Genomic DNA, 144179 nt, shown 5'->3' on the forward strand with positions numbered 1-144179 from the left:
TGGAGGTTCCCAGGCTAGGGGTCCAATCAGAGTTACAGCTGCTGGCCTACGCTATAGCAACGCTATAGCCACAGCCAGCAACGTGGGATCTGAGCCACATCTGTGACCTACACCACAGCTCATGGCAATGCCGGATTCTTAACCCATTGAGCAAGGCCAGGGATCGAACCCACAACCTCATGGTTACTAGTCAGGTTCCTTAACCATGGAGCCACTACAGGAACTCCCAGATTTTTTTTTTTACAGTTAGAGAACATCTGAATTCAAATCTTAGTGCTAGAGCCTGTTAGCTTCCAATCCCAGTTTCTGCTTCTGGTCAATAAGATATCCATCAAACTAGGACTATTTAATAAGAAAATGTAGACTAACATTACTTCTGTATTTCCACAAAAACTTCTCGAAAACGCATAAATAAGCACCAGTTTTATAACCAAAAAGAGGAAAAAAGACGAAAGAGGGTCTTTTGCAGAGGGACTAAGAAAAGAAGAGGAATGATGGATGGAGGGCGGATGGTGAATAAAGTGGGATGATAATCACATGCACTGGTTTTTACCTTGGTTAGAAAGCTCAGACAACAGTGATGAGTAGACTATCACAAAAAACTAAGCAAAGGCAGAGATACTTCACGATAGCACTCAGTGCTATAAAGGGTCTTCTTCTAGACCCTTTATGAAACCCATTTTTTAATTTCTATTTTTTAAGTTAATATACAGTAAAACTGACTTTCTCTCTGATATACCGTTCTATGTGATTCAACACAAGTACAGATTTGTGTAACCACCACTACCAGGGTAATAGTTTTAGCACACTATTAAAAAATCTCCCTGGTATTATCTGTCCGTTTTAGTCACATGTTCCCTTCTAACCCCTGGCAAGCACTATAATCACTCTTGACTTCTGTCACAGTATCTTTTTTAGCATGTCACATGAATCAAATTTTGAGATATATAGCCATGAAAGTGGCTTTTTAAATTCAGCAAATGCATTTATGATTCAACTATGATGCTGCATTAATCAGTAGCTTGTTTCTTTTTTATTGCTGAGTAGTATTCCGTTGTATGGCTATCCTAGTGTTTTGTTTATTGATTCACTCAGAGAAGGACATTTGAATTGTTTATAGTTTGAGGGTATTATGCATAAAGTTGAAATTAACCTTTATGAACAGGTTTGTGTGTGAACATAAGTTTTCACATCCCTTGAGTAAATACAAAGGAATAATACTGTTGGGTCGTAAAATAAGTGGACAGTTTAGTCTTTAAGAAACCGCCACACTGTTTCTCAGAGGTGCTGTACCATTTGCCATGCCCACTGGAAGTCTATGCGATATCCAGTCACTCTGTATCCTTGTCAGCACTTGGTATTATCAGGTTCATTACTGCTATTGTTTTTCACTTTAGTCATTCTAATGGGCATCTTTTCATACACCATCATGATGTCAATGTACAGCTCCCTAATGCAGAGAGATACGGAGCACTTGTCAGGACCTTATCTGGCATCCTTTTCAACTTGGTGAAGAATCTGTTTAAGTCTTTTGCTTTTTTATGAATTGGGTTGGTTTTTCACTATTAAGCATTGGGAATTCTTTTTGTATTCTGAATACATATTCTTTTTTAGATACAATAATACGATTTGAAAACATCTGTTCTGAGTATGTGCTTTGTACTTTTAAAAATGTCTTTCACAGAGCAATGACCATTTTTGTTGTTTTTTTTTATGGATTAAGCTTTTTGTGCCACATTTAACAACCATCTATATTTTCACTTATGCTTTTTTCCCCTAAAAGGCTATATTTCAAAAGTAGTTTTAAAGTTAAATTTTATATTTTAAATTCAGCTTTATAATCTAGAGTTAATAACAGTATAAGTTGAGAGGGTTATTTTAAGGTACTTTTTTTTCTGCTTATACTATATGCTTTTTAATGATACATTTGTCAAAAAAATCTGTTTAGAATACTATACAGAATTAAAATTGATTTTTGAGAGTTGACTTTGTATCTTGTAACCTTATTAGACTCACTTATTAGTTATGGGTGATTCACTGTAAATAAGTGTTAAGTTAGGCAATCCTGTGGTCTGCAAGGAGAGGCAGTTTTACTCCTCCAATTTGTTTGGACAATATTATAACTTTTCTTTAGACTGCCAAATGTATATTACATAATTTCGGATGGTGAGAATAGTCGGTCAAATTTACCCAAATATTAATCATTTCTTTGTTCTTAACTTCATTCCTCATGCTACCTGGCTCCCTCTAGCCTCAATTACCTTCTATTTAAATATACTTCTGAATTATTTTAGAGCATGTCTAATAGATACGTATTTTCTTAGGTTTCCTTTATCAGAGATGGTCTTTACTTCACTTTTTACTCCTGAAGTATGTTTGCACTGGAAATAGAACTCTGAATCAAGAGTATTTCTTTTCAGCTCTTTATAAATTAAAATATGTTTTACTACTTGTTTCTCAGCTTCATGGTTTATAATAAGAAATTCTAAGCCATTTAAGTCATTGTTTCTCTATACGTGATGTGTGGTTTTTCTCTAACTTCTGTCAAGCATTTTTTTTTGCCTTTAGTTTTTAACAGTTTGATTATTATGGCACTCGATATAAATTGCCTTGAGTTTTACCTGCTTGGGATTTGTTCAGCTTCTTGAATATGTACGTTTATGTCTTTTTCCATAGATAGGAGGTTTATACCATTATTTAATTTTTTAAATATATATTTCTTCTCCACACTTGTTCTCTTTTTCTCCTAGGAGACCTACACTAAAAAATTAAACCATTTAGCATTTTCCCATTGGTTCTAGGACTCTGCTAATTTTTTCATTATTTTTCTCCCTCTCTTTTGCTCAGATTGTTCAATCTATCTTCTGTCTTTTTATCTTCTATTACGAAGTCTGGTCCTCTTCCCTAATTAGCCTACTGCCAAAACAAATATGCGGGAGAACTTTTGTCTGATCATAATACCAAGTTGTGATTTACGTAAGTCATTGCAAAGTCTTAATCTGAGGATACAGTGAATTTAAAGAAAGAGATTTACTTTCTTAGTTTCAGTAAGGTGTTAGAAAGTTTAGATTTTAAAAATTTGACCTTTCATGTACAATGTATAAATCATGTACAATGTATAGATGCATTTCTGGCTTCTTTTAATCTCAAAATATTGCTCGTAATTTTTCTTTACCTTCTATATTTAAAATGTTATTTGTTGATATATCCTTTAAGTTTTTAAAACAGGATTAAGAATAAGATGTTTTTTTCCCACAATTTAGTGACAGGCACAGAAGTGTGCTGCTTAGATCCATCCTGTGAGAAGGTCTGGCTGCCTACATAGGAGGCATGTAATTAGTAGATGACTCTCTACCTTCGCCTTTGAGATAATTTCAGTAGCTTCTCTGGGAAGCCCTAACCTGGCGGTGGTACAAAGATAGGCCTACGTACTTCTGTCAACAGGGAATAAAATGCTGACAGAAAAGAAAATGTATCTAGGACACCAAAGGTACCTAGAAATCCAGGAGAAGGTAAAAGAAAAGCTAAAGAAGTGCAGTAGTTAAAAATTATTGAAAAAATGTCCCTGAGCTGAAAAGACTCAATCTAAGATTGAAATGGATCAGAAAATTCAAAATAAACTCATAAGAAAAAATAATTAAAAATAAACCAAACAAAACATAAAAATTACTAATGTCTAATCATAAAGAAAAATACCTACACGTTTTCCATCATAACAAACCATTATTATTAACTTGTAAAGTATACAATATTAGCCTGGCACTACAAATATAACAATTATTAAATAACAGTCATAAATAACTGAGAGGAAAGGACTTCAACTAAATTATCCAATATTCCACCAAACTATCTACAGTCAAGGGGAAAGAAAACTCTGTCCAGATATGTAAGAATTTAGGAATATCACATTAACATTACATCTGAAGAAAACTCTAAAAATAACTTTAATCACATAACACATGAAGCTGAACAGGGCCCCCAAATATAGAAAATAAGAACTAACGGCTAACTCTAGTAGGAATGTGCAAAATAAGATGTCTCGACAAAGGGAACAATCATATTGTGGGTGACACTATAACGGTAGATAAGCTAAAATGAATAAAGAATTTGGGCAAAAACTGAGGTATTGGGGGAGGAGGAAGAAATAAAGCTTTTCAAAATCTGATCAAAGATTCTATAGGAAATGGGAGAGATACAGAGAAGATAGGAGGAAAGCACAATTTGAAAAAGTTCAACTTGGGAGTTCCTGTCATGGCGCAGTGGTTAACGAATCTGACTAGGAACCATGAGGTTGCAGGTTCGATCCTTGGCCTTGCTCAGTGGGTTAAGGATCTGGTGTCGCTGTGAGCTGTGGTGTAGGTCGCAGACACAGCTCAGATCCGGCGTTGCTGTGGCTCTGGTGTAGGCCGGCAGCTACAGCTCTGATTCAACCCCTAACCTGGGAACCTCCATATGCCAAAGAATCGGCCTTAGAAAAGGCAAAAAGACCAAAAAAAAAAAAAAAAAAGAAACAAAAAGTTCAACTTATTGGAAAGGGGAAAGTGCAGTAGGAAACAGGAGAAAAGACACTATCAATGAAATATAATATATGGTAAATATTTCAGCTATATAGGTAAAGCAATGAATGTTAAAAAGGAGGAAGAGGAGAAACAAGAAAAAGAGAAAAATAAACAATGAAAAATAAATAAATGTAAAGGTAGCCATAGATTAAATAGATATAATAAATATTATTTCATATGTAACAATATGTAGAATATGGATAGAGTTAATTCTACTGCTCTAATGCAGTCTCAGGCTGGGTTAACACATTAACAACTAAACATTGTCTTCTAAACAATGACATGAATAGATTAAGTGATAAACAAAGGCTGAAAGTAATAACTTGGAATAGAAATGCAAGCACATGAAAACAAAATGATCACAAATACTGGATTACTCATAGTAGATATACTGGAATTTAAGTATAGAGGGACAGTGGTGACATTATTGGTGAATAATAATACATTATTAAGAAGAGACAGCCATTATAAACATGACATTGATTGAGTTAATAATAAAACAAATTCCATAGTAAATTAAATTGATTTATAATAAAATAAAATAATACGCATAGAAAAAATGAAAGATAAGTTAGAAAAGGGGGAAGAAGGGATAGAATGAAAAGAGAAGAAAACGAGAATAGACATATATAAATACCCACTGGTATAAGCTGTTATTAAAGCAAGTTTTACTGTCAAGTAGCTACCACAAGGAAAACTTAGAATATTAAGATTTTATAGGCTATTTCCTCTTATAATATAATTGTGTTAGATATGAGTAATACAAAGACTGTTAAAAATATCTTAACTACTTGGAAATTTGGTAAAAACACATGTAGGTGACTCCAGAGTCAAAGAAGAAAGTTAAAATGATGAAATTTCAAACTGTCTAGAAAGCAAGAAAAATGAAGAGTTTAAACTAATACATATAAAATAAAGTAAATATTTTAAGGTGAAAAGTTCATAGCTATAATTCATTAAAGACAAAAGAGGGAAAGTTGCAAAGAATGCAGAATTATCTCTTGAGATTAGATAACCAACAAAAACATAACAATAAATGTTAATCAGGATTTTAATAACTAAAAAAAATGTAAAAGCTCTCAGCAAACTAAAAGGGAAAAAGAAGTAAATATGTAAGTAAATTCAAAAAACAGGTTAAGCTGTTTCGAAGAAAATACTAAATGTGGCTATATAAAACAAATGCATATTTGTTTAGAGACAAGCAAATCATCAAAATTATCCGAGAGGTAAAAAGTTTGAGTAAACTAATCATATTTAAAAGGATCAGAGAAGCTGATTAATGCATACTGAAAAATGAGTTAGTTCTAGCTGGATAATGGATGGATTTTACCACTTAAAATGTGATAAATTATAATAAACTATAAATACATAGAAATTCAAAATTTATTTTATAATGTCAAGTTCTAGCCTTCTACCAGGAAGAAACCTTGTGGCTCACCTATAATTCATTAAATACCCCTGGAAAGTCCAGCCTTAGTAGTAGGGTTAAACTAGCAAGAGATAAAACAATAGACAGAAGCCGCAAGAGAGTCGAACTAATTCACGGTAATTTATGTACCACCCACAGAAAATCACACAATGATCAACATAAAATAAAGATGAAAAAAGAAGAACATGCAACTATACCTTGGGATCAAATTAACAGTAATTTAGAAAATGCATACAAAAGATCAGTGAGCTATATGACAGAATGATGTAAAGTATCAAAACTAAAGTTTGGAGAAATAAAACACTGAGTCACCGGCAGAACATCATTGGAAACCATAAGGAAGTTGCAGGAATATATCTGAAAAAAAGCAATTATCTATTGTCCTTTTAACTCCAGGATCTAACTTATGGCTGTAAATGTCTTGCTTTTCATTGTTGGTTCTAATTTTAGTTTGATTCTAAATTCTAATTTGGACAAGAGGACTGTTACATTTTCATAGTCAATTTAGATTGCGGGCCACAGGTAGAAAGCTATTTCTAGCAGTTACTTCCTAACCTTTCTGCTTTTAGAGAGGTTACCATTATACTAAGTATATCTCTGTGTTTGGAAATTTACTCAGTGCTTAAAGAAGTAGACAACCCAGATAATCTATTTCATTATTACATAGTCCTCATAAGTACACATACCCCAAACTTCAGCAGGTCAGAGTTTACGAAAAAGGAAAAAAAGTCAATCAGAAATGTGCACAATTCTTAAATAGAAAATTCACTAGAAAAATCTCAATAATCATTAAGCACATGAAAATGTTCTTACCATCATTAGTTACCAAGGAAATACAAATCAACCCATAATGAAAAGTCTGAAAACAAACTGAACGACAGCAGTTTGTGGATTAACTGGAACTCATGTTATTGGCGGCAGTGTTACATGCTCTATTTAGAAAAACGTCTTTAAGTTTCTTATAAAATTAAAACTATACCTACCCTATGACTCTGCAATTCTCATATGAAGTATTTACTCAAGAAAAATGAAAATGTGTGTCCATAAAATATTTGTGTAACAATAATCATAGTGGTTTACTTCATAATGACCCCAAACTAGAAACATTCCACCTGTCTATCAGTAGGAGAATGGATAAATAATCAAAGGGAACACTACACAGAAATAACAAACTACTGGTACATGGAACATCATGGATTATAATCCAAAACTTTATGCTGAGTGAAAGAGATTTAAACAAATAGGAAGACTGTTTGATTCTCATTTTATGAACTTACAGAACAAGTAAATCTTACCTATGGTGGAAAAAATTCAGAGAAGCCATTTTTTTCCATGCATGTGGGGCAGGATTGTAAAGGTTTTTCAGAAAGTTCCTAGTTACAGATAATGGTGATATTCTATACTAATCTGATAGCATTATGAGTTACATGGGTGTATGCATTTCTCAAAACTTAGCACGAAAACTTAATATTATATTTTTGTTTAGAACGAAAGAGTTTATACGCTTAATTTTATTCCATTATCGCTGATATTTAAAACCGATTTTCACAATAATGCTGTTATTCATAAAACATTTGGGTTACTGTGGTGTTCCTTTCAAAGAGCTAGTCCCCATTCATAGAAAATTATGGTTTCAGGGAACAAATAAACTGATTTTCAGAAATATTGAAGAAATACATCCAGGAAGACATTTTCCAACATTACCATGCAATTAGAAATAAATTTGATGTTATTAACTTCAGAACTTGATAATGGCCACTTAATCAGGTGACTTTAATTCCTCTAAAGAGTTTTTTTTTTCTTAACCCAAACAAGAAGATTGTAATAGTACTTGCCTATTAATTGGGCACTGAAAGAGCAATTCTGGAAAATGATCAATTTGTAGACTATAAAAAATTCATAAGTATTAGCTGGAATGTTCTGGAATATAAAAAAATGTAACTTTGGAGAATAATGCAATAGAACTCAACAGAATTAATTAGAATATAAACATCGTAAGCAAGTATGCTTAGTTAAGAGATTTTCTGACGAGTTTGAAAATGGAGGCTTTACTTTTTCTATTCATCTTCTAAAAATGTGTGTCAGTGTACTTTTGTTTGTGTGCATATGGATACTAATCAGTTCTTTCTTATAGCTTGAGTTACTTCTTTCTTACTGTTTATGTGTGTTCATTCAAAAAAGGGAGGGAAGAAGGAATCCCTTTGTTAAAATTGCTCATGTTGTGAAGTAAATGCTCTGCTGTTTTTCACATTTGCACTCAAGATTGCTCCAATATGTTTGGACTGAACTTGCTTCAACCCCAAGGCTCTAAGTGCCCTGTGACTTCTCATCCAGACACATGAAAGCTGGGAGACGTCAGGAACACCTTGATGTATACATAGATTTCCCAAGTAACATCAAGTGTTCAGGTGAGAGCGGAGGTTAGCTTATTTAATAGTTCCCATCATCTGTAAATGAAAATGGCCTTTTTTGGATGAAAGGCAGTATCAAGCAGGCGATTACTGTTACTAGAAGGAATTTACTCTTGCTGTTAGGAAGAAGATAAATTTTGTGAATGTAGATACATTGCAATAATCAGGACACACTCTTTCTGGAGCAAATGAAATGTTTCCTACATGTTTAATTTCTGCTATTCTGATTTTTATAAGCATCTTACTCTTAATTTGATATAATTTATTTTATTCTATAATAAAAGTTGCCAACCAAAAGGTAAAGCGTTCAATGGAACTACTTTGGAGGGGTCAATAATGTGAAATAGCCAGTTGAATACTTTCTACTTTTACACCTGTTAGACTTTTTCTTTTTCTTCTCTTTTTTGCTTTTGAGGGCCACACCTGTGGCATACGGAAGTTCCTGGGCTAGGGGGTCAAATCAGAGCTGCAACTAGCAGCCTAGACCATAGCCACAACAACTTAGGATCTGAGCTGCATCTGCGACCTATACCACCCCTCATAGCAATGCTGGGCCCTTAACCCACTAAGCAAAGCCAGGGATCAAACCTGCACCTTCATGGATACTAGCTGGGTTCTTAACCCACTGAGCCACAACAGAAACTCCCCTCTTAGTCTATTCTTCAAAGCAGTGTTTTTTGAAATGTTCAGATGGACTCGTTCCACCAAGTTAGTCAAAAACCATTTACTGATGAAGGACAGGTTACAAAAGAAATTATTCCCTCTTTATTTCAAGTTGTTTGGTCTGTTACCAAGGAATAATTCTGTTGATATTCCACATACTTTGCATTTCACAGTAATCACCAGTTATATTTTCACAGAATGGGGATCACACGTGCCTTTTGAAGCCAATGCGATGTAATTAAACATGAAGTTATTTTGAAGTAAACAACTTGACAGTGGTATGTGTTTTTTTTTATGAGTTGTTGGATTCAGTTTGCTAACATTTTATTGAGGATTTTTGCATCTATTTTCAAAGATGGCCTGTAATTTTCTTTTTTGTCAGTGTCTTTATCTCTTTGATATCATGGAGATGGTGGCTTCATAGAATGATTTTGGGAGTGTTCCCTCCTCTTCAATCTTTTGGAAGAATTTAATTATAGGTATAAGTTCTTTGTATATTTGGTATAACTCTCTAGTGATGCCATCTTGTACTGGACTTCTGTTTGTAGGGATTTTTTTTAAAAATTACAGATTCCATTTCACTACTAAAGATCATCTGTTCATGTTATATTTCTTCTTGATTCAATTTTGGTGGATGGGATGTTTTTAGAACCTTGTCCATTTTACCTAGGTTGCCTAATTTGTTAGAATATAATTGTTCATAGTGTTCTCTTATTGTTTTTGTATTTGTGTGGTATTGGTTTTTATTTCTCCTCTTTCACTTCTGATTTGTTTATTTACATTCTGTCTCAAGGAAGGTTCAACATGTATAAATCAATGTGATACATCACATCAACAAACGAAAGTCAAAAACCACATGATCATCTCAATAGATTCAGAAAAAGCATTGGATAAAATTCAACATCCATTCATGATAAAAATTCTTACCAAAGTGGGTATAGAGGGAACATATCTCAACATAACCAAAGCTATATATGACAAATCCCAAAGCCAATGTAATAAAGATGAAAAGTTGAAAACCTTCCTACTAAAATGGAACAAGACAAGGATGCAAATCCCACCACTTCTGCAAGTATTGAAAGTCCTAGCAACAACCATCAGACAGGAAAAAGAAATAAATGAATTCAAACTGGAAAGGAAGAGGTGAAATTGACTTTACATGCAGATGGCATGATGATTTATATAGAAAACCCTAAAGGCTCGAACATTAATTACTAGAACTGACAAACAAATTTAGCAATGTAGCAAGATATAAGATTAACATACAGAAATCAGTTGCATTTCTTTACACTTACACTGAAATATTACAAAGCGAAAGTGAAAAATCATTCCCTTTTAAAATCACATCAAAAAATAAAATACCTATGAATAAACCTGACCAAGGAGGTGAGAGACGTACGTTGAGAACAATAAAACACTGTTAAAGGAATCTGAAGATTATTTAAAGAAATGGAAAGATATTTCATGATCTTGGATTGGTAGAAACAGCATTGTTCAAACAGCCATATTACCCAAAGCAATCCTCAGATTTACAGCAATCCCTATCAAATTATCAATGACATTTTTCACAGAACTAGGACAAATAATCCTAAAATTCATACAGAACTATTTAAGAAACCCCTCAGAATTGCAAAAGAAACCCTGGGGGGGGGAGGAACAAAGCTGGAGGCATAATGTCTGAGACTTCAGATGATATAGAAAGCTACAGTAATCAGAACAGTGTGGTACTGGCACGAAAACAGACGTTGGATCAGCGGAACAGAACAGAGAGACCAGAAATAAACCCACAGCCTATGGCCAATTAATCTTTAACTTAGCAATAAAAAAATGAAATAATGCCATTTGTAGCAACATGGATGGACCTACAAATTATCATACTAAGTGAAGTTAAGTCAGACAGAAAGACAAATAACATGATATTCCGTGTATGCGGAATCTTAAAAAAAAATGATACATATGAATTTACCTACAAAACAAAGATAGACTCATGGACACAGAAAACAAATTTATGGTTACCAGAAGGGATAGCTGAGGCAAGGAAAGATAAATCAGGAGTTTGAGAATTCTTCATATTCTGGATAAAGTCATTTACATGTCAGATAAAGAGTTTCTTCCAATGTTGGCCAGGTTATCCACCTCATTTTTCCCTTCCTATGTGATAAGCATATGTGGTTATTGCTTAATGTGGAGTACCTTTAATGTCTACTTATTACTACACTCCAAGCATCTCCCATTTTGACTCACTCAGTGTTGTTGATTCCCGTTGTTTTGTTTCATCTTTTCTTTTTCAGTTTTGATCACTGCTATAACATAAAACTTACTAACATAAATGTATTGTTTATTATAGAATATTAACTGTTTTATATCCATTTCTGTCAGGAAAAATGAAAATTTCCTTGAGAGCAAGGCATATTATCTCTTTGTTTACTGATGTATCAAAAAGATATCCGGTTAAGAGTGAGTTTTCATGAAATGTTGGTTGAATGAATAAACATAAATAAATGAGTAGTATATTTGTCTTGACTTGGTTATAACTCATGCTTTTATGAAGTTAAGTCTTCTTGGACCAGCTATTTTTAGGAGGTTCATACCGAGGAGGGCCGTATTTTTTTCTTTTAATTTAAAGAAAAGTTTATATTGTGTTTATATAGGTTAACTCCTAGTCCTTACAACCGAAATCGATAATCACAATTAGAGGACCTTTCCTCTATTCTTATTACCCACTCAAATATGTGTAAATTGATTTTCTGAATGATTCCTCATTTAGGCTCATGCATTTATTCCAAACTGCCTCCAGAGATGTTCCTGTTTCTAGCCCACAAAATTTGATCACATTTTTTTCAAACAATTGTTTTATTTCCTAAGGTTATTCAACTTACTTGAGAGAAAAAGTTAATGAAATCAATACTATTAAGAATTGCTAACATTCAAAAGCATTAATCATGTCTATCATTCCAATAATCCTTACTATGTGACTTGCATAGTTCTGTTATATGTATATATACAGATGCACAGTAGCTCATTTTACTCTCTCAATGATACTATGAAATAGGTCAGACACTGATTTACATTTTAAATTGAACATATTGACATAAAAATTAGGTTAAATATGCTAAAGTTAAAAACAATTGTTAGGAGATGGGATTCCTAATCCCAAGTAATGGCTGAAGAGTCTATGTTCTTAAATGCCACGTAGTGAAATGTCCTCTGCCTTGTTTTATAGGGTACATATCTTTGAATGTTCCCTCCTTCAATGACCGGAAGTGAACACAAAATTTGATTTTATTCAGGCTGTTGAAATAGACAACTCCCAGATCTGAAGATGAGAGTGTCTTGGCAGGATGATATCACAATACTTTTATAAAGAGCAGTAGACAAATCATAGCTGGAATGATTTACTAGTAAGACTGATATTGCAATTAGGGGATCTCAGTCGGTCAAGAAAACAGGAAATATTTATCTATCTAGACAGTTTAGAGAGACAAACAGTTCTGCTTATTATTCAAGAGACAAAGGATTGGAAGGTCTGTGTCTGGCCTTGTGTTTAGGCAAAAGGCTAAAACTCTGTGGTTATTCTTCGTAGATAAGGAAAAGTGGTATCCACGAGACTTACGGGGGCCATGAGAAAGACTGAGGAGCAAGTGTAAGTAAATCATACGGGAAAGGATGGTTCTTTGCGGTAAGCCATTTTTCTAGAACGCAAAAGTACGTAGGGGGATTTGTTAACCACTGCTGCTTTCAGTGCCTAGGTGAAATTCTAAATTTTCACCTCTTAAGGATTTTCCACACCTCTACTTAACATTTATCGCATTCAGCCAGTTTCCTTTTCGTTGTGGTTTGAGGTTACAGTTGTCTCCTAATATAACTAAAACTTCCTGAGAGGAGATGGTAGCAATTTTTTTCCAAACTATGCTACTTAAAACTGGAAAGTCTAATAAAAATATTAGATCCAACACTATAAAAGAGATACTTAGGACAATGAAAGTATTTCTATAGCACATATGTTTCTTATTTCTATTATTTTCTTTGGCAGTTTCCTTTTTATTTCCTAGAAACTTGCTGTTATCATGGATCATGTAGAAATTTTATAATCACATCAGCTATAAGAATTTCACTTTTTTATCTAACAAAAATTCCTTTATGCAGACATCTTTATTATCCTGCTAAACTTTATAGAGTCAGAACTAATAAAAATATTTCTAGGTAATTATAGAGGAATTCTGTGTTGGAGGGAAAGTTCTTTGAAGTATTACTGAAAAGTTTGGTGTATATTTTTCAAAAATACACAATGTACTTATAAGCTATGAAGTGAAAGACAGGTTCATATAAATGGGATGAGGCTATTTGGTTATTATTGTGTAATATGTTTCAAATATATTAAATAGGGTGTGTTTATCATTGGTTTTTATTACTTAAAAAGAATTTTTTTTTCTTTCTGGAATTGGTTATATATCAGAATTCACCACTTGCATATTGAATGCATTATCTACAAACTACTATGTGTGTGAATGATCTTGTGGCCAAAAAGAAAGGCCAAGGAGTCCTCAAAGATAACAATGATAACCTTGCAAGGAAAATACGAAGGCCCCACTGACCATTTTCTTCCCTAGAAATGAGCAAAGATGTTTGGGTTTTGCTAAAATGAGTAACCATGGCATTAATTTTTTTTCATCAAAAGTTTAGCCACTATTGTTAATAAAAATGCAATTCCATGTCAGCCCATATTTTATATTATTTGTGTACTGTAACTGAATAATAAATGTGAGGCCTTTCATAATACTACTAACCAATAATTCCAACCTCAAAAGGAAGCTAAGTTGGGAGCAAAATAACAAGGCACTTACATAGTAAAGCAATATAGGAAAAATGATAGCATGTAAATATATCAATATGAGGCTTATATATTTTCCCACTTTAGGGAAACAGGTGGTGGAAGATAACCAAAAATTATTTGATAAAGTTATTATCAAGCATGAGTCTCAAATATTAAAAATGAATACTACCGAGAGAATGTGGGGGAATTACAATTATCCTTGGTCTTGTTGTTAGTTGAATAGTATTTCCATATTCGGTGTCTCAAACTTAATAGAAATTTAAAAAACTGTACAGTAGAAAGGAAAAGAGATGACTAAACACCTAGAAAATCAGGATATTATGTAAAGAATTATGTTTGCATGACTCAGACAAAACCCAGCTAATGACAAGATCTAATAATAGCATGGCATGTCATGATGTAAATGTCTGCTACAGGTATAGATAATTATTCTCCCCTTGCACCAGAGCCAGACCAAGAACTGAACTAAACTGCACAGGAATAATTTACACTAACGTTTTTTAAACACAGGTGATATGACTCTAACCATTGTCCTCAGGTTTGTACCATTCTCCATAAAATTTCAAAGAAAGAAGTGCATGGAATTTTTTAAAATGTTCTACAATTAATTAGATATTTAGAGTTAATAAATTTCCTCATCTATGAATAATAGACCTCTTTGTATATTTCACAACAATTTCTTAACAGTATTCTTTCACCATCACCTCTTTTGTCACCACATCAACTCTATGAATTAGATGTAGCAAAAATCCATATTTCATTTTTATAGGTCAGGAGACAGATGCTCAGAGTTCCTAGGGTTCTTAAGGATGTCAACCTAGCTCCCAGGATTCTTAGAGAACCTGTATTTCCCCTCTACCATGCTTGATTGAATGGGGCTTATTCATGTTCAGTTTTGTTTTGGAACTTTTGTTGTATTATTGCATACGGAGCAGGGTCGAACATCACACAGGAGAGCAACATAAAAGGCAAAGTCAGTAAATCTCTCCCAGCATTCACCTGATTTCTATGCATACAGTCTCAACAAAAGAGAAGATTCAGATGTGCACAGTTACAAAGTATTGCTTGAAGTTAATATTAGTCTATACAAAGTAAAAGATAGATATCACAATCTAAAATATTAATGATAAAAAAGAATTCAATGACCCAACGACATATTTAATCTCTAAATTTCACTGCAAAATGTGTACTGTTTTACTTAATAAATCTACACTAATTTCCTTCATATATTATCTGATATTTTATTAAGGTTTGATTTTGGAATGAGGGTCTTGTTTGCATTATACTGCTAACCGGTTAATTAAGTACAACATACCAATTACACAATACTGGATAACTTAAAAATGTGGAATTATTTCCAGGAAAAATTCTATGCATAAATATAAATCTAATTACGTAAATTGGAAAAATTATCTGTCTTTGATATCTATAGAATATTAAGTTGAAACATCTAACATCAATGATCACCTCAAATAGATTTTGATATAATTTAAAATTCAATAAAGATTTTTTATCTGGTTATAAGTCTCTGCCCCAAGGTGGCAGTGGTAAATGGATACATCAGTTAAATTCTCTTTTTTTGGAATCACATACAAATGTATGTTGAGATTTTACTAGTTTGTAAAGGGAGCAGCCAATGAAATTATTTACAAAAAAGTAGAGTCAAAGAGATTTGCTGAATAATATTGATGGCAGAGTGTAGAAAAGGAGACTTTTGATGAGATGATAACCATTAGAGTTCTTAGAAATACTACCTGAGCATCCATCAAACCTACTTCTTGGTTAAACTATGTATACAAGACTACATTTTCTTATAGGTCAAAAGGATCAAATATTGGCAATTTCATATGATTCATGAGATAGAATCCTTAATGGACCTTTGAGACGTTGCCTTCTCTATATAACCTGTTGTTTTTATTACAGTGAATTTTCTCTGCCAATCTGTTATTCTTGCAAAAATCACAGACAAATTTTCTAAGAAATGAAACGGCTCTAGTACATGTTTTGAAGAGGGAACTAGGGAAATCATTTTAGAGCTATGTTTGCATAATTAATACTCTCATTTCACTCATTTTTTATGTTTATTTGATGTGACCTGGAGGTAGGGGTGCATTATACAAAACAACTTCCTGTCTCCTTGGCAGTTACAACTTACCATGGAAGGAGACTACAAAGAAGAATGAGCTCTTTCCATAGAAAATAGAAAAGAAGGATAGCAGGAACTGCTAAAGGCATGGATTGCAAGTCTTAATATGTACATCGATTATAAACCTTAATATTGTTAAAATGTCAATAATAAATGTCAATAGTTAAAATTCCAAGTGATCCATAGATTCAGTGTAATTCTATAAAAACCACAATAATATGTTGTACAGAAAGAGAAAAACATAGTCTAAAATTCCCATGGAAACTCAAGGATCCTGAATAGCTAGAGCAATCTTGAAAATTAAGAACAAAATGGGAGGACTGACACTTCCTGATTTCAAAACATAGTACAAAGATATAATAATTCAAATAGCATGGCATAAAGATAGACATATAGTCTAATGGGATAAACTACACAGTCCAGAAATAAACCATTATGTATGTAGTCAAATGAATTTTGACAAGGTCATTCAATGGGAAAAGTACAGTCTCCTCAAATACATGGCACATGGAAACTGGATGTTCACATGCAAAGTACTGACTTTGAAGCCATGCTTGACAGCATTTCCAAAACTTAAATTCAAAAAAAAAACAAAAAAAAAAACAAAAAAAAAACAAAAACCAAGGATCTACATGCAAGAGCTAACACAGAAAGTCTTAGAAGACAAAACAGGACAAAATCTTCATGATGTTGGATTTGGCAATAATTTCTTGTATATCACATCAAAGATACAGGTAATAAAAACAATACGAAATTTGACATCATGAGATGTGTATGTTAAAAGACACTATCAACTATTTGGTGTTAAAAGACACAATCACTATCAACAGAGTAAAAAGGCAACTCATAGAAAGGGATAAATTATTTTTAAATCATATGTCTGACAAGGATTAACATCCAGAACATAAGGAGAACTCCTAAAACACAATGACAACAAAAACAACCTGATTCAAAAATAAGCAAAAAGCTTGAACAAATATTTCTTCAAATAAGGTATACAAATGGTCAGTAACACATGAAAAGATGCTGAACATCACTAATTATTAGGGATTTTCAAATAAAAACTACAAGGAGATACTAACTCACATTATCAGAAAAAATAAATAAACAGAACATAACTAGTGTTGGCAAGGATATGGAGAAATTGAACCATGATGTACTATTACGGAAAAGAAAAACAGTAGACCTGCTGTAGAATACAGTATGATGGCTCCTCAAAAAAAATAACAACAGAGTTAACTACCTGATCTAACAATCCCACTTCTGGGTATATATCTCAAAGAAATGAAAGCAGGTTCTCAAAATGACATTTGTATGCATATGTTCATAACATTTTTTTTACACTAGCTAAATATGAAAGCAATGCAAGTATTCACTGAGGGATGAATAAATAAGCAAAATGTTGTCTATAAACACAGTAGAATATTATACAGCCTTAAAAAGGAAGGGAATTCTAACATGTACCACAACAGGGATGAATCTTGAGGACATTATGTTAAGTGAAATACACCAGTCACATAAAGACAAATATTGTATGATTTCACTTATATTTCATAATTAGAATAGTCAAAATCATGAAAACAGAATATAATGGTGTATATCAAAGGGTTGAGGAATGGGGAGTTATTGTTTAACAGATATAGTTTCATTTTTTTTTTAAGATGAAAATAATTATGGGAATGGATTTGGATGGTCTCACAATAATGATAATGCCCTTAAGGCTACCAAACTGTAACCTAAAAATTATAAATTTTATGTTATGTGTAATTTACCAACATTTTTAAAAAAGCAATACATTTTCATTTAAAAACATCATACAGGGACAGCAGAAATTGGCAAACATTTTAAATCAGACATACTTTAATAAAAATGAATAAAAAAAAAAAAACATACCTGAGAAACTGAATCAAAATTTCCTGTGGAGAGAAAAAAAGGGACAAATTGGTGGCAAGTAAAAAAATCTTAAGAGTTGGCTGGCATTATGACTGTGCTTTATTGCCTAAAAGAGAAAACTGCTTAGAAAATTGATCTTTGAAACAATAAGGCATCCAGAAATTACTGCGAAATGTTTTTGGGTTGGTTTGTGCCAGGCTTTCGCACCAAATAAAGTGGCCAACACATTACCCAGTGTCTAAGAACAGTCAGAGAGTGAAGAAATAAAACAAAATAAGAGGGTCATCCATGTTATCTCTATATCTCTTAAATTCATAGAATAGAAGATTTTAAAGGCTATAAAACGTTTCTAATGCCATTTAATAAAAGGTGCCACAGTATTCCTCGAGTAAAGTAGTAAACCTTCAATCATTTCCTTAACAATTAGATTACTCTAACTAGCAGGTTATAGGACAGAATTCTATCTGCTCTGGGGTTGGTCTCAGCCTAGTCTATTTGGGGTCATAGTTGAGTCATTATTCTCTTATGAGAGCTGAGCAATTCTTCAACCACATCAGTCAAACTGCTCTTCCCTAGGGTGATACATCGCATAGAATGAGCGTTTTCTAGTAAGAAAAACCTGAGTGCTGACTGAGGAACAGTTCTGAAATCCACTCTGGAACCAAGACAGACACACATTATCAAATTAGTAAATTTGGCCTTAAATTGTTTGTCCTTCCTAAAGCTTTTTTTTTTCTCTTTACTAATTTTTTTTCAGGAAAACAAAACAAAACATGAGCCTATCACTATTACTCCAACAATTCTTTAAATTTTGGAGATGATATTTCATCCACAAAACTCAACTTTTTATTATACTTTATCAATAAAATTATGTCCCTCCTTTATGTGAAAATCAGATACAAATCAATTGACTTACAAGAGAGACTTGATTTCCATAAGCATTATTTTAATTGGCTGGATTTTAACTGCATGGATCTGTGGTTTAGAACAAAAGACTTACAAGAGAGACTTGATTTCCATAAGCTTTATTTTAATTGGCTGGATTTTAACTGCATGGATCTGTGGTTTAGAACAAAATACTTATTTTCAATTAATTGTCATCTCTAAATAAAAATATAAGCTAAATTACAGAATGGGAGAAAAGAGTTTCAAATGATGCAACTGATGAGGGCTTAATCTCTAAAATATACAAGCAACTTCTACAACTCAACAGCAAAAAAACCAATAACCCAACGGAAAAACGGGCAAAAGACCTGAATAAACATTTCTCCAAGGAAGATATACAGATGGCCAACAAGCACACGAAAAAATGCTCAACATCCCTGATTATTAGATAATGCATATCTAAACTGCCATGAGATACCACCTCACACCAGTCAGAATGGCCATCATGAGTAAGTCCACAAATAACAAGTGCTGGAGGGGGTATGGAGAAAAGGGAACCCTCCATACCCCCTCCAGGTGGGAATGTAAGCTGGTACAACCACTATGGAGAAGAGTATGGAGGTACCATAGAAAACTATACATAGAACTATCATTTGACCCAGTAATCTCACTCTTGGGTATATACCTGGACAAAACTTTCCTTGAAAAAGACACATGCACCCGCATGTTCATTGCCGCACTATTCACAATAGCCAAGACATGGAAACAACCAAAATGTCCATCGACAGATGATTGGATTAGGAAGATGTGGTATATGTACACAATGGAATACTACTCAGCCATAAAAAAGACAAAATAATGCCCTTTGCTGCAACATGGATGGAACTAGAGACTCTCATCTTGAGTGAAGTAAGTCAGAAAGAGAGAGCCAAACAGCACATGATATCACTTATATCTGGAATCTAATATATGGCACAAATGAACCTTTCTATAGAAAAGAAAATCATGGACTTGGAGAATAGACTTGTGGTTGCCAAGGGGAGGGAAAGGGAGTGGGATGGATTGGGAGCTTGGAGTTAATAGATGCAGACTATTGCCTTTGGAATGGATTAGCAATGAGATCCTGCTGTGCAGCACTGGGAACTATGTCTAGTCACTTATGATGGAGCATGAGAATGTGAGAAAATGGAATGTATACATGTATGTATAACTGGGTCACCATGCTGCACAGTAGAAAAAAGAAAATAATGTTTTGGGGAAAATAAAAAAAATAAGCTAAATTGTCACAATTTGGCAAAAAGTAGTCTCTCAAGATGACTCCTTTTAACCAACTTCTGATGTCTTTCTAAGTTTTTATTGTTTCTCAAAAGAATTAAAAACAGTAAGATGGAACTTTGGTTATTAAAGTAAAAATAGATTCCAAGTACAGGTGATAGTGTATGACATTATCTTTCATTAACTTCACTTAGTGTGATAGGTTTCTAGGTCCATCAATGTTGCTGCAAATTACATTTTTTCACTATAGCTGAGTAATATATCATTGTATATATATGTACCATGTCTTCTTTATTCATTCCTCTGTTGATGGATATTTAGGTTGCTTCCATGTCTTGGCTAAGGTAAATTGCTCCAATGAACAAATATAAGCATCATATATATATCCTATATATGAATATATATTTTAAAAAAAAAGGATTCAGATGAACTTACTTGCAGAACAGAAATAGACTCACAGACTTTGAAAAACGTATGGTTACTAAAGGGGACAGGAGAGGGGGGTGGAAGGGATGGACTGGGGGTTTAGGATTGGCATATGCACGCTGAGGTACATGGAATGATTGGCCTGCAGGGACCTGGTGGATAGCACAGAAAACTCTACCCAGTATTCTCTGATCATCCATGGGGGAAAAGAATCTGAGAGATAATGGATATGTGTATATGCATGACTGGGTCACTTTGTTGTACAGCAGAAATTACCACAGCCTTGTAAATTAACTATACTTCAATCAAGCTTAAATATAGACAAAACCAAAACAGTGAAAATATTGTTAGATACCAGTATTTGTACTCTAGGAGTTGTAATTATATTGCTGTAAAAAAAGCATATTGGATAAAATAGGATAACACATGGATTGCTATTATTTTGAAACAAAAAAGTGCTTAAAAAATCATTCCATTTTCTTGCCAAATTTGCAAAATTTTAACCTTTTAAGTTTACTCTAAGTTTAAATCTACCCTCTTTTTAAACCAACTTAATCATACTATACTAAATATTATTAAATTGCTGTAACAAAGTAACCCACTGGGTTGCTTAAACAACAGAAATTTATTGCCTCAAAGTTATGGAAGCTGGAAGTCCAAAATCAAGGTATAGGCCATGCCGGTTCCGTCTGAGAGCTGTGAATGAAGGGTTTGTCCAGGTGTTTCTCCTTCACTGGTAAAGCCATCCCCTCCCATCTCTTCACACCATCTTTCCTCTGGGTATTTCTCTTTGTTAAAATACCCCCTTTTTTAAGGATACCGGTTATACAGGATTGGTGCCTATTCTAATGTTTTCATTTTACTTCTATAAAGACCCTATCTGCAAGCTAAGATCACATTCTAAGACAATGGAAGGTAGGACTTCAACACAGGAATTTGGAGGAGGACACATTTCAGTTCATAATACTGAAACATCAAAAATTGTGTTTAAATAACAAGGTTGCCACAAAGATTAGAGGCACACAATTTTCCTCTCTGATCTTTGCCTTAGCATTCTGAAACTGACTCAGAAAAGTAAGTCAGTCAGTTACTATTTTAGCTTTACTAGAAAACTAATAAAATTTCCCATTAGACATGACTAATACTTTTAATTATAGTTAATATTTAGAGAATGTGGCCAAGCTTTCCAATTTAAAATCTCACTTCATGCTCGGAACTGCCTTATGAGCAGTTACAACTCTTCCTATTTTAATGAAGAGGAAATAGGTACAGGTTTTTTTTGTTGTTGTTTTATTCAATAAATAATTGAATGCCACACAGTTCTAAGGACAAATGGAAGATGTGAATCACCAAGTGATTCCCTCCCAGTGAATAAACCAAAGTTCTCTAAGCTCAAAGCATAAGAGAACATTCAAAGCTGTAGATACATTTTGTCCATTTGATGTGTGGAAGAATAGCGTTATTTCCTTATTTTGCTAGACTTTCTGTCTCGCCTAATCTTTATAGCCTATTGAGTTCCATGATGCTCAATTCTGGAGAACATCACTAATGGTTTTGTTTGTTTGTTTTCTACGTAGAAGGGTTTGCAATCGAGCGAAGCTTTCTCTAACTTTCTCTGTGGTAGTCCTTAACAGTAACTTTTGCCATTTGCTCCTGGCTGCTATCAAATGTGGGACTATTTAATATTGTCTCAGTGTCAACTTCTCTGACCATGTTGTAAATACTCGAATAAAGAATTTTCCTTTTCAGTTACCCTTGCTAGCTAAGGGGATTTTTGTCAACATTTTCATGGAGGCTGTAGATATTCTGGGGTCAAGCACTAAAACCCAGTACTATTAATTTTCACAATTAGTAAGTTCCCCAAGCATAACCATCACCGGAAGGTTAGCTTGCAAATTTGGTTCAGTGTTTTTTTGTTTTTTTTTTGTTTTTTGTTTTCTCTTTGCCTCTGGGGATTTTTGTTATTCTCCTGCAGGCACAATGTTGCAGTAACAAATGTTTGCTACATTTTTCCAGCATTCATAGGCGTTTTTAATCATGAATTTTCTCAGAGCATCTGTCTTGGCATATGAGTGGAAAAGGAAGTCCAGGTACATTGTACTTTCTGCCAATATAATAAACAAGGAACTTTGATAATTTAAGTTCCTATAAAATAACATATGGCTCTGAGAACAGATAAGGATACAAGAATCAAAAAGCTTGAGAGCAAGGAAAGTTCTGCAGTTTGGCCACAAATTTTATAAATCAATAAGAAGGTAGCCAAAAATTCCTTACCAAAGTGATAAAGTGTTCATGTCATTTAAATCAAATATTTCTTATAACCAGGAAAATAATTTTCCTTTTAAATGTGATTCCATTTGTAATCTCTGAAACCATTACAATTTTTTTATTCCATTATATAAAGCAGAGTTCTATCACAAAGTAATATAATGGAAAAAATTCACATCCCTTACATGCAATTATTTTTGTATATGTTATATAAAATGGAGATACTTTATAAAGAAACAATTATTTTAAAACTAACAACTTTGGAGTTCCTGTCATGGCTCAGCAGAAACGAAACTGACTAGCATCTGTCAAGATGCAGGTTCGATCCCTGGCCTTGCTCAGTGAGTTAAGGACTCGGCATTGCCTTTAGCTATGGTGAAGGTCGCAGATTCGGCTCAGATCCCACACTGCTGTGGCTGTGGTGTAGGCCAGCAGCTTCAGCTCTGATTCGACCCTTAGCCTGGCAAACTCCATATGTCTCAGGTGTGGCCCTAAAAAGCAAAAATAAATAAACAAGTAAAACTAAGAAATTTTGTTCAAGTATAGATACAAATTAAAATTAGGAATTATCAAGATTCTTTAAAGTAAGATACACATTAACGATTATTGAAACGTTATAACTATTCCACTGCACATTGTCAAATGCTTCTCCAGATACACATTGCTTATATAAGCACAGGATTAAGCTGTCATCACTTTCTTATGTTTATGCCAAACTGAACAAAATTATTCATTTGGGTTGTTTAGTCTGTGCTGGGCTGGTCTATTATATTCATATTAAAAATCTATACTATTCCTTTCTTTCATCTCATAGGGAATCTTCCTGAACTATTACAGCCCTAAACATTTTGCACCTTTAACTGTAGTTAAATTTATCATTTCAACTCTAAAAAGATATAAGTGGAAAAACATTGAAAAATATATGTATTTACATATCTTATCTTTCCTATTGGACTTTAGATGTTTTAAAGATCAGTATGGGTAATGTATTTCTTAATATTAATGTTTCTGAATGACTAAAAGAAGTTCTAAATTTATGAAATATTCTAGCTCAAAGTTGGAAAGTTTATAAAGTAAGAACAATCTGATAGCAAAGTTGCCAAATATTATAAGTATCACATTATAAATTCATTTATAATATATCAAATCTCATCTTTACCTGATGTATATATATATATACATTTTTTTCATTTACTTGTCTTCATCCATAAGAATATAATAAACTGCCAGAGACTAGCAATTACCTGTTTTTTTCACTCACACTGGCTACTATTATTGATTTTTTTTCCAATCAGTTATTTTTTTCTCCCTACTTATAGTAACCATTACTGATTATTCATTTGGGGAACTACATCTCACCAACTCTCAGTCCATGAGTTTTTCATTAACGGCTCTAATCCAGGTTCAACTTGAAGTTTGTGAGCTAGGACTGGGCACATAGACGAACTTATCACTAGCCTGTCACAAGGACTATTTCTGAAGATGAATTCCTGGCTCAAGTTGGGCCAGTCAGAGCGATTTAGTCTCAATCTTGGCACTTTGTTGAAATTAATGGGTAAATACCATTCCCCTTTGGGATTTATTTACTTTGTGAATGTGCGACACGAAATTCTTCAGCCATTGCGTCAACACAGCTGAAGAATCTCTTTGAAATGGAGAAAACAGACAAGGTAGAAAAAGGGTGATATTTATGATACTAAGGTAGCCTGTGCATTAAAACATAACCTAAAAATGCCAAAATTATCAAAAAATATTAAAAAAGGAAATTAATGTTATACATATGTATACAAATATTGCAACTGTTAACTTTAATTGATCATTACATAAAATGCATTATGTGCATATTTAAAGAAAGGATACTCTTCCTTTCAAAATAAGCAAATACATCTATGTATGTCCACATATGTACAGACAAAGAACGACAGATGAATCCAGAGGAAGAGAGAGCGCCCAGTGCTGGCAGAGTTAGGGGAACACCTCCAGTCCCGCTGAGTAAGGAAATAATACAGCATGTTCATATATCAAATTGTCTAGCTTCATTACAGTCTTGGTAGTTCTCTTAGCCTTTGATCTTAAAGAACTTTCTATGAACAATGTTTTTTTTTTTTCCAATGGAAGGGGATGTAGTATATATAAGAACAGAGATGCTAGTCAAACTGCCCATTTACATCCTGTTTTAGTCCATAGCGTTGAGGGACATCCATATATGTATTTGATCATCCTGTGCTTATCTCCTTCTCCTTAAAACAGGGATAATTATACCTGCTCATGATGCTGTTGTGAGTATTGTGGAAAAGCTTAGCCGCATTCTCCAAATAAACCATAATTAATAGCATTCATTTTCATATCCATAAGAGAAATATTCATTTAAACCTCTACAAATAAAGGATAACTATATAAAATATAGTAATATTTTATGTCTTTTCAAGTTGACAGTTAAATTCACAATGTAATAACAGACTAAAAATTATGATAAAAGTATAGGTTAAACTGTAGGTAAATTTTTATACAGCAATTGTACTGTACATATATCAATGGAAGTATAAATTCCCTTACCAGGCATAGGCATATGGACAACAGAAGAATACTGTAAATCAGAAAGAATATTATGTAGCATTTTGGATGTTCTGTTTTTGTTTTTTCCTCTTTGACATTCTGGAGTTTCCATAACTGCATAAGGAATAAGAACACAGTCTTTGAAGTCTAGACTTGGGAGCTGGCTCTGCCACACCAGCAGAGCCATCTGAGCAATTTCTTAAGCATAGCTTGGCCCAGCTTACTTACTTATAAAACAGGGATGCTAATTGCAGCTACTTCATAAGGGCAGTTCTGAAGTTACATGAGCTAATATTTGAAAAGCATACACAGCAATGCTTGGCATGGATTAAATGGCTTGAAAGTTTTCTTAAATAAACGAATCCAGTCCTTTATAGAGGTAAATAGGAATTATAAAAGTGGCCTATTCTTTTTCCTTTAAATATGTTCTTCAAGCTAATTGCACACATTTTCTTGTTAATACATCATGCATCCATATGAAATATAACTTTTTATTTTCTTACTAATGTCAAGAATCACTCTCTCCTAGGAGAAAGAAGTAAAGTCTAAATTTGAAACAAAATCAAACTTTAGAGGAGATTTAGAAGTGAGGATAGAAAGCTGTGAATAAACGCATTTTACAAACACCATATGTCCAGACAGATACGACGCTTTTCAAGAGCAAAGTATTTTTCCTATATGAAATATTCAGTTATTAGTATTAATGCATGTAACAAAGTATAAATCATTTTTAAAACTCTAGTGTGCTGTTTTACATTGTCACGTAACCTTCTGACCCACTTAAAATGAACGTGTAGGGAATCCACTTTAATAGCTTCTTCCTGCAGGCTTGAGGGATTCTAAAGCTAGCACAACTCCTAAACCAAAAGTGTCATTGGCTATTTCCACTCGTTTAAAGATTTCTATGCCAGAAAGTTTTGTGTTGAGTTGGCATCTCCTAGGAATACAAGTGAATAAACAACACAGAAAGAAGGAAGAAAAGAGAAATATTTGTTCAACACTCTGCATGTTGTAACAACATGCAGCATCATTTATGATATGTTACTTCAGCCAAAAATGACATGATGCTATAAATCACTAATTTCTCAATTCTGGAAAGGAAGTTGGAAATATGGGATAAGGTCATGTTCAGTTCAGGTCATGAAAACTAAAAATGCACAGGTTGGACTTTTTAAAATGTTCTACCATATCCCAGAGGAGGTTCAATATCATAGTTATTACTATTATTTTCCTCTTGGAAAAGAAAGGAAATGGAAAAATTCTTGCCCAATTTTTGAGGCATTATAATATGGCCTGGGAGAGTTTACTTTTTATTTAATACTTATTAAATTCTGGTTATTCTTTATTTCATAAGCTAATATTTCAGCAAATAAATATTAATAACTTTTTTATATTCTCTACCCCAATAACACTTTTTTTTAAATTACCTACATTGATCATCTGAAATTTCTGCATCCTGGAAAAGAAAATAATAGTTCTTAAGCAGTACTGGAATATATCTTTTTAAAAATTTATGCCACAATGTTTTCAAAGTTGAGATAGTCTAAGTAATAGGACCCTAGAGAATCAAACAGCTGGTTTGAACCAGGAAGACTGCTCTGTTATACGAATGAGAAATATATGTGCTTTCAAAGGCTTTCTGCTGTCATTGTGCCAATGGGCTCTCTTTCACCCTCAATAAAACTTCTATTTCTTTCACTTGATTGAGCTGGAAAGAATCACACAAAGAACTACAGGTAAAAGATGAATTAGCCAACAGAAGAAAGAGAACACTTAGCTGTATGTGTTTCAGAGGATGTTTAATTGCCTGGAAAAGTCCCCTTGATTCTTCAAAGTTCAGCAGGCTAAGAATGGCGGCTGGCTTCCTGTTATGGTGTCTCTTTAGAACGAATCTGCCACCTTTATGTTTTCTATGCCAGTAAACAGCAGCAAGGCTACTGAAAAGGTTTCTGGAAATTTATATGAGAATTTTGGATGTAAAATATATCCAAGATAAACTTTATCCTATGGAATTCTTGCTGTACTTTTCATCCATTTACTCCACAAACATTCACTGCCTACTTCCCATGTTTAAGGCTTTTAAGCAATTAAACTAGGGCAGTGGAATCCACATCCTCTGCTTATAATGGAAATGACAGCTTTGTGAAAGAGGTGGATAAATTTAAAATGCAACAGAAAGAAACAGGAGCCTTCATAAATATATACAAGGAGTGCAACAGGAGAAAGTGTGGCTTAGATGAAGGAGTCAGACAGATGGAGATTAATATATCATTTTTATTTATGACAGAAGCTAGGATGGAAGACATGGCTTGCTAAGAGTGCGTTGAAAAATTACACTTATTCATCCAGGTACAGACATAGCTGGAAAACCACAAACTTCCTCTATTGAGGTTACTCCTATAAAATTTATAGCATGAGGAGACCCCTGACTCTAAAAGAGGAAAAAGCTAAGCTGAGCATGTCCGGTTCCTTTTTGTTAGATTTCTAATCAGAAAAGTCACTCCTCCCACAGAAGGAAATGGATTGCCAGTGGGGAAAGAGCTTAAGTATTATTCTAGTGAATTCCTCCACATGGAAACATGAACAGCTATAACATAAAGAGCAATTTACGAAAGAGTATGACTCTAAGAATTGATTGACTGTAAGTCAGACCCTCCCTGGGGTCACTCGAGCCCTAACCTCCTTTCACAAATCTCCTTACTCTAGGAACAAGGAAAAATGGTGGGAAGCTTGGACCCTGATATCTCACTCTCACCAGATCGCTTCCCAAATACACGATGGCATTAAATGGTATATATAATCCTTTCAATGCACACATTCCAGTATTTTGGGAACACATTAAAAATATTATTGGCCACAACAGAGTTGAAGTCATAATGCTTGAGGACCTGTTATGTAACTTGAACTTAAAAATGAAGGCACTGACCTGGAAAATAATTCTTCTTATGCAGGTTGCTTTATGAAGGGAATGTTTCAGTTTACTCACACCACAGAAAGTGACTTAAAGAAAGTGATTTAAAGATACATTTAAACAAGTCAGTTAAGGATATCATCTTTATGATTACAAAAGCATATTTGAGCCTAAAAATGTACCCCCTCTCTTCCTTTTTCTTTTTTAGAAATGCAACTTAGACACAGAATTTTGATTGGGATAATCACACATATATTTTAAAATAATTAACAAATGACAAAAGTTGATCATTTCTTCCCTTAACTTGCTAATGCTACAGATATCCTGCCCTTCTAGTTTTGGAGTACACCTAAATCAAAACTCTGACTTTTATTTCTCAGGCTTCCATAGTCACAACTGTTTTCTCTAGTAAAATCTCAGAGAAATCTTCCTCTGGCTGAGGCAGAATCCCATAGCTAGAAAGAGGTACTTCTCTCACCCAAATGTGCATTTTCTTGTTTGCAAATAACAGACCTAGTTCTGCTGGTACCCTTACTTCTGTAACAACATCTCTACTCTAGTAGAGCTGCTACTGCTTTGGCATTAGAAAAAACCCACCTGAACCACTTAAAATAAGATGAAGATACTTTGTTGCTTTGTTTTCCCCTGTTGATTGCCAGAGAGAGAACATTTAAATTTCATCTTCTAACATAATATCAAATAAAAATCACTATCTTATTACAGAAATATAAAACTGTTAGTAAGGTTTATGTGCTAAAGCTTGCATATATGAGAACTAAATAAAGGGTCAATAATATTTATCTGCACTTTCCTCAAAAAACTAACCTGATTACTTAAATATATTTGACATGCTATCAATTGTTAACCCACTGGGAGACACTGCCTCAAATGAACTCCATTAAAAAAATGAAATAAGCACATCTGGTTTGCAGTCATTCTTCCTTCTAGCTTGCCGTTACATTACCAAGTTAGGGGTTCACTAAAATTTTTTTAATCTGTTTATACTTTCTTCAAATGTTAGAAGTTTGGACCAGTATTTCACCAAATATTTCTTAGGCTCACCCTTTTTTTAGGGGACTACAATTACATATGTTATACATAACTGCATATATTAGGCCGTTGGAGATTATTTCATTTTAAACTTCTTGGTGCTCTGATCTTATTTATTTTTAGAATGCATTTCATCCTGGATAGTTTCTATTGTTGTAGCGACAAATTCAGTGTTAAAAGTATAGTATTTCCTAAAATAGCTTATTCAAGTATAATTAATGCCTGAGAAATCATCCCTACTTAAAATTTTGGGAGTTTACACTGGATAAGTACTTTTACTTTAATATTTACATGTTTTGTCAAAATGTTGACATGCATATAGAAATATTTATTGAATAATCCTAGGATTTCATTTCAGCAACTCAAGAACATCAAATGGTTGCTACTGAGTGACTTGTATGCCAGTTATTATCCTTAATCAGGTGATTCTCATAGCCAACCTGGAGGGGGAATACTATTCTCACCTAACAAGAAAATAAGCTATCAGGATTAGGGCAAGGAAGCTATCACGGTGCTGGTAAATTACAGAGCTCAAGACAGACTCTTATGGATTTGATTCCAAAGTCCATGTTCACGTCCTAAGAGACAAAGAGAAACTACCCTCATAAGGGAACAAACAAACATTTTCTTGGGATAAGAGGTGGAACACTAGACTGTGAGATCTCACACCAATTCTTGTAAAATGAATTAATGTTTAAGAAATTAAGGAGTATATATTTTGCAGCATTAATTCCAGAATTTCAAGCTAAAGAAATTCAGCTCAGCTGTTGGGAGCATGACATAAAAGAACACTGAAAAAGTCCACGTTAAAAATTTCACAACTACTGTGAAAATGTCATCCCTTCTAAACTGACGGTCACAAACCTACTGATTCTAAAATGAAGAAATAAAAAGAGGTCTAATTTTACATTTCATACTTCGTATTCATAGATATGGCTGTACCTATACTTCATGAGTGGCAAAGAATGAATACTTTTGAAAAAAAAAAAATCAGTGTACATTAGCATGCCCTGCCTGATGAAGCACCCAAGGAACTATTCATTAATTGAGAAGTAATCATTAAAAACTTAGATGTGCTGGTGTCACAGAAATATGTGTTATTAGGTAACAGACTGGCATTTTCTATCATAATTGCAACTGTTGAGATTAGAAAAGTTGGGCAGAGATCTTCTTGTTTTCAACTTTAGAAACAACAACTAATTGTGTAATTTTAAGTACACCCCATGGAAGAAAATGGAATGATTCATATATCACTAACAGACATATTTCTCACAATAATTATTTACAGACCTCGAGTTACTTCTCTATTGAAAAGAACACTGTTTTTACCTCTTTCTTAAGTGACAAGTTTCTTGTTTTGTAACACTTGCAATAACCACTACAAACAAAACCAAATTCTTCAATGAGAGTACAGGGAATGCATTCAAATTGGAAGTTCTTTTGTATTATTTTGCATGATTTTACACAGTTAAAATATTTAGACTCTCCGATGTGCATTATTCCCTGAGAATTTTATGACATGCATTACAAAAGTGGGAAGAAAACCAGATTTTTTTTTTTCAGGATTCTACATTCCTCTTCCTAATAACAAGTTGTTAAAAAGGAAGAAAGCCCCACAATGATTCTCTTATTTTCTCTAGGTCTTTTCTCTAGTATTCTCTATTGTTTTCTTGTTTTGAATCAGTCAGTAAGTTAGAAAAGTCCCCCTAAAAAGTAAGAAAACATTTTTCTCTTGGCTTCCTTTTGCTTGATATTGGTTACAAATGTATTACATAAAATGACACGTTATCCTAACCAAAATGAATTGCTTGAGTACAAGCTATGAATGAGTCCTTCAGCAGAAGATCTTGCTAGAATTTCATTAACTACATCGGAATTGTAAAATATTGTGGTTTATTTTTGTACAGTTTTAACAATTTTAGTACAAATTCAAAAGGGTACAATAAACAATTATACAATTATATATTATGTATGCTTTTGCATCTGACTTTTTTTTTTTGCTCACTATAATGCTTATGAGATCCAACCACATTATTGTGTGTATGAGTAATTAGTTGCTAAGAGCATTTGCATGCAAATCTTTTTGCAGAATATGTTATTTTTAATAAACATCTAAAAGCAGAATTTATGGGTCATATGGTAATTTTATATTTGTCTTTATTAGGAATTGCCAATCTCCTTCCAGAGTGGTTATAATATTCTACAATAAAACGTAGGTCCATTTGTTCCTCATCTTTGCCAAAACTTGGTATTGTCTATTTGATGTATGCATACTAGTGGATGTGTTTTCATAGTTTTAATTTGCACCTCTCTGATAACTAACGATATCGAACATCTTTTATATGTTTATGGGTCATTCAAATCTTCTTTGGTGAACTTTCTTTTCAAATCCTTTTCGAACTTTTGCACTGGGTCACCTGATTGTTGAATTATGAGCTCTTTTTTCCAGTTTCGTTGAGATATAATTGTCATGTAATATTGTATAAGTTTAAGGTGTACAATGTGATGAATTAATATACATATATATTGTGAAAAGACTATCACAATCAGGTTAGTTTAGACATTCATTGTTTTAAAATTATAATCTCTGGTGTGCGTTAAGAGAAATATGTTCACGTTCCCCAGAAATAATACCCTATCTCTGATTCCAACATCAAGAAATGTTTGGAGATGGAGAATATGCAGAAGAGGCAACTGGGATAGTACCTGGTTCAGAATTAATACTCCTTTTCTAAGAGTGGTCTCAAGACACGTTACTGGGCTCTGAGTTTTTTTCTGTGCTAACAGCAGTCTAGCTCTAAGCATTCTGAGTCCAACAGGAAGCATAATCTGACCCACATTGAGCCAATCACGTCAGTCACATATTCGTGCCTCCTGTATAGGTCAGATCTGTGCCCATGAATCCAGTGAAGTCATTTACACATCTTTACTAGATCTTCCAACCTATAGTAAAGAGAAGGTGAATCCTTTTCTGGGAGTAGTAACCTTGACAAAAGGGTTTTAGAAATTATTGGTGACCACAGTCTGTGTGGAGAAGAGTGGCGAGTACAACTTTTATTGGCAAAGGATACAAAGGATGAGATGGAGAGGTGATCCAAGGAAATGTTACTGAACCTGCTTCTCCATTCCAAAATTGCATAAAATATTTCAAAATTTTTTCAGTAACTCTCATTGTATCGAGCCATGGCAAGTTTAATTTGACTTATTTGATAGTAAATGTGTCCTGACAATTAAACAGTAGCAATTTCCCAACGTCTGGGACATTTATTCAGTCTCTTCAGATAATTTCTTCATTCCAAAAATATGTATTAGGCATCAAGAGTAAGAATTAGAGAATATTAATAGTCTAGAAATAATCTAAGAGCAGTTAACTCTAAATGGATATTAATCCTGGAACATATTCTATGCCAAATGAAACTATTATTATTTTAAAATTCAGTGGGGAAAGCAAAGAGTAAATATTGTTAGCAAAAATTTAAATTTTGATTTAGCTGTGCCAGATTCTTATTTTGAGCTATCTGATGATCTGAGGATTATCACACCTCCTTGCTATCTTTAAACATAAATATTAATTGACATTTATAGGCTTTATAAATGCCAAATATAAAATAAGGAATTGTCTTTTAAAATTTAGTTATTTAAAGGGTGGATCTGAATGAAATACATACATATTTTCCCATTAAGTTAAACCAGCTCTATTAGGAAACAAAAGAAACAAGAGATTTCGCCGCAAGTTCAAAAAATTTCAGTAATTAATTGTCTTCTTTTTCTGGCTACATTATTTCTGGGAAAGGATATGCTACTTAACAAGAAAATATTATTAAAATTAAGCCAAAGTTATGGTTAAATCTGGTCTTTTTTCCCCTCAAATAATTACACTGCATTTGGAGTCAGTAGATGCAAACTGTTACATTTGAAATGGATGAGCAATGGGGTTCTACTGTACATCACAGGGAACTATGTCCAATTTCTTGGGTTGGAACACGGTGGAAGACAGTATGAAAAAAATTATGTACATACGTCTATGACTGGGTCACTTTGCTATACAACAGAAATTGAAGAAATATTGTAAATCAACTATAATTTAAAAAAACTTACACTAACACAGGTTTTTAAAAAAGAACTGACACTGATTAAAGATATACAGGAAGTTATAAACTGAGCAAAACGCACATTGGTAGGATAGAGTTAAATTCACTGTGCACATACAGACAACTGTTTCTATTTTTTGCATTTTAGATCAGTCCATGCTATAATTAGTAATGACATTTGATGCTTGAATTGACAATATTTTTTCTGGCTGTGCATTTCTACCCTGAGCAGGACAAGGCAACAGAAACACATCACTCTCATCCTCTTCAGACAATTCCCCTGAAGCTTTATTTATATTGGAATGATTTCAAAACCGCTCTCAATATTTTAAGGATTGTCTTGTTCCAGCATAACTTAAGCATCTAAATTCCCTTTTCAAATTTATTTAGCTCACTACAAGGTCTGTTCTATAGTCCTTTCTTTCTCCTTGGGGATTTCTTTAATACCGATGAGACAGTTCTGTTTTATTCTACCCTAATTGATAAGCAAACTCCATCTATCTGGAGATGCTGCAAGTGGGTGGTATCTATGTACATACTTCATTCCACTCTCATAACAGTTGATGTCCAGTTCCACCAACCAGAAAGAGATAGATAGGCTGGTAAATATATTCCCTAAACATCAAAATATTACATAGGAGTGACAGAGAGAGAAAAGAGAGAAAGAAATATGAGGCTTTTTAATTTGATTATAATCCATTTCCCCTTTCATTCTATTTTATTTTTCTCAGAATCTTATTAAATATACAATAAAACTTTACATTGCCTTCTAAAATTCATTTTTTGGACATTTTCTATCTTCCTGTCACTCTATAATGAATGTAATCTTTGGGTACATCTAGTTTTTTTCTCTCCTCAGTTGTATCTTTTTTGCTCTCTCATTTAACTGTTGACATTTAAATTTTCTGAAAATTGTATTTTATTTCTAGAACTACACTTTTTCCAGTTTTTCTTGAAAATCTTATACAGGTATTTGGCTAACTAATACTGTATTTCTGGAAATTTCAAGAACTTAAGTCCTAGAAGATAATTAAAATAATTTTTTTAACACAAAAGTATTTGTGTGCTTGATGATATTAATTGTAAGGCCACTGCCATGTCTTTGTCAGACATATTTCTGAGACTAACGTGGCATACTTTTGTCCAAAATAGGCTTATATCTTTTTCAACTAGGCACAAGGAAAACATTTTCGATATAGGAGTATTTCAGCTTTCCTCAAATTTCTTGTCTCAATATAAGAATACAAGCCTCGGAAGCTGGCCCAAAGCTCAAATATCAGTGATTGTTGCTTAACCAATCCTGTAGTACTTCCCGAAACAGATGACTGAGTTTCTTGATCTGGAATCAATTTTTACTTTATTTTATTTTTTTTCACATTTAGGGAGGAATGCTCTTGAAGAAATGTCCTAATTCCTAATATGCCAGCAATGCCCCCCAAAAAGTGTCTTTCAGCATTAATTGGTTCTGCATTGAGTGTTACCTTAAAATATTCCATGTACCCCATGGTTTTGGAGTAAATTCTAGAATCTATTCACAAGTCCATCCCTTAGTGATTTTATGGCAGAGGGAGCACTGAAGGGCCACTGAAATATACAAGATGTATTTCAAAAACCATTTAACGCGTCTTTAGGATATCAGCAATAGGTCAAATTTTATATTTAGAATGCTTAATTTGGTATCGCTCAAGAGAGTGAAGGGAAGAGACAGAATGGAGTAAACGAAACTGAATCCAGGATCAGAGAAAGGAATTTAGAAGGACCGAGTTAATAAGGTAGCCATGGTGAAGACAGAGGGGGAAGTAGATGTAAGACTAAGAAATATAACCGATGAGCTTTATGGACTGTTAAGTGGTGAGAGAAGAATCAGATTTGAACTTCTGTTTTCGTGTTTGGATGCTGGCTATACTACTTCAAATAAGGAAAGTGAAAGGTGTGATGAATTTCTTTGGGGGTTAGAGGTGGGGTAGGATAACTTTCGCTTCGGGCACTCCAAAATTGGTATGAATCTATGGAGACTATCAGCAGGCAGTTGTATACAGATTTGGGAGTGAAGATAAGATATAAATTTGTTCCAGACATTTTAAATCTATTGGCATATACATGGTATTTGAAACCATGGAAACGAATCCTTTGACCCAAGGAGACTGCAGAGAGGGGAGAGGAGATGAGACAAAGAATCGTAGGGCATACCAGTATGTAAAACAGACAGAGAGGTGGGACCAAGTGAATACTGCCATGCTACATGCGAATCCAAGCACAAAATAAACCATCTTAAGACAGTATGTTGTATGCGGCTTTATTTGTCCAGTTCTTGGTCATTTGGACACTAGTCTCTGAATCTAGATAATAATTTAAACCAGTAGTTACCAGCCATCATTATGTATCATAATAACTTGTCGTAGTTTCAGAGATTGTCATTCCTGGACCTGTCTCCTCATGACTTTTAATCACATTTTTTATATATGGCGAGATTTATAAATCACAGTTTTATGCTTATCCAAGTGTTTTACGTGGAGTTAAATATTAAAGACTTAATTGATAATGACTTAATTTATGCTAATACATAAATATTATATATGATGATAAAATTTATAGTTTGCTATTCTGTTATTTTAATTATCTTTATATGAAGCTATTTATAACTAACTGTGCCAAGTCTTTACCTACTGTCTCTGAAATTCAAAGAGTCTACACCTATAGAAAACTTAAAAAGAAACTTCTAAGACATACACTGTCTTCTCTGTTTCAATTTAACATTTTTAAATGTTTAATGTTTTATATTTCAAGGTAACATCAAAATTTTATATAAATATGTATATTTCTCTTATCTAAGAAGAAAGAGAAGTCACATTCACAGGGCCAAGTCAGAAGTGGTGTGTGTGTATATATATGTGTGTGTGTATATATGTATATATGTGTGTGTGTGTATATATGTATATATATGTGTGTGTATGCATATATGTGTGTGTGTATATATATGTATATATGTGTATGTGTGTATATATGTATGTGTGTATATATATGTGTGTGTATATATGTGTATATATGTATGTGCGTATATATATGTATGTATATGTGTGTGTATATGTATATATATAGAGAGAGAGGGAAAGAAAGGGAAAGAGGGGGTAGTGCTAACACATAGGAAGAGTGGATTAACATTCCTTTTGCATATGTTTCATATTATGCATCAGTTATACTCAAGGGACTTTTTTTCACTCAGATATCCACTAGGTGGCATTACAAACTGCACTGTTTTAATAATTCATTGATTAAACACTTAATAAAACTGCGTAATAAAACCACCTGTTCATTATTTCTTTCAAATCATCTGAGTTAGGTCTTCTACTTTATTTTCAATATTAATAATATAAGGCTTTCATTAAAATAAGGATTCATCAAAGATTTTATTGAAAATCTATAAAGTTGTTTAAGTATTTATAATAATGAATGAAGGACCTAATTTGGAGACATTATTATAACAGTGCAGTCTTATTCTCCTGAGACAACTTTAAAATCTTATATGCTTTGTATTTCAAAATCCTACCTGTTTAATGAATATTGTCTGAAAAAGGAAATAAAAAAACAATGAAAATAGCTTATATAGCAAAACTTTGAGAACATTTATTAATGAAAGTTGCCATGGTTAACTTGAGATAGATTTGATTCAGAAAAATAGTTTTATTTCCATTTCTACTTAAAACTGTCAGACATTCAGACTGTCTGCTTGAAATAATAAGATCAAACATGTGAATCACCTGCAGAGTAATTTTACACTGATATTCAATTGAAATAATTCTCTACTCCTGAGAATACTGAATTTTGGTTTAGAATTTCAATAGAGAGATTAACTGAGCAATACCCCCCCTGTCTGGAGAATGAATGTGTGGTTTTTTGGAAATGAAAGGAAAAAGAGAGAAGAGAATTTTGGGAAGAGACACTAGAGGTAGAACGGATAAAAATGTAGGAGTATATGTTGTGAAATACAGACTTTTGAGAAATAATGGTGGTTACAGAGTAGTACTTCCATGCGTAGCGGTTGAATTTCTGCATCTGTGAGGGAGGTGAAAATTGAAACAAGGGAAGGCACACTAAACAGCCAAGTCAAGTGCCAGCTACATACGCCAGAAAAAAGTTAACATGAATAGAGCTGAATGGAAACCAGCAAGTGTTTGGAGAAAATGGTTTTAGAAATGAAAATGTTGTACATAGTGACACCAAGCTTTGTTAAGGTATAAATGTTACCTAAGTTTTTCAAGTCTTAGAGAGTCAGGAAATCTGTATTGAGTAGGGAAGAGTATAAGGCTGGAGATAATTCTATGTTTAAAGCAACTGCCTTCACATAGTAAAACAATTCTATGTTTAAAGCAACTGCCTTCACATAGTAAAACTAACAGACATACTCCCAGTTTAATATTGCTCTCCTCGATTCAAGTTGAATGTGGGAAACTGAAGAGAGTATCTGGATGTATGAATGAGTGGTAGATAAAACATATATATTCTGCTATGAGATGTGATAGAAGGGATAGGTGATTGGGTAAATGTGGTTAAACAACACAACAAAGGAGTAGTAGTTGAGGGATACAGTTAAAGGTATAAAACAAGAAATGTCATGCATTTGTTATTCAATGATGAAGTGAATTAATTTCAAAAAAATATGAATGTTTGGATATATGCCCAAGATACATGCACCCCTATGTTCTCTGTGGCACTATTTATAACAGCCAAGACATGGAAACAACCTAAATGTCCAGTGACAGATGAGTGGATTAATAAGATGTGGTGCATATATAAAATGGAATACTAATCAGCCTTTGAAAAAAAAGAACAAAATAATGCCATGTACAGCAACATGGATGCAACCAGAGAAGATCACACTAAGTGAAGTAAGTCAGAAAAAGAAAGACTAATACCATGTGATATCCTTTATTTGTGGAATCTAAAATATGGCACAAATGAACCTATCTGTAAAACCAAAACAGACCCAGACATAGAGAAGAGATCTGTGGTGGACAAGGGGGAGGGGGAGGAAGTGGGATGCACAGGGAGTTTCGGGTTGTTAGATGCAGACTATTACATTTAGAATGGATAAGCAATGAGGTCCTGCTGTGTAGCACAGGGAAGTGGATCCAGTCCCTTGAGAGAGACCATGATGGAAGACAGTTTGAGGAGAAGAATGTATATATATACGTATGACTGGATCACTACGTTGTATAGCAGAAATGACACACTGTAAATCAACTACACTGTGATAAAAATAAAAGAAAAAGAAGAAAATGTGACCGTTACTCTTCTGGACAGCGACAGTAAAAGAGGGAAAACATAACAGAAGGTCAAAACACAGTGTAAAAACAATTTGAACATCACAAAAGACTCACGTCCAAGAAAAGTATTTGGTTATATGTACAGAGAGACAAAAATCATTCCCAAAAGACAAAAATGCATTTTGTGAATGTGTTCGTTAGAATACAGCTCTGCTGTACACTCTTTATAACTACATTCGTAATCTAACTGCCATCACTGCCACAAAACTCGCTCTCCCAGCAGTGACCTTGTCTTAGCTTACTCACATTCTTGTTGCTCAGGCCCAAAACTTTGGCTTAATCTTCAGTTAGGTGCTCTCACACCACACATCCAATCTGTCTGTAATGCTTAATTCCGTCTTCAAATTATATTCAGAATCCAAACCTATCTTATCACTTCCACTGCTGCCGGTATGTTTACAGACTCCAATTCTCTCTCACGATGATTGTACTTAGATCCTCCTGACAATATTCCTGTCCCACCACTGCCACCTTCTCAGTCCACAACAGAGACGCTTGTGTAAACCTCACTGACAATGCCTCTTCTGGAGCCTCCACTGGCTCTCTGTTTCACTAAGAGGAAAAGCCAAAGCCATGTGAATGGTCTGAAAACCAGTCAGTCTTTCCCCCTTGACACACACATTTCTCTGTCCCTGTCTTTTAATGTAATGCCTCCCGTTCTAACAAAATAAGCAAACTTTCGATAAAATTCACCTGGAAAAAAAAAAAAGAAAAAAAAGCAAGGCATTCATATTAGAATACAAAATAACTACAATTTTTTAAATGTACATAGTCAATTTTATGACAATTATTTGAAAACTGAGAGGAAACAGGTAAATTGCTCATAAAATTCCAACATACCAAAATCAACTTAAGCCTTTATATGTTCAGTCTGGAAGTCAGCCATCTGTTATAAAAACAAATTAAAAGCTAAACACACTGAAAGAACAACAACAGTTCTTAGATCCTTCAGAGAATTGAGGCCATAGGCCAAAGCACTGCTCCCTAAAATAGAGAGATACATGAATGAATACAGATAACTACAATTTACTGGAGCAGAAACTGACAAGCAGAAATCTCCCTGGGAACCAGTACTGGACTAGGAAAATCTAAACTGTAACTGATGACTTGCTGAAGGCTCGGTGTAGACAAGGCTCTTGAGAGCTGAAAGAGGACCCCCCACCATTTGATGAGTTTTACCTCATGTAGCTCTCCAGGTTGTCAGAGTAAAATTCAGGGAACAGTCCCTTCAAGCTTCTGGCAATTTTTTTTTTTTTTGAAAGAGCCAGAATACTTTCTTTTTTCACAAGACCTGCCGTCAAGAGAAACTATTTTGAGAGATTCAATCTGTTGATGTTGTACCAGAGACTAACTGACCTTAGTGAAGGGAACTATCCAATTCCAGTCTTCTCCAGTTAATATTTCTTGTGAGTTGAGGGGAAAAAACGAGAGGTAGGTTTGAGGCTCACAGTCAGGACACAGGCTTACTAAGCAAGTGAGACCTAATTGAAGAACTATAGACTACACACCTTACTCGCTCCTTACCACATCACTAAAGGCCTCTTCATCAGAGCTCGTATTACTCAGTATATCATATGTGGCTTTCGATTAAAAAAATTAGGATGTACTAAAAGGAAACAAACATAGTTTGAAGACAAAAAGCAGTCATCAGAACCAAACTTAGATATGACAGGGACACAGGAATATCAAACTATGAATTTTAAACAACTAAGATTAATATGATAGGGCTCCATGGGAAAAGCAGATAACATGCAAAAACGTACGAATAATGTAAGCAGAGAGATGGATATTCTAAGAAAAAAGTTTTTCTTTTAATTCTAAGGATCAAAACCACTAACAGAAATGAGGAACGCCTTTGGTGGGCACATTACTGGACTAGATACAACAGAGGAAAGAATCCATGAGTTGAGGATTTTTCAAAAAAATTTCCAAACTGAAAAGCAAATTGAAAAAAATACTGAACAAATTAAACAGAATATTAAAAAACTATGGGATAATCACAAAGGTAGTAAGATATATATAATGGGAATATGGGGAGAAGGAAGAGAGAAAGAAATAAAATCAATATTTGAAGCAATAATAACTTAGAATTTCTCCAAATTAATATCAGACACCAAAAAACACAGACCCAGAAAGCTCAGAGTACAGCAAGTAAGATAAATACAAAACAATAAAACAAAACAAAACAAACGAAAACAAAACCCACCAAATTTACTACCTAAGCATATCAGTTTTGAACTCTAGAAAATTAAAGATTAGAAAAAAATCTTAAAAGAAGCCAAGGAAAAAAAGGTCACCTCACTTGTAAAGAAGCAAGTATAAAAATTATATTTAATTTCTCAGAACCATGGAAGAAGAGAGTGCTGTGAAATATTTAAAGTGTTGGGAGGAAAAAAAACACCAATCTAGAATTCCATACCCTGTGATAATATCACTCAAAAAAGAAAATGAAATAAAACTATACAAGGAAACAAAAACTGAATGAATTTGTGGCCAGTAGACCTGACTTACAAAATATGTCACAAGGATTTCTTCACAGAGAAGGAAATGATATACAAGAGAAAACTGGATCCATATAAAAAAAGAATATTGGAAAAGAAATAAGTGAAGGTAAAACGAACATTTTTATTTTTCTTATTCTCAATTGATCTAATATATAACAACTTGTTAGAAATAATAAATATAACAATATAATTATGAATGCTATGCATATATATACATATACATATGTATGCTTATGTATAAATGAAAAGAAAATCAGCAATGACATAAGAGATGAGAAGAAAATTAGAATTATTTTGTTATTATAAGGTACTGGCACTACCTGTGAAATTGTAAATGTATATTGCAAGCTCTAGGGCAACCATTAAAAAAAGCTTAAAATATATATATATATGCTAAGTAAGTAAAGTGAAAATATATAATTTGCTCAAAAAAAACAAACATAAAATGCCAGAAAAAATTGGAAGGCAAAAACAAAAGCAAAGAAAAAGGGCAACATAAAAAACAGTAACAAAGACAGTAAATACTACTTCAACTATATCAATAACCACTTAACCAATAAAGAAATGGCTTAAATACACCAATTACAAAACAAAGATTGCCTAAGTGGATCAAAAAACAAAATCTGAATATACGTTGTCTATAAGAAACAAAACTTTAAATATAAAGACACATACAGACTAAAAGGGTACATCACTGCAGACCCCACAGACATTAAATGGTTAATAAAGGAATACTATGAACAACTCTATACCTATAAATTTCATACACAAGATTAAATGGGCCAATTCCTTGAAAGGCACAATCTTCCAAAATTCACACAAGAATAGGCAATTGGAATAAATGATACCTATTAAAGATACTGAATCAGTAATTGCAATGTCCCATACCCAGATGGACCCAGATAGATTTGCTGGTGAATTCTATCAAGTAATTAAGGAAGCAACTCTATCAGTTGCTAGACAAAGGCAATTGAACACTGACCTTGGAATGTTATGTTCCACTTCACTTCTCTGCTCCAAGGAAAGAGACTTGAATAGAAGTGTGGTGTTTAGGCTATCTGAACTGGATACACGAGAGAATCAAGGTAAGGCTATGTAGATCTTTAAGATTCTAGAGGGCAGGTGCTGAAATCCACTGTTGTGGTCACCCAAGACAAACCCATAAGTAAATTCCCTTGCTTATTAAACCTGTCACTTACCAGTCTGGTACTTACTGCTTTTTTCCTTGGTCTCTCCCTGCCCTCTACATATGGGGTTAGGTTTCAGATTACACCTGGGAAGCTCCCAAGGAGGTTATGAAGCAACATATGGTGATAACTTTTTAGATACAACAACAAAGGCATGATCTATGGAATAAATAATTGATAATCTGAACTTCACTAAAATGAAACACTTCTACTCAGGAAAACACAAGGTTAAGAGACTGAGAAAATAAACCAGACTGGAGAAATTATTTGCAAAAGACATATCTGATAAAGCACTGTTATCTAATAGAGGCTACCTGTATTACATTCAATACATTATCTCTTTGACTCAACAATAAGTAAAACAACTGTATTACAAAATGGGCCAAAGGACTTAGACACCTCAACAAAGAAGATATGCAAATAGTAAATTAGCACACAAAAGCAAGTTTTATATCATACATTATTGGATTAAAATATATGCAAATAAAAACACGATACCACTTCGCACCTATTAGAACAGTCAAACCCAGGACACTGGCAACATCAACTGCTGGTGAGGATGTGGAGCAAAAGGAACTCTCACTTGCGGCTGGTGGAGATGCAAAATGGTACAGCCACTTTGGAAGACAGTTTGTCAGTTCTTACAAGGTTAAACACGCTCTAATCATATGATCTGGCAATCATACTCCTTGATGTTCACCCTAATGAACTGAAAGGTATATCCGTACAAAAATCAACACATAATGTTTACAGCAGCTTTATTTACAATTGCTAAAACTTAAAAGCAATCAAGATGTTCTTCAGTAGTGAGTGGATAAATAAACTCTGACACATCCAGACAGTGGAACATTACTCAGCTCCAAAAAGAAATGAACTATTATGTCATGAAAAGACCAAGAGGAATCTTAAATGCAAATCACACAGAAAAAGAAGATACTCTACAAGGCCTTCCTACCGTATGATTCCAATTACATGACAATTTGGAAAAGGCAAAACTATGGCCAGAGTTAAAAAATCAGTTGTTGCCAGGGAGACAGAGGAATGAATAGGAGGAGAAGAGAGGGTTTTTAGGGCAGTGAAACAAATACCTATGAATCTATAATCTTGGATACTTGTCATTAATTGTACAGTTTTGAAAATACCTAGAATATAATACTAAGACTGAAGCTTAATATCAATCATGAACTTTGGTTGATAATGATGTGTTAATGTAGGTTCATCAGTTGTAACAAAAGCACTACTCTGGTGGGGGATGTTGATAAAGGGGAATTGTTTGTGGTGAATAGGAACTATATAATTCTATATTTTCTGCTCGATTTTCCTATGAACCTGCAAATGCTTGAGAAATATTTAAAAGAAGAAGAACCAACTTAAAAAAATCTTCAAGTTTTAAGAAGAAATTTAAGAATGAATATCTCATGACTTATTTTTTCGTGTTTTTAGGTCAGTTCCTGCGGCATATATAAGTTTTCGGGCTAGGGGTCGTATCGGAGCTGCAGCTGCTGGTTTATGCCACAAGCATAGAAATGTGGAATCTGAGCCACGTCTGTGATCATGGCTCTTGGCAACGCCAGATCCTCAACCCACTGAGTGAGGCCAGGTATCAAACCCACATCCTCATGGATTCTAGTTGGGTTCATTAACACTGAGCTACACAGGAACTCCTCATAACAATTTTTAAAAGTTACTTTATAACTGAAAATATTAGCCCTCTTGAAATAACACCAACTGCTCCAAAGATCGTTTCTACAAGCATTTAAGGAACAGAAAATCAGAATCAATCATAAACTCCTTCAGAGAACAGAACAATAAGGATCATTTCCCAACTAATTTATGAGAGTAGGATTGCTATGACCAAAAGCTGGTAATAACAATGCATACAAAATCAACTTCAATCTATTCACATTTATAATTATAAATGTCCAAACTCTAAACAAAACATTAACAAACTAAATCCCTATAAATATTAAATAAAGTAAACAATTATGGTCCTTTTGACCTTATCTCAGAAACTTCAGGAATAAAATGTTGATTTATTAAGAAAAGTGATAAGTGAAATCTACTATATTAATAGAAAAATAAGTATATGGTAGTGTTAATCAATGAAAAATACATATTTGATAACGTATTTCTGATTTTAAAAATATCAAATCAGAAATAGTGAGAAATTTGTTTAAGATTTTTAAGGGTATTGAAATCTCTAGTCATCTCATTAATATCTGCTAATTTGAATAAATTATTGTCTTTTTTTAATTTATATTTTATGGCTGCACCCACAGCATATGGAAGTTCCCAGGCCAGGACCTGAATCCAATCCACAGCTGTGGCAATGCCAGATTCTTTAACACACTGTGCCAGACCAGGGATCAAACCCACACTTCCACAGTGCCCCAATCCTCTGCAGTCGGATTCTTAACCCACTGCAACACAGTGGGAACTCCTCATCAAATCTTTTCTTGATTTTGTAATACATTATACTTTACAAGGCAGTTTAAATACACACTATGTTCACTTTGCTTAATCCATAAAATAGCATAACGGATTAAATAAAATAAATTAAGGCTGGGACACAGAGATGTTACAATAAATGTCAAATAGTGAAGTTGGAATGTGGCAAAACTTTGTTTAGAATTTATGTATGATGACTTTGAGTTAAGAGCTCTTTTGAGAAAGCTAATCTCATCTCTTCAGAATTACAAACATGGATTTTTGTGAGCAGCCAAAAGCCATATCTACATGTATGATTTAATGTGAAAGGAGAAACTATATTTCATCCTTTGCATTGAGTCCAATTCTCATGTCTTGTCCACACATTGTCATTGCCGATAGCAAAGCATCGTTTTAGGTGCTGATGGTGCGAAGGAAAGCTTGTGAAAGATAAAATGATGGAAATTTACACCAATAAAATTAAGGAGCCTGGTCGAAATTCTCCTCTTCCTTTAGGCAAAAGATGCAAATGTCAATATAATACAAAACCTGTAAAATTTAACAGCTTCTTGGAGAAATGAAATGTCATAGTCCAATTAAAGCCCAGGAAACTCAGAAAATGAAGGAGGACTTATCCCCCTTTGGACTTTGATGTGCATTTTAATCACACAGACCTTAGACCAGGTAAGAATGTTTAGATGATTATGTATGATAGGCTGCATGTAAAGACAGTCCAGGTTTTCTGAAAGAAAAAAAAAAACTTTTACATATTGTTTGCTGGTGAAGAGGTTGGAATAGATTTTAAACATTTGTGTAAGCTGTATTTAGAGAAGTAATTCTCAGTTTGCGTCCTGACATTCTAGTGATGCTAAAAGTATGAGTTTTTGATATATTTATACAAACTCACACATACATACATCTGAAAGTGATCAGTTCAGCAGTGTTAAACCGTTCTCTAATATAATTTAGCCACTCATCTGAAACACATTTTAAGGAAATTATACGAAATCCATGTTTACTTACCCAACACTTTAGCTTAAACCAAATAATGGTTTGCTTACACGCATATCCAATACACAAAATAAATCTTGATTAGTATTTTATGATTTTAAAAATTGATAATTTTAATATTTTGTAACACTAAACTTATTTCTCTGAAACACTATTTTGTTTTGAAATGTAAACATATGAATGAATGTTCAGAAAAAATCCCATTTTTATTTGGTTCATATTTGATCCAACAATTTCTTTTCATTGCTCAATAAGAAATTATTTTAAATTTATTTCATTAAATCAAGCAAAAACACTTCCTTTCGTTTACATGCCAAGCTCATAAAACAGCTAACATTTTCTGCTGTCAATTTGAAAAGGATAGTTGTATATTTTATGTTTCATTGCTAATGCTAAAGAAAAACTTTTATTATGAAAATATAAGATACTATATGTATTTTATTTCTTTTTCATTTTGCTTTTTAGGGCCATACCCACAGCCTATGGAAGTTCCCAGGCTAGGGGTCGAATCGGAGCTACAGCTGTCAGCCTACACCACAGCCACAGCAACGTGGGATCTGAGCCACGTCTGCAACCTGCACCACAGCTCACGGCAATGTCAGATCCTTAATCCACTGAGCAAGCCAGGGATTGAACCCACATCCTCATGGACCCTAGTCATGTTCATTAACCGCTGAGCCACAAAGGGAACTCCCTAAAATACTATATTGCAATAAATAGTGCATTTAATACATATAAAATACTATATTTAATAAATCATAGCTATATATTTTTATGTTTCATTGTTAATGCTAAAGCAAAACTATTATGACAACATAACATACTACATTTAATAAATAAATCTATTTTATATTTAATGAAAGATCCAATTATATGTAATGTATATTTGGTTATAAAGCTTTTCAATACAAATGTTAGCACAAAACTGTATGTTTATCCAAAGACACAAACACATAATATGAAAACATGAAATACATCTGTCAAAAATAATCTTAATCTAAAGATATACATTAAAGCTAGATTCAAGGAATTGGACGTGAAGGACATTCTGGAATATATATTCAAGTTAACATACTCAGTCTTCTTTTTTCAACAGAATATACAATCTTTTGTAATTTACATGTTACTTGTCCCCCACTCTGCCTACAAAGTTTTACATTACGTGCAGTTTTTATAGATACAGTCCTGACAGTAAGACTTCTGCTCATTTCCTGTTGGGTTACATTGTGTCATTCATAAACATACATGAGTTAATCTTTCACAGTATGAATGAGTACGCAAGTAACATAAGAACTTTTTATTTTCAGGCACTGCAGTAAATACTTTCTGTATATTGTCTTATATAATTTTCACAATAACCACACAAGAGGGTTAATTTTGCTACTTTTTCTTGTTGAGGAGAGTAACTTCTACAAGGGCTAGAGAACTTGCTCAAAGTTTTACAAATATTAAATGCATGACAAAATATCCTGTCACCTTTTCTTATATGTAAGGATATAGTGTGGCAATTTTCAGAAGTCGAGTTTAGAATAATTATCAAAAATAATGGTTATAGCTAAAAATAAGAAAATCTTATCTCTTACTTCCTGTTGCTAAAATATAGATTATAAGAGAGGGGAAAGTTTAGACTAGATGTTAAATCATCTGTAGGTAAAAAATAAGGAGAATCTGTGAGAGCATCTTTCTGCTTTTCCATAGCTGGTTACTTGCTCTAAAGTCAAAAGGATAAAAGAAAGCAAGGTAAATTGTATTTATTTTCTTCCTTTATAGGTTTGTCATCATGTTTCAGATAAATGAGGATTGCATTTACAAACTAATTTTTGTCTTTATAATTTTTTTCTAAATTGGCAGCTAGGTCTGTATAGTTTAGAAGGGGTAAAAAGGTATATGGATATGATAGCAGACTTGCCAAAATGTGGAACCATGAAACGAATAAAATATCCTGAGGAAAAACAATTGAAGCAAAACAAAATGATAGAGATGAAGAGTAGAGAGATTTAATTTGGTCGAACTATAGATTTAGCTAAGATTATCCAAGTGGGCACTAGCGAGAAGGCTGTCAATGGGCCTTGAATGTTTTCTTAAAAAATCCTATTTCAAATATGGTGAAAATTATCTTACTCTATAGCTTTCACATTTGGGGAAGCACATTTTTTCAGCTAAGTATTCTTAAATGAGTGTTAGAAATCTTGTGCTTTACTGATCTTTACAATTGATAATGTTGATTTCCCTTGAGCTAGAAAGTCAGATAAGTGACATTGTTAGGTATATTGCTATTAATACATTTAATGCAATTAATGGTCATTAATGCTTGAAAAATTTCTTTCTAAAGCCTTCAAACTTCACAATGTCATTAGTTGTTACTAAAGATATGGATTCTGGTCCCTACTCTAGATTTACTGAGTCAGGGAAGCTTAAAATATTTATGCTTCTTAATTTATTCTTATGCATATTAAAATTGAAAACTTTTTGATCACACTTTCCAATTTAGAATCGAGGCTCCGAAAGCTGAGAGTTACATTAATTTTTTATTTTTTATTTTTTTTTATTTTTTATTTTTTTGTCTTTTTGCTATTTCTTGGGCCGCTCCCGCGGCATATGGAGGTTCCCAGGCTAGGGGTCGAATCGGAGCTGTAGCCACCAGCCTACACCAGAGCCACAGCAACGCGGGATCTGAGCCGCATCTGCAACCTACACCACAGCTCACGGCAACGCCGGATCCTCAACCCACAATGAGCAAGCAAGGGCAGGGACCGAACCCGCAACCTCATGGCTCCTAGTCGGATTCGTCAACCACTGCGCCACGACGGGAACTCCACATTAATTTTTTAATTTAATATTCTATCATTCAACAGACATCAATTCAGCACTTACCATGTACTGATTGAAAATCTGCATTTGGCACCACTGATATAAAGATGACCAGATTACTAGTCTTACTCTTAAAGACACAAACAGAAGACATAAGCATTCAAATTGTTACATATAACCCATTGTGATACACTTTTCTTAATTTGGACTCATGTTTTAATTAACATACATTTTTTGTCAAACAATATCTAGATAAATACTGTTGGCCTCTAATTAATATATGACTTTATATGGTAATATACAGTACTTTACATTTTATTTAATGCTACAAAATGACATCTTTGTAATCAAATAATTTAAAATTATATTAAAGTGAATTAAAAGGCATTTTTCCCAAGAAAAACATGTATCTGTTCTAATACACGTGCCTTTTTTGTACACACTTTATTGCTTCCATTGACAGTGTACTAAAACATCTAAAAAATATCTGCACTTTTCTTTTAGTCTAACATTTTCTTGAACAGAGACAAGTTCCTTTAAATGACAAATCCTTTAGCTGTTCACATTTATTTGATGTTAGCAGTCTAGATGTTTTTCCCCTATTTGAAAATGAAAATCAAACAAGATCAGCAAAATAATTATGTTTTGCCCAATGGGAAAAGGAGCATCTTACAATGAAAGTTTGAGTTACTCATGCTAACATATTATTTCTTTGCATGACTTCTCAGCTCATTTATTTCTAAGAAGATCAAAATTCTAAGTATATTCATACATTCATTAATCTCTTCATCAAACATTTATCATGTAGTTTGGATGTACCAGGTCCTCCTACAACTGCTATTGAGGCCCTTGTGCAATTTATATTCTGGTAGTAGATACAAGAAATCAACAGATTAATAGTAAGCATATTAAATGATATATTGAAAAGTAGTGCTAGGTGCCTCAAGAATAATGAAGGCACATAAAATGGGAGAAAATGATACAACTGGAAGGAGACTCATATTTTATTAACAGATAAAGTTATCTATTTATCTTAAGAGATAATGAAAGGTTATCTTACGAGATAATGAAAATGAGCCATGCTATTATTGGGGAATGATAATTCCAGGCAGAAGAAAGAGCATATGCAAAAACCCAGGTACAAAACATGCTAGTATATATGAGGAATGGCAAAAAGTTATTGTGGCTGAAATATATTTAAATAGAAAGAAAGCTATAAAGAGTAACTGCCAAAGGCCAAATTATGTAAGGTTTCGTAAGCAAATAGTTTAGTTTTTATTCCAAGATGACGAAAGTCTATTGGGGAATTAAATGTAGAAATTTCAGAATTATTTTCTGCAGAATTTTATAGCAAATGCTCTTAGAGTAGGTTGGCTGGTGAACCACAGAGATTCTAAGAAACAGAAATGTATGTATTCATATAAACAGCTCAAGATATTTGTCAATGTAGATATGAAGTGGTAATATGAGGACAGCTACTATACAGCCATTAAGGGACTCAGACTTATTAGTAACTGTGTCATCTTGAAAACATCTTTCACAGATGTGAGAAGATTTTTATCCAGTTGGCAGAAAGAAGGAAGATCTAGAGAATCTCATATAGAGGTCCTTTTCAAGAACCACGCCTGGAGCTGGCAAACATTAGTGCTTTCATAGTACTATAGTTCAATAGTCAAAACTCATTCCTATGGCTACACCTAACTAAGTAGTGAGAAACACAGCTTAGTTATGTGCCCAGACGAAGAAAAAAATCACATGGAAAAGTAGACATTTCTGTCACATCAATACTGTAGATTTGGTAACATCGTGAACACTATTTTCTGAGTATCAACCAATATTTTGTTGGATTTTGAAATAGCAATAATTTGCTTGAGGTATAATTACATGCAATAAAAGGCAATCACTTAAAACATATAGTATGAACAATTCTGAGAAATGTATACAGACCCATATAACCACCATCTCAAAGAACATTTATATTATCCCTGAAATTGCCCTTGTGGTGTTTTGTAGCTATGCATCTCTACCCCCAATTACAGGCAATCATTTGGTTTCTGTGCTATAAATTAGTTGTCATTTTTAGAATTTCACATTAATGGCATCATGCAAGACGCAGTCTTTTGTATCTGGCTTATTCTTTCACCACAATATTTTTGAGGTCATTAAGTAGTTACACATTTCCCTAATCTGTCCTTTCTTTTAGTCTTGAATAGTATCCCACTGTATATACAGAGAAATTTATCTAGTTTCCTATTAATGGATGCCTGGCTTATTTTCATTTTTTAGTATTATGAATTATGTTGCTATAAACCTTCATGTGAAAATGTATGGAAATATATTTTAATTTTTATTGATAAAACTTAAGAGTTATCTATGTAATATCTTCTTTCCAACATTTGGTACTGGCAGGTTGTTTACTATTTTAAGATATTAAAATAAATATCTTCATTTTAGATATTTTAGAGGGTGTGCAATGGTACCTCTATGGTTCTAAATTATATTTTTAATGGCCACACCCAAAGCCTATGGAAGTTCCCTGGGCCAGGGATTGAATCTGAGCCACAGCTGTGACATATGCTGTAGCAGTGGCACTGCTAGATCTTTTAACCCACTGTCCTGGGCAGGGGATTGAACTCCTGCCGCAGCCACTGAGGCTGGATTCTTAACCCACTGTGCTACAGCAGGAACTCCCTAACTTGCACCTTCCTAATAGCTAAAGCATTTTTATTAATTCCCTTCTTATAAATCAATTATCTAAGTTTTCCTATTAGATGCTTCTTATTTTCTATTACATGTATTCAATGCTATAAATTTCCTTAAGTACTGCTTTACTGACAATACAGAATAATACTTAACATTACTTAATAATATTTCCCAAATTATTATTCAATAATATTTCTTACTTCCTCATGCCATCTCGTCATTGCAAGCAGGCAAGGGATTTCTGCTCGAAGCTGATGATGAAGCAGCAGCCATCTCATCCATAACAAAGGAGAAGGAGAATTCTGGTGTATTGATTTTACCTCTGTTTAGAAAGGTGGATATTGGAAATATTTTGCTAAAAGCACTAATGATCATCACATTCATTTACCAGTAGCCTCTTATTAGTAACTTTAGACACTATTTTTTTTAATTTCTTATTAATATTAGAAAATATCAAGAATGGCCTTATAAAATACATTTCATAAATACAGCTTGTCTATAGTTGTCCACAGGCTCTGGAATATGTCTAATTATTTATGCTTCCATAACTGGCTTCATAACCTGGAATTACATAATTATAGCTTCATCTCTTGATTTTTTAATGTTTTAGAGACTTCTAGAAATGACAATTCTTGAAACTTTTATTAATTGGCAAAAGAATGAATTTTTACAATCAAATTTATCAAGAATAAAATCTATAATCTGGTTAGTCACTCTCTTGGCATGGAGAAAGGATTAGAAAATTAATAACTATACATAGTACAACTAACTGAATTTCCACTGCTAAAACTGGAAGTAAGAAATTGAGATGTCATTCCTCGTGTAATTCACAAATGATTGTTTTCTAATCTCAGAAGTAAAGCTAGGTTATACTTATTGAATCACTTGCTATGATTTAATTTCTCATCTGTAGATTCTGCCAAACATAATGGCAGAACTGAAATGATTAAATGAAGAAAGACGAGGATGGAGGAACATGCTAAGTTTGATCATATTTAAAATAAAGCAATCTGGCTATATTTGCTGCTGACATTCTTCGTACTATCCAATTGAAATTAATGATGATGACATAATATGGTTTACCATATCATTATGGAATCAATATAATGGAAACTATGATAAACTATTTGCATAGATATAATGTTAGTTCCAAGTTAAAATTTTAAAAAGTCTTAATTGCTGTTTTTGGTAATAGTTATGTACTAACTTCTGAAGATGGGAAAATTTTTAAATGCACATTTTGTGTTTTCCTTGCATGATGAAAGCTAAGGTTGAAAGAGGGACATCACTGTTTTGTCCTCTGGACAACTTTAAAAAAATAGTTACTTCTTAAAGTGTAAAAGCAAATGTTAACTTACTTTTCGAGAGATAAGAAAGGTGCATCTTAGGTTTAGAAAGGGACAAGAATAAGAAGGCTCTAAAGAGAATCACTTGACTTCTATGAAAGCACTAATTCTCTTGGTAAAGAACTATTCGCAATTATGCAGGTAAAACTGTGACTACAAATTTTAACTGTGTCATGCCATTTTCCAAAAATGGTTAAGTTGCTATTTTTTCCTGATTTTGGATTCTTTGTTATACCTATGAAATTGTCTTAGTGGAGGTGTCTGCACTTTTCACTGTTAGCAACATGTTAGTAATAAAAAAAAATGACCAAATTCCTTACAATTGTGGAGCAATCATTACTACACGTATGAGCAATATGTGCAATTACACGAAAGTTTGTTAGTTTTATAGGCAAAGAAATAATGAACTTAGTGTTACTTTCCTGAAAAATTTAGCTAAATAATAATTTTGAAAAAATGAATTACTTTTTCTCAGTTCTTCCTTAGGTATAAATCTATAAATTACATATAAGAAATTATAAAATAATGAGGCTTCCCTCTTGGCATTCTTTAAAAAGTAAATCTGGAGTTCCCGTCGTGGCGCAGTGGTTAACAAATCCGACTAGGAACCATGAGTTTGCGGGTTCGGTCCCTGCCCTTGCTCAGTGGGTTAAGGATCCAGCGTTGCCTTGAGCTGTGGTGTAGGTTTCAGACACGGCTCGGATCCCGTGTTGCTGTGGCTCTGGCGTAGGCCGGAGGCTACAGCTCCGATTCGACCCCTAGCCTGGGAACCTCCATATGCCGCGGGGGCAGCCCAAGAAATGGCAAAAAAAAGACAAAAAAAAAATTAAAAAAAAAGGAAGAAAAAAATTTATAAAAAAAAAGTAAATCTTTCATATGAATAATGTGCTTCAGAGAAAAATTTTTTCGTGACATTCTGTATATTTTTAAATATGTATTTATTCAGAACAAAACAACTGTATTGTTTTTATAATGTCATATTTTCTAAGTATGTAAATTTTATATAGCGTTTTTATAATATTTAAGATATCATAATTCCATCAATAATTATTAGAAAGTAATTTCACTGTGTATATTCAGGCACGTTAGAAAGAGATGGTTATAAGCATACCAATAAATCAAACCCAATTCACTGCAGGAATTTTCAGGATGACTTAATCTTCTGGCTTTACATTGACTTTATTAAAATATTAATTATGTGAAGTGGTATAAAATTAAAGAAAACATCAATGAAACAGCTCAAATAAAAGTTGTTTCAGGAATATGAGAAGAAAAGTCATTAGTTCTCTGGTCATAAAACTAATTTCTGGTGGACCTAGGAAGGGCTAAAAGAGTGTGTAGTACCTAGGCAACCGTCTTTGCTAGTGTTAGTACCTGACCTCTTGAGAAAACACAGCCGATTCCTGACATGAGCAAATATTAGCAATGATATTGTAAAGGCTTCTTCAGGGTAGCTAAATCTTGTTTGCAGACACTGTGACACAGACACGTTACATCTGCATTTCAAATGAGTCCTGTCTTCATTCTGCAGTTTAATTTGGGTTGGAAAGTTCCCAGGTGATGACAATTAAAACTATTTCATTTAACTTCTTTTTTAATGACTTTTATTTTTTCCATTATAGTTGGTTTACAGTGTTCTGTCAGTTTACTGGTGTACAGCAAAGTGACCCTCCCCCACATATATATATATACACACTTATCTTTTGTGTTGAATCAAGTAATAACATCTATTCATTGTAGGACTATTACTCAGTAGGGTTGTTCCAGGAAATGTGCTTTCTATGTCCAAAGGTAAATAAAGCTTAGAATATAATCACCGAATTTTATTTAGATTTAAATTATGAATTGTATCTACATAAGTAAGTACTAATTTATTCAAAGTTGAACATGATTTAATTAACTATATACTTGTTCATACCAATTATTCAAAAGCATGAACTAAGTGCCTACTAGATACCAAAAAATTCAAAATGGTGTTTGTGAAGATGAATGAAGACGTCAGTCTTTTATCAAGGTAATAACAGTGCAGCTCAAAAAAGAAAGGCAGGCATAGAAGTAAAAGCAACATGGCATTACAAGATACAATGTGGTGCAAAAGAATATAATCAGTTCTTTCCAGCGAAGTTGAGTGGTAGCACACAAAGCTTCACAGTCATGATTTTGTAAAAATCCAGTTCTGAAAGATGAGTATCTGTTTTCTAGGATATAGCTTTCAAAATTTTTTGAACACGTATCAGAGTTAAAAATAAACCTTACATTGCAAAACATTATATACCCAGACTCCCACACATATGTACACATACATACATATTCATAATAATTATAGAAACTAAAGTTTCATTCATAATACTTATCCTTATTGTGTTTGATGCACTCATATTTTAAATTCTATTTTATTCAATCTTGACCCCTAAATTGATGTAGCAGCCCCACTAACGGGTCCGGATGCTCTGATCCAGTGTCTCCGTTTCGAAAACACTGCACTGAAAATAAGAATCCTGGTACCTGGTGGTAGTGGAGCGACTCTAAGCACAGGAATTACAGGAGAATGAAATAATATTTTATGTGTACAATGGAAAGGTGAGTGAAGTGAGTGAGAAGCCAGAAAAGGAGGCATTTTGTGTGTGTGCATGTTTTTTCCTTATTTATTTATTTTTTGTTTATGGCTTCTGATAAATCCTTTGAAATCAATCATTTGAGATATGGGTGAATTTCCTTTAGCCTAAGCAAAGGAGAGATAAACCTGGCTGAATCTGTCAATCATGTAGGCTGGTGGACACAGGATTATCTCTTAAAGTTATGTGCACAGCGAAACAGAACTGAAAGAGTAAGCGCTACATACATTTAGGTTCGCTTCCTTAAGAACTTCAAAACGGGTTTAGGAATCGTGTGTGGAAATTGCGGATATTAAATGAGTCAACTCCCACATGATCTGAAGGACTCCCTTTAGAATTGGCAATATTCCATGAGAAGTTGTGAATTAAATAATCAAATAACTGCTATTAGTAAAGTTTCCCAGAACTGTGCCTTGTGAACATTAATTTTAAATTATGCTTACAGAAGAAATTGTCTGGAAATCCGCTATCTTTGAGGTATTGTCAAAAGGGGAAATAATTTTCTCAAGCTCAGAAGACTTTACTATGCCTTCTCTGGTTCTGCTGCTTAAATTTTTAGACATAATTCTGTCAATCACTGAGCACCACAAAGAGCCAGAGGTCACCATGCCGTCAGATTTAGTCCAGACACATAAGTGAGCTGCATACATCTTGCAGAAAGATATAAATACCAGGTAATAATATATACATATTAATGAAAGTAAAATTAAGGAAATACGGAGTTCCCATCGTGGAACGAACCCGACTAGTATCCATGAGGATGTGGGTTCTATCCCTGGCCTTCCTCTGTGGGTTAAGGATCCGGCGTTGTAGTGAGCTGTGGTGTAGGTTGCAGATGAGGCTCGAATTTCGAGTTGCTGTGGCTGTGGTGTAGGCCGGCAGCTACAACTTGGATTCGACCCCTAGCCTGGGAACCTCCATATGATATGGGTGCAGCCCTAAAAAGACAAAAATGGAAAGAAAGAAAGAAGGAAATAGAATTGTATGTAAATGAATATATGTACCACATATTTTAAAAAAAAGGAAATAAGGTTTTGTTTTGTCACATGAGATTGGTTGCTTAGCCAAGCAAAAGAGGTCGACTTTGCCTCTATTCGCGTCCTTTCCTTTTTTTCCCTCCTTATAATAATGACAAGAACCACAGGAAAAGGTCAGGCTAGCAGTTGAATAGGAGCTGTAGCCGCTGGCCTCTACCACAGCCACAGCAACACGGGATCTGAGCTGCGTCTTCCACCTACACCACAGCTCATGGCAACGCCAGATCCTTAACCCACTGAGAGACCAGGGACCGAACCCGCAACCTCATGGATCCTAGTTGGGTTTGTTAACTGCTGAGCCCCAAAGGGAACTCCCCCAAATCCAAGCACTTGACAGTAGAGATATAGCTGGTTGAAATGCTTTAAATATTTATCACCATTCTAATACATTTTGGAAGAAACTGGATCCGTGGAAATTTTCTTCCAAGGAAACTCTCCTAGAGCAGTGAAAAGCAGAGAAGCCACATGCAAAACGTGACATGATTTGACACGAGCTGCAAATGCTGATGTGCCAGCCTGGCCTCTCTGCCTATCACTGTGCCCGCCTCAAGGGCTCTATGGGAAAGAAACAAGTGCCAGATGGACTAGAGTATTTGCTCTCAGCCACCTGGTGTGATGACTTATCCTGACTGTACCACAGCCATCAGACCTGTGGCGAAGGCATTTACTTAGTTCTCAGCATTCTGTGTGACACTGGGGACCAGTGTGATTTAATCAACAGCCATGCATCAGTCAGGAATGTTCACCAGGAGGGTTATTCCGTTCCCCTAACGTCATACCTAAAATAATATTATTATCTAAATCTTGATTGATTATCTATAGACACATAATACTAGACGCTTCCTCTCCAGTGACTTAAATTGACACTTTCTTCTCTCTTTCAAATTTTCCCATTGCGTCCTTTGAAACTCCCATCACTCATGATTGATAAACTCTCTCCCTCCCGCCTTTAGCTTCCAGGAGGCTCTCATTTGAGAAATCCATTTCCTATAGCGCACACATTATCTCACCCTCAACCCTGAGGCAGCTTCGAGAAAATGGCTTTTCCTTTAATAGCACGCCTGCTTCTTTGAGGCTTATTCCACAGAGTTTGTTTGACTACTTTTTACTCCTGGATTTTCTCAGGCTATGTAATCTAGAGACACCTCTATTTTCTTCTTTACCAAAACTGTCTTCTGTCAAAGCCTAGTTTTATTCAAGTCCAAGCCCTGATCATTTAGCTGTTCGCTTTCAGTTCTTCTAAATACCACACAGAATCATTTTTCTTTTTTATAATCCTGGAACAAAAAAAACGATCTCTGAATAAATACAGTTCTGGTCTATGTGATACACGATGCTGATGATCCCGCTAGAAACACAAAACAAAACAGTCCTGTAACAGAGCACAATTAATGAGTCTTCAATACTATCTGTGAGTCTTAGGATATTTTATCAGACCCAACCTTTGTGATGATTCCTCCCTAAACTTTCATGTTTCCACCCAAATACATCCTCAATAGAAAACATTTCCTCTTAGCAGAGATGTACAGTTGAGAAACTCAACAGGGTTTCTTAAGAGAATCTTAATTTTTCAACAGTCAGACTTATTAATGATAGTCCTGTTTGTGCTGTAAGTGGTGGTGGTAGCTTTTGGTTTAAAATAAAGCATTCTACAAAGCACCGGAGAATAAAACTTAAAACACCATGAGAATAAACTTAGATCTAAGTAGCTTATTCTTACTCTTATTATAGATACACAGAGAAAGAGAGGGAGAGAGAGAAATTCCTCCTGAAGGTCCTCCTAAAGAAATACTCACTACAGGAAGGTGCATTGAGGTCAAGCTATGACAAGAATACGGGTAGGTTGGTAACAGATATATGGTTGTAACTTCCACAGAGTTTTTAATAGATAGCTTAGGACTTCTCAGGCTTTTATTGAAAAAGTTTTTGGTCTAAGTTAATATTAAAGTTAGGCAGTTCCCACCGTGGCTCGGTGGTTAACCCGACTAGTATCCACGAGGTTTGATCTCTGGTCTTGCTCAGTGGGTTAAGGATTCAGCACTGCAGTGAGCTGTGGTGTAGGTTGCAGATACAGCTCAGATCCCATATTGCTGTGGTGCAGGCTGGCAGCTGCAGCTCCAATTCAACCCCTAGCCTGGGAACCTCCATATGCCATGGGTGCAGCCCTAAAAAGGCTAAAGACAAAAAAAAAAAAATTAAAGTTAGAAAATAATATTGTATTAATCTCTATTGTCCCCTACCCAAACTATCTTGATTTCTGTACAAAAGTTATTGCAAACTCATTTATTTGATTATCTATAAAATCCTATTTGCACAGGGTAGAGACGATGGGGTTTTATTCATGACTCTTCTCATAGAGAGACTGAATAATTTGGACTGTCAGGAGGTTACATCTTAGCAATTTATCTGATTGACACCTGAGTATAATTGATATCAAGAGAAAACTTACTTCTTCAGAAACAACTGATTTTTTAATAGAATCATTTCAATGAAGGGATCACTGAGATCACGTTGTTACGCATTTTCAAGTGTGGATTACATGCAACATGAAGGTAAAGAGGCTAATTCAGGACCAAGCATTAAGGAATATAAAAATTCTTCCTTGATTAAGGCACAAATGCATCCATGATATCTAGTACCTGTATTTTCTGTCTTTCTTTTTTTTCTTTTTTTGTCTTTTTAGGGCCCCATCCATGGCATATGGAGGTTCCCAGGCTAGGGGGTGAATCAGAGCTATAGCCTATGGCCACAGCCACAGCCACAGCCGCATCTGTGACCTACACCATAGCTTATCTCAATGCTGGATCCTTAACCCACTGAGTGAGGCCAGGGATTGAATCTGCATCCTCGTGGATACTACTCAGACTCGTTTCCAGTGAGTCACGGTAGGGACTCCTAATATCTGCATTTTCTTCAATGTGCTTCCAAATAGAATGGCAAACTGGGCGAAAACAACAACGAAAAACAAAAAACAAAAAACTGAAAACATAGTAACCAACTTAAACCATTTAGAAACAATGAGAAAATATGGAAATATAATCAAAATGAGATATTAATAATTTGCAATTTTATACTTACTACTAAATACAAAGTTTAAATAATGAATAGACCATAAGAAAAATAATAATAACAAAATCGTAACGGTAATAAAAAGTGAATTGTGTGTACAACTAAAGTACTAAAATTAAAAAATAGAAAATATTTTGACAGCATCTATAAAGAATATGAAAAAATTAAGAAGTGAATATAAAAAAGTGTTAGTGAAGAGAAAGAAACTAAATGTAGAACGCTAATCTATAATTCCATGGCTTGTGTGAAGTCTGACCCTTTTACACGGGACATTAACCAGAGGTCTCCTCCAGGTTTTCTAACAATCTAAAAGAAAAAGCACTGGATAAAAAGGAGGTCCTTAGGTGAACAGGTTCCCGTTGGTATTGAGTTAAGGTATTCTAGAGGCTATAAAGAATGTAAAAGTATTTTCAGTTCTTCCAAAAAATTTTTTAACAAATAATCTTGGCAATATCAAAGAGACAATGCATACTTGCTGACTGGAGAATAATGACGCAGTTTAACAATCCTTATCTTTAAGTAACTCCAAGCAACCAAACATTCACCATTAAGGAGAAATACACACAAAAAAACTCACAACAGTAAGACAACAGCAGTAAACCTTCGCTGTGTTCACAACAAAGAAAAACAAGGGACTAGGGAAAGAAGAAAGATGACAGACTACGCTCTTTCTATAGTTTACATGGAAAATAAATAATACATAGGAGTCAGTTATTTCTATGACTGAAATGGCACTCTCCATTTAAGTAAACGCCACTCCAAAAGACGTTCCTCATCCTATAGTCTCTGCAAAGGGCCATCCTATTTCCAAAGTAACTCTCGAGGCTACTACTTATTATTGTATTGTAATAATCCCTTAAAAATTCTCTTTTTCAGTACACTACAGATATCTTTAATAAAAAAGTCTGACTTACTTCACTTAGTATGATAATCTTTAGTGGCATCCATGTTTCTGCAAATGGCACTATTTTCATCTTTGTTATGGCTATGCAGTATTTCACTGTACATATGTGCACTTCTCCTTTTTTTTTTTTTTTTCTTTTTTTGGGCTGCACCTGTGGCATACGGAGGTTCCCAGGCTAGGGGTCTAATCAGAGCTGTAGCTGCCAGCCTCTGCCAGAGCCACAGCAGCACCAGATGCGAGCTGCATCTGTGACTTACACCACAGCTCACTGCAATGGCAGATCCTTAACCCACTGAGTGAGGTCAGGGATCAAACCCACATCCTCATGGATGGTAGCTGGGTCAGTTAACTGCTGAGCCATGATGTGGAACTTCCTATATGTGCACTTATTAATCCATTTATTTGTCAATGGACATTTAGGTTGTTTCCATGCCATGGCTATTGTGAATAGTGCTGCTATGAACACAGAAATACATGTATATTTTTGAATTATAGTTTTGTTTGGATATATGCCCAGGAATGGAATTGCTAGATCATAGGATAATTATATTTTTAGTATTCCGAGGAACCTCCATACTGTTTTCCATGGTGGTTATACCAACTTACATAACTGCCAAGTGAATTAAGTTAGAAAGAGAAGGAAAAAATACTTTATGATGACACTTACATGTGGAATCGAAAATATGGCACAAATAAACCTACTTGCAAAAGAGAAACAGAGTCGCAGACATGTGTGAGAGAGAACAGATCTGTAGTAGCCAAGGGAGAGGGAGGAGAGAAGGGGATGGACTAGGAGTTTGGGGTTAGCACACACAAACTATTACATTTAGAATAGATAAAGAGATAAACAATAAGGTCCTACCATATAGCACACGGAAGTATATGCAATCTCCTGGGATAGACCATGATGGGAAACAGCATTAAAAAAAAGAATGTGTGTGTGTGTGTGTGTGTGTGTGTGTGTGTGTACGTGACTGAGTCACTTTGCTGTATAGCAGAAATTGGCACAACTTTGTAAGTCAACTATACTTTAATTTTTAAAAAGTCTAATTTAATTTTCCACAATGTATCTTTTGTTGTACTTGGATCACATGAAGAAATAGTTGGTGAATGTAGTATATGAATCACTGACCAAGATCGAGAAAGCCTGCAAATCAGTGTTTTCAACTGAATCAACCACATCTACTCTAAGAAAAAAACAATAGTTAACTATTGTTTCTCTCTACTTCTGTTAATATGAGGTCCTATGTTTTATTTTTATTCCTGTTTGGCTTTTTTGGTAACATTAATATATATTCCATTCTTATTTTATTACACACCATTTCATTAATTACCACTGATTTATTTGTATTACTAAAAAGGGACACTATTTTAAAATGTTTATGATGCAATTTAAAATGAACCTTCTGCATGTGTGTTCACTGAATTAGTGTCATTCTCCTTTGGTGTAAAAGATAGTCCATGAAAAACAGACCCCTCAAAGACACCAATTATTTGGGAATTGTTTCAAGACTTTACAGAAGCAGTATAGAAATATTATTTTTGCTGCATCCGCAGCATGAGAAGTTCCTGGGCCAGAGATCGAATCTAAGCCACACAAGTGACCTGAGGAACAGAAGTGACAATGCTGGATCCTTTAACCACTAGGCCACCAGGGAATTCCAGGACTCTGAAGAAAAGGTAGTGGCCACAAAATAAAACTCCAAGATTTGATGATACTGTAATAAACATGGACTATGCCATCTCAGTGTCTGTAGTTGTGCAACAGCCTTTTAATATCAAAGGTTAAGAAACAGTAAGAAGCTTTACCCCTTATTTTCCATAGATATTTGGCCTGGAATGTCTACTTCATCTCGTGGGATCTTACTCCATATACAAGGGTAAATTTTATACTGACAGACCAGAAGCTCTCTGCATAGGTTTCAGCACCAGGACCCTAGCCATCAAAAGCCTTGCTACAGAAGGTGTACCAAGTGAAAGAATGCCATACATCAGTCTTAAGAATGTCAGTTTAGATAAAAATGTCAATGAAATTTATAGCATCTACATGATAGAGTATGATGATTATCTAAATTATTCTTCTATCAAAACTGCATTGTTTTCACTGTTTCTGAATAAAAAAGAGGTAACTGTGAAGCTCCATCAAAGTTATGTTTACTCATACCTTCTTCTTTGTGCTTGAAAACACGTGCTGAGGATAGGGCAGGGTTCTCTTATATGACCCTTCATGACTGTCAAATTTACTATTTAAATTAGTACTTTTAAATAATAATAAAATAAGTTTATATCCCATTAGAAATTCCCTGGTTATACAGAAACTTTGGAAGCAAATAAGATAGCAAGAAAAAGTCACATTTTAATGTAGACTGTCTAGGAAATATATAATATAGGTATTATATTTTCTGGCGGTCAGAGGTTGACTACACTTGAGAAACAACGCTGAAAGAATGGTCTAAATTTAGATGTGTTTGTATTTGGTAATAAACATATTTCTATAAACCTGAATTGATTAAATGGTTATAAAAATAATTTCCTATAAAGTCAGTCATTTCATTTTAATCATTGTCTGTAAGCTCACTGTGAAATATTTAAATATCTATAATCATTCCTTAGCCATTACTTAGAAAATAAATACAGCTCATGAATTTTAGTGCTTCCCAGAAAAGACAATTTTTAAAGCACATTACAAGTGTTATGTCTTTAGAAAAGTAAAAGTCTGCACGACTATTTACTAAAAAATATAAAGTACTACTTTCTAAAATCAAACAATTTCCCATGTAAGCTTTCGTATAACTTCATTCTGATTTTTTCAAAAATATTGAAAATATTATAGCATATTTTGGCTGATGTAAAGTTTTAAATCTCAAAGGTATACTTTTTTTTCATGTTACTTTTTTATTTATTCAATCACCATGGCTACTCACATTCAACTCTTCGCACCTGCAGGTGAATCAAAGCCAACTTTTAAGATGTTTTGGCATCTTACTTCTTCATAGGGGAAAAACAAAAGTCAAACTCTGTTTTTTGTTGACCTTAAATTATAGCTTACATGAATAGGAACAGATATCAATGTCATTTTTCTTCTTTTTTTTTTTTTTTTGCCTTTGGTCTGTTTTACTCTCAGTGACTCACATCTTCATGAGACTTCATACATAAAGATTAGTTGAGTCTATATATGAAGGGAAACAGTTTTGCCAGTGCTTCAGGACCCACTGGCTGATTGAACTGTAATAAATTGTGGCCTATCTTGTGATTACTTGTACTAGATGACTGCATAATGCCTCATCATATATTCCTGAACTGTTTAAGTAATCATGTCTGCTATTGCAAGCTTTATCTGAGACTAATGGACTGCAATGTGAGTTATGAGACCTCAACTGAAGCGCTTGTTATAATATGATACTTTACTCTCTTGCCACAAAGATTACTTGAAATGTGAGCATTATAAAAATGTGTGTGCATGAACACGTCACTATTGACTAATAATTTTGGCTTCTTTTCTAAGTAGAGAAAAAAGCACCTCAACATTAACAATCAAGTTTATTAGTGTTTCCCATCAATAAAAGAAAATACTTTTAAGAAAATTAATGTGGTTTGAGTATATAAAATGAAAAGCTGATAATCTTTAGCATAGATTTATAACTATATACATATTTATTTATCCATGTTATGAACTATTGATTCATTGTTTTTTTGAATTTTTGGGTTTTAGGTCCTTGAAAAATGGATTTTGGTTGAATTTCCTATGTTACTCAAACATGCATTTATTAAAGCACAGTTTGAAGCTACAGCATCTTACGGGACTTTTTTTTTTAACTGTTAAAACCAAGTTGGTATGTTTAAGTAAATACATCTATTTTTACTAACGACATAACAAAATAAAAACAGATAATGAATTTTATTCCCATTAGGTACAGTCACCTTAAATGAAGTCTGCAGTGTTTACTGAGTTTGCCCAGTTGAAAGACATATAAAGTTTCAGACAGTGTTTTGTGACAAAAAAACAAAAAACAAAAAACCCTGAAATAGCTCCAATAATGCCAACGAAGTAAATCAGGAAGGATGGGGTGGGATATGCCAACCAAAAATGGTAACCTAATGCCATTATTCTAAAAAAACAACATTTCTTATATAGAGGGCTGCAGTTGAAGAGGGCAATACGATATTCTCTTTTTAGAAAAAAAAATATTGGAAAGAAGCCATAGGAGTAATTATTGACAAATTCAGGAAAATAGCTTTTAGGAATTGTAAATGTTTTAAAAGATATAAAATCAGGAAATATTAACAGTTATGTAATAAATTTGTTTATGAGAATGGCCTTCTATATAAACTTTATCATCATGGGAAAACATCAGTATCAAACAAAAACAAGTTGAAAAATGTGTTAAATGTTAGGGATAAATTTTTTCATGCTCTAAAAAAGACATTCAACTTATATATTTTAATTTATTTAATACATTATCTTTTCAATTAATTTTGGTATAAAAGTAATGTATCAAATATCTTTTAAAGGGAGGCTATTCATGTCTTTTCTCCTTGTGAGAGAAGAGAGATTCTACATATGTAAAACTGTAGCATGAGAATGTCATTTTTCACTTTTCCAAGAAGCCTACAAACCATTCTCAAATACTGAAATTGAAAAAGAGATACTCTGCCAATGAGCTGATGTACCTTCCGTTCAACTTCTCTAACGTCCAAAAGATTCCGTTTGTCACTGATTTCCATTGATATTAATGGAGGCTGAGAATATTCATCACCTTTCTTTTAAACAGGATTCACCCTTTGCCAAGTGCATAAAATGATAAACTTAGATATTCAGTTTATCAATAGGACTTAAAAATATGTCTTGAAAGAATGTATCACTGTTCTTGGTGAGGAGATATTGCAGATTCCTCCTATAAACAATTAGAACTACATTCTATTTTTTTTTGTCTCTTGTCTTTTTAGGGCCGCACCTGCGGCATATGGAGGTTCCCAGGCTAGGGGTTGAATCAGCTGTTGTTGCCAGCCTATGTCACAGCCACAGCAATGCCAGATCCGAGCCGCGTCTGAAATCTACACCATAGCTCAGGGCAACACTGGATCCTAAACCCCTTGAGCGAGGCCAGGAATTGAACCCGCAACCTCATGGTTCCTAGTTGGATTCCTTTCTGCTGCGCCACGACAGGAACTCCCCAGAACTACATTCTAACCACAAGATGCTGGATTGGTCATATCAATTAAATGTCTCTATTTGGATGGAATTTTTAAAATTTACTTAATTCTACTAGAACCAAAAGTTTTTATTAAATCAGTGAACACTGAACTATCAGTGCGTATCAAAATAACTCTTAGAATTTTGCAAAAAACAGTAAGTATGGAATAGTTGAGGAGGTTAAGCCCAATGTTTTCTTACAGAGTTGCCCACAACTTTACTGCATTCACTTACAGCAAGAATTAAGTGGCCCATGCCCTTCAAAATTAGATGATACTACATTTTTAAGCTATGTAGAGAACTTACTCAAATTCAATTTTTTCCTAATTTGTCACCTACAACAAAGCAAGCAGACAACTGTGGACATGTCAGAGTTGAATATGAAAAAGAAATGCACTCAGTAATTAGAACACATAGAACAGTATGCATGAGGAAAATAAAAAGAAATGTGTCCACAGGAGTCTTCACAGGAACAGAAAAAAGTGATTATATGATTATGCATGTGTGCACATGCGTGTGTGTGTGGAGAGATTGATTTTAATTTCGGAAAACTGGCTTATGCTAGAATGAGCTAAGCAAGTTTGACATGCATATGGTTGACTGTCAGCCTAGAAACTCAGGCGGTTGATACGACCAACGTGGGGAAGAATTTCCTCTTTCTCAAAGACACCTCAATTTTGCAAAGCTGACACAAACCTAATCATCACAAGAAATGGTTAGTTTGTGACAACACAACTGAATTACATGAAGAATTTGGAACGAAACAGATTTCACATAATTCTCTCCTATGAATACTCGAGGTGGCCATTTTTTTCGAGAAGCTTTGCAACTCAGGGAGCAGAGGTGTTGAGGAGATCTGGTCACTGTGGGAATCTCGGCCTCGTCTTCACATGAGTGAAGGTTACGTTTCTGTGAGTTTACCAATCACCTAGGTTTCTCAGTTAATTGAAGAGACAATGTTGGGACAGAATGAAAATAACTGTACCCTCTTTCTCCTTGAATTTCGTGACGGAGATGATTTTCTAATGGAAGTGACTGAGTAATCATACTCAGAGGTGTGGAACCTACCATAGAGCTGATTGACTACCTTTAATACCACCTCCCCCTCCAGACTGCAGACTGCTGCATTATTGTTGTCATATATTTTAGTTCCAAGTTTATTTCAAATTACAAATCTTTTTTTTTTTTTTGTCTTTTTAGTTACACACCCATGGCATATGGAAGTTCCCAGGCTAGAGGATGGACCAGAGCGGCAGGTGCCAGCCCGTACCACAGCCACAACAACGCAGAATCCGAGCAATGTCTGCAACTTACACCCAAGGCAATGCAAGATCCCAAACCCACTGAGGTGGGCCAGGGATGGAAACTGCGTCCTCATGGATGCTAGTCAGGTTCATTACCGCTGAGCCACAACAGGAACTTCCCAAATTAAAAGTCTTTTAAGACGCTGTTTTGTATGGAAAGTATCCATTTATATTTATCAATTTTTCCCCTTTCCACTGTTATTTTTTTCTTCTATTTCCACATTTACATCTTGAACTTTTCCCTTTTGACTACAGAAATCAATTTTATGGTTTTATTTGTTGTTATTTTTAGTGAAGGGCTGTGCAGTGAGAAACTTATTTTTTCTTGTTTTACAATATATCTTACAGATTTATTTAACTTTTTTATGCATAGAATTCTAGGTTAGAATTATTTTCTTTCAGCACTTTAAAAATGGTATTTCATAATAATGGTCTTTGCATCAGTTTTGTTGGGAAGTCAGGTCTCAGTCTTACTAACCTTCCGAAACTAACATTTTTTTTTTTGCTAACTAATTTAAAGATTTTTATATGTGCCTCTGGTTTCATTTAAGCCCTGATCTGGTATAATTTTCTTTATATATCTCCCACTTGTGATTCCTTTGGATATGTAGATTGATGTCTTACATTATCTATGAAAAATTCTTGGAAAATATTTCTTCAAATATTGCTTAAGCTCCATTCCACTCTGTCTCTGGGACTCAAGGCAAATGTAAATTAGTTCACCCAATGAATATTTTATGTGTTTTTTTAATTAAATGAATTTTATTATATTTATGATTATACAACCATCATGACGACCTAATTTTAGAACATTTCCATCCCAAACCCCAAGCCCATTCCTCTCCCCTGCAACCCATCTCCTTTGGTAACCATAAGTCTGTGAGTTGGTTTATGTTCTGCAAATAAGTTCGCTGTATACTTTTTTAGATTCCACACATAAGTGATAGCATATGATGTTTGTGTCTTACTGTATAACTTCACTTAGCATGATAATTTCTAGGTCAATCCATGTTGCTACAAATGCCATTATTTCATTCTTTTTTATGGCTGAATAATATTTCATTTTGTATATATACCACATATTATTTATTCACTCCTCTGTAGATGGATATTTAGGCTGTGTCTATGTCAGGGCTATTGTATATAGTGCTGCAATGAACATTGGGGTACATGTATCTTTTAGTATGTGTTTTATATTAACATTTTTTAAATTTTTTCTATGTTTAAATTTGACTATTGTTATTTACCTATATTCCATTTCACAACTATAGTTTTCTGCTGATCAAATGTACTGTTAAATCACTGTTAGATTCCTAACAGCAGATATTTGATTTTTTACTTCCTCAACTTTCATTTGCTTTATCTCATAGATTTAAATTCTCCAATGCATCTCTTCCTAACTTTATCTACTATTTAATTTTTTGGGTTTTTTTTTTTTTTTGCATTTTCTTGAACATATTAATTGTTGCTTAAAGTTTTTTTTTCAATTAATTTCAATATCCAAATATTCTGGTTGGGTTCTACTGTCTGTTATTTCCTCTAACTTTCTGTCTTATATGTCAGTATGTCATAAATTTTCACTTTATGTGACATTTTAATAATAATTTTTCACTTAATGTCAATGGTTTGAAAAAATAGAGGTTCCAAATAATGTTGTAATCCAAGAGAAGGTATCTTCTTTCTTCTGTTAGCTGCTAGGGCTGAATTATGGATAGGTATGATGCACTGAAATGTTCTCTGGTGCCTTCAAATGATTTCTATTTGTAATTTATCCAGCTTTTTTCCTAGTTGTTATCAGCAGAAGTATTGGCTTCCCATTACCCAATTTTTCATGCTTGAATTGGAAGTCACAAGTAGCTACTTTAAATGAACAATGAATAGCTTCCCACAAGATGAGTGCAATGCTTGGAATAGTAAATAAAATTTTAAGAAAATACTAATCTACTTTTGATAATTTCCAAGATCAAATAAGCCTGAATCAAAACTAACATAATAGTAAAGATAGGATCATAAACTAAAAATATCTATATTGTTTTATAAAAAGACAGGTATGTATCTTTTTCTCTTTGGTGGTACTCAACAAACATTAGCAGAGGAAAAGAGGAAAAAGGTCACAGAGGTCACTTAAAAATATGTGCAATACTATCTCATTTCTCAATCATAACTCTTTAATCATCAGCAAAATTTTATTTTAACATGATTTAATTACATCTTCTTTAATTCTCCCCAAATCTCTGCCTTTTCTTTTATTAGTAATGTTGCACTCTTTTTTTGGTTATATCTTAAAGTTTTCACTATTTCTTTGACTTATTTATTTGGCTTGTTAATACCACTTATTTGGATTTGAGTTTTGATGTAATCCCCTAATCTTTCTGTTTTATTATGTTGGTTTAGTTCACTTATACTAATTATGACAAATTATAAGTTTAGCCTCATCTCTCTCATCAATTTTATGCTTTTTTATTTTCATGCCAAACTTGTCTTATCTCTTTTCTCTTTGCTGGATTTTTCTATATTTGATTAACCCTTTACTTTTTGTTAAGATGTTTAAGAAAAATATGTTATTTTCATTTTAACTACAAACATAAACTTTCCATGCTAATAATATCAAGGCATTAAGATGACACATTAACTCTCTTCTTTTAATTCCATCATTCATTCACTTGTGATGAAAAAATATTATTTAAGATACACATTATTATGAATTACATGTTATGGCCATTTTATTTTTATGAATTATTACTCTTACAGGAGCTTTCATTATCATGGTGGTAATAATAATAATTAAGCAAAGATTTTGAGGATTCACTGATATTTTTTCCAGCCTTTTTAAAATGTGATTTCTTTACAGAGTAAAATGATTTCTTGATAGATTAATTTTTTATTGATTTTCCAAGAGATTTTGTGATGTTTTATTTCTTCTACCATTATATATCTGATATTTAGACTCTTTTGCTCTTACACAAGAATAATAATATACCTGATAAATTTCTTTAGGTCCTTTTTCATTAAAACTTTTTAGATATGACTCAAAATATTTTTATTATTTTTTAAAATTGAAACTGGAGTAAATATTTGTCAGACTGATTGGTTGATTAATTTTTATTTCTATTACAGTTTATTTACAATGTTTTGTCAATTTCTGCTGCAATTACAGCAAATTGACACAGTCATACACATACATACATGGTTTTTCTCCCATAATCATCCATCATGCTCCATTACAAGTGATTAGATATAGTTGCCTGATCTAACATCATGCTCTCATTGCTTATCCACTCCAAAAGCAATAGTTTGCATTTACTAACCCCCAAGTCCCAATCCATTCCACTCCATCTCCCTCCCACTTGGCAACCATAAATCTGTTCTCCTTGTCCGTAAGTTTGTTTCTTTTCTGTAAATAGGTTCATTTGTGTCATATATTAGATTCCAGATATAAGTGATATCATATGGTATTTATCTTTCTCTTTCTGACTTACTTCACTTAGTATGAGAGTCTGTAGTTCCATCTATCTAGCTGCAAATGGCATTATTTTGTTCTTTTTTATGGATGAGAAGTATTCCATTGCATATTATGTACCACATCATCTTAATCCCTTCATCTGTTGATGGACATTTAGGTTGTTTCTGTGTCTTGGATATTATGAATAGGGATGCAGTGAAGACAGGAGTGCATGTGTCTTTTCAGTGAAAGTTTTGTCTGGATAGATACCCAGGAGTGGGATTGCTAAATCATACTGTAGTTCTATTTTTAGTTTTCTGAGCTACCTCCATACTGTTTTCCATACTGGTTGTACCAATTTACATTCCCACCAACAGTGTAGGAGGGTTCCCTTTTCTCTGAACCCTCTGCAGCACTTGTTATTTGTAGACTTATTAAGGACAGCCATTCTGACCAGTGTGAAAGTGGTACCTCACTGCAGTTTTGATTTGCATTTCTCTAATAATCACTGATGTTAAGCATTTTCTCATTTGCCTATTGGCCATCTGTTTATCTTCTTTAGAGAAATGTCTGTTCAGGTCTTCTGCCCATTTTTGATTTTTTTTTTTTTTTTTTTTTTTTTTGCTGTTGAATTTCATGAGTTGTTTGTATAGTTTAGATACTATACAACCCTTATTGCTTGCATTATTTGAAACAGTTTTTCTCTCATTCCGTAGGTTGTCTTTTTTTTTTTTTTTTTTTTTTTTTATTGTCTCCGCTGTGCAAAAGCTTGTCAGTTTGCTTAGGTCACACTGGTTTATTTTTCTTTTTATTTCTATTTCTTTGGGATACTGACCTAAGAAAACATTTTTACAGTTGTTCTCAGATAATGTTTTGTCTATGTTCTCTTCTAGGAGTTTTATGGTGTCTTGTCTTATGTTTAAGTCTTTAAGCCATTTTGAGTTTATTTTGTGCATGGTGTGAGAGTTTGTTCTAGTTTCATTGATTTACATGCAGCTCTCCAGTTTTCCCAGCAACACTTGCTAAAGAGACATTTTCCCATTTTATATTCTTGCCTGCTTTGTCAAAGGTTAATTGACCAAGGAGTCTGTGTTTATTTGTGAGTTCTCTATTCTGCTCCATTGGTCTGTATTTCTGTTTTTGTAACAGTATCACACTGTATTGATTACTGTGGTTTTGTAATATTGTCTGAGGTCTGGAAGAATTATGTCTCCTGCTTGGTTTTTGTTCCTCAGTATTGCTTTGGCAATTCTGAATCTTTTATGATTCCATATAATTTTTTGGATTGTTTGTTCTAGTTCTGTGAAAAATGTCATGTGTAATATGATAGGGATTGCACTGAATCTACAGACTGCTTTGGGTAGTATGGCCATTTTAATAATATTAATTCTTCCACTCTAGGATATTGGAATATCTTTTCATTTCTTTGAATCCTCTTTAATTTCCTTGAATAATGGTTTGAGAAATTCATCATATAAGTCTTTCACTTACTTCATCAGGTTTTTCCTAGGTATTTATTTTTTGGAGTGGGATTTTAAAAGGTATTGTCCTTATTATAAATAATATTTTCATCATGTAGAACTAATGATAAGCCCTAAAATTATGCCATTAGGAAAAACATTTTTTGTTTTCCTTTCATCGTTTAGCCACATTACTCAGTCTCAAAATAAACCTAAAATATCAAGATATTTCTTGAGAGATGTCAAATTTTATAGATTTTGCTTACTATTTAGACAGTGTAACATTAGGGGAATTATCTTCTTTCTGTTTTTTTGATTATTGTCTCCTCCATCATAACCTGTTCTCTAATTCTATAATATCTATTTGTTCAGTATTCCTTCTTGGTTTCCCATTATTTATATTTTCTGCAACTGAGTCATCATTTTATCCTTGGGTAAAGGGCAATGATATTGTTATATGACTTGAAGTGATTGAGTGCTATTAGAATGAAACATGTATACATGAAAAACCAGGTATTTGGCCACATATATATGCCTGATAAAAACTGAACAACTTTGATTAAATGGCTGGACCTGGGGAACCATACAAAGAAGCAACATATTGCAGTGGATAAAAGCACAATCATTAGAATCAGTCAACCTATGAACCTTTGGAACTATTTAGAAGTTATGTGACCTCAGACAATTTGCTTAAGCTTTCTGTATATCCGTATACTCAACTATAAATGGGGATAACACAACTGCTTGCCAAATGGATAAAAACAGCTCAGGTTAATCTTTTTGGAATACATATGAATAAAAGTATATAAGCTCTCCTAGTAATAATAATAATAATAATAAATATATATAGTTGAATAATTCTTATGCATATTCTATATATTCACATCGAATATTTAATTTTATTTTTGAATATTCTTATGTCGCTATTACATATTGGAATTTCTTGCTTGCTACATTTATTCATCTCTGAATAAAATCAGAGTACACTTACTATAGACTTCTTTTTGCTGTCTAAAAGTTGTTATAAAGAAGAAAAGACCTTTCTCATTTAATTAAATAAGAAATTTACATTATTCTTTTATAATTAAATTTATTCAAGATATTTAAAAATAATTGCAATAGCTGTAAAAATTATTAACAAAATTTAATGATGACTAAAACATGTACGAGATAGGATGAATAAAATAGTAGCAAACATTTATTGTTTTTCACATAGTATCCTTTTTATAATGCTATACTTTTGTAACAGTTATTATGTCAAATGTACTAAAAAAAGTCATTGCTGCCACTCATTAACACAATGTAAATCAAACCGTGATAATGTTTCTGCTTTCCTTCTTCATCTTAAGAAACTATTTCCTAGAAATTTTTTCCTTAGGAAGTTCAAGGACAATTTCTCATCTCAACTGGATGATGATTATTACTCTAAAAAAAACCTTTTATATCAATAAAATATAACATACAATAGTTAAAATTATCAAAGTTCTGGAGTTCCCACGTGTCAAACTCAACACTATATGGCAATAGAAACTTGGCTTTTGCTTTTGTGAAGAATTGATCTAAATACCATCCGCATCCTTCACTGGATTCCTGCAGTGTTTTCTCTGGCATTCATGTTTGGAAATGTGGTAGAAGAGTTTTGAATGCAATGTCTGATAGAAACTGCTGAGTGCTACAGGGCCAACAACTTGAGTTGACAAAGATCCCCTTAAAGAGGTCAAGAGTTAACATTTCATAATGTTTCTATAAAATAAAAGAGATTGACAGACCACTGACTCATCCAGTTAGAAACCTGGCATAGAAACAAGTCAGGCAGAAACACTGGAAATAGACCTAACATATTGGTCTTAAAGAAAAAGAAATTTAATTAGATTGCTTTCCAGAAAGTAAAGACTTTAAATTATTGAGAAAATGTTTAGAAAAAATTTAACTAGATTTTCCAAGTTGTAAATTTCTAAGGGAAAGAGAATAATGAACACAGTGGAGATGAAGCAGACAAAGGATGTTCTTTGATAGCTTTGTAGTTAGTAACCTTATTCATCAGTGGAAAAATCTTGGCAGTCGAAAAGCTAGTGTGAGGTACATTTTATATATTTATGTTTTTATTGTTCTCCTTGTACCTCATTTTTGAAAACATTTTCCAATCCCCCCTGTATTTTCTTCTTTAATATTCTATTCATGCTGGGGTTTAATCAGTTTAGAATGTTTCTAAGTTAAGGGAAAAACTTTATTTTATAAATATGCTAAAGAACACTTGATAAAGGTTATAATATTGATTTAAAATATTCAATTAACTTGCATAAAATGCCAGCTAAATTATACAATTCACTGGAAATCCACAGGATAAATATAAAATAAAGATAATATACTACAATATAATGAATTTATTGCACTGTAATTTTTCATAATTCCCAATGAAGTTATGGAGAATTTCAAGTTAGATAACATATCTAATGCATGTAATGGATTCTCAAATATTTAACGATTGAATATTTTCTTTTCTCTGTATTTGACAGCTCAACTCAGCTAGCTGCCATTTACATGGCTCCTTGCAGATAATTTATTATAACAGCATTAAAACAAATTATCAACATTAATGAAACTAAAGGATATAAGGGATATTTATTATTATCAAATTGATACATTATATTTTGATATAGTAAAGACTTCCTTTAGTTAAATACTAATTGAAAGTAAAATCAGATGACACGCATGGAGAAAGGGTGACAGTGATTGAAAAACCTATTTAGTATGTCATTTTTTTTCTCAGCACATTATTTCCATCCTAGTTTTCACACTGCACCCCTGAATAATCCCAGTCTCAATATTTCTAAACATTAGCAAAAATAAATTATTTCATAAATTAGATGCTCCCCAAACTGAAATATTTCAAAATCTGAGTTTCTGTCTATTTTGAAACAAAGAGGAAATTCTAATGCTTGCAAATAAACTTTTCTTTTTAATTTTGATTTACAAGTCCTTTGACTCCAGCGTTGAAGATGTTCGATCCCTGGTCTTGGTCAGTGGGTTAAGGATCCGGCATTGCCATGAGCTGTGGCATAGGCACAGATGTGGCTCAGATCTGATGTTGCTGTGACTGTGTAATCCCTAGCCTGGGAAATTCCATATGCCATGGGTACAGCCCTGAAAAGACAAAAAAAAAAGTCTCCGGTATTGAAGATGTAGTGTGAATAGCCCATTCAGAAAAGTTTCTAAGTCCTGGAAAGATCATGTTCTATACAGAAATTATGTATACCTGAGGCTAAAATTAAACTGCTTCTCCACAAACCCCTTTCAGGCCTTTGGCCCTATCTAAAAAGTCCACAATACGTTCAGTCCATCCCAACAGGTCCTTGATATTTGATCCTGTACAAAACCACCTGTCCTGAGCCAAATATGTTCACGCACATTTTGAATAGGACCAATTTTTGAGGACTTTTTGGCATGGACCAAATGTCTTATGGAAAAATGTCTTATGGATGTTTTGGACATAACCAGTGTCTTCTAACCCAGGAATCTTGTCTCTGAAGTTACATCATGTTATCTTTCAAATGGGTTTCTTAAAGGAAGTCTTTCTTTCATTTCTCTCCTTTCATATCTCATTTATTATTTATATGGTCACTAATTAAAATGAAAACATAGATGTAATAAAACCTCATATTCAAATTCACTTGTTATTTACTAAATCCACACTAATGACTATTCCTATTAAAAAGATTTTGTGCTTCTATTCAAGGCACACTAGAACCACCTCCCTTTAGAATTTCATGGAATATGCAGATTGTAAATTTCAGTGAGGAAAGCACAATGTTAATATACCACAGGACAAATTATACTTTCCATTCAAACAGTAACATTTAGCTTGAATGTTAAAGATGGAAACACAAAAACAAAGTATTTATTCAGTAATTAAACATTCATGGAAAGATACTCTTTAAAGCTTACCAAAGTCTTTTCCTATCTATCCTTTGTGTTTACCTGTTCTAAGCAGAGAGTTAAAAATCCTATTACAGTATTTCTCTTGACTTCACTCTTAGTCTAAAATGAAGATTGATATGCCATTTGCAGCAACATGGATAGAACTAGAGACTCTCATACTGAGTGAAGTAGATCAGAAAGAGAAAGACAAATACCATATGATATCACTTATATCTGGAATCTAAAATACATCACAAATGAATCTTTCCACAGAAAAGAAAATCATGGACTTGGAGAATAGACTTGGGGTTGCCGAGGGGGAGGGGGAGAGAGAGGGGAGGGGGAGGGAGTGGGATGGATTCGGAGCTTGGGGTTAATACAGGCAAACTATTGCTTTTGGAACGGATTATCAATGAGATCCTGCTGTGTAGCACTGGGAACTATGTCTATTCACTTACGACGGAGCATGATAATGTGAGAAAAATGAATGCATACATGTATGTGTAACTGGGTCACCATGCTGTACAGTAGAAAAAAAATTGTATTGGGGAAATAACAATAAAAAATTTAAAAAAAGATATGGATCAATCATATTTTTCTCCACCAGTTTCTAATTTTTAAAAACTATTAAAATACTGTTTATTCTCTAATGAAAATATTAAAGTTATACATTGTAATCGGTGAAACTGGAAACTGCAAAAAGCAAAGCAAATGACAATACTAACAGTAGTAGTAGCAGCAGCAGTAGTAGTAGTAGTAATTTCACAACACAGGGAAAATAATCAGTAACAGTCTGTGTTATACCCCTTATTCTTTTTATTACTATAATTTAGATAGACTTAGGATTACAGCGTAAACATCATTTTTATCCTTCGTTTGCTCACTGAAGATCCTCCCTATCATTCCATTTTTTTCTCTCATTCTGTATCAGAGGCAAATTACTGAGTTAATTTGTAGATTTTTTTTACTTGTCATATCTGAACCATAATAAATTCTCAGTCAAGTGTTAATAAAAGGGATTATAAAATTAGATTCCTGCAATTTGAATATGAACTATATAATTTATTAGCTTTTCTACTTGAACAACTAATGTAACATCACTTAAGGTTTTTATCTATTAAATATTCAAAATGGCCCTACCCACTGCATGTCAAGAGTTTTGAGGATTAAATAAGAAATTAATTCAAAGTCTTCAGCACACAGAAAATGCTTAATAAGTTCTGGCTTTCTCTCTCTACATTTTCTCTCTTTGTCACTTACTGCTACTGCTACTATTACTCTTCTCAAACTGACTACTACTAAAAGGAACAGTATTACACCATTTTCTAATACTAAATTTAATACTATATTCTAATGAACAGAAATAGTCATCTTTTGCTTGGCACAATAGCTTCCAGGTTCATCCATGTTGCCAAAAATGGCAGACTTGTGGCAGAATTGTGGATTCACTTTGCTGTACACCTGAATCTAGTACAACAGTGTAAGTCGACTATACTCTAAGAAAATGGAAATAAAATCAAATAATTATAGTCTTAAAATAAGAACTGCCTTCCATTTTTAAGGCTGAATAATATCCGCCGTGTATCAAATTTTCTTCATCCCTAAATGGACATTTAAGTTACTCCTGTGTCTTGGCTACAGGGAATAATGCTGTGCTAAACACAGCGGTGCAGATAGCTCTTTGATTTCTTGGTTTCATTCCTTTGGATACATACAAAGAAGAGGGATTGCTGGATCATATGATAGCTCTTATTTTAAATTTTCTAAGGAACTTCCACAGTGTTTTTCACAGTGCACGAAGGCTCCCTTTTGGCTACATCATCACCAACACTTGCAATCTTTGTTTTTTGATAATAGCCATTCTATCTGGTGTGAGATGAGAGCTTATTATGCTTTTTACTTTTCTCTGATGATTAATGACAATAAATATCTTTTCACATACCTGTTGGCCATTTGTATGTCTTCTCTGAAGAAATGTCTGTTCAGTTATTTACCCTTTTTTTTTTTTTTTTTTTTTTTTTTGCTATTGAGTTGTAAGAGTTTTGTATATATTTTGGACTACATAACACCAATTATCTAGGAAATATAAAATCGTCAAACTCTTAAAAGGAGAGGATAGGATGGAAAATGCCAAGTCCTGGGAGAAGGAAGAAATAGGAGATACAAGTCAAGGGTACGATGTTTCAGATTCTGTGCAAGATGAATGAGTTCTAGGGATGTGCCATGGAGCATACCAACTCCCTTTAACAATTCTGTACTACAAACTCAGAATACGACTAAGAGGACAGGCCTCGGGGTAAGGGTATTCTTACCACAAAAGTCATAATAATAATAAGGAGGGCAGGAGAACACGTTTGAAGGTGACGGATATGTCAATGGCATAGACTGTGGTGATGATTTCGAGGTTGTATATCTCTCCCCAAACTCATCAAGTTATATCCATTAAGCATATATAGTTTTTCTAGGTCAACCAAACCTCTAAAGTGGCTTTAAAAAGAAAGAAAGAAAAAATTCCATCGGAGTTCACGTCGTGGTGCAGCGGAAATGAATCCGACTAGGAACCATGAGGTTGCACGTTCCATTCCTGGCCTCGCTCAGTGGGTTAAAGATCTGGTGTTGCCGTGAGCTGTGGTGTAGGTCGCATATGCAGTTCGGATCCCGCGTTACCATGGCTCTGGTGAAGGCCAGCAGCTACAGCTCCAATTAGACCCCTAATCTGAGAAGCTCCATATGCCACGAGTGTGGCCCTAAAAAGAAAAACAACTAAAAAAATAAAAAATAAAAAAAAAATAAAAACTTAACCAGAGGAAACAAACAAACAAACAAAAATACATAAAGTGTCTGGTTTTGGAGTAATATTAACCTAGATAAAATATTTAGGAGACTTTTACTCAGTGTGTGGATTGGGAAAGGCACCTGGTCTCTTTGAATCCCAGGTTTCTTATTTCTAAACATGGGGATAATAATACAGCCATAAAGTTGTCATTTTTTATGTATGTCAGTATTGCTTACGACACTTCTGGCACATATTAGGCATCAGGTAAATATTAGTCCCTATTCCTTTCCCAGTTTCTCCTACATAATTCAGTTACTGGAATCTAATTTTTTTCTGAATCTACACAATGATCATCAATGCATTCCGTAATTTATGTTTGCCATTTAGTTAGGGAAAACAGGAGTTGCTGAGGGTCCAAGTATTTAAAACAGAGAGAAGGAAAAGGAGGAAACTGAAAATATCAGAGATGTAAAAGGACTTTCAACTTCTCTATTCTTGAAAATCTATTTCAATAACTGCAACAGAGGAATCTGACAGCACAGGAGAATATCAGTGTTTAGCTTAGTTCATTGCAGTTTTGTCCATATTTTCTTCTAAGACAATGTGTTATCAATTTATGAGTTAGAAATCTCTGATTATGTTGTTGCATAGGATTGACCTTTGTGTAGAGGTGCAATTAATACAGTATTTTTATTTCAAAGTAAATCCCTTAAGAGATGTTAGACATTAGCTTGGAAAGGGAAATCCCTTTTCAGGGGATTAAAGATGCCTACATCAAGAGTTATAATAATATTTTAATATGGTAACACTAATCTAGACCAGTTAATTGTGACCCTTTACCACTTAAAAAACAACTTTTTATTTGACGAGTGCACTTTTAAAATGAACGTGTTTATAATTACAGTGGAAATCTGGAAATGATGTAGGTATTTGCAGAAATCTAGAGGCAAAGGTTGCAAAGAAAACTTTAAACACCTGTTCAAATAAAAGCCACTGACTGTATTTGACAAGTAGCTTCTATACAGAATCAGCTTAGAGCATTCTCCTTTCTGAAATGTTTTCATATTTGATCACCACAAGACAAATGTAGTTACATTCTATATATGCAAGTTAAGAAAAAAAGAATCCACAGATCACAAGCTCCCCGATTCATGACCAGATGAATTATTTTTAAAAAGACAAGTGATTTTCATGAAGTACCATCAATTATCATTTCGCCTGAATGCCATTATACATTTTTCTATGCACTTAAATAGATATTTAAGACCATTAGACTTCCCTTTCAAACATTTTGGTGAGTAGATTTTTTACAATATAAGCTCCTTATTTTCTCTGCAAAGCAATTAAATACAGGCTATTGCTGAATTACAATAACTCTGGCTAGTCCTTGTATTTTAGTCCTTTAGAATTCAGTGACATAAATATAAGATGTATTTTGAAAACTTGGCACAAGAAAACTAGTAACAGAGGAGAAAATAGCTAATGGAAAGTTATTTAGAATTGAAAAGACAAACACAGAAGAGGGAAATGATCTAATTAACGTCTCAGCTGACAAGTAAAAAAGATTCCTTGATTTTCCCCATTGTTTGGGACAGTGTACATTGTTTTCAAGAAATATTTAATCATTGAAAATAGAAGCCCCATAAAAATCCCTGCTTGGAGGTTCAGTTAAGCTTAATAGGACCATCTACAAAGGAGAAAGACACTCACAGACTTGGAGGGCAGACTTGTGGTTGCAAGGGGAAAGGGAATGGGGTAAGATGGACAGGGAGTTTGGGGTTAGTAGATACAAACTAATATATTTAGAATGGATAAGCAATGAGGTCCTGCTGCAGAGAACCAGCAACTATAGCCAATCACTTCTGATAGAACACGATGGAAGACAACAGGAGAAAAAGAGTGTATGTATGAGTGGCAATCACTTCTGATAGAACACGATGGAAGATAACAGGAGAAAAAGAGTGTATGTATGAGTGGGTCACTTTGATGAACAGCAGAAATTGACAGAACACTATAAATCAACTATAATAAAAATGTATACAAAGAATTTATTCAGTAAATTTTCTTTTTCCTGAGATTTCCACTACCTGATGATCCTGTTCAGATTCCTGATGGCCTTCCTGTTCAGGGCTTCCCAGTCTCAGCGCTACTAACATTTTGTACCGGGTGATTTTCGCTATGAAGGGATGTCCCGCGCACTGTAGGAGGTTTAAGAGGATCTCTAGCCTCCTCTCGCTAGAAGCTAATACCACTGTGCACCTCCATCATGACAGTCAAAAAGTGACTCTGCATTCTACTGATTCCTCAGGGGAACAACATTGCCCCAGATGAGAACTTTCTAATCCAAAGTGGGAACATAAATCACTGTGTATCTATTATTTTATGACATTTAAGTTTTTTTCCAGTGTTTGGCTATTATGAGCAAAACGGTTTGGAACATCTACGTACAAGTCTTTCTTTAAGCTTTCATTTCTCCGAGTAATGCCCAGCAAAATTACAGGGGGGTAGTTTAGCTGGGACATCATCCTTCCACACTGGTTTCTGCTTAAGGGCTCTCCTCATTCTTATGTATTATATGTGGTTCATTGCTAAATCATCTCTTATTTTCAACCTCAGGACTTTTTAAAAATTTGGTACTTTTTCAAATGCTTATATGTGTCTCTTAACAATGGAAGTCATTTTGTGATGGCTGGCCCGTGCTAGGGCGTGGAAAGATGGTGGGTTTTCTCAGATCCCTTCATGACACACTTAGGATATGGAATATTCCTGTTCCACCTTTGGAACATTGAGACATGAGAACTTTACTTAATGCAGTAGGCCAGTTCCATCCACCCTTCCACTGCAATATCTTATATTCTCCTCTGGTTTTATGCGGGAAGCAAAATCTAAAAAACAAGTGCTCTAGACCCACATTCAACAAATATTTCTGAAGTCCTTCAATTGCCCCACTCTACCAGGTATACGGAGAAAAATTTCTGAATGCAAAGCTCAGATACCCTAGATACTCATGACAGGTGTTCTCCCATCACTACATAAATATCCCCTCCTCGCTAGGAAACTTAAGAACACATATATCAATCGGTGCTCCTGGCATTAAGTCAGATCAAAGAGCCCCTGGCATGACCGTGGCTTCTTCTCACCCACAAACCCAGAGAGCAGACACTGGGAAGATCTTCAGGAGAGCCTTTTATGTCTGCACACTCTTAACTGCTGGAAGCAACAGTCAAGACTCACAGGAAATTTATCTACAGGCTGCTTTCCTCTTCTCAACTTGCACAAATGCATCAAATTATCAGAAAAAAATTATATCCAGGACCCTGGCTTCAAAGAGGCTTTCTTTTCCAATTTCTCTAAATAAGAGGAGGAAGGAATATATTATAATCAATTCAATACACTCCTACTTAGGCAGATTTACTATTCAGCCAGTGAAAGAGAAGCCCTGACACCTCTCATACACAGATTTCAATGACTGCTGGAGTGCTGGGGGATCACAGAGTATTCTATGTGAACAGGAATGTCAGGTGGTCGACACAAAGCACGACACCACGAGCATTTACGGTAATAAGCTAAAAGACATCTCAGAAGAATGTAGTGTGCATCCCTACCGCACACGTGGGTAAAGAAAAAATCACTTTTAGGCCTAACTTCGTATTTATACTCCCGAGTTATTTTTCTTAAAGTTTCCCCCAATTGTGTAAGTTATAGGTACTACAAAACCTGTTTTTGCTCCTACCTTGTTCAGATTCCAATAGGAATGCCAAAATAAGCAACTGTCTGGAGTTTAGGAAATATGTATAGCTGTAGAAATATATTTGGAAACTGTCGGCATACAGAAGGAATTTAAGGGAGTAAACATAGAGAGAAAAAAGGTCCAAAGATCCATCCCTGAGACACAGCCCAAATTTATAGGCCCTGGATACTATGATTTTAGGCATAACACAAAAGACGAAAGAAAGTCCGTAAAAGATACTGGAAAACAAAAGCGAAACATAAAAAATTAATAAATGTGGTGGTTCAAAGGCCAAATGAAAATAAGTTTTTCTAAGAGGAAGTGATCAGCCACGGCACAGGACGGCTCATCTCACTAGTACCAACGATAAATACAGTAATAATAACCACAACAAAAGCAATAGCTAACACAGACCATAATTACCCTATGGCCAGCTGTGTTCCAAGCACTTTAGGTCAGTCAAACTTCCTTAATCCTCAAAATTTTATGAGGCAAGTATTAGTAACATTTTCAATTTTGGAAAATGAGAACTCTGCGACCCACTAAGGTTAAGCAACTTGTCCCAGATCATACAAGTAAGTAGACAGGTCAGGATGGACCCCCAGGCCCCCTGGCCCCAGAGCCTACATGCTTCACTACTCTTTTTAGAACTCCATCTTTGTCCGTGTTTGAGAACAAGGAAAAACATTTGTATGTGCTTTCTGTGAGTTTTGTCAATGACTATTTCAGACTTGAATGTGTTCATTGTCTATGCAATCTGCTTATTTAGTATAATTATGGGTAATTTATGTTATTGCCTTCTTATAAATGAGTAACTTATATAAACTCACAAAGGGACTCCATTGTTCATGTTTTGGAGTCCAGGACATTATTCCTGGGAATCATGTTTTTCCCTCACTCCATCCCACTCTATTATAGTCATCTCTCTGCATTTTTCATCTACTTGTCAAACACTGACAGACCACTAAAATGTAAAGGGCAGGCATTGAGCTGTTGATGAAAGATCGAGTGCACCTGTTTCTAATTAGGAGCTGGCAGTGGCTGCGAAAGCCCTCCTCTGCGTATCTGGATGGATGCTCCTGAGACCTTGTTGTCTCTTCATTCTCTGAGTTACTCCAGAACCAGGCCAGCGGGGAGGGTCTTCATCCCTGTGGCAAGAGATTCTCCCCACAGGGAGGCACACCCTCCAGCAGAGCCCAAACCGTAATTGAGATTTTCTGGCAAATTCCATGTGTGAAGAATCAAATCCTGAGAAACCCTGCAGGAGGAAGTTTCCATTGATTTCAGCTGTGCCTAAATTGCCATAAAACTTTTGAGAAGGTAGTTAAATGGTAGTGTATTGAGACAGATTCTCCCACTATAGAGGACCATAAAAAATGAAGAGAGCAGACGCACTATTTTTTTCTTTGAAGGGGAAAAGAAATCTGCCCTTTATGCCATGTCAGATACTCAAGACTCAAGAGGGATGGACACGCCAGAGGGGTGGGTGGAATTCATGTTTTCTTGTGAATTTTATTTCTGTATAACAACGCTGATCATCTTCAGCTTTAAAAACAGGAACAGAGAGAATGAAAACCAGACACCCTAAAATTATTCAGTGGAAACTGTGTGATGTGATGTGACAGAGTGTCACTAATACCTATGGTGCAATCTGTATTTGTAAACAGGGTTTGCTACTTGTCTCAAATCCAGAAAACAAACACATTTGCTGCACTGTGATGCCCTTAGGAAGAATTGCATTTAATCACCTACCTTGGTCCTCTCTGAAAGATTTTACTGACATAAAAGAACAACAGTAATACTTGAACCAAAGGTTCCACTGGATTTATAAAAGAGGGTGTCAGAAACTTAGTTCTTTGAAACATTGCAAGAGCCTCAGTGGGGCTGGGGGTATGGAGAAATCTGGCCTCAGATAAAAAGAGGAAGAAATTTCATACTTGTGAGGAGTGGGTAAAGCAGGTATAAGGATTACTTTATTAAAGTGATGCACAGAGCATATTAAACCAAAAATAATACCACAAACTTTACAAAGAATAACTTGAGCATCTGACTGCTGTCATTTTAGTCTTTATATTCCGAGAAGGCTTGTTTTGTCATCAGTATAGCTTAATAGCGGTGCCCATAACTATGCCAAATTCATCAGGTAATCTTTTCTGGGGTTGATAATATTCTCTATTTCTTTAAATCATTTGCTAAATATTTAGCCATTCCAACAACTTAGAGAATAACTTTATTGCCCTAAGAAAGTATATGACTATTTTTATTTTGAAATATCCCATACTCTTAGTGCAGTTCACACCTAATTATATTCATGACTACTTTCTGTTTCTTCACAATGCTTGAATACTGGAGTAAGGAAATCCCCCAATTTAAAACTGGCTAGCTAGCTAGCTAACTAACTAGCTAGCTAGATGATATTTTAGGTATCATGAACGGAGAACAGATTAGAAAAATGGGACGTTCACGTACTGATAAAATATTATTGACTAAAAGGTATTACCTACTTTATGTCTTTATTTCCTAGCTGTGGTGTCAGGCCTGCCCACTTTCGAATTTGGGCTCTTTCCTCAGCAGGTGTATGGCTCTGGGTTGGTTAACTAATAAACTGGCCTCCAGCCTTAAATGAATAACTGAGATACTAAAATAATTCACTTAATAGAGTCATTACTGGACAAAATAGAATAACATATAAAGAACAAAGGAAAACATATGTTTCATAATAAATATTCAATATATTGTAGCTATTTTCTCCTTATTAGATATGGATTGATAGTATAAATACCTCTTCTGACATATATAAATTGTCGAAGTTTATTATATTTCAATACAGATTACCTGAATGCTTTAGACTCTGTTAGCATGCTTTCCTTCATTTTTCTATTATATATATTACAGTTTTTAAATGAGTTGAATCATTCTAATTGAGTATCTTATAATCTAGAGTATGCAGAACTAATATTGACTATCAAGAACAAGTATTTTCAAAATGAGCCAACTTTTAGGAATGCCTTGGCGAAGAGACAGCTATCAAATTGACAGTGTTAAGGTGGCATTAAAATTTAGATTGTTATTATCACTTATTAAATTTTGATGAGGGATATCTATATTTTATTTAAGTGAAGAGTATCAAATGCTCATAAAATTTTTGTGAAAACTAATAGTTCTCCACAAAATCTTTATTAGGTATAACATTTTCATTGCTTTTCTTCAACATACCATCCAGTCTCATAATTTACAGTAGTTATAATATATGAAGGAGCTGCAAATGCTGAATATTGAATCATTGCTCCTAGGGCTAAGTTCTTGTGAGCCTCTGGTCACAACACTTTTAGCAACCGGTCATTAAGTAACTTGCTTTATATATTTCTGTTTAAAAATATGTTATTTAGTGTACATTACTGATTCCTTAACATTGGACTCAGTGAACTCAATAGAAGTCCACTGTATTAACTCCTGCCTAAAACTTATCTAGCATATGCATTTCCCCCGAAGGCACATCACAGCCTATGCTTTAGAAACAGAGATCTACTTCAACACCATGCTTGGTATCATTTTAAAAGACGAAACTACCAACAAAAAACACACAAATGGGAACTACATGAACCATAAAAAGACATTAATTTACAGTATAAAAGCTGAAACAAGAATTAACAGTGTCACTTCGTATCGTCTCAGCTGGGAAAATGCAGGCAACACAATTTTTTCTTCCCCACTCAGGACCAGGTAAGTGACCATGAAAATATCATGAGTGTTGACTTGAGGCTTACAAATAAATTTCCTCCAGTGGGCAAATTTGCAAATATGAAATCCATAAACAAAGAGAACTGACTGACCTATTTACAGTGAAATACTGTCTCCAATGGATGTCTGGAGAAAGCGAATCTTATTTTTTGAGTTGACCTACACTAACCAGCAACTTCGTGTTCTAGAAGAATGTGAACGACCCAACTCCAAAATGCAATGATCACATTCTCTGTCTCCACGATGACAGCTGGCTAGGATCTGTGCAATGATGAACACAGACCGATTCTGATGCACTCAGAAAGACATCGAGTGCAGAAAATTTTTCTCTACCGTAAAAAGGTTTCCTTACGACACAATTTCCTACATTTCTGAACAACGAGAACAGTTAAAAAAAAAGAACAAAAGAGGAGCTTTATTTTTTCTCTATTTGAGATGCAAATTACTACTCTAAAAGTCTGTATACATCTCAGAAGTAAATACAATTAGATATATCCTCATTACGCAGTCTCCAGCTTACTCCAGGCAACAGTGGTGTATGTGACACCATATTTTGTAGCTTCTTCAGTCACGGAAAAAAAATAGCACAGATGTTGCCAAACTCAAAAACAAAATAAAGACAGGAGGTTTACTGATTAGGTCAAGAGAAGACAAGTCCCGAGAGAGGAAGCGCTGACTTGCTGAAGACCTTTTGTTTGCTTATCAATTCAAAACTTTTTTGAGTTACGATGGGCATCTCAGTTATAACTCCATCTATTCATGAGTTTCATCCCATTTTTTTCTGTCTTCTGAAAGCTATCTGCAAAGGAGGAATTGATCAGGCAGATAGATTCTGACATTTTCTAAAGTGAGTGGAGGAGGATGGACAATGACTAGAAAATTTCTGAAAAAGCATTTTAGTTTTATAAAAACGATAATCCCTAAAACAGTCATTCAAACTTGAACATTTAAATAGTAACGTATGTTTTTAAACTATGCTTCATTATTCTTTCGATGCCATAAAGTCAAACAATAGTACTTTATCAGTAATCGCATTTTTTCAATTACTGGCTTTTCTATAACTATGAAAGTAAGAGGATATATTTAACGAAAAAATAAACGTGTAATGACAGCTGAAAGGGGGGGAGCACTCTGTTGCTAAACGTGGAATGTTTAGGTGATATCCACGGATGTGCTGGTTAATTTTTTACAATCAATTCTCCAAACACAAACAAAACCAGACACACGTAAATAACCCTTTAATTTGTACTATTTGGTGATTTTCACTGTGTGATGTTTTCCCACCATGGCTGATTTTAACCTACCAACAAATCACTGAAGATGAAACAGAGTCTGGAAGTGAGAGAAACATTTAACACCTGCAAGGTCATGAAAGCTGACTCTGCTTATGATCGCTAAACAATTTTTTTCATAAATATGAATTTTTTACCAACAGATAAAATAATACTCTTAAGGAACAGGGCTTATCCTGCATTGTATGCAGTGGTAGGGAAAAAAGTTTTAATATTCTTAAAAACTTAATTAAATCTTCCTGAGTTTTTTAAAGGTTTTTTTATACATTATTGAAGTATTGTTATTAGCACTTATTTTTAAATATACAAATTATCTTTTATAAATACCTACTTTGTATATATATTATTACTATGCATCAGCATATCGTTTTTGTCAAATATTTTTTTATTTTTTGGTCTTTTTAGGGCAGCATATGAAGGTTCCCAGGCTAGGGGGCAAATCGGAGCTATAGCTCCTGGCCTACACCACAGCCCAGTAAGGCCAGTTCCCAGCCGCGTCTGCAACATACACCACAGCTCACAGCAACGCCGGATCCTTAACTCACTGACCGAGGTCTGGGATCGAACCCATGTCCTCATGGATACTAGTTGGGTTCATTAACTGCTAACCCATAACGGGAACCCCCTTTGTCAAATATTTATACTGAAAAGGTTTGACTGAAAATCAATCTTGTCTTTCTTCTGGCATTCTTCCTGATGCCTGGGTATGTTTTTGTGGGTGTGGGTATCTTTATGGATGGGTATAAGATGAATGTGATGGTGAGAATGAAAGAAAAAGAGTAGGGGAACAGAGAGAGAATTGCCTTTCCTAAGTACTGTTAAGATATTCTCAACAAGCTTAATTTTGAAGAAAACAAGTAACTTACTGTGCGGGTGAGAAATCATTTATGCCAAGGTGTAATGAAAATATCAAAACATATTAAAAGTATTAAGATTTTTTCCAATGTTTTTTTTTCCAGTAATATATTAAAATATTGAGTGTTTTTTGTGAAATTTGCTTTCTCTGATTTTTGGGGGGTTTTGTTCTTTTTTTTTTTTTTTTAAACTTGACATTTTCTTTTTACTCTAGAATTAAGACTCCAAAATGGGACTATTTTTTTCTTCCTTCTTTTGTTTGATATTTGTAATAGAGTTTGAATCATCAAAGTGTGCTTTAGGTATTTGAAAAAGTAGTAGATGAGAAACTGGGAATCATAGCTTAGAAGCACTGATAAAGATTCTTGCTCAAGCTTTGTAAAAGTGATCTTTTTATCTTACTGTAATTGGAAAGTTTCGCAAAAGCTTGTGTTAAAACATTTAAATTCCACGCACTATCAAATGAATGTACTTCTTTTCACAATTACTTCTATTGAAGAGTGTTTCCAAGTTAAAATCATGAGGTTTTTACTTGAATTTGATTTCATATTCATATCTATTTTTTCATTCAAATTGAATTAAAATCATATATCTTTCCCCATTACTATGAATTTGTTAATGCTTATTTAACAGTAAGTCTACTAAAGTGTCATTTCAAAGGTAAAACTATGACTCTCATACGAAGATAAAATTACCCTGCGTCAAATGTATTTCATTTAACATTTTAATTACTTTGGAAACAAAGAGATGTTAAAATTATGTCAAAGAGAATTTGATGACTTCATATTTAACACATTTAAAGACACATCTCCATTAGGGAATGAAGTGAGTGTTGATTGCTGGGTTATATACTGAATTGACTACATTTTATAGGACAATGACCATGCATTTCCACTGAAGTGAAATTATCGGTACCTTTATGTAAAATGATCTACATCTTAACAAGTGAACATACTCAGTTTGTGTCCTTTAGTCAACGGTCTTAATAGAGATTCCTGATTTTCTTTGGATTTTTCCAATTCTATTAAAGGAATTGTCCTAAATTATAACTATTTTTCAAAATTTAAACATAATTTGAGATGTTAATGTTTTATGAAATGAGATCTACAATATATTTAGATTATTCAATCTTTTTTGAAAAATCAATTTCAACAAGTATTTATTGATTCTCAGCTTTGTGCCAGATATTATTCTATATGCTAGATACACAATAATAATCAAAGCAAAAATCTATGGCCTCATAAAACTCAGATCTAGGACCAGAAGAAAACAGAAGAAGTCATCAACATACATAAGCATATTCTGTAACAATCTATAACGGTTTTAAAGATGACAGGGGCTATGAAAGAGGGAAGAAGCTATTAAAAGATAACGGGGACCTGGAATGTGGATGAGGGAGGTGATGACAGCAGTATCAAACAGGACAGTCAGGTAGTCTCATGAAAACCATGAGATTTACCCCTGCAGCAATGAGCACACCTACCCCAGAGAACTTGATTTCTACACACCATTCTCCAACAAGAGGAACCATCCTTAGAGAAATGACTGATTTCTAAGAATGGGATGGATAAAATACCAGGTAATCCTGGAGCACCTTGTAATTCCAGCGAGGAAGGAGTGCACAGAAAATAAAGTAAAGAGGCAGTCAAAGGGATGCAGGAGCCAATTTTATAGAACGCTCAGTTGCCAAAGCCTCCCAATAGATGGAGGGTGGGGCTTACTGATTTGCTTTCAGGTAATAGAGTACGGAAAGAGAAAAACATGCTTTACAGCAGAGAAACCAAACACTACCTTAGCCAAGTGAGCAACAGGAAGTCATGTGAATAACATTTTATTTCCTAATTCGCTGAAACGGATATAATGAAAAGGGCACTTCACCTTTGCGGTATATTTTCCAAAACGCTACCACCCCAGTCTAACCATGAGGAAGAAAAGAAAGAAAGAAAACTATAAACTAAGAGACATTCTATGAAATACCTAAACAGTTCTCTTGAAAACTGTCCAGGTGATGAAAAACAAAGACTGAAAAACTAACAAAAAAGCAAAATTAGGAGATATGGCAACTACATGCAAAGAAATATCCAGAGCTGGATCCTAAAAAAGAAAAAGGACTCTAATGGAAATCCAAATAATGTCTGTAGTTTTGTTAATAGTAACAGACTTATGTTGGTTTCTTAGTTTTTGACAAATGTACTACACGTTTGTAAAGATGACAACATATGGGAACAACTGAAATTGACAGGAATACATAGGAACTCAATCTAGTACCTTTGCAATTTTTCTGTAAAACTAAAATTTGCATGTTAAATGTTATTTAACATGTAAATGTTATTTTACTTTAAGAGGTGAAATTTGAGCAAATATTTGAGTGACGTGAGGAAGTGAGCCTTGGGAATACTGGAGCTTTGGGCATGGGTAGAAGAACGTTGAAAGGAAACAGTCAAAGGTGGCTGGCTAACTGCCAGAGCTGTTCAAGGAACACCGAAGAGGCAAGCATGCTTTCAAGAACCTGAATGACCAAGTGAAGTATCAGTAAAGGAAGCTTTTTCTCAAGGGGTGTCAGACATGCGAGTGTGTGTGTACACGGATGCATTCCTTTGTTTGTACGAACCTCTGCCTACATTTGGAAGATTTTTGATGCTGCTTTTTTTCCCTCACCGTTTATGTCAGCTACAGTATTTTCACATCTCTTTACAACTAATACATTCTCGACTTCATCTCTTGAGAGGAGGCTGTTCCTGACTGAAATCAGGACAATGAGTGAAAGAATAGAGCATGAGTGTTTCCATACTGATTTCTATGTGGAACAGTTAAGTCATGGCTTCTACCAAGCACAAAATAAAAACATTTCACAGCACTTTCTAAAATGTCCCAGATTTGACTTTTAATCATTTTTGTTGGTCATAGTTACAGTTTGTAACTTAATATGAGTATTACTTAGAATTTGGGATAAGTTGCTTTATATTTTCCTTGTATACATTTTTTTTTTTTAATTTTATGGCTGCACCTGTGTCATATGGAAGTTCTGGACTAGGGATTGAATGTGAGCTGGAGCTGCAACCTACACTGCAGGTGTAGCACCCCCAGATCCATTTAACCGACTGCACCAGGGTAGGGAACGAAGCCCACACCTCCAGAGACCCAAGCCACCACATTCAGTTTCTTCACCCACTGTGCCACAGTGGGAATGCCTGCCTTGCGCGTAATTAAATCTCCACTTTTTCACCATCATCGAAGCACGTAAAATGTATCCTTCTGTTTCATTAAAAAATGTTGACAACTGTGGCTTAGGCCATTCTATATGTCAGGTAGAATTACCATTCTAAACATTATAAAACTATAAATAGAATCTGAATATATTTATGGAGTTGCAGATTCATTTAAATTTTTTGTTTTGTTTTTCTTTGGATTTGTTATACAATTAACCATAAATCTATTTACTTGTGCTAATGTTAAAATAGTACTTGGCTCAACCTCTTTGAGATATTTGTTCTCCAAGTAAAGATATGTATCAGCTACATGGAGTTGGTATAACATCATAATACACCAAAAAAAAGTTACAGATAAATATCTAGCTAACCAAAAATACAAATTCCTGTTATCTGTCTTGTACTGTCAATATCCTATGTTCTACGCTATCAGATTATAAATGTGTTTCTAGAGAAAAACAAAAATGTAAATCGAGGGAGTTCCCGTCATGGCCCAATGGTTAACAAATCCAACTAGGAACCATGAGGTTGCGGGTTCGATCCTTGGCCTTCCTCAGTGGGTTAAGGATCTGGCGTTGCCGTGGACTGTGGTGTAGGTTGCAGACGCGGCTCGGATCCAGCGTTGCTGTTGCTCTGGCGTAGGCCGGTGGCTATGGCTCCAATTAAACCCCTCACCTGGGAACCTCCATATGAGGTGGTGTGGCCCTAGAAAAGGCCAAAAAATAAAAAAAATAAAAAAATAAAATAAAGAAAAAAGGTAAATCGAAATTTGAAAGTCAGTATAAGTTCACTTCCTTATACATAAGCCAAAAAATAACTAAGAAATAAAATATTTTATTTATTTATTTTTGTCTTTTTGCTATTTCTTGGGCCGCTCCCGCGGCATATGGAGGTTCCCAGGCTAGGGGTCCAATCGGAGCTGTAGCCACCGGCCTACGCCAGAGCCACAGCAACGCGGGATCCGGGCCGCGTCTGCAACCTACACCACAGCTCACGGCAACGCCGGATCCTTAACCCACTGAGCAAGGGCAGGGACCGAACCCGCAACCGCATGGTTCCTAGTCGGATTCGTTAACCACTGCGCCACGACGGGAACTCCAGAAATAAAATATTTTATATGTAGAAATTGAAAACGATGGACATCAGAGGTCTTGTACTCTACCAAATCCAGCAAAATGTTTTTGAAGTAACTGTGAGAATTTGTCAATTTATTCTTCTCTTAGACATGTGTCCAATGAGGAATTCACCACTTCCTGTGGCAGATAGCATATTTAGAGACATATGTATCTGTATTTATAAAACTCTACCTCACTGACTAAAAATGAACATCACAGACTTTTTTCTAATTATCTGTGTTCTGTACCCTTTAGCTTTATAAATCACTTCTCTATCCTAAGACAAACTATCAAACCTCAATAATCCATTCTCTCTTGTCTTTTCTAAATTATGTTTTCTACAAGTTAAACATTTTCTAACTTTACCCTAAGACCAATTTAAGGAAATCCAATGTCTAAGGAAAGCACATGCCACAAAACTGTAGACTTCTGTGATTTTCCAGGCACCTGATGCCTCAGATTCATCTCAGACAGAAGGTTAATGCTTTTGCCAAGTCTTACAGTACTTCCTTAAATGTTGATCTTGCATCCATGCAAACTTAGGGCGCAGACACTTTTCAAAACTTTATTTCCTCAACCTCAAACATTAGTTCAAGGTAGCTGCATATGTAATATTTTTGAAGAAGACTCTGAGTCTCCAGGAAAGGTTATATAACTGTAAAGACACTATATTGGAAGCATCTTTATTCTCAGTTCCAGCAGGACCATCTTACTGTTGGAAACACCCATCATATGGACACCCAACATATGCCTGCCCCCTTGTAGTTCTATTCTCATTCTTTTCACTTCCATTTTTTCCCTCTACTTCAATATATGAGGAATAGTCTCTCTTCATGGATTGCACTATTTCCCATTTCTGGGACCAGATCTGGGGCCATATATATCAACTATCTGACCAATCTCCAATGTTTATAGATATTTTAACTAATTAATGCATATACCCCCAAACCAATCCCATGCACTTTAATTCTATTGTGTTACTTATCTCCTTAGCCCAGTATGTTGGGGTCTTCTAAAATTCCCATATAAATGAGGAAACTGAAGAACAATGAAATTAGGTGATTTTTCTGGTGCAAACCGAGGCTCTTAACCGAAATGCTATACTATGTTCTTCTTTAAAATGTATGCGCTAAATGAATCACAGGCACTAAATCTATATGACCGATGTAGAGCAGACTGGGTTCACTTTGTTTTACATTTCAACACTCTCATCAGTTTATGCAATTGTTTGTGCACAAAATTTGAGTACCCATATCAAAGTTACATGGTACTTGAACGATATTTGTTTTTGTTTTTCTCAGTGTGACTAACCTTGGCAATTTTTCTATAGTACCACTGAGTGCTTTGTGAGACACACTTATCCATTTTTATCTATCTCTTCTTCCTTTGGAAAAAAATGCCACACTTTAGAAGGTCTTGTCTTTTTTTCCCCCATGATGCTGTAGAGTTGGTATTATTCACGTAAAATGTTTGTTAGAGGCATGCTAAGAAAAGTTAAAATATATTTAAACATATTCTTGAATGATGTCTCCGTATTTTTTGTCATTAGATAAAATGCACAGAGAGCAGATGCTGCAATAAGATGAAAAACATGTTCGATATCTGTCTGGACAATATGAAGATGTTACTGTATAAATGATGATGGGTTTGTTCCCATATTTGAAAAAGGCAGTTGTAGTCTAGGACTTTCACGTCATCATTGTTCCAATGTTTGTATAATACCCTGGCACATATCACCACCTAGAACTCTGGAGACGGAGACCTAGCACCTAGGCCTGCTCACCTACACACTGATTTTGCTGAGCCAGTAACACAGGGGTAAACCCATTACTATGACATGAGTACAGACATTTGCAACAGCCACTTATTCCTATCAAATCTGCAGGAAAACTCTGTGCTGTTTACTTAAGCTCCTATGACCAATTTTATATTGCAGTTTTGGATTAACCCAGTAATTTGCCATCTAGTTTTATACTTGTCTTGCCATTCACTGATGGGGAAAAGTTACACAACCAAGCTAATTGTTTCTGGGACAAATTTAGAGACCTCAAAATAATACAGGCTTGTGATGGTGACAAGAAATAACTCTAAAGTTCAACTCTGTCATAGGTTAATTTCTCCAGGAAGTAGATTCTGAGACTGAGGTTTGCATGCAGAAGTAACATTAGGAAATTCTCTTAAGAATTGTAACTCCAACGAGGTTGCAGCACTGAAGCTGTAACAGCTCTTCAGAGTTGAAGGCTGAAAACAAAATATGAGGCCTTCATGTTTTCATTGATATGTCATCTTTGCCTCTGCCATTCCCTAATGAGGAACTTCCATTCTTCCTATAACTTCCTAAAATCATGCTGTCCAAGGACAACATGAGGCACTGGAGTTACATGCTAATCCCAAATCTATCCTTACTAGATGTATTACATATAAAATTACTGTATGTCTCTTGGATTAGATTTTATCATCCGTAAAATTAAGGGATGTAAATAATGAGTCTACGGAATCTAAACTGCTCTGAATGTACTTCAATAATCACAGGTTAAGTGAAATGATGACCATGACTCTCATTAGCACAATATTTGGATGGAGGAAAGGAAATAGGTATATAAATAAAATTTAAGACAGGGGCTGGATTCATATCAGTGTATTGTGAAAGCCCCTCTATCTTAGCTCATGCTCGAAACATTCCCTAATAAAAAGTATATGAAAAAGACCTGGTTCTAAAAATCTAATTTTCTACATTTTCTTTACAAAGTATTGATCAGAGGTTAATACAAAACTAAAACTACAAGGGATCATTTTCTTAGTCTATTCTATAAACTATCCATAATTTCTGTCATGTGATCCTGTAAACACATATCCCAAAACCACACAAACATACCAAGAATTTCAAGTTGTCCTAATACTGAACATTTAGATGTTTCCTCATTATTAAAAATTAATATTGTGCCTCTTTGCAGCTTCCTGAAAAATAGCTTCATACTCAAAGGTGAGGAGACTTTGTCCAGGTCATTAAACTTGTATTGACTTCTATGCCTTCTCTAGTATTTATGGTTACCTTAAACCCAAGTCCTATCCTTGCAAATGTGGTGCTATGTTTAAATGCAAATTGCAAAAAGAAATCCCATGGTTTTTTTGGTATTCCTCACTAAGATATTCATCTAATCTTTTACTCTAGTACCTATCTCATGAAATGTTTTATCTTCTTTATTATTATAATAACGATTACCGATTTCCTTTATTATGTTACAAATTTGTTGAGGATTGTCACCTTAATATACATATTTAATTATTTTCTTAGTAATTAACACAGCATCTGGCACAGAACAGGTGTAAAATGAATTTTCATTAAAATGAGTTTAATCAATATAATTCTACTTTTTTTCCTGCTCCTAACTCTTTATCTTCTCCTACCTTTTCCTCTGGACATTTATTTTTTCTTATAGAAGTTTTATTTCTTTGATGAAAAAATTCAGTTTTTCTTGTGCTATTCTGTCATCTCCTAAAAAATCTGATATTATGCTTCTGTGAACACAAGTTTGAAGACTCTTTGCAGGATATTTTATTGACTTCTTGGTGTAGCACAGTAAGTTATGATGGCTTTAACCCATTATCTTTCTCCTGTGCTCATTCTCACTGTTGATCTGCCTTTTATTTTTTTCTCTTTCAAGGTGGTCTTTTATTATTACTTGACAGTAAGGTCCAATACATAACAGAGAGCACTTCCTTTGACGGCTGGAAAATGGGAATCTTGATGATTATAAAAGAGAAGAATGCCATTTAACTAAGAAAACACGTTAGTGTAGTATAAAATATAAATAAGCCTACCTTCAATGAGATATCATTTACACAAGTATTATCTACTGTATTAAAAAGTAAAACTGATAATCTCCTACTCTAATATGTGCTGACTACACACTCTAGTCTTCCTGGTGGCTTTTCCAGACCACAGATTAATTTCTTTAAATGATGTGTAGATTCTTGTAGAATTCAAGAGGAATATTCCAAAGGAACCCATTTTCATTTCAGGAATGAATTAGTATTTGAACTAGTTACTCAGTGAAACCATGGCACAGCAGGAAAACATAAAAGTGTCTGTGAAGTGTGAAGGGAACTGAAATAAATGGACAGCACTAGGTCACATTTTGTGCTTCTTACATACACTCAGCATCTTAGTTACTTTGGGTGACTATAACAGACCATAGATGGGGTGCCTTATAAACAACAGAATTTTATTTCTCACAGTTCTGGAGGCTGGGAAGTCTAAGGTCAAGGTGCTGGCAGATCCAGAGTCTGGTGAGAACCCACCTCCTGGTTAACAGGTAGCCATCTTTTGGCTGTGCCCTCATATGCAGGAAGAGCAAGAGAGCTCTCTGGGGTTTCTTTTGGAAGAAACTAATCCAGTTCATGAGGGCTCCACCTCCATGCTTTAATCACTTCCCAAAGACCCCCATCCCCTAATATTATCATATTGGGGTCAGGATTTGAACATATGACTTTTTTTGGGGGGGATGCAAATATTGAGTCCTTAGCACATAAGAAGAATGGCAGTCTATCTTCCTCTCTCCATTCACAAGAAAACATTACATCAACTGTGACAAAGAGGTAATCACGGTAGATTATATTTAAAAAAGTTTAATATTTGCCCTTGATGCTAAATAGAGTTCTCATCCCACTAAGCTCCTTTCTCAACTGTGATTATTTCTGTACTTACTTTGGAGATTGTTTTTCCTAGTGAATAGTTTCATGTTCACTGTATATTTTATTCATGAATAAAATGCTGCAACATATTTTCAAAACCTCATGATATATAAAATACACATAAATTGGGGAAAACATTCATTTTTCCATACATATCCTGTGGACAGGAAGACGCCCCAGAGATTTACCTAATGAGATGAAAAGGCATAGGAGTTTCAAACTAAAAGGGCTTCTGAACATCATGGTATCCAGAGAGGAATGGAGGGATGTATCCTTGGGATGAGTGGAAGGAGAGGGTGCATTACTTAGGTGGACTGAGTAGTTGTGGATCAAATCTGCTAATAAAGGTGACATAAAGCTCAAGGGCATTGTTTTGAAAAATGGGAAACTGTCGTATACATTTGTATTTAAGAGTCATCAATGACTGTTATTTCTTTCACTGAAAGTCAATGCCATCTCTATGGGAAATGGAAATCTTGTTTAAACAAAGCTCATTTAATCTTTATTTTGACAGACACCTTATTTTGATAGTGACTCAAATACCAATTCCTTTATGAAGCATATACATAATATGTGCAAAGTACTACACTGGGAGAGGACATGCAAATATAGACATAAGCAAGCACTTTCTCTGCTCTTGAGAAGATGCAAACTGAAAGTAAGAGTGAACAGGACACCAAACTGCAACAAATGGTCCTGTTCACTCTTACTTTCAGTTTGCATACACGACAGGGATACAGATATTGCTCCAGTGTTATGGGCGTTTAGAAGACAACTCAATTCTGGCTGGGGAAAAATGTTTATGGTGGCAGAGGAATTTTATTTGGAATTTACATATTGGACAATATGGGTTTAAGGAGGATTAATATTCTGGAGAATGGGATTATATAGGCCCAAAATAATAAATCAGGAAGATGAAAAGCGTATGTGTAGGATTTTGTTTAGTTTGATTAAAACTAAAATTCAGTGAGAACGAAGAATGACAGGTACTTTGGCATAGAGTGGTTATGAGATCTGAACAGGCAAGCTATCAATTTCTGGTTGAAGCACTGAGATAGCAAATTTTACTGTTTATAAAGATAAATGGCTACAATGATATTATTTAGATGTATAAGGAGAAAAAAGCAATCTTTTGACAAATGTTTACAAAGATATAATTCTGACTGTCTGTATCTAACGCTAAGTTTTTGACAGTCATCTTACATGAAAATTCACTGAATTAATAAGTTAGCTTCAGGTTTGGGTCTATTGGAAAAGGTGCTGCAAGTATTTGACTGGTTATTTCTTTGTATTAGACTTGACTATTTTGTTGGCATTTAAAACTAATCTCTAAAACTCGAGGGCACTGTGATGGTTTGGCTATAGAAGAAATCCCTTGGAGTTTCTCTGCCAGACCACTTCATTGTCAATTGTGATGAATATTCTCAGGACACGGGTTAGGAGATGCTGTGATAATTTCTATGAAAATTAACTACTGATACACTTCAGAAAAAAACTTAGTGGGTTTATCAAAAAGGAAAACATGGGTATAACTATAGTAACTGTGTTGATGTAATCTCACTGTGAAGTGATTTCAGTGGGCTTATCCTAGTTACCCACTGAGTATCACTTTTAGCTTTTACCAAACTACTTATAAAAAGATCTTTCTGGGAGTTCCTGTGGTGGCTCAGCAGGTTACGAACCTGTCTGATATCCATGATGATGGGGATTCGATCCCCGGTCTTGCTTAGTGGGTTAAGGGTATGGTGTTGGGTCTATTGGAAGGTCGAAGATGCGACTCAGATCCGGTGTTGCTGTAGCTGTGGTGTAGGCCGGTAGCTGCAGCCCTGATTCAACCCCTAGCCTGGGAACTTCCACCTGCTGCAAGTGTAGCCTAAATAAAAAGAAAAAAAAAAAAAAAGTCTCTTTCTGGAAATTCTGCCCACTTGGTTTTTACCTCTTTCCAGGGCTTTAAAGTGTGGTGATATTGGAATAAGAGTACAAATATTTTGTTCCTAAGAAATAATGGGCATCAGTATACATACTCTAAAAACATTCTTATTCACAATTCTGTATCTCAAGACCTTGATAAACTATAACCTAAACGGTCTCCCTAAATCCTGGTATTTCTGAGGATCCATAAATGGGGCGGAACTTCACGACAAGTTTCATCAGAGGCAGTGCAGAAACTGCAGAGGTTCTGGCCCACTGAATTCACTTTCTAGCCAAACATGACATGATTTTATTTTTTAAAAAAGTGTGTAATATATGCTTTAGCATTCCAGAAAAACACATGCATCAGTGCACAATAAAGTATGAGAAATGATATATATTTTAGCATGTATTTATTTGAAAATTTACTGAAAAGAGAAAACACTTCTAGGTGTTAGTTTTTAAGCATTAAATAATAGTAGGCAAGAAGATAAAACATCATCACTACTCACTTAAACTGTCCTCCTGTTAATGAGTATATCTTGGAATAAGGTAATTCTCAACCTCAGTCGTCACTGCCTTTTCTCTCTATCTTCCACTCTCACATATCTAATTTTAAGGAAAAAAATGGCAAGTAAGTATCTTTTTATTTTAAGACAGGCTACAGAGAGAATTGTAAGTATTTATTTGTGACTGGAGGATAAAATCATAGTTGTATTACTGAATCATTTCATTTCTTTTTCTCCTTTTTCCCCTGTCATGTGAGTAAAGGCAGAAAGTGAGTCTAAGTAAGTACACACATTCAAAAGGGAAGAGCAGACTTAATTTTTTTTTCACTAGACAGTATCTTAGTGACCAGGATCTCGCCTGAAATATATGCTATCTGAAATGACAAGAAAGCAAGCAAAACACTTTAAAATAAAAATTAATTTAGAGAACAGATTTATTGGGTCTGAAAAAAGACAGATATGGGTTTGAAATAGTCTAACTATACACCAACTTATCTTCATAACAGGTGAAAAACAAAGTGAAACACGTATTTTAATTGTAAGTGGTAATTTATTTCTATTATCTATGTGTCACTATATTAAAACTTATAATTTAAATATGTGGAAACTGAATAAGGTATCCACATAATCAATTGAAAACTTAATTGTTTATTTAGCTGTTTGTAGAAAAACTAGCATTTAATAAGGAGGCAACAAAGAACATATTGTAATTTAGGACCTAAAGCTCATATACACATATAAACAATCACAGACCAAGCAAGAGAAAAGAAAGGAAGGAGTGGGTGGAGAGGGAGAATTTGATGAGCAGTTTTTCTGAATGATCTTATCTTTGTCTACAAGACTTCATTAAGAAAAAACCCAGCCCTTTGACAAAAGCACGGTCTTTTGGTAGGATATTACGTTTATTTTTAAAAATTTTTTACAGTTACCTTATAAAGTTTGACTTGCCTTGTGATGCATTCTTGAGACTCCTCTCAAGTTCTAAAATAATGAAATATACAAACACCCTAAAATATGTATTAACTATATTCTACACAATTCTACACGTTTGTTAAATTTTGTTTAAAAATTGCTTTCAGCTAATGGGACAAACAATACTTAAATCAATTCCTTCAAAATTGTTGTTGTAATAATAATTAGATATGGCAGGCATCAGTTTAATAATGCAATTCTTTGGGGACTCACTGCTTTTATTTTTCGAGATAAGCATTGTACAATTAATAGAAGTGGTTTATTGTCAATACTCTAAGGAAATCATTCACAAACATTATAATGAGGTGAGTCTTACAAAGGGATGAAATTAAACTTGACAATTGTCTTGTTTTACTAATTGTTTTCTACATGTTCAGAATGCATTTTGATAAGCTTTTTCCTTTAAATTAAATCAACTTTATAAAGCATTTATCATTTGTATGGAGAGAAGGTTGTTTGGGCCCTAATAAAAGAGAGTGTTTTTTCAGCCCCAAATTCTTTAAGCATGTTGAATAGAAGGCAGGCAGATAGAGCTGTGAAGACTCCCTTGGCGGATGTCAAGGAAATGTCCATTATGACCTCTGGAAATCTGAGGCAGGGAAAAAAAAAAAAAAAAGGCAAGGGCATCAAAATAGAAAAATGGGACTTGTCACTGGTTTCATGGGGATTAGCCATTTAAGGTACAGGATATAACTGTATTTGTTGACTAAATACAGAATGAAGACAAAATGGTACTTTTTATTTAGAAAGCAAAAATAAGAATTTGGTCATTTGAATAAAATGATTTATGAAAATGTTTGTTAAGTCCTATGGAGAAAATTGCTTTATAATAACTCTGAGTGCCATCATTACCTGACATTGAGGGACTTTTTCCTGTGTGTGGCTAGAGTTCTTACCTTTTAAAAACTGTGTGATTTGGGTAAATTCAAGCTAAATATAAGCCTGCTTACTAGAACTATAGTTGGATTATCTTATCAACTGCCACAGATAAGCATAATACACCCACAAGGACCAATTTAATTAAAGGGGCAAAATCCTGATCTAGACTTAAGTGACACTGACTCTTACAATACATAATTAAATTCTCTTTATAATGGTATTTCGCATGAGAATTGGTGTAGTTTTCTATAAGTGACACACTAAAACTGCATTTAGAAAATAGCTTCAAATTATGTTGCTTCTGGAGATAGAAGGGCCCTTCAGTCACCTATCTAAAATAATTCTCATATTAAATACACTTCAGCATACTTGCAGTAGTTGCAAAAGCAGCTATACAGAAAGATAATTTTCAAATTAAAATGATCTCCTTAAATGCAATACTATACACATAGACAAGAATCCAAAAGCAGAATTTAAAAAAGTTACTTTTGTTAATTTTTAAAAGCAGTTTTTATGCTGTGATGTTTTACAGTAGTTCTTACTTTCCTTAGCTCAAAACACCCAACTGCTAGGCAATGAAACGTTCCATTATTCACATTTAACTGCAGATATTAATGGCTTATGTCCCCAGAAGTCAGGCTACTTTTGTTTCTAATTTTTTTTCTTTTAATGAGGAGGGGGGCCACCCCCCACCCCACCCCCGAGTTATTTGACTGATTCTGCAACCTCCCATTTTAAGAACAGAGGATAACAGGGTTATTCCCCATGAGTGACTCCATCACTTCACTCATGTCTAAACTATTTTTATAGCTTGGCCATTGTCCAGAATCCTAACAGCAAGAATACTGACAAAACTCATGGTGCATTTAGAGCTGCCTGCTTGCATCTGAACCTTTACAATTCACCAAAGGGCAGGTTGATGTGTGGAAAAAATACTGGTGTTTTGGGTCATCAGGCCACTCATGTTTCATATGTTCTGGTTTCAATAAGATCTCAAAGACTTCCCAAACCTTTGAAGTGTTATTTTTAAAAGTGTACCCACATACACACCCAAAGTACTATAATGTGAATTTCTGAATCATCAACATGGAAAGCAAAAAAACCATATAGTATTTTGGCAAAATGCAGGGAAAGACATTTGAAATTGCCTTTAAAAAGGCCATAGCAGCTCAGTATGTAGAGGTGAAAAACTGCAAGGACTATGCTAGGTGAACATGCGTCTTCTCTCCTGAAATGCTCCAATCACCTTGTGAGATAAGTCAGAAAATACTGTATTATAATTTAGAATACACAAATTGAAACAGAATATAGAAATAATAATAGTATAGAAATTATTCTATAAATTTAAATGTATTATCATGTGTGAGGAAACACAGACACAGAAAGATTAAGTAAGTAATCCAAGGTCACAGAGGGAGTAGAAGAGCAAGGACCTGAACTCATTTGATTCCAGAAACTGTACCTTTAGCCACTGTATTAGGCAGCCTCCCTTTTCTAATCCAGGGAGACATTGTTAACAAAATATTTTATACCTTTTAAGAAAAATCATAAATGTCAGTGAGTCTAATTTATAATTATAGTAATTCACAAATATTATATTTATTTTCAAAATTATTTCACATACTTAAAGAGGCGATATACAGCCAAATTATATATGTACAATAATTCTCATTATACATTCTTACTTTAAAAAATTATTGTTTATTTTTATAAAAATAAGTATTTCTAAATATTTAAATGTCCAAACTTTTTGGTTAAAAACATTTGTACCATGTGCGTTGATACAGTTTCATAAACATATGATCCAATCAATAGTTTATCCAATTCTCAAAATAATGTTATGATTTATTTTCTAGATTCTGCTACAATTAAAGATGGAAGCTTTTTTTCCCAATGGAGAACACATTTAACTTAGAGGGCCTACATGTCTATATTAATTTTATTAATATAGTTTTAACTTATAAAATTAACATACGATCGCAGGCTCATTTCAAAGTATTTTATCTCCAACATCAACATACTATCATTTACACTTGTCATTATGTTTTTATTGACTACACATTGTGTTTACTGCACAGATTTGACTATATATATATATATATTTATTTATTTATTTATTTATTATTTTTTTAAATCTGAGTTTCCTATGGTTGTGTGACTATTTGGTTTTTGCTCTTAAACACCTGATATCTGCTGTCACCCTGTGGTAGTAAACTCTGAAAGATAAGGTAAAAGATTATGGTTGGTTTTAAAAGTCTTACTGCAATTACCAAGGGACATAAAAATCAATCAAAAGGGATGATAAAAGTACATCTTTGAAAAAGTTGTTAAAATTACAGATATCTGTTTTTGCAAGATGCAAAATAAATCACCTATATCCTATAAATAGTTTTCAGAAATACTAATATAAATAACCCTTATTAAGTACTCAAACTGAAAGAATATGTCAGCCTCTGTAAAACTGAAGTAGTATTTAGAATACTACTAATACTACAAAAGCATTAAATTTTACACCACTAAAGACCACTCAAAAAACCACTGGTCTTGACTTTAAAGCAACTATCCTTATATACACTAGTGTGAAAACAATTGTATAGTAACTATGCTTTTGTAGAATCCTTAGAATTAATAAAACTTCAATTAATGTATATTCATATTAATTATTAAGTATAGGTATAAGACAAGACTAGCAATTATTTTACTTGAAGTCAAGTCAGAAGTTACTAATATTTTCTTCTTTTTTTGTCTTTTTAGGGTTGCACCCATGGCCTATGGAAGTTTCCAGGCTAGGGGTCAGGTCAGAGCATTAGCCGTTGTCCTACGCCACAGCCACAGCAACTCGGGATCGGAGCCACATCTGTGACCTACATTGCAGCTCGAGACAATGCTGGATCCTTAACCCACTGAGTGAGACCAGGGGTGGAATCCCTCTCCCCATGGATACTAGTCAGGTTTGTTACCCTGAGCCATAATGGGAAATCCAGAAGTTACTGATCTTACTCTAAATTTGATCCTGTCCATATCATTTTGAGCAAGTCACTGAATTTTTTGAATATATTTTATTTTTCAAATTACAGAAATAACAAATATACATGTATTAATATTAAATTGTGACATTTAATCTAAATACCATTCAAAAATATAGGTTGAGATTAAAAAATGATCCAACTATATGAATATAGGGAACACACCTAACAATCAACAGCATACATAGGTTGAAAGCAAAAACATGGCAAACAATATATTGTGAAAACAAAATTTTAAAAAAGCAGCTTTATTAATATCTGATAAAATAGCCATTAGAGCAAGGAAAGCCAGAGAAGGAAGGATTGCATAATGATAAAATGATCAGTCCACCAGTCAGACTAATTAGATTCATCCTCTTTTTTTAAGTACATTCTAGCTTGGTTAGGATGAACAAGTTTTTTGTTTTGTTTTGTTTTACTTTTTTTTTATCTCACTACTTTAAAAGTGCCTTTCACTCTATTCCAGATTGCATTTTTCCTGACAAGAATTCAGGTATCATTTTGACCAGTGTTCACTACCTGTTAATAGTCTTTTTATTTCTGAAAGCTTTCATGATTTTCCTCTTTATTTTTGGTTTTAAGCAATTACTTCAAAGCAATTACTTCATGGCAATTACTTTTTATCATATTTCCCCTGCTTGAAATTTTACAAGGTTGGTGTTTTCATGAAAAATTTTGGCTTCTTTCTTCTACTCATTCTACAATTAAACATTATGTTAGACTTCAAGTCATGAGATAACTAAGTTCACTAATCCTCAGTTACAAAGTATTCAATTACAGGATTTTAATTTGATTGTTCTGGTTGCTATATTTGTTTCTTAAAGACTTTTTAAAAAGCACTTTTAGGTTTACAACCAAATTAGTCTTCAGCTCTCTGATGATATTCCCCATCTGTTCATTCATTACTTCCACCTATTCTTCCAGATCCTGCTGTCTTCAGTGGTTCTGCATTTATTCATTTTGATTATGAGTTCGATTTTTCGGCTTTTTCACTTTTTTAAATTTGTAATGTTTACCAGAATTTATGAATAGATTAACAGTGGAAATTGATACACACTATTTTTTTTGTTTGTTTTCTTCATTTTGTTTTACCTGAAATGCATATTCCTTCTATGTTTACTGGCTAAAACGAGGAGATGTTCATTCATATTTTACCAAGTGCAAACTGATTTAGGGTGGGCGCAGGTCAGGATAACTGAGCACATCTGCTGTGTTGCCACCATAATTGCCAGAGCCAGTATATTTGATCTTACCAAGGCTGAATCCTGGGGGCTGGGCTATTAATTTGTCTTTAGATTCATTGGTAGCATGGCTTCTAGTTTCAGAATATGAATACAATACAAATACGGTGTAAGCTGTTTCTGACATTCACTCTCGACTTCATTGAACTAACAATCAAAAGTGAAAAATGGAAAAGATGGAGAGACTGCATAAAGACTTAGCAGGGGAAATCTTTTAAAACAATTAAAAAGAAATCAAAATTATCCCCACTGTAATGATCTCTACATAAAAATTACTTGTGTTTTAAGAATAGCAATAGCCACAGCTGTAGCTCTGATTCAACCCCTAGACTGGGAACTTCCATATGCCACAGGTGGGCCCCAAGAAGCAAAAAAAGAGAGAGAGAGAGAGAAGAATAGCAATTATCAAGGCAAAGTGGCGTTCTGCAACTGAAATTATAGATTTAGATGAATAGAAATTATAAGTAGATATTCCTCAAATGTAACTAAATGTTATGGAGTGAAATGGTACTGTCATAAAAGTTTTTGATTTTATAAGTCATAGTAACTCTTTACACTCTCCTTGGAAAATAATAACTCGTCTTTTCAATCATAAGGGAAAAATCTTTGCCGCCGTTTTTTCTCAGAGGCATTTGCAAGTTGACTTTTTATCTAAACTCCAGTTCAGTCCTGGTACTTCAGCTCCAGTAAGCTTGTTATCCCTCCAATCCTTGACTATTTATTTTAGTTTCTCCGTATAAAACAATGAACATTAAAGACTGATAAACCCTGAAATTCTGTTTAAAGAGAAGACTTATTTGAACAACTAAGAATGCCAGATCATGAGGTTAATATTATTTTCAGTGATTTAGTTAGTATTTTTCAAAAACTTCTTTTTCATAGTTTCTTATTACTCCTATTTGCCAAGATATATTCTGAAGAACTCTGTGAGCTAGAGAGCTCCTGTTATGATAACTTGATGATGATAATATAGAGATTATACATAACTCTCCAGTTAGGGACAGAAATAGGACCAATGACAAACTTTTCGTATTTCCAATTTTTCCATTTCTACTACTCAAAACAATGACAAATACACACACACACACATATGGAGAGAGAAAAAGAGAGAAAGACAAAATAGCATATGGAAGATTCCAAGATACTGGGGTTACTTGGAAATCTTATCAAATAATATTATTATTGATATATTTTACGTAATATGCACACACAAAGCCATATTTTTCCAGTACATAATGAAAAGTATCTAGTATTTTGTAAAGAACCTGAGTTTGTAGTTTAAGGAAGCTGAATTTGAAATTAGCCCTATGCTAGTTTGTGACAAGTTCTATTCATCTAAAATATGAATAACAAATACTATTTTTCATTTTTTGGCGAAGAGTATATGAGATGTATACGCAATGTGCCTTGAATACTGATTATCTTTATTAATATAAATATTTGTATTACAGAAATCAGAGGAGTGTTCTGAGCACATGTAAGACTAGAAAACATTAAAGGTACAGTTTTCTCTCTTGCACCAATTTTCTGTCTGCCCTCTCAGCTTTTCCATGACAACTCTGGAAATATTTAACCATCACACAGGGTTTTCATATAGATTAAACAGCAGGTGGTTTTTGCTATTCTATGAAGTATATTCACACAGTGAGTCTTTCCATCTTAATAAGACAATGATGCAATAAAGAAAATGCAACATCCATAGACACCACTGGCATTGTGAACTGCTTCCTTGTAATAGCCGTATATTTATTTTATTCCATCCACATACTTGATGCCTTTTCTACTCAGCAATACTCATATCTGGGGAGTTCCTGTCGTGGCTCAGTGGTTGGCGAATCCGACTAGGAACCACGACGTTGCAGGTTCTATCCCTGGCCTTGCTCAGTGGGTTGGGCATCCAGCATTGCCATGAGCTGTGGTGTAGGTTGCAGACGCGGCTCGGATCCGTGTTGCTGTGGCTCTGGTGTGGGCCGGTGGCTACAGCTCCGACTCGACCCCTAGCCTGGGAACCTCCCTATGCCCTGGGAGCGGCCCAAGAAATGGCAAAAAAAACAAAAAAACAAAAAAAAAAAACCTCATATCTGGGAGTGAACTTTCAATGAGTGACCACAGAACATAAAACAGAGAAAAGGGCTTACAGTTTTCCCTGTAAGTCAAACAATTTGAAAGCTTCTCTTGTACTCACTTAAAAAAATAGAGTTTCCATTCATTAATCCAGTTTATGGTGTATACACATGATTGACTGAAACAAAGTACACTACTCAGGAATACATCCATCATACAAACAAATTATGTTTGTTTTTGGAGGGAAGGTTAGAATTCATTATACAAAGGACTACGGAAAGGCCTGTGTAATTAAAAGATATGTTAGTCTGTACAAGGTAGTTTGCTGGAAAAAGAGAAATCAATTTTTAACAATAGTCAAAAAATAATATATCCTGATGCTGCAAAACCATATATAACAATACCTGTGGTTTTTCTATCATTCACGTTTCTTTGCTGTCATCCATTTTGTCATGTATGTAGACAAATTTCCTCCTTCTTTCCTTTTTTTCGCCATACTTGTGTCATGCTGGGAACACAGTGACAACAAGCGATCCTTAACCTATTGAGCTACGAGGGAACTCCTGAGAAACATCCTTCTTATCCTTCTTAATTACATCAGTCAAAGATAGCAAGTACCAATAATCTGCCAAATTACTTGCCAAAGCAACTTTCACTACTTGGGTTATTTTTCATTAGTTGGTTTCCACCAAAGAAATTTTCGTTTCAAACAACTGCTTTTATCACATGTTGAAGCAATTAATTCTGAGTCTTTCTTAGTGGGCAGCTCATTAATTTTCATGACATGTTCTTTCACTGCTAAAGCTCTTACCAAAAAGAAATTATTTTTCAACTTTTCCAAAACATATTTCCTTGATCCTTTTTTTTAAATCAGTTTATCTCGCTTCTTTGTAAATCAATCAACTAATCAATCAGTCTATCTTCTATCTAAAGATAGAGGTCTATAGGAATATATAGATATCTATATAAATCTGTATTTATATATCTCTATATTTGTGTATACATACATATATATGACAGTGAAGACTAGTTACACAAGAATTTAGATATCAAAGAGGAGAGTACAGTTCTGTGGCCAATGAATACACACTTGACTGAATGAATGAGATTTAAGACTTTCGATGAATGAGACTTTGACAGGTTTATGGCAGCTGCTTGTTAAGTTTCCCATTGTTTAACTGTGAGGGATCATGGAACTTGCTGAAAATAATACTGGCAAGGAAACTAGTACTCATGTGATACAGCATCTCTAAGAACATCAGAGTAAAATCAATGGTTTTAAGTGGAAACCTTCTGTGTGTGGGATGGTTTCAGAGACTCTGAACTGATTCTACCTGTTAACAGAGTCAGTGTTTCCATATTGTCTGGGTGTCTTCCAGGTTAAATTGGCTGAGCCTGGATTATATTAGGGACTCTATAGTAGCAAAACTGCATCTGGAGACCATACGTACAGTTTCTTTCTTACCAATTTTCACTTGGTTGTATTTATTGAACTTATGGAGGTGCTGAGTGAGCCATGGCAAGCTGCCTGTCAAGTGGAAGGTGCCATCCAGCCTGGTTGAAGGAAACAAAGGGACTCAAGATTTTTCGATGTAAGTAGCTGGTGGGAGACAACGTGGCTATCTCATAATTGCATATGTAAGTAATAAAGTCACTTTTATTAGATGCACAAAAGTATAGTTGTTGGAGATTTTTGTCATTTAGTCTAATGTGTGGAATGCCTTCCATCCAACTTCCATTGAGATGTCCACTCAGCTTCTCTGCACATTTCCAATACAAGCCTACATGAATCAAACACTTCCACTGTTGAGTTCCTCCAATTGTTCGCTATTTCTCAAAAACTTCTAGATTTACAAGAAAAGAAACACTAATATAAAAATACAAAATTAATTCAAATATTGTAACACAGTCTTTTAAACTGAAGTCACTTATCTTTTTGGTTGAAATATAATAGAGACACAGTATTATGTTAGCTTTAGCTTACTACATAGTGATCTGACATCGAATATATTACAGAATGATCACTATGGCAAGTCTGAAAATCCTCTATTCCCATTAAAAGTCACAACATTACTGACCAAATTCCTTATGATGCACATTATATCCCAATGTCTTATTGATTTTATAACGGACTTTTGTACCTCCTAATCTCCTACACTTACACTTTATCCCTTCAAAACCCCTCCCCTCTGCCAACCACCTATCTGCTCTCTGTATGTATCTGTTTTCATTTTGGTTTTCTTTTAGATTCCACTATAACTGAGATCAAAAGGTATTTGTCTATGTCTGACTTATTTCACTTAGCATAATACCCTTTAGATTCATTCATGTGGCCACAAATGGCAAGATTTCATTTTTATGGCTAATATTTCACTGTGTGTAATATTAGCCATAAAATTACTATTAGCCATAAAAACACTATTTCCACTCATGTAAATAATGCTGCAGTGAACACTGATGTGCATTTATCTTTTCAACTTACTGTCTGTTTTCTTCATGTAAATGCTCATAAGCAGTTTTACTTTGGAGTTTCAGCGGAGCATCCATATCGACATCCACACTTTTTTGCTAGAGGACATGCCAATTTACAATCCTGTCAATAGTGCACGATGATCCCCTTTGCTCCATATCCTTGTCAACAGTTACCATTTGTTGTCTTTTTGCAGACAGTCATTCTGACAGGGATAACGTGGGATCTCACTGTCGTATCTATGATGTTGAGCATCTTTTCAGTTGTCTGTTGGCCATCTGCACATCTGCTTTGGAAAAAAGTCTGTTCAGGTCCTCCACTCATCTTTTAATCCGGGTTTATTTTCTGATGTTGAGTTGCATGAGTTCTTCGTTGTAGGAGTTATTTTTGGATATTAATCTATTATTGGATGTGTAATTTGAAAATATCTTCTCCCATTCAGTAGACTATGTTTTTTCTTTCTTTTTTTTTTTTTTTGTCTTTTTGCCATTTCTTGGGCTGCTCCCGCGGCATATGGAGGTTCCCAGGCTAGGGGTCCAATCGGAGCTGTAGCCACCGGCCTACACCAGAGCCACAGCAACATGGGATCCGAGCCGCGTCTGCAACCTACCCCACAGCTCAGGGCAACGCAGGATCCTTAACCCACTGAGCAAGGCCAGGGATCGAACCCGCAACCTCATGGTTCCTAGTCATTACCAATATGTTTAGTTAACATGTGTCATCACAGTCAATTATTCTTTTTTCCCTTGTGGTAAGAACTTTTACGATCCACTCTCAACTTTTAAATACACAGTACAGTATTGTTACCTAGAGTCATCAAGCTGTATGTTCCATCCTTAGGGCTTGGACTTATAACTGAAAGTCTGTACCTTGAGACCACCCTAACCCAATTCCTGCTTCCCTTTCCTCTCCCACTCTCTGTTTCTACTAATCATAAATCTGACCTCTTTTTCTATGAGTTTGCTTGTTTTTTGAAGTATAATTGACCTATAACATTATCTTAGTTCCTGATGCTCAACATAGTGATTTGATATTTTCATAGGTCACAAAATAATCCCCAAAATATTTTAAAAATATTCCTAAGTTTTTAAAAATATTGATCTAAATTTCTATAAACGATCTTTCTTGTTTAATAAAAATTAACTTTTGAAGACATATGTAATTCTTGAGGTATTTCCAACCAGTGTGTGTTCTCCCCGCTTCTACCTCCCACCTGCCCTCTAAACTCTCCTCCCTGACACAGCTCAGCAACAGTCATGCCCAAGGAGACGTTTTCCTTGTTTTGGCAAAAAGAGTGAGAACAAAAAGCAGCTGAGATAGAGGCTACACAAAATACAAACATTGTAATATGTTTCTAGGAAAATGCAAGGACTTCACCATAAGAAAGGCAGCCACTCTGGATAAGGGAGAAAAGCAATTACACTGAAGAGGCCTGAGCACAGAATTACAGCTCCTGAATTGGCTCTACTTAAACTTACACCTCTACGCTGCCTAGGCTGAGGAAGCGGCGTTCCCTTGTTTCAGCATTTCTTATGCTGGAAGACAGTGCCCAAGGCCAAGTATTACTTGTCAGGATAATCCAGTACCTAGCAAAAAGTCATCTTCCCATTTCTCGTCCCTAGATCTCATTAATCCTTAATTTAGAAAATATTAATCTGTGATGATGTATTAAAGTCATAGTTTCTACACATTTTTGAAAGTGTATTTTACTAATTTTTCCACGTGTGTCTTACTCTTTCATTCCAATATTTCATTGATGTCATCTGATCACTGATCTTGTTTTTTCTTCTAGTAATAACAGAGTACGTTCTAAATTGATCTCAAGATATTTTAGACATTTCTAATTCTTAAAACACTTTTGGCTGCTTAGGAATTTTTTATCTTTAATAAAATATTTTAACATGTTCCGTTTTAAGTTATTTTTAAACTCATATATAATCCTTGAGTACTTTATGAAGAAACAAATACTCATTACTACAACAAACATACACTGAGAACCTACAAATCATCCTCTACTCGCTGTAATCAAGAGATCAAGTATCTGATTACTGAGCGTCCACAGACCACTCATGGATGTGGTAAGAGCCGATGATAAACAGACAAGCAGTGCATGCAATATGTTTGCCATAGAGAGGTCACACCCTCACGGGAAAGACCAAAAGCAACAAATACAGCACAATGCTTATACAGAACACATGTATGTATAAAATACTCCGTGAGCAGGAAAAAAAAGGACATATTTATTTCCCTGGATGGGAAAAGAAAGTCTCCGCAGGTGACCATAAACCATTTTTTCCAGAAAAATCATAAAGCATCCAAAATCCATAATCTTTCTTTTTTTTGCTTTATTAACAATGTTACTAAGTAGAATGTTTATCTAAAATTATTAATTCTTTGGGTAGGTAATTGTGTTGGTGTCCAAAAAACAAAACAAAACAAAACCATTTTGACTTAATAGAAAAGCTGGAGTTTTCAATCATTTTTGTGGCAGATTCAACTAAAAACGCATAAATACAACAGGAGTCTTTCTTTGTAGATGTGTGTTGTTGTTATATCAAAAATATTATAATATAAATATGGAATTCACTCTCACTTCTCCATACAGTTACCAGTTAAAACAATCTATTTCATTCTGAGATATCTATAACTTTCAACCCAGAAGCTTTTACAATTTTTATAAATTGCAATATAATGGGTCCAAATAAATGGACTTGCACTATAATTACTTTTAATTTTATGTCAATATATCCAAAACCAAGTTCAAAAATGGCATAAGTTTTCTGGTGTTTCTTATAATGGCTTATTCACATTTGTATCCATTTAGATCTAATTCAGTATCTAGCAAGAACCAGGCTCTAGATAATATGATTATTTACGCTTTTATATTTTCTGAAAAATGAAAAGTTGCACATTTTAAGAAATCTGCAATTTACAGTTTAAAAATGTTAGGCTTGAGGATCATATTCATACCTATACTTTTACACTAAAAATACATAAGAAACCACTTTTCTCATTTGAGTTTTACAGAAGGAAATCCACAGCATAGGCCAGGTATACAAATTTCAGGAGTGACATACAATTTGCTTAACATTTTTTAAATTTCTTTTGAGATTAAACAGACTTATGTCTTTTGCGTTAATGTGTTGACTGGCTTTCCAGACCAGTCAGAAGTTTTTGAAATGCAATAACTACAGGAAAATAATGAAATCATTTATCCTGTGTCAATCTGGAATTCAGTGATATATAAATGGTGAGTGGAATCTAAAATATTTCGAAGAGATTCAAAATAAAATGTTTATTTCGGTTAGCTTCTGCCACAACTGACCTAATTATCTTGACACTTTCACAGTCATCTCAACTGAAAAGAAGAAATGGTTTATTTAAAGTTTCAAGTTCTCTAATTTTTACTGTGATTTTTCTTTGTTTTTCTATTGAATTTATGTTTCTCCAAGTCCTCAAATACTGTATTTTCCCACCAGGGACAATTTTGACTTTGTTGAGAATTAATTATATGATTATATTAAAGATAAATTAAAAGGAAAGGCTCCTATGTGGTTTTCACTCATGAATGAAATCTGTCAACTGCTTTACTTCATTCTAGGATGAGATGGTAAAGAGTATGCTATTTTACTAATTTCCCAATGCCAAAATAATTACGATTTATTCTGGGCTACAAGTGCAGCTACTCATGTTTATCTGTATTTACCTAGGAGGTAGATGCTTGCTTTGGAATCATCCTGTGTGAAGCAATGGGGCATTTGGCATTGGCCAATCATGTCTCTCCTCTTTTTTCAGCCTGCTCTGCCACTGCTGTACTTTATCTGGGAAACTTACTAACTATTCTTCATCCAGGTATTTATTATAACCATTTTCCATTAATGCCCCTTCGCCATTGTTCTATTATGTGGGTTTATGTGTCTTTTAAATCACTGTAATGAGATTCCAGGAGGGCTAGCAGACCAATTTAGTTCAAAATCTTGAACAAGAATCACCAAATATCTATTTATGTTTGTTGTTTGGATTAGTCTAAATTCTTGGCAAGAGATACTATCTCACGCCTCTTCCCTTTCTTAGTACTTGACATAGTGTCCAGCTAAGAACTGCCACTCAGTGATGTGCATCTGAGTAATCGATGTTTTTCTCCAGTATGTTCCTTTTTCAACACTCTTATTACTCTCAAGAGCAGGGAAGAAAGATCTTCTCTATCTATAGGTATACATGTACACATTCTTGTTCTTTATAATTCCCCATGAGGGCACCTAAGAGAATGCCACTGAATTTCCTCTAGTTCATCTCAATTTCAGTAAAACACATATGACATCAAGGACTTTGAAGGGGAAGTAAATTATAAACACCCAAATGAGAATATGTTTAATATGACTAGATTATTAAATTCTCCCAAATAGATTATCTATTAGTCTAAACATACAAACATTCTTGAAAGAAGTTTAGAAGGAATTACATAATGGCAAATGGAAATAAACAGATCAAAATCAAATTAAGGGCAAACCCCATTAGTCCAATCTATATTTGTGATTAGAACACATATCAATGAATTTTTCATTAGGTCATCCTAAACTCCAAATATAAAAAGTAGTGTTCCAATTAAACAATTTTATTATAATATATTTTTGAAAACAAAATTTTACTTAACACCATTTATGGTGATCAAATATTTCAGTGGGTGGGGAGTTCCCGTCGTGGCGCAGTGGTTAACGAATCCAACTAAGAACCATGAGGTTGCGGGTTCGATGCCTGCCCTTGCCCAGTGGGTTAACGATCCGGCGTTGCCGTGAGCTGTGGTGTAGGTTGCAGACGCGGCTCGGATCCCGCGTTGCTGTGGCTCTGGCGTAGGCCGGTGGCTACAGCTCCGATTGGACCCCTAGCCTGGGAACCTCCATATGCCGCGGGAGCGGCCCAAGAAATAGCAACAACAACAACAACAATAACAAAAAGACAAAAGACCAAAAAAAAAAAATATATTTCAGTGGGTGGCTTAAATATATTTATATTATAAATAAAATTAAAGATTAATATAATTCAGAATCTGGCATTCATAAAAGTTTAATTCTTACAGTGCTAAAATAGTCATTAAAAACATGCATTGATAAGCTTTGTGTAGGACTAAACTTGACTTCCAACAGCAAAGGTGGGCAACATACCCTGAATTATCCTCGGAAATTGTTAAAAGTGAAAATGATAAGCAAGCTTGAAGTAAAATGAACCTTGAAAACAACAGCATAGCAACTTTTTTATGCTATAAAGTTAACTTATTCCTTTTATTCCCAACTAATATTTTTAAATAAAATAATCTTTGTTGGCTCTTTATTTTTGGCAGCTATCATATACTGCGTCCTTGGATTATAATTGTCTTAAAATATGCTACGCACTGTACTACTCTCTCCTAAGCTAAGGATGAACATTTCTTCCATTAAACTTCTTCCATTTTGTCAGAAAGGCAAAACTATATTCATGTGTGTTCCAAGGAAGAATCAACCATCACAGTCCCTTCAGCAGATTCAGAAATTTGTGGGCCAACTGAATCATATTTGATATGAGCTGTTCAATGGTGTTAATACCCAAGAGTGTTTTAAAATAGAATTCTCCATTGTTTTTTTCCCATTATATCGAGTTACATTAAGCATTACTGGCTATCAGAAGAAACATACGTTAAGAAAGCAGATGGTCCTAGATTTCAACCTTGACTACACAATTTCTGTTATCTTGGAAAATTTACTTAAAACCTTTGAGATTCAACTTCCACTTTCGTGAAGGGTCTATGTGACAACTGAATGATCTTAGAGAATTTAGTGCAAAGATTGGCATAACAGACTCAAAACACACATTATTTCTGTCCATGATACCTAAAGGCAGCACCTCCCCCCAAAAAAATGTTTAAATGGACATCATCTCAGCTCATGTAAGAAGTATTACTCATCAAAAAGGCATTCTAGAAAGCAAACAACCCATAAAACAATTGCTACTTAAAACTCTTATTGCCTTCACTTAGTGCAACTAAGATACTTTCTGGCCTTAGAACTGATTTAGAACTGTGAGAAAATAATCCCGAATGCTATGCATCCAAGAGAGATCTCTGTTGTGGAGTCAGTGACCCATAAAGCTGGGCATTAGACCTTCCAAGGACTTGGTTAAACCAACTGTATAATCAAGACTACGTAAGAAAAAACATTTACTCTACAGTAGAGAGACCTAGGCTTCTTTAATTGGTAAAACTGGGCAATATTACTTAACATGTCTAAAGCATAGTGTACGTGTGTGTATACACACACACACATATACTATAAATATAGATACACACACTATAAAAATTTATACACACACACATGTATTTGGCATGGGAAGGAAGAAGAGAGGTTATATTAACACTCAGTAACTGATAAAGAATAAAAAATCAATAGCAAGTGAAGTCTAAGAGCAGACAAAACACGCAAAGTCAGGAGAAATATCACATCTGAAACTTTGCAAGATTCACTTATTGAGGATAAAAAGTGATTCTCCGAGTTACCGAATTTATGTTCCTAGCTTCTGTTCCTAAAAAAGCTCATATTATACCTTAGGCAATATTTTAGAAGCTCTGTATCATTAAATGAATACACAAAGTCATGGAACAAGTGTGTAGCCCGAGACAATAATGTTTAGGCTATTTCCCCGTCACCTCAATGATATGACCCTGTGATTGGCTTGAGAACCAGGCAAAGCTGGCTCTAGGGTGGGGGTAACTCATAGATAAGGCAAGGCAAAGCAGGAACTAATACCAGGTTCAGTAAGACAGTGACTTTTATGCTCTTTAAATTAAAGATGCATCTTCTATTACTGAATTCAAGCAGGATACTAGGAAACTGGAAATTGAAGCGAGTAAATAAAACTGAATTTCACTGTAATGATGTTGTTTTATTTACAAAGACGAGGCATTTTTTGAAGACTTTATTTTTGTGGAGCAGTTTTAGGATCACTTATTAGTTATTTGCCAAGGGTACATTCCAACAATTTGAATTGAAATTTTAAAGGGTACTTACATTTTTAAGGCCATTAATTTAAATTTCTAAATTTTACTCATAAATATATTAATCCTATTACTCCATTAAAATGCATGAGAATAAATTCTCCTGCATTATAACAAAAAAGGGGATGAAGAGGATTAAAATATTTTTATACATTAAAATATAACATTGTCTATATACTGATGACAATATCTTTTTATAAAGCTAAGATATATTACAGACAATATTTTACAAAAATTTTCACTTTCTTAAGTTAGGCATTTTAATTAAATATTCCTCTTGAAAATTTTCTTAAGTGTATATTTCAGAGTACTTCCTGCAAAAAGATTATACCTGACACAGACGGGCAGATTTTATCATTCTGTGGATGATTCATCACCACACTGGTGGACCTGTAAATCCGGTGGACCTGCAAATGTCCTAGAACTGTCCTTGTTATCCTCGTATGAAACAATTTAAACATGGCCCTTAGTCTCAGTACAAAGGCGTCTGTAACTGCACACTCTGTGCGCCAGAGGAGCCATCATTAGCCAGAGATCCCAGGAACATTATTAGAGTGTTAATAAGGGCATTAGGAGAATTACACCTCTAGCAAACGGCATTAATTCTTCACCTGCGCTTGTTTCAAAGTCAGACCATTACCAGTTAAATACAACTTACGCACTGTGTACAGTGTAAGTAGAGTAAGAAGTTGTTCAACCATGGATCCTTAACAAAGCTGTTGAACAGGTCTACATGGTCTTATTCTTGATTTCAGTCTAAATTATTAGGCACAGCATGGGAAACAATGAAAGAAGCATGTAGTAAATAGCCATTATTTGTCAGCTACTGTGCCAGGTGTTTTAAGAATACTGTTGAGATAGCCGTTAATTGTTTCCCTGCAAAGAGTCTCCTGCTTACCCTTTAAAAAGAATATTCCTCTTTACCCTAAAGATTTAACTGGAGATGAACATTCATCACTCAGCTAATGAATACTCTCCTCACATGGCCATTAGTGTCAGCAGAATCCGAGCTTCCGTGATGTTCACAATTTCTCTCTATCATGTTTTTGCATAAGAAAATCACTTGCCTTATTCCTCTCTTTCATACTTGCTATTTGGTGAAATGAGGTCATGGTAGCATATAAGCAGCAATAACCATGGAGGTGACAACTACGACAGATGCTAACAAAGAAACAAGAAGAGAAGGAAACTGGATCCCTAAATGATGCTGATGAATGGGGTAGAGATCCTCTCTCAACCACTTGCTCCACTATGGGCACCTGCTATGAGAAACAAAAACAAAAACAAAAACTTTATCCTGGCTTAAAGCACTTTATTTTGAAATGTCTTTGTTTCAATAGGACAGTCTATACACTAATGCCTCTGGCTGTGGACAGCTGGTTTCTGCTAGGTCAGAAGGCTGGAGTCGATAAGGACAGTGAGTGGTATGTGCATGGGAGCTTCCCCTTCAGGACTTCCCTACTCCATTTTAAATATGCTTTCATTTATCCTAACAATTCTTAAAATGAATATCTCCTCAAATTTTACTGGCCATTTGTATCTCCTCTTCTGTGTATTAACTATTCATATATTTTGTCCATGTCTTACATTGCCATGTCTGTTCTTTTTACATGTAGGGCAAATATTTTGTCTGAAGTGAGCAGCAAAAATCTCCCAGCCTGTTGCTTGCATTTTTCTTTGCTTATTTTTTGATTACATAGAAGGTTTTTGAAAATCTTTTTCCAGCTTTATTGAGGCATAATTGACAAAAATTGTATATATTTAAGGTGCACAGCATGATATAAACATATGTTGTGAAATAATCAAGTTAATTAGTATTCATTATCTCACATAGATAGCTATCTTATTTTTTTAAATCCCTTTATTCTCCTTTCCTCAGGCAACTACCTGTTTGTTCTCTGTATCTATAAATCTGTTAGGTTTTTGCTATGTTTGTCCATCTGGTTTTTTTTTAGATTCCTTGTATAAGTGAAATCATACCGTCGTCTTTATCTGATTTATTTCATTTAGAATAACACCCTCTAGGTCACTCATGTTATCACAGATGGCAAGATTTCCTTCTTTTTTGCCTAATATTCCATTAGACATACGTAAACAATATGTTCATTATGCATTAATCTATTCATGGTTCTGTCCAAATCTTGACTATTGTAAACAATGCTTCAATTAAGAAAATGGTGCATATATATTTTTTTGAAATGGTGGTGTTGTTCCTTCTGAAAAATACTTCAAAATGGAATTTCTAAGTTGTTTGATTTATTTTGGCTTCACTGTGGCTTCACCAATTTACATTACACCAATTACATTTACTCTCCATAATGTTTTTCATTGTGGCTTTACCAATTTACATGAATGCCTGAGGGTTCCCTTTTCTCTATTATCTTCACCAGCACTTGTTATTTGTAGTCTTTTTGACAGTAGCCCTTCTGACAGGTTTGAGGTGATATCTCCTTGTGGTTTGATTTGCATTTCCCTGATGATCAGTGATGTTGAAATCTCATGTTTGTTGGCCATCTCTATGACTTATATGAAAAAATACCTACTTAGGTGTTTTGATAATCTTTTACCCAGACTTTCTTTTTTGATGTTGATTTATGTGAGTTCTCTGTATATTCTGGAAACTATTATGTATATCACTTGCAAATATGTTTTATGATTCAGTAGGCTGCCTTTTAGTTTCATTGATAATTTCCATCACTGTGCAAAAGCTCTTTAATTTGATGTATTCCCATTTGTTTTGCTTTTGTCTTCCTTGACTGCTTACACAGGTTGAAAAAAAAAATTGGCTAATGTCAGAGAGCTTACTGCCTATGTTTTCTTCTAAGACTTTCACGGTTTGAAGTCTTACATTGAAGTCTTTAATCAAATTTGAATTTATACATATTTTGATAGGGATTGCACTCAATCTATAGATGGCCTTAAGCAGTACAAACTAAAAATATTAATTCTTCCAATCCAGGGGCATGATATATCTATATATCTATTTGTGTCATTTTCAACTTCTTTCATCAATGTCCTATAAATTTTCCAAGTACAGGTCTTTAACCTTTTTGGTTATATTTATTTCTAGGTACTTCATTCTTTTTAAGTAATTATAAATGGACTTGTACTATTAAATTTCTCTTTTTGATAGTTGTTAGTACAGAGAAAAATAACATATTTCTGTATATTAATTTTGTATTCTGCATCTTTAGTGAATTCATTTATTAGTTCTAATAATCTTTTGGTGGCATCATTACGATTTTCTACATATAAGTATTATGCCATTTTATAACTGTGAAAGTTTTACTTCTATCAAAATTGGATTACTTTTAGTTCATTTTTTTGTCTGACTGCTCACCCTTGGACTTTCACAACCATGCTGAATAAAAGCGGTGGGAGAAGACATCCTTGTCTTGCTCCTCTTCTTAGAGGAAATGCTTTCAACTTTTCACCACTGAGTATTGTGTTAGCAATGGACTTGTCACATAAGGCCTTTATTATGTTGAGGTATGTTCCCTCTATGCTCACTTCCTGCAGTTTTTATCATATACGGATGTTTAATTTTGCCAAAAGCTTTTTCTCCATCTACTAAGATAATCATATGGTTTTTATTCTTCAATTTATTAATGCATTCTTCAAATCAAGTCACTGTAGCACACTGACTGATATGTAGATATTAAACCAACTTTGCATTCCTGGGATATATCCTACTTGAACATGGTGTATGATTAATGTATTCTTGAATCTGGTTTGCCAATATTTTGTTGAGGGGTATTGCATCTATGTTAACTGTTGATACTGGATTATAATTTTCTTTTTGAGTGGTATCTTTGTCAGGTTTTTGTATCAGGGTGATGCTGGCCTGGTAGCTTCCCATGAACTTGGAAGTATTCCTTTACCTTTAATTTTTGGCATAGTTTTAGAAAAAAAGGTATAATTCTATAAATGTATAGTGAAATTCACCTGCGAAGGCATCTGATCCCAAACTTTAATTTGTTGGCAGTTTTTGATTACTGATTCAATTTCATTACTGGAAATCATTCTGTTCATATCTTCAATTTCTTCCTGATCAGTCTTAGGAAATTGTACTTTTTTAAGAATGTATCCATTTCTTCTAGGTGTTTACTTTCTTGCGATATAATTGTTCATAGTAACCTCTTATAACCCTTTGTATTTCTGAGGTGTTCGTTGTAATTTATCTTCTTTAATTTCTGATTTTATTTATGTAGGCCATCTCTTTTATTCTTAATGAGTCTTGCTAAAGATTGACTAATTGTGTTTATCTTTTCAAAGCACAAGCTCTTAGTTTCACTGAACTTTTTTAATGTTTTTTTTAAATCTCTATTTCTGCTCTGATGTTCATCATTTATTTCTTTCTACTAACTTTGAGTTTTATTTGTTTTTCTATGTTTCTTTAGGGGTAAACACCTAAAGTTAGGTTGTTTAGCTGATATTTTTCTTGTTTCATGAGGTAGGGTGTATTGATATATATCCTACATGTATAGGGTGTGTGTATGTGTGTGTGTGTGTGTATATTTCTGTAGAATCATTTTTGCTGCATCCCATAGATTTTGGATTTTTGTCTTTCCATTGTCATTCATCTCCAGGAATTTTTTTATTTCCTTTTTGACTTATTAAGTGACTCACTGGTTGTTTAGCAGCATACTGTACGGCCTCAACATGTTTATGTTTTTTACAGTTTTTTTCCTTATGCTTTATTTCAACTCTCAAAGTGCTGTGGTCAGAAAACATGCTTGATAGGACTGCAGTCGTCTTAAATATATTGAGACTTGTTTCGTGGTTTGTGGCCTAGTATATGATCCATCCTAGAGAATGCTCATGTGCACTTGTAAAGAATGTGTATTCTTCTGCTTAGGATAGAATGTTTATATATATATGATTCATCTGGTTTAATGTATCACAAGGCCAGCTTTCCCCTGGTGAATTTCTATCTGCATGATCTGCCCATAGATATAAGTAAGGACCATAAAATTAAAAAATATACTTCAACATGGAAGGTTAGGCAGCTTACAGACTAAAAAGCTGATGACCCTTATTATGTGATGGCAAATACTTGGATAAATTGTTGTTGTTTGTTAAACTAGAAGGCAGACCACATGCTCACTAAGTTTATAGCTATATTGAGTAATCTGGGGCCTATTACATGTTTTGAAAAGCTATTTAAATATCATTAGAAGGAGATATTAGTTTTGTTCAGAGATTTTCTCTGAGGCCTCTCCATGAGAATTTCAGCTAGATATTGTGAGTTAGAACTGTGATAAAGGCTAGTCTAAAGGAGATGTTTCAAATAGATCACTTACTGCTTCAGGCCTCATTAAAAACAAGGAGAGACAGATGATCTATGCACATAGGTCAGTAAACAAAAAAAGCTAACCAACAGCTGTAAATACAATGTCAAGAATAGATTACTCAACAGTGGAGTTTTCTGGAAATAAATAAACTATGAATCCACTACATAAACTTACTGCCAGAGAAATAAGCCTGAATTACAAAACTATCTCGGATTGTTTTATTCCTATAAAAGCCCCTAAATTTCCAAACCTGCCCTAGCAGGCAAGAGATTCCAGAAACTCACCATAGTCTGGAAAAAGCAGACATTCCAACATTCATTAAGATGTGACCATACCAAAAAAATTATGCATCAGTCAATGTAGACTGAATTTTGCAACATGATCACAATCTCTAGAGCATAAGACAAAAAAAAGTTTATTTCTTATATCCACAATGTTTGGTACAAAATCAGACAACTCTCCAGGAAAGATGGCCCTCATATGTTTCTACCATCATTAAGGTGTTTCCTCTATTTCACTGCCCAAAGAAAGCCATGTGGCCATATGTCACTTCAAGGGGGCGCTGAAGAACAATTTTTCCTCTGCTTCGAAGTGGAGAGGAGTTGTTATTGAATATTAGTATCTACCCTAAGTCAACTTAAAAATATCTCTTCAAGAATAAAACCGAGAGCCATAGGAAACAAGGTACACAAGTGTTTGCTCCAGAGAAGACGTGGGTATAGCCTGATGGGACTAACAGATGAAGTTACTCCACTAGCAGAGTAGGATTATCCCTCATTCCTCCCTATCAGGAATTAATAACTGGGCATGTCTGCATTCCACCATTTCCCAAATGGAAGTTTTATTGTATTCAAACGGTTTTGGTTTTGTCATTATATATTCAAGGTAAGACGTGGCAGGGATTTTTAAAATTATAAATCAGTTTCATACGCAAATTGGATAAAATGGACATCCCATTCCTCAGAGTTCCTGAGTTGAAAACTGGATAAAGTAACAATATGGGACTTTTGATTTCCTTCAGTTGGAGTGAGAACAAATGGGAAACATGGTATGAATTGATATTTTGTGGAAGAGAATTGAAGATGATTGATTATAGAGAAAGCTACCTGTTCCTAGGATCCATTATAACCTTCCTCTGTGTGACTGAACTCCTAAGGTTTAAGTTAAGTACATGACAAGTATCTCACTCTCAATCCCCTGAGAAGCCTACGACAAAGCAGAATTAGATGTGAAGGAGGTTTAACCTCCAGGCTAAGTGGAAAAGCATTAAGTCTTGGTAGGGAATGCTTTCCGACTATGATACAGTATGACATCTGTGAAAGGAGGAATGGAAGGTAAAATGACTGGGTGCTAAGATCTGAGTTTAGTGCAACTTTGAGGAAGTATATGCCAGACGATTAAAGAGCACCAGGAAAAAAAACGAGTACCCATCAATGGGGTTCCAAACAGAAATGTTCTCCCCCTAGCAACCCAATGAGCACAAGTGTTGATTTGGTATAGGCCAAAAAGAACACAGCATTGGCTAGAATGCTATAGTGGACCCAAAAATCCAGCATCTGGATGCTGTCCTCCAATTACATTTCTCTTAGAATCTTCACTTCAAAGAGATCTGAGTTGTATATTTTCATGACTGATGTTACTTCCCAAACTGCCATTATCAGTCTTAAAGCTAGGTATATCCATGACTGATTTTAGTAAATGCAACAATATAAATGATTTTTGTACCTTATAGCATTTTATATATTTATTTTTTGCTTTCCTTTTTTCTCTCCCTTATTACAAAGGTTAAAAAACTTGGATGGCATCATATGAAATAAAAAAAGACCTTAGATGATGATAAATCACAATGATACGAGAACCTGGACTTTATGATATTCAGGAGGGCTGTTTGCCAAGCCGATTTAACTGCCCATCCTTAAATCAACCGACCATCTCCAGACTACTGCTTGAGAGACAATCTTCTATCTTACTTGTCTGGGGCAACGATTTTGGAGTTAAACCCACCCAATAAAAACAAACATTATTCAAACATAGAAGCAACGGTAACAAAGCTTCAGAAATTCATTCCTCAAGTTTCCATCACTTAATAATCAATAGAACTAGTGCTCAAATTCTAATTGGAGAATAAGCCCCAACCAGAAAGATGATTCGTGCTTAAGATCCTAGATCCAGAAAACTGCAACCAAAATTCTGGCTTCGCTATTACTAGCTGTGTGATCTCTGACAGGCCATTTAACTTCTAAAATTCAAGTTCTTCCTTCAGCTTTGATGTGGTCATTATACTTGTACATATTTCATAAGATTATGAATATAACTCAAAAAGGATAATATTCCCAATAAATACAGAACTTAAATATATTCATAGTTATTCAATATTATTAGTGTTCTCTTTCTGTATCCCTTCCATTATTCTCTTTCTCCCTAATCTCTTCTAACCTCACATTCTTGTACCCAGTTTTTGCAAATGCACAGATACAGTTGTTAAGATTTTCAAATAATCCCACCAGAATCCAAGTGGAATTATCCCCTATCTATCTAACAACAAAAACATCGGACAGACTATTTGAGAACACTGTGTGGACAGTTCACGGGTATTTTAATAGTTTAAAATGTGCAGAAATGAAAAAAAAAAGTTGAAGGAGTATGGAGAGATGCCAGAAAAAAAAATTGATGTATTAGATGACAATTTAAAATGTGCCCAACAATGACCTAGCTGTCAATAACCACAGAGAACAGTTAATGGACTATGACCAATGACTTGATAAGCCATCAGAAAACATGAAGGATGCAAATCCTATTTGTTGGCATGGGAAAGATGTTGTCTATGAGGAGAAAAATAGAGAGTTAGGAAAAATAAGATTTTGTTATTTTTTAAGTGATTGTTCAAACATATTTTATGAATACAGAAATGAGGGTGGGAATCACAAAAAAATTCACATGCACAAATTAATGAGCCAGATCTATTACAATCAATGTACTTTAAATATATTTATTTTGGTGAGTAACTCGACTCTGAGAGTACTGACATCGAGAAGGAAGATAATAAAACGAATATACATGTTATGGCAATGAGTTTTTGGAATAACATCTTTTAAAAACCTGTAGTTTTAATGGAGGCGTTGGGCTAAAAGTGCATTCGGTCTGGAGCCGACTTGAGGTGTTTCCAATTAGAGACAGTGTGTTCTGGCACAAACCTGTACACACCATCTGTGATTAAACACGCAAATACCTACTAGCTATGAGAGGTTAACCTGACTCTCTTGATCTACATCATGCTACTCTAATTTCTGCTCTAGACATTTGTTTTTAACTATCTGAACATTAAGCTTTCTCTTTTTTTGTCCCCTTGTCTTTCACTGAAGATAAACATTAAGGTCTAAACTGGTTCTAGTTTGAGAATGAGGCTATCGTTATCAAAATATTATTTTCCTGTTAATTGTATGAGGTGTTGTAAAGTAGATAAATTGACACAACATTTTTGCCTCCTTCTCTCAAGAAAAAATGGAAGTATTCCTCCCACGACAAGGGTAACCTCACCATCTTTGGGCTGCATTCTATCACCTCCTCCCATGCCGCACACTAACTGCCTCTTTCACTCACACCCAGAAGACCAAGTGTCTCTTTCATTCTCACCAAGTCTTGGGTCCAACTGTTCTTCTATTCATGCCTCAAACTCTTGCAACCTGGCGTCTCACTCAAGTTTTTAGTGAAACAAGTCTGGTTAAAGTTGTAAATGGTCACTTTGGGGGAACACTGACTTCCAGCTATGATGTGTCTTGGTTTCTCTTGGATATGGTCAACCTACCTTCTCCCCCACGCATTTTTTGCCTTGAAATTGGTGATGGCACACCTTCCCACATTTCCCCCCACATACATAGTAACATCCCCTCCATCTCTTTCATGGCATTTTTGCCTATGCTTGATTCTTATCTGTGGGTGTTCACCAGTTTTCACCACCAACCATCATGTCTTTTTTTTTTTTTCCTATCTTTTTATCTTTTAGGGCCACACCAGCAGCACATAGAGGTTCCACGGCCAGGGGTCAAATCAAAACTGTAGCCTCCGGCCTAGGCCAGAACCACAGCAACACGGGATCCGAGCTGCGTCTGTGACCCACACCACAGCTCACAGCCACGTCAGAACTGTAACCCACTGCGTGAGGCCAGGGATTGAACCCACATCCTCGTGGATGCTGGTCGGGTTCGCCAACCACTGAGCCATGTCTTTTAATGACACACTCTACTTACTGAAAAAGTTCATTTCTGTGACTTGGTTCATCACCTACAGGCCCATACTTGTCAATTTTAAAAATCTTTCCAGAGTTCTATCCTAAGATCATATTTACTTAGTTAATTCTGTGACAGAAATTCTGATCAGGACATCTTATAACCAACACTTCATTGAATGTATTCTCAAATCAATTCTACTCCCCTTTACTACAGAGTCGCTGTCTCTCCTGGTGTTAACGGAGAAGCATGTGTAACAGCCAGCATCTAAAGCTATAAATCTAGTTTTCAAATGTCAATATTTCTCTCTTATCCCCGCATCTGAACAATGACTGAAGGCCTTGCCATTCTCCTTGTCTCCTCCGATGTTTCTTATTTCTATGACTTCACTTCTTATTTCATCTCTCTCACCGGATTATTTACACAGCCTTCTGATTGTCCTTCCTTTTTCTGTAGTTCTCCACTCTTCATTCTCCACATTGATTTGACAATGTTCCTTCTACCAAGATGATCACATCATTCCCTTTCATAGATTATTTATTGATGGTATGATCAATAATAATCCAAAATAAACTAGGGAATAGATAGAAAGAAAATTACATATGAATCTAGAAGGATGTTTCTTATCTCATACTAGCAAATTCTATAAAAACTAGAGACAGGAGTTTCTGCTGTGGCCCAGCAGTAACAAACCTGACTATTGTCCATGAGGATGCAGGTTCAATCCCTGGCCTCGCTCAGTGAGTCAAGGATCCAGGGTTGCTGTGAGCTCTGGTGTAGGTCACAGATGCAGCTTGGATCCTGTGTTGCTATGGCTGTGGCCTAGGTTGGCACTCTAGCCCCTATTCAGCTGCTAACTATGGAACTTACATATTCCACGGGTGTGGCCCGAAAAAGTAAAAAACAACAAAAACAACAAAAAACTGTAGGCAAACAGTTTTAATGTAAAGCAATGGGAACTAGGTTGACGATATGAAGAATTCAGTGCAAGCTCTAATCATATTCCTTTTTCAAAGCACTGCTGTAAAGATAGGATATAAGGTAAATGTATTTTGTACTAGATATAGTTTCACATATAAATATCATTTGTATTTAAATGACGGTTCTCTACCTTCTTTCACTAACCTATTGTGATTATGCTTCACTGCATGCTTTTTCTATTCCTAGTCTGCTGTAATTAAAACCTGGTTCCCTCCGTAAATATTTAAAGAAATCCTTTTTAAGAAAATCATTGTTTAAGATTATTTGAGACTTCTTAGAATAGAACAACAGCTGTTTCACATTTTCCCCGTCAATTCCCTGCTATTGTGTTAGCGACCTGAGAACACACTCTTTGAACCATTCAGAATGCTGGACCATGTCATCATTTAATGCCTATCCAGATCCCTTCTATCTTTCCGTATTTGGAACTAATATTATATCTCAAACTTCAACAAAGGATCTTTAATTTATGTATAACATCTGATTCTATCAGGTCATTACTCACTTTACATTTGCTCAGATCCAGTTTCTACTCTAGAATCGGTTATCCTATTATAAGACACCAAAAATGTGTTATTGAATGAATAAAGTCAAATCAAGATATATGTTGAGCCTCTGTTATGGTCTCTGTTCATGGTGTGTTTCAATTTCAATAGAGATAACTGACTCAGGGCTATCAAGAAGTTAACATAGCAGAGTTCCCATTGTGGCTCAGCAGTAACGAACTTGACTAATATCCATGAGGACATGGGTTTGATCCCTGGTACTGCTCAGTGGGTTAAGGATCTGGCGTTGCTGTGAATGTGGTGTAAGTTGCAGACATGGCTCAGATCCACATTGCTGTGGCTGTGGCACAGGCTGGCAGCTGCTGCTCTGCTTTGACTCCTAGCCTGGGAACTTCCATATGCTGTGGGAACAGCCCTAAAAAGACCAAAAAAAAAAAAAAGGTAACATAGTAATAAAGATACAGATATTTTAAGGAAATCATCACTATACAGAGTAGGAGTTTGGTGATAGGAGAAGTTGAAACTACAGATTATATTCCACTTATATTCCACAGATTATATTCCACACAGAATATAACACGAGGAAGAAATAAGATTTTTCTATTTTGCTCATTTTTCTTTAGGTGGTTTTTAAATTCATTTATCTCAGTGGTTAGAACAACACGTAGCACAAAGATAAAAAGACAAGGCTTTAGAGAAGATCTGGAATATGAAAAAAATACACTAAGAGATCAATGATCAGATATGCAAAGTGAGAAAATTCTAGATTCATAAGAAGCTGATAACTATGGGCCCTCTCCTACCTAGCCCTCATCCCACTATGGAAGAAGAGAAAGAGAAGTCCATTTTGTTTTCCTTCACTGTGGGAGTAAGGACGGAGGGAAAGTCAGGAATAGAGTTTAGTTCGACATGACAAAAGATTCCAAAAGTATGCTGAAGAATCTTTATTTATTTTGATAGCAATAGAGAACAGTAATGATTTTTGAAACAAAATAAGATCGTTGATCAATTTATAATTTCATACGATAATCACGTAACGGATCTACATGCTTATTTCAAGGAGGAAATACATAAAGGGAGAGACCATTGGTCAAACGTCAAAATGTGATTCTTCCTATCACAGAGATGGCTCAAGACTAAAATACAGATCCAAATACCCCACACTTTCAATCAAGTTTTCAAACCACCTGTGCAGGGCATGCTAAGCCATTATAAAATGGTTCTACTATCACTAGTCTTTCATCCTCCACCAGGCAATATAAGAAAGGAAAAGAAATTACTGAGCTTTGGATGGGCTAGGGAGTGAGGCTTTCTTCAAAAAGATCTATTACTGTATTATGTAACACATGGACCTATTCCGTCAACTCCAGTCCAACGAAAAAGCTATCAAAGAACAAATTTGGAGATCTTTTATGCAAAGCTCTATAGAGTTAAAGCTATGTTTACAAATTCCTCCACAATCCTACTTGTCTTTTTTCTTCAAAGCTCAGTACCACTGCATCTATGTTTTCACCACTTAGCGCTCAGGCACACACCTATATATTATGTATGTGTTTACATACATATGTGAACATATATACATACATAAGCAGTGACAAAACACTGGTGTATATAATCAACAAAACTTACTGTCGTAAAATTGCAAATGTTTTTCACACAAAATTGTTTTTATAATTTATCCATTTTGGTAAATATAATTCAAGTATAAGTGCAGTCACTGCTGCTGTTTGATGATGCATTGTAGGAATGGCTCATGATTTATTTATGCTTTACCACCTTGAAATCGACTTCCATTTGTTTTATTTTCTATTGCAAATAATGTGGAAATGGGTTAACTTCGTACTTAGCTCATTATACAAATATAGGAAAGTTTCTCTAGGAAATACTGGTATCAGGGGGGTTTTCCTGGGTCTTAGGATATGACACATTTTTGTCTCATTTAGTAATAATGATACCTATGTGTGTGTGTGTGTATATGTGTATACATACATATATATATTAGAGAGAGGAGAGAGAAGACAGTCCCTTCAATAAGCAGTGCTGAGAAAACTAGATAGCTACATGCAAAAAAATGAAATTAGAACCCTATTTAACACCATGCACAAAAATAAACTCAAAACGAATTAAAGACTTAAATATAAGACCAGATATACAAAAATATAAATCTCTTAGAGGAAAAGATAGGTAGAACACTCTCTGACATAAACTGCAGCAGGTACTCAGATCCACTTCCTAAAGTAATGAACATAAAAATAAACATTATAAAATTGGACCTAATTAAACTTAAAAGGTTTTGTAGAAAAGGAAACCAAAAATAAAATGAAAACACAAACCAGAGAATAGAATATATTTGCAAATGAAGCGACTGACAGGGGATCAGTCTCCAAAATATACAAACACCTCCTGCAGCTCGATATCAAAAAAAAAAAAAAAAATCAAAAAATGGCAGAAGATCTAAATAGACATTTCTCCAAAGAAGGTATACAGATGGCCAAAAAAAGCATGAAAAGATGTTCAAAAATCACTAATTATTAGAGAAATACAAATCAAAACTACGATGAGGTCCCCCTTACACCAGCCAGAATGGCCATCCTACAAACAATAAAGGCTGGAGAGGATGTGGAGAAAAGGGGACCCTCCCACACTTGATGGGAATGTAAAATGGTGCAACTGTTATGGAAAACAATAGATGCTCCTCAAAAACTAAAAATTACCATATGATCCAGTAATCCCATTCCTGGGCATCTATCTGGAGAAAATCATAATTCAAAAAAGATACATGCACCCCAATGTTCATTGCAGGACTATTTACAATAGCCAAGATACGGAAAAAAACTAAATGTTCATAGACATAAGAATGAATAAAGATGTAGTATGTAAATACAATGGGATATTAGCCATAAAAACAAAATAAATTAGTGTCATTTGCAGCAACATGGACAGACCTAGAAATTATACTAAGTGAAGATAGAAAACGACAAACATCATATAACTTCTATGTGAAATCTACAAAAATAAAGGATACAAATAGACTTATTTGCAAAACAGAAATAGATTCACAGGCGTTGAATAATTCAAAGGGGACATGTGGCAGGGGGTGGGGGTGGCCTGGGGGTCTGGCACTTACATACAGACACTGAGGTATACGGAATGACTGGCCACTGGGGACCTGCTGTCCAGCACAGAGCACGCCACCCAATATTGTGTGATCATCTATGTGGGAAAAGACTCTGAAAGAAGGATGCATGTGTGTATTCGTACAACGGAATCATTTTGTTGTACAGCAGAAATGATCACAACACTGTAAATCATTTCTACTCCAATAAAACTTTAAAAAACGAAAAAAAAAACCTTTATATACCTTGTCTACTCTCCTCACATTTATGTTATACTGTCTGGGCTATTACTGGTCTTTAAAATTCTATCAGAGGAGTTCCCGCCGTGGCGCAGTGGTCAGTGGTGAACGAATCCGACTAGGAACCATGAGGTTGCAGGTTCGATCCCTGGCCTTTCTCAGTGGGTTGAGGATCCGGCGCTGCTGTGAGCTGTGGTGTAGGTCGCAGACTCAGCTCGGATCCCCCATTGTTGTGGCTCTGGTGTAGGCCGGAGGGTATGGCTCGGATTAGACCCCTAGCCTGGGAATCTCCATATGCTGTGGGAGGTATTCAGTAGTTATCAAATGACCTTTTCTGTTAAAATCACTATCAAATTTTATACTTTAATTTTATAATACGATAAAATTTACTACTAGATCAAATACCCTAGTGTTCCATAGTCATTCCACCCCTGGTTCTGTAGTTCTCCAAAACATATGCACCTTCTTCAATATGTGAGGCTACTTTATTCTCAATCATACATCTGAGTTTCCACTATTGCTTGGAATTAATTTTTTCCCCCTCTAAAAGCCCAGGGGACAATATAACCTCACTCCAATTCTAAAATTTCTTCTCACACCCTTAGAATCCACATCAATGTCAGGTTTCCTTAATTTATATTGTCTTTACAGTCCTTACAATGCATAACTATTTAACTCAAATGAGTGACTTTTCTTGAAGTTTACTACCGTTTGAAAGAATCTTGCCCTAGATTCCTTTTCATCACGTCCATATTTGATCACACTATTGTATAAGATGAATAATTAATATGTAATGATTGACTCTTTGATTAAAAAACAGGTAGAGATAGAACATGCAAGCAGGGAGAAGAACAGACACACAGACACATACACAGAGAAGAATATCCAAAGAGAACGGGTTATATATTTGAAAGAATGACAAGAAGGAATATAGTTAAAGGTCTTTTTTAAAAAAATAGCTTATGAGATTGACCAGGGTTAGAAGATGAAGAGTCGAAGAATATTTTAGTGAATATTGTTTGAAAGCAACCGCTTTTGGAAATTTTAATTTTCTATTAAATTATTACTACTTGTTCATCAAAAGAAAAAAAAAAGAGTTAACAACTCTACAGCTTGTCTCTGCATGCTATGGCAGTAAGGGGGACGGAGAAAGGGTACCGAAATATATATAAATATATATTTTTTTTTCCTAAACAGATCTTTAAAAACTGTACTTGTTACACTGTGCACAAACCTTTTATACCAAATAAATATCAACCTGCACTCTTCTGAAAGATATTTCTAGTATTTTTTGGTCACTTCAATATACATTATGCACAGCGAAACCACTTTTAAAAAGCAATGACTTCGGCGAACCAAGCCTATTGGTTCATTAAACCATTATTCTGTTGTTATTACAAATTATAGATTTGTGCCTCTGCATAAAGGTTGTACATCTAGCAGTGTAAAATACTGACACATCTGAAAAACAAAAGTGAAGTAAAAACTAAGAATCCTTTTGATTTAATGCATTTATGTTTTTAAAAAAGAAAAAAAACAATAATGCAAGACTGAAAATTGTGGAGCAGTTGGCGCGCTTCTCTTCATTTCCCTTCTGACTGGCCACCACCATGCTGATGACAATAGAGCTGAGCTCGGTGTGCTGCTGTCATTGCTACAGCTGCACCTTTTAAATAGTTTGGTCATGAATTATCTGTCTGACTCTGGGCAAAACACAAAACACATTATCTCTTAGTCCTTTTTTCCACTGGTGTGAGATGAGTGTGTACCTATACCAGCATTTTTTTTTTTTTTTCATGGCCATACCCCTGGCATATGGAAGTTCACAGGCCAGGGATTGAATCTGAGCTGCAGCAACACTGGATCCTTTCACCCACTTCATGGATTGAACCCACATCTCCACAGGAGCCTGAACACTGCAGGCAGATTCTTAACCCAACGCGCCACAGCGGAACTCCTCCAGCATTTCTTAAAGTATGTTATTTGTAACATTAGTCCCATGATGTATTTCTCAAGAAGGTATGTGTGTATGTGCAACTATCCAGATCTGTCAGTGCATATGCACACACACATTTCCCCAGAAATGCTGCCAAATAAATGACGCCTTAGAGATCGAGAATGATCCTGAATCACGTTACATAAGACCTGAGAATTCCTGATGTTCAGAAAACTGACCGTTTTGTCCAATATTCTGAAAAAATTCTTGTAAAATACTGAATTGTGAATTTTCAAGGTCACTAGCGTATCACAGTTGTTCTTACTTGATAATTCTTTATTTTTTGTATTTTTTTTTTTTTTTAAGGGCTGCACCCACAGCATATGGAGGTTCCCTGGCTAGGGGTCTAGTTGGAGCTGCAGCCGCCACCCTACACCAGAGACAGCAACACGGGATCCGAGCCATGTCTGCAACCTACACCACAGCTCACGGCAACGCTGGATCCTTAACCCACTGAGCAAGGCCAGGGATCACACAGGAAACCTCATGGTTCCTACTCGGATTCGTTTCTACAGCGCCACTCCTTACTTGATAATTGTAACCCTAGCAACATATTTTGAGGGAGAATAATTACTGAACTGCAAAATACAATACAATACAATACAATACAATACAATACAATAAACTAAACTAAACTAAAATAAAATAAACTGAACTAAACTAAACTAAACTAAAATAAAAATAAAATAAAATAAAATAAAATAAAATAAAATAAAATAAAATAAAATACCCCACATAATAATCTCATAGTTTGCAGCAATTTAAGCTGACGTTTTTGTCCCCAGCCAAGAGGGTTTGTTTTTGTTTTTGTTTTTATTCTCTTGGCTGCACCTGTGGCATGTGGAAGTTCCCTGGCCAGGGGTCAAACCCATGTCACATCAGTGACTCAAGCTGCTACAGTGACACCACCAGATCCTTAACCTGCCATACCACAAGAGAACTCCAACAGTCTTTAGTACTGAACATAGGCAAATGGAATATTAGAATACCAAATTTCTCTTGAGTGGAATAATCTAATAATTCTGGGCATGATTATCACGCTGAGAAAGACCCAAGAGTTCACTTATGTACCTTTCTCAAGAAACAGCAGAAGAAATATTCAACATGTATAAGCTATGTTCACTCAGGTTTATACACTGGATCTTTGGAAACAAACATTCATTTTTCTAATTGCAAATAAATCTTTGATTTTCAGGATATTGCAGAAACTAGTTTTTTAAACATGAGGCAGTTAAAACTTCATGCATTTATATATTATCTTTACAATAAAATTAAGCAAAAATAGAAAAATCCTTTATGGGTATGATTTTTAATAAATATCTTGAGCATTGGATGTTTCAGAATAAGCAAAATCGAGGTTTCAGAGTAATAATTTAGGATTCTTTTAGCAATCTTCTGAACACTCTCAAAATTATCAGAAAAACAACCTAGATTTTCTTAAAATCATTTTTAAAGAAAAACCTTTTATACTACTGTTTTTTAATTAAAAACAGTATTTTTGCTGCTTTAATACATTTTGTAGCTTTAATTTTTAGTCATGATAAAATTTATGAAAACTCCAGTCTTGTGAAAATTGTATTAAAAAAAGAGAAAAGAATCAGGAAAAAGAACATTACAGAGTGAGAAAAATTTTCATGATTTTACTGATAAAGATATTTGCAAAATAAATAAATGATAAGAAAACAAACAAACAAGAAAACACAAAAGATTAAAGACAACAAGTGTGGGAGATCCCTGGTAACCTAGTGGTGAAGGATTTGGTACTGTCACTGCTATGGCTCAGGTTCACTGCTGTGGCTTAGGTTTCATTCCTGGTCCAGAGAACTTCCATGTGCCACATCACACATAACAAGTGTGATCCCCTTAGGTTAATTATCTAAGTCATAAATGATGATGGACAAAGAAAACTTAGGAAACTTAAAGAACTCACGTTTCCATAATAAAAAGATTAAACATGTCCAGCTTCAATTAAGAGTACTTACTATAATCTATTTTTAACTTCTGATTACCATTCTTTTATCTTGTAGACTTTAAGGTTTGTGAGGGTAAAGGATGGATACACAAGTGTCGTGTGATAGCCAACATGGACAAGAAAGAGTCTAGAGAATTCTTTCGCCACTCAGGAAGACAGACAGGACAAGGCACTCTTATTGCCTAGCCAAGAAGAGTAAAGAGTAACCCTCTGGATTTTGGTATCTCTGGAATATCCGGTGGACTTTCTGTTTCCTTGGATCTACACTGTGAAACATGTGAGCCATCTAATGAAACCTTAGCTTGTCCTCATTATTTTCCCCAATGGTAAGATCACATTTAACCTTCTTTAGTTATGCAAATCATATTTTAAGAGAGGTATATTTAATCTTTTTTAGTTATGCAAATCATATTTTAAGAGAGGTATATTTAAATTAAAATTATACACGGAAAGGAAATGGTTCTGAAATACATATGTTGAAAAACAAATGTTGGAAGCTGAGTTTGCTAGCTGAAGATAAAAAGACTCAAGACAGGAGAAGTAGAATATAATGGCTGCTTTTAAATATTTGAAAAGCAGACTAATATGAATGGAATCAGATACAATGGTCCTCACAGATACAATCGGATCTCATAAAGTAAAGGGCTAATGATTTCCCTGAAATACAAGGATTTAGGTTCCAACTCTGCCTCAAAACAGTGAACCACTATTGGTGGTGGTATCAAAGCAAAGCCAGACAAAAATAGGCATTTACAGAGGAATTAAACATCAGAAGGGTATATATTTTTTAGGATCTCATCTAACCCCGAAACAGTGTCAAACTTAATTTTGGGTGAACCTCTGCAAATTAGGTCTAGACCTCTAAAAGAAAGTTATATTCTTACTATACAAGTGTTTTGCTCATGCATTGGTGTCAGATTATAAAATCAGTTCGTTTCTTTCTTAGCATTTTACTTGCAAATAAATTTTCTTTAGGTTTAAGTTGTTCATCTTTCTAGTTCGGTGTATATGTCAACTCAGGAGGGATCTTTCATTTTGGCAGAATATGTATTTCACCTAGCACACTGAAAACTGATTTTTCTTTCACATGGTGAAACCTGTAGTTTAATAATTCAGCAAATGTGAGCCAGCCAACGAATCTTTTCAAACCTCTTTTTTGCCTCCACTTGAATGCTTTTGGCCTTTGTTCTGTATCATAAAAAGGGTCTTAACATGTGGGAAAAATCATCGGAAACTTGAACATGGTTTCATTCTTAAGACACATAAACTTGAACAAATTCTTGACAATGACAGAGCTATCAAAGGAGTATGGCATCCACCTGGGTAAGTTTTCCCAGACAGCTCCCCAACTGACTGATCTTCAGGCAAATCAATGGATGCCAATGTAAGCAAGGCCTATCTGGCCAGTCACTTTTCATAGCACAGTCAGCCAAGGATCCAGATGTTGTTGCTGCTGTTACCATTACTGAAAAAATCATGTGTGTTGACTAGGTAAGTATGACACACTACTGTACTATTCCCTTTACATCCGTTGTATTTTTTGTTTTATTTTTAGGGAAAATTAGAATTAAAAAAAAAAAAAAAAAAAAGCTCAAAGAGTTATACATGATGTGGAAAACATCAGGTATTCAAAAGTGCATTAACTATCAGTTACGTCCCTTAGCTTAAAAGAGTGTGTTGAGCCCTTGACAGCATTCAGTATATCTCACCGGTGTTCATGATACTCTTCTACCTTTGTGGAGGCATTTTTCTTCTCCTGTGGCCTATCCAATCTAACTTCCTACTTAACAATATGCAAAGACATGCCTGATACATCTGCCCACATCATACAATAAATTTGCTGAACGTGATGTAAACACAGGTAAGAGTGTTAGTGGAGAAAGTGATTTACTCCAAGTGTGAGGTAGCGTGTGTTCCTCCTGTTGCAAGCTTCTTAACAAACTTTGGTGATAACCTTTGAAATGATTAACAGTAAACATACTTTAAAACGTCTATGGAGATTTATTCCATAGGAAGTACTATTTTGCTAAATCACCTCCTGGAAAAAAAGATTTGAATTAATACCAGTGTGTGTTTCAGCAAGGATTGTTAATATATTCTTTTTTTTAAGAAACAGGTTGAAAGCTAAAAGAATTTTTTCAAATACTATGTGTAAATATTTGTATTAATGAGAAATTTACATGGAATCTTACAAACACTGTTTTCCTTTACAAACAAATTTCATTTTAATGTTCCTTGAAATGAATAGGTTCTATTATGATGATTATTTTTCAATGATTTAAATCTTATTATGTTTACATTTAAATAATTTTATAAATGTTTTAAAAAGGAATTAGCTGATAAATGCCTCACAGAAAATCAATGAGATAAATAATACAGATATTTCTTTGGGTTATTTTAGAACTACAATTAATGAGTCTATATTATTAGCATTCACAGTGAATGCCTATCATGGAGGGGAAAAAAGAACACAATACTTACTCTTTCTTCTTCAGAAACATCTAACGTTAATAAATAAAATTTTATTTAAATTTACTTAATGTATTTAATTTACATATGTATTTATTAAATATATATATTTTAAAAAAATTAATCTCAAATTTTTAAATCTCTTCACCCATTTCCTCATGGTTATCGATGCTTCCAAGAATGAAGTTCCAAACTCTTTGAAGAATCTTCCTGAATATGCAGAACGTCTCGGGGTCCATTTTCTATAACCAACCCTAACTCTCTGCACTATTTCCCTTTTAATTCATTCTCTATGCTGACATTCCCCAGAGTGTGTGCTGGGTTAAAACATATTTGGTTTAAAAGTTAAGCAAAATACTTCATATACAGTGCACTTCTATAAAATTCCCAGTGAAGAGAAGCTATAATACACAGTTATTCTTAGTTTATTTGACCACAGATGCTTTTTACTGCTGATCATTTTTCTGGAATAATACCTTAAGGAACATATTCTTCTTTTTTAATTACTTAATGAATTTTATTACATTTATAGGTGTACAACAATCATCACAACCAAATTTTACAACATATCCATTCCAAACCCTCAGTGCATCCCCCACCCCCCAAACTTTCTCATTTGGAAACCATAAGTTCGAATGCAAGGATTCTTCAATATCTGCAAATCAATCAGTATGATATACCACATTAACAAACTGAAGAATAAAAACCATAGGATCCTCTCAATAGATGCAGAAAAAGCCTTTGACAAAATCCAACACCCATCTCTGATAAAAACCCTTCAGAAAGTGGGCATAGTGGGAACCTACCTCAACATAATAAAGACCATATATGACAAACCCACAGCAAACATCATTCTCAATGGTGAAAAGCTGAAAGAATTCCCACTGAGATCAGGAACAAGCCAAGGATGTCCACTCTTGCCACTACTCTTCAACATAGTTTTGGAAATCCTAGCCACGGCAATCAGAGAAGTAAAAGAAATAAAAGGAAACCAAATTGGAAAGGAAGAAGTAAAACTATCACTATCTGCAGATGACATGATGCTATACCTAGAGAATCCTCAAGACTCTACCAGAAAACTCTTAGAACTCATCCGTGAATTTGGCAAAGCCGCAGGATACAAAATCAGTACACAGAAGTCATCGGCATTTCTGTACACTAAGAATGAAAGAGCCAAAAGAGAAATTAGGGAAGCAATCCCGTTTACCACTGCATCCAAAAGAATAAAATACCTAGGAGTAAAGCTACCTAAAGAGTCAAAAGACCTGTACTCTGAAAACTATAAGACACTGATGAAAGAAATCAAAGATGACACAAAGAGATGGAAAGATATACCATGCTTGTGGATTGAAAGAGTCAATATTATCAAAATGACTATATTACTGATTCAGTGCAATCCCTATCAAATTACCAAGGCCATTTTTCACAAAACTCGAACAAAATATTTTAAAGCTTCTTTGGAAGCACAAAAGACCCAGAATAGCCAAAGACATCGTGAAAAAGAAAAATGGAGCTGGAGGAATCAGGCTCCCGGACTTCAGATTATACTACAAAGCAACAGTCCTCAAGACCATATGGTACTGGCACAAAGACAAACATATAGATCAGTGGAACAGGATAGAAACCCTAAAGTTAAACTCACATACCTACAATCAATTAATCTATGACAAAGGAGGCAAGAATATACAATGGAGAAAAGTCAGCCGTTCAATAAGTGGTGCTGGGAAAACTGGACAGCCCCATGTAAAAGATGAAGTTAGAATACTTCCTAACACCATACACAAAAATAAACTCAAAATGGATTAAAGACCTAGATGTAAGACCAGATATATAAAACTCTTAGAGGAAAACATAGGCCGAACACTCTCCGACGTAAAGGAACATTTATTCTTCAAAATGCTTCATCTGCATTTATGACTTTGCGGTTGTTGTTGTTAAATACCATGCACTGTCATGCCTCTGCCTGTTATGCTGAAAATTTTTACATTTCTCCTCCTGGTAAAACCTTATGCATCCTCCAAAGTTCAATTCCATTTTTAATTCTTTGTCAAATATTTCCCTGACTTTTGCAGGTTATGCTAATTCATTACTCTCCATATTACATAGCTCTTTTCCCATTATTTTCTTAGCTTTCATATACTATTACTGTTGTCAAACTTCATCAAATCTATGGAATCAATGGGTATACCATTATATAAAAAATTTTAATCCACTAAGAAACCAAAATTCACTGATAATGTAATTAATATCAATGTATCATTTTAGATAAACTTATTTTATACTAGTAAAAATACTTTTTAAGCGTATTTTAATATAATTAATTACATGATACTTTCATGCAGATATAAGAAGGAAAATGTAAGTGAAATAAAGAGGATTAAGTTTTCTAAAACTACTCCAAATTCTAACTTCAACTGTTGCTAAATTATTTTCAACTCAGGATTGTAAACATTTGCTATAAATATCAGTCTCTATCATCAAAAGCATTCATAATTGATTTCTTAAGAGAGCGCTTCAGCACTGCCTCTAAGATTTATTTCCAAGTCATACCCTCCTATTCTATAAATTTTGATACTGTTTTTTTCTTGATACTACTACGTGTTCCATGCCTGTGAAAACAATGACAATTTCACAAGAATAAAAACTTGCCAAAAATTGTAACACACTATTGACTATAAGACTCATTCTACTTTTAGAAATCTTACAATGTAAAAAATATACCACTTAGAATTGAGAAATTGTGCTGTCCTGTCATGGCTCAGTGGTAACCAGTCCGACTAGTATCCATGAGGATACAGGTTTGATCACTGGCCTTGCTCAGTGGGTCAAGGAATCAGCGTTGCCGTGAGCTGTGGCGTAGGTCACAGACACAGCTCAGATCCCATGTTACTGTGGCTGTGGTGTAGGCCAGCAGCTGTAGCAGTGATTCAACCCCTAGTCTGAGAACTTACATATGCCATGTGTGTAGCCCTAAAAAGATCACAAAAAAAAGAGGAATTGTGATATTTTTTCATTTCCCCAGTAAACAAAGTATCTCTTGAGAGAAGGTCCTTGACCTCTTTAGAAACATCCACTGGCAATCTCAGTTTCCACCTACAGATACATAGACACCCACGTGCGCATGCACAAACACACACACATGCACACACACACTCCTTTTTGACAGTTTTACAAATAACTATGCTTTTGTTGATGCACTTGTATAAATATTCCCTTTTGTGTTTTATGATACATATTTATTAAGCTTTTTTGATATTATAACCTCTAAATGGAATGATAAGTAGGTGAACAGATATGTGCAGGTGAGGAGTAGTGCAACAGTTCCTCATTAAGTCTTAAAGATTTATTCCTCATTGCAGATGTCTGCATATATTGAGCCAATTTGCTTTATAAAACTTAAAAGGTCTTGCCAATATCTATTTACAGCCAAGAAGTCTAAGGGGTTACTGTAATCTAATAATTATATCTACAGTGACTAAACAATAGGATAAGGTACTTTCCGACAATTCTTAAGCATACGTATAGAAACTGTTTTTGCCTAATTTATACACAGTCAGAAAAGAACTCTACCAATTTATGAGAATATCCTTCCCATATATACTTTAAAAACAAATAGAACTTTCCTCCTGATGAGTAAGTCTGTTTATGCAGATATGGAGCACTGACTAAAGTAGCCGAGCAGTTTTAAATACTAACAGAAAATGTTGACTTATTTTTTTTTTTAATCTCATTTTGCTCAGGAAATTTGGCAATTGCCTAACTTGGTTTATTTAATGATAATTAAACATACTATGAAAATCTGGGGCTATTTCCAAACTCAAAACAGAATGTAAAGTTAATATTCCTTACATAGATACTTTTAACTTGAAGGAATTATTGCTTTCTAGAGAGCAATGACCTAGATACTTTAGGTCAATATATCAAAATCCATGAAATTGGAATTTTAGGATATTGGTTAAAAATAAATTTGTCAATATCATTTTTAATATGTAAGATAATATTTTAAATGCCCCCTCCACTTTTAGGAAACATGTAGTTTTACATTTAGGAAATACTTAGTTTGGGATAAGGAGGAAAAAGTTTAAAGGCAGAAAGGAAGGCTAAAGAAAATGAAAACACTGCTGCACAAATATGCATTCACCCTAATACTGATAACAGTATTATTTATAGTAGCCAAGATATGGAAGCAACCTAAGTGTATATAAACAGATGAATGGATAAAGAAGTTCCCACAAAAAAAGGGATACTATTCAGCCACAAAAATGAATGAAATGTTGCCATTTGTAAAAACATGGATGAACCTGGAGGGTATTCTGTTTAGTAAAGTATGTCAGACAGAGAAAGATAAATACTGCATGTAATCACTCATATGTGGAATCGGAAAAATAAACAAATTAATGAATGTAACAAAACAAAATCAGACTCGTAGAAAACAACTTAGCAGTAGTGGTTACCAGTGGGAAGAAGGAAGGGGTAAGGGGGAAAATGGGGTAAGGGATTTAAGATGTACAGTTAGATGTAAGTAAATAAGGCATAAGGATATAGTGTACCACACAGAAAAATATAGCTAACATTTTATAACAACTTTAAATGGACTATAAAGATACTGAGTCACTATGTTGTACACCTGAAACTAATATAATATTGCAAGTTAACTATAACTCAAAAAATAAAGTTTAAAGGTACTGTTTTGCCTCATAAGTCTTAACAATCTTATTTTCATGTTGTTGCACAAGTATGTCATAGGATTTACTTAGTAAATTCAACTTAAACAAAATATGGTACTTATTAAAATAAAATAAAAAGAAATAGACATGAAATCAGAAGTAGTTAAAATGATGGTTAAATAGTATAGTCTACAGAATCATTTAAGATTCTTCTACTTTATTACATATATAAATGTACCAATGAAAGTGGCTTGGAATCTAAATGGTGAATAGTTTTGATGAAGGTTTTCATAGTTACATCCTTTTTCAATCTTGCCTTCTGAGCAGAACTAGAAAAACATCACTTTATTCTAGTCTTGGCAGAGTCATGACAGCCAAAGTTGTAGGGGGGTGTGTGTGTGTGTGTGTGTGTGTGTGTGTGTGTGTGTACACGCACGCGTGCATTTGTGTGGGTGGGAACATACCAGAACAGTGTGAAACCAAAATAGAATACTGTCCCCACATATCCTGAATATAAAAAACAGAGGTGTGGCAAGCGAATGTTAGGATGTTCAAAATATAACACACATCTTACTTTAATAGAATATGTAATATTTCACAATTTTGCAAGGTGGTCCTTTTTCCTCTTGTAGTAAATACTAAAATTACTTAATTTGATAATAACATTTCTGGTAGTGACTAGCTAGTACATAAATATATAGTGTATAAATTTCTCTGATGAGGTTTTGAAACTAGCCTTAAATACTCCGTATTTAGAGTCTCTCACATATATATAAACACATAGATAGATATATTTTTATTTATTTATATTTTTTGCCTTTTCTAGGGCTGCACCCATGGCATATGGAGGTTCCCAGGCTAGGGGTAAAATAGGAGCTGTAGCTGCTGGCCTACACCACAGCCACAGCAACGCCATAGCTGAGCAGCATCTGCGACCTAAACCACAGCTCACGGCAACGCCGGATCCTTAACCCACTGAGCAAGGCCAGGGATTGAACCCACAACCTCATGGTTCCTAGTTGGATTCATTAACCACTGCACCATGACGAGAACTCCAGATAGATATTGATGCATATATAATTACACATAATACATAAAATACTGAAATAAAATTGATTAACCTTAATTTTCTATCATTCTCAGAAGCGAAAAATTTGAGCAACTGAATCAGTGTTTTAGATAGAGAAGTTACATCAAAGACCAGGATTAAAAAGTAACACAAAAGCAATTATTCAAAAAATAGAATAACCTTAAGTTTGATTTCTTTCTTTCTTTCTTTCTTTTTTTTTTTTTTTTTTTGTCTTTTTGCTATTTCTTTCGGCTGCTCCCGCGGTATATGGAGGTTCCCAGGCTAGGGGTCAAATTGGAGCTGTAGCCACCGGCCTACGCCAGAGCCACAGCAACGCAGGATCCGAGCCGCATCTGCAACCTACACCACAGCTCACGGCAACGCCAGATCCTTAACCCACTGAGCAAGGGCAGGGACTGAACCCGCAACCTCATGGTTCCTAGTCGGATTCGTTAACCACTGCGCCACGACGGGAACTCCAG

The sequence above is a fragment of the Sus scrofa genome, chromosome 5, assembly GCF_000003025.6.
Source record: "Sus scrofa isolate TJ Tabasco breed Duroc chromosome 5, Sscrofa11.1, whole genome shotgun sequence".
NCBI lineage: Eukaryota > Metazoa > Chordata > Mammalia > Artiodactyla > Suidae > Sus > Sus scrofa.